This window comes from Notamacropus eugenii, chromosome 3, assembly GCF_028372415.1.
Source record: "Notamacropus eugenii isolate mMacEug1 chromosome 3, mMacEug1.pri_v2, whole genome shotgun sequence".
NCBI lineage: Eukaryota > Metazoa > Chordata > Mammalia > Diprotodontia > Macropodidae > Notamacropus > Notamacropus eugenii.
Genome location: NC_092874.1, coordinates 1,125,451 through 1,267,501, shown reverse-complemented (window position 1 = coordinate 1,267,501; position 142,051 = coordinate 1,125,451). Strand labels below are relative to the sequence as shown.

The 142,051-nt window shown below is 49.2% G+C and overlaps 2 protein-coding genes across 2 annotated transcripts; one reads left to right on the top strand and one right to left on the bottom strand.

Moving 5' to 3' along the window:
- Positions 1-56,943: 56,943 nt before the first annotated feature.
- LOC140532349 (uncharacterized) lies at positions 56,944-65,117 on the bottom strand. The gene is made up of 3 exons (XM_072650749.1): positions 64,467-65,117; positions 59,662-59,816; positions 56,944-58,970 (listed from the first exon to the last, which is right to left on the bottom strand). Exons 1-2 carry the CDS (start codon positions 65,020-65,022, stop codon positions 59,692-59,694), a joined length of 681 nt encoding a protein of 226 aa, XP_072506850.1. The 5' UTR covers positions 65,023-65,117; the 3' UTR covers positions 56,944-58,970; positions 59,662-59,691.
- SLC25A13 (solute carrier family 25 member 13) lies at positions 64,646-141,766 on the top strand. The gene is made up of 18 exons (XM_072650746.1): positions 64,646-64,725; positions 73,271-73,324; positions 86,848-86,990; positions 103,421-103,536; positions 106,585-106,724; positions 107,736-107,882; positions 108,869-109,007; positions 109,484-109,577; positions 109,661-109,745; positions 111,156-111,237; positions 111,497-111,655; positions 120,462-120,514; positions 120,607-120,687; positions 129,341-129,481; positions 137,694-137,832; positions 140,487-140,645; positions 140,740-140,830; positions 140,903-141,766. Exons 1-18 carry the CDS (start codon positions 64,711-64,713, stop codon positions 141,057-141,059), a joined length of 1,995 nt encoding a protein of 664 aa, XP_072506847.1. The 5' UTR covers positions 64,646-64,710; the 3' UTR covers positions 141,060-141,766.
- Positions 141,767-142,051: the final 285 nt, after the last annotated feature.

Below are 142,051 nucleotides of genomic sequence, written 5' to 3'. Positions count from 1 at the left end.
CGTTAACAGTCAGAAGCAAATCTTCATCCAAAACTTCAGCCCTTTTCCTTTTGGGCTTCCTGGGGGTTTGGGGGAAGGCCTTCCTGGTCCACTTGCCCACACCTTTGGTCCCTCTTGCTTCTGTTCCTGAGACCAGGAATTCTTGTTAATTTTTACCTGTTAAAGCAGGTCCTCTAAGACTCCCTGCCAGGCAACATTTGGGTACTGCACTCTGCCCAGGGCCAGCAGCTCTGGACACCAAAGAGGGGCTGTTGTCCGTAGTGAGCCAGGGCACTTCCTGGGATTCTCTAGAGGAAAACCCAACTGTCTTGGTACTTCTTTTGACAGTCCCTGCCGGTCCAGTGACCTGCCTCAGAAGGCCCAGTCAGGTCAGCTTCTGACCAAGGGGAGAGGCTCCCAGAGGCTGCTCCTGTCCAGATCCAGACTCACTTCTGGGCAATGTAGACCTTATGGAGAGGAGGCAGAGGAGAGGGGAAGAGGGAAAGCCTAAGGGATTCTGGGTGTATCCAGCTTAGAGATGAGACCCTGGGGGTGGGGAGAGAGGCCTCTACGGGTGGAGTAGTAAGGGCTGTTTGGGGAAGGGGAATTAGGCTTGCTCTATTTGGACCCAGAGGGACTAACTGTGGGGAGGGGGAGGCTGCGGCTAAACTCACTGACCATGACAGCCAAACAAAAGGTGTAGCAAGCCTCCCAAACCTTGAGTATCCAGAGTCACTGACCTATCATTTGTTCCTTCCCAACCATTCATTAATGGCCATAGCTCTCTCTGGCAGCAGTGGGGGCAGGGGAGGAGGGCACGAAGGCATCCCAGAATCTGTGCAAAGCCTGCTCTGCGTGGGCTGTGGAGGGCAAAGGGGCCCCTGGACAAGGGGCCCCTGAGCTGGGTCTGAAAAGAAGGGGCATGAGCCACTGTAGAGAGAACGGGATGGGGACTACAGAGCTAGGAGAAAGGGCCTTGAAACCAGGCTGAGAAGGCGGCTCGGAGGGAGCCTGTGGAGAACCTGGAATCGAGTCTCCTCTCTGGCAAGCCTTGAAAACGTGGGCCCAGGCGCAGGTTTCAGTGAACCGCTGTCCTCGCCCCCTCTCCACCTTACAGCCCATGAACCTTTAGACAACAAACAAGCCACTTGTCAGTGGAAGGCTGAGTGGGAGGTCAGCGTGGGGGGTCAGTCCGGGGAGGGGGGGAAGGGAGGAGGGAGCACTGCACTCCAGGGAGGCGTCCCAGTGAGAGAGGGAAGGGGGTGCAGATGAAGGGAAGGGCCAAGAGAAGCCATAGGGCCCCTCCAGCCCCCCTACACCTGGACAGAAGGAGACTATCGAGGACTTTGGAAGACTCCAGGAGCCCAGCTCGAGATCTGCCTGGGTATCTTCCGGAGCTCTCTCGGTCTGGGTCCTTATCCCCTCCCTCCTCTCCCCTCCCCCACCAAAGCGAGGCACTTCTGCGCTTAACTTAATGATCATTTCATTCTTCAAAAGGTAGAGGAGACAAGAGGCGCCTCCATTCTGGAGCAGATTCTCCCCAACCGAGAGACGCTGTTGGGCTGGATCCTGGAAACGTCGGTGAAGTGGGGGGGGGGGGGGCGGGGGGGTGCTCCTCCTCTCTAGACTTTGACACAGTCATGCTCTTTTACAAATGCTCATGTGAATTCATGTAAATAGTTTACAAATATGTCCTCCCTACAGCCCTGAGAGGTGGATGTTATTATGATCTTTGTTTTACAGATAAGGAAACTGAGGCTTCGGTTAAGGAACTTGCCCAGGCTTACACCAGCAGTCAGGGTTTGAACTCAGATCTCTCTGACTCCAAGCCCAGCGCTCTATCCAATGCACTAGCTAGCTGCCTCTGGTAAAGAAATGCAATACAGTTTGGGGAGCATATTTCAAAGACTTCAGAAGAAGGATGGATAGTGCTATTGACCAAATATACAAAAAGAGAAAGAAAGAGAATGGAGAGAGACAGAAGAGAAAGAGGACAGAGACAGTGTGACAGAGAGAGACAGACAGAGAGGGAAACAGAGAAAGTTTTAGACACAATGGAGGGAGGGAGGTACTTCCCTACAAAGGGGGTAAAGGAGATGCCTCCTGTAAGAGGTGGTGCTAAACAGAACCAGGAAGAAAGAGAGGCAGAGGACAGAGTGCATTCTAGAATTGGAGGATGGTCAATGCAAAGACACAGTCAATCTACTGATTTATAACATATCAGAGGCAGCCAGTGTAACTGCAGATAGAGTGCTGGGCCTGGAGACAGGAAGACCTGAGTTCAAATCCAGCCTCAGATACTTCCTAGCTGAGTGACCCTAGGCAAGTCGCTTAAATCTATTTGCCTCAGTTTCCTCATCTGTAAAATGGTGATAACAGCATTGACCTTGCAAGCATTTTTGTAACGATCAAATGAGATAATATTTGTAAACACACCTAGCCCGGTGCCTGGCATGCAGTAGGTGCTACATACATGCTTATTCCTTTCCCTTTCTCCTTTCCTCCAATGTCAAAGCCAGAAGGAGAAGCTCTGGTCCCATGGGGGGATGTCAGAGGAAGTCAGTGCAGAGGTGTGTGGACCCAGAAAACCAACCTCCTGACTTGACTCCTTCAATCCAGTCCAGAAGAGGATGGATGCTGGTGGGGCTGGTCCTGTGGGCATGTGCTCAGGGCACACCAAGACTGGCGAGGGAGGCAAAGGGTAGCAACAACTAGCCTGGTTTTGGGAAATGAGGAGGGCTGGGGAGGGGACGCCAGAGAGGAGGCTGAGAGACAATGGTCTTTAGGCTGGTTAAAAGCCACCAAGACCAAGTCAGAACAAGGAGATGCTGGGGCAGGATGCTGGAGAAGTGAAATTCAGCACACCGGAACTGCCCTTGATGAATGACAATGTCCTGATGGCTCTGCTGCCTGCCCCCACCCCCACCCCCAGGCTCTTGAAGAACAGAAAGGTAGCAAGTAAATAAGCATTTATGCAGCACCTGCTGTATGCCTCCTCCCTCTGTGGTGAGCAAATATTGTCTCATTTAAGACTCACAACAACCCTGCAAAGTAGGTGATATTATTGTCCCTATTTTACAGGTGAGGAAACTGAGTCAAGATGATTCAGGGATTTGCCCAGGATCATACAGCTAGGAAGTGCCCAAGTTCTTCCTGACTCCAGGTACCCCCACCTCCAGATGCCTCTTGACAGAGCAGACTTCTGGGCCTACTTGAACAAGAATGAGATTGAAAGTGATAAATGTAAAATCCTTTGTTGTTATTCAATCATTTCGAGTTGTGTCTAACTCTTCTTGTGACCCCATCTTGGGTTTTCTTCACAAGGATACTAGAGTGATTTGCCATTTCCTTCTCCAGCTCATTTTACAGATGAGGAAACTGAGGTACACAGGGTGAGGTGAGTTGTCCAGGGTCACACAGCTGCGAAGTGTGTATGATCAGATTTGCACTCAGGAAGATGAGTCTTCTTGATTCTGGGCCCACTTGGCACTCTATCCACTGTGCCACCTAACACTTTTACTTGGGTTCAAGAAATCATATTCACAAATGCAAGACAGGAAAGAAAGACTCAGAGAACAGTGTCTGAAAAAGTTCTGGGGGTCTTAGTGGACTGCAAGCTCAAGATGAGTCAGCAATGGAATGCAGCAGCCAAGAAATGGAATATGATCTCAGGCTCCATTCAGAGACATCATCACCAGGATGAAGGCTTGGTCAGTCCTCTGTACTGTGCCCTGGTGTAAAGGCAAGTAAAGTTAGGATCTTTTACTGTTTTTGTTTTAGTATAATTAAGTGCCTGATTTAATCTTGCCTTTATCAGTCAAGAGTCTTTGCTAGGAGTAAAGTACAAAAACAAGAGTTTGTTTAACTAGAAACAGTATATGTTTTTGTATTGTTAATGTGATTAAAGATCTTCCCCACCCATTAATGGGCCTGCCCATTAAGGGGAGTTTGATTAGGGAAGATTTGTAGGGACACCCCACAGCTTTTGTTAATGAGGCACTGGTTCTCAAGGGTTGGGATTCCCTCTGACTCTAAAAAAGGAATACTCTGAGGGTAAGGTTTTACTTTGGGGCTTAGTTTTTGGTAAGAAGGTTTGAATGCCAGATGAGGACTCTGGGAAGCCACTAAGGACCGCCCGCCCCCCCTCCCCTCCCCACCACAATCCCCTCCTAGCTTTGAGAACCCAGATGTTGCGCTTCTCTCTCTCTCTCTCTCTCTCTCTCTCTCTCTCTCTCTCTCTCTCTCTCTCTCTCTCTCTCTCTCTCAACTATGGTCAGACAGCTGTACCTGTCAAATTATGGTCAGGCAGAGGAAGCCATGTCTGTTGATTACTTTGGGGCTTACTGACTGGAAGTGTTTGTTTGGCCAGATGAGGACTCTGGGAAGCTGCTAAGGAGTCCCCTGGCTTTGAGAACCCAGAGGTCATGCTTCCCTCTCTGGTAATGATGGTCAGACAGTTGGGGTCCAATTGTCTGTTGAATTCAGGCAGAGGAAGCCATTTATGCTGATCTTTTGATTTCTCTGTATTTTCTTTGAAATTCAGGGTCTGACTCCCTGAACCAACTGAAAGGTATTTGTACTTGGTTAAAGGAATGATACATGTGCTTGAGTAAAGTGATTGTTAATCCTTCAAAAGTTGTCTTTCCTTTTATGAATGCAGATCTAAGAACCTGTGATAGCAGACCCCCCAGTGCATGTTGGGGTGGTCACTGATACAGCTGGTCAGTTCACATCTGGAATACTGGGTTCAGTTTTCCAATCAAGTGGAGTGAGTTCAGAGTAGGCAATCAGGATGGGGAAGGACCTTGAATCCAATCCACGTAAGCATCATCTGACAGAATAGGGCCCTTTAACTTGGAGAAGAAGAGGGAGGGATGGATGGTCGTCCTCAAGGAGGTGGGGCACTCTCTAGTGCAAGAGGGCTCAGGCTTGTCTAGTTTTTCCCCAGACCCAGGAGCAGCAGGGAATTACAAAAAAGCAAAGGGATGCTGGATTTGGGGAGCATGCAGGGAGGGAGGCCGTGTCAGTGCAGCTTGGGAAGGGTCCCGTGGTCTGGGCTGGCCAGTGAAACTCATGACAATTCAAGCCTTCATTTTAAGGCATTTTCACAAAGTCTGAAGCCCATTTAGCTTCATATTCATCATATGCAGTCTGTAAAAAACTGTTTAGCCTTTTTAAAAAACAGAAACCCTGTACCCCCATGACAACATCTCATGCCCAAACACAAGAGTAATTTTGCAATTTTTGTTTTTAGCATAAAATAGATGTTCTTGTTGAAATCTAGAAAATTACACTAATGTACCATTTCAGACTTCAAATGTCAGTACAGCATCCTGTTAGTTTCCTAGCTCTAACATCAATTAGGTTGTTTTTTTTTTTTCTAAGACTGATTATTTCACCTTGCTTCTCTCAAGGATACTATGTATCTTTGCATTATGTTGTATTTGGAGAACTTTTTGATTCTTGTTTTGTTTAGTGGGACCACAAAGCAAGCAGGTGCCTCCCTGCATGGAAGGCAGAACACTGGAGTCAGAAGGTCTGAGAGGCCCTCTGGTCTCCTCCCTGTTGCTTTTTGACAGATGGCCACTAACCACTTCCTTGGAAAATCTGGTATTTTCCTTTCTATTCTTCTATCAAAGATGAGCCAGTGTGTTTGTAACATGAGAGGACTGATCCATAGAGTAGCTCCTGGGCTCCCCCTGAGTTGCTCTCCCCAACTGCAAGGGTCTCATTGCCCTCCCCACGAAGGAAGCTCACATCTACCCTTGCATTTTGGAGCAGAGAAGCCTTATGACCATTAGCACTGAACTGACCAGTCAAGTAATCAGCTGTCTAGATTTTCTTTTCACATTGTTTAGTTGTGTGACTGAGTGAAATCAGTTTAGTTTTCTTTTTTAACATTCCACAGGCACCATCTTTAACCTTGCCCCCAAGCTGGCAGATCAAAGGAACACTACCTGGATTTAGCAAAGCATTTGATAGTCTCACGCCAATCTTGTGGACAAAGTGGACAGATGTGTGCTAGACAATAGGACAATTAAGTGCATTTAGTATCAGTCGAATGGCTGAACCCAAAAGAGTCCCTGTTAATGGTGCCATTACAATGTCTCCAAAGGACTGTCCCCTGGATCTTTGCTGAGTCCTAAGCTGTTTAACATTTTGATCAGTGACTTGGACTTGGATATTTAGCAGACTGGCCCTTTTATTTGTAGACCTGAAAGAGACAGAAAGGCAGCATTTGTGTAAGGAAAATTGATTTTAAAAATCAGCTTGAGAAAAATAGGCCTTGTCAGGTAACAGAGGGACTTCTGAAAACCTGAGGGAGTTCTGATAACTATACTGAAAGGACCTGTTGAAAGCCCTGTGTGAGGTCAAATGGCTTCAGGGCACGGGGGTCCATCAGTCCCCTTGCAATTAACGTTTTTAGAGTTTTTAAGTCTGTAATTGATAAATTAGACATCAAAAAACTATGTGGGGACTAGGGAAAAATTATATTAGGACGACTGATGTCAGAACTGGCAGAAAAGTGGATCTTATCAACCCTGCATCACAAGGTGGAGAGAGGTCTCTGCCCATGAAGAAACCCTGACATGAAACATTGGATGCTACAGAAGACAAGGAGATGACTAGATGAAGATGAAAGCTGGCAAAAAAGCTGAGCACAAGAGTCAGGGAGAGAAGACACAGAAATCAGTGGAAAACTGCTTACATAATGCAGAAAATAGGATCCAATTGGAGCTGATCAAAATTGTTAGGCAAGATTTGCAGCCATTTTGTAAGAGCAGCAACGATTAAAAAGACAGGTGTTCCCTTGCTGGGAGGGAGCTGGTTGGATAAAATGGAATCCTTGCCATTTGAAGAGCTGGGTGAGGAAAGGTTGCATGGCTCTATGTGTACACAGCTTGAGATCTGAGGAGGGCCATTTCTCTGGTTAAGAAAGAGAGTATAACTCTCTCCCAGAACCCTGCCAATGGTGCCCATGTGCTAAAAGAGTTATTCACTGTTTTAGTAGTCTGAGAGTAGCTTTCCCCAGCAAGAAAAGAGTGAGGACTAGAACAAAAAAATAGCAGAAAGGCAGTTTTGCCTCGCAGGTGATATGTGTGGTATAGAGTATTTTCTAAAGCAACCAAGGACATGAAAGCCTGCTGTGCAGAGTTGTGTTTTCCCTGACACACAGATTTTTTTTACTCATATGTCTACTCATTTGTTTTCTATAAGTTTTTGTCCACTCTCTTCCATGTATGCTATGTGCCTTGGTGGGAGTGTGATCCAGGTTAATGGGCAGACTGTTATATTTTGATTATTTTGCTCTTGCCTTCTATTGAGTAAATGTTGGGTAGAAGTTACGATTAGTCTTGCTTTGGCCTAATTGTTTAGTTAATGTTTCATGTATGACAGTCAATGGTATCATTGTTTCTGATTTTATGTAAATGGAAGCACCTTGGTAGGGGCTCAGGAACTATAATCAAGCAACAGTAGTGTATTCCTCTCAGGCCAGGGCTACTTTTAGGACCCTGAACAAGAATTGAAGTTGTAGTCTTGTGATTACAGCCACAGCTGGTTTCCATTTTAGAGAACAAAAACAGAAAACCTAGAACTTGCCAGTGTGAGGACAAGTTGTAGTAAGTGATCAGAAACAGAGAGAGAGAGAGAGAGAGAGAGAGAGAGAGAGAGAGAGAGAGAGAGAGAGAGAGAGAGAGAGAAGAAAGAGAGACAGAGACAGAGAGACAGAGAGAGACAGAAAGAGAGACAGAGAGAGAAACATGTCAGGAGCCACATGAGCTACTCAAAGATGCTCTGTTTATGAAATTTGCCAATGAACCAGTTCTGGGGTAGGTAGCTAATGCACAATATGAAAGATATTGAGGTCTAGTAAAAATGGTCCAGAAGAATTGACAGCATCTTAGGGCAGCCTAGAAACATCACAGGTGAGTGGAAGGAGGGGCATGGAGCTGTGCTCAGCACTGGACTCTGGAGAGCTTATTGTTAAATTCTCATGGTGAGCATCCATTTACATCTTGGAAATCAGCAAAGACTACACATTGGGGCTTGATTCACTGTTTTGTTGATTGTTAGACATAGGAAGCGATGGAGAAAATGTGAACAATCCAAGGTCACCTTCAACATGTGTGGAGCACACTTGTACGTTTTCCCCCAGAGGTAGCTGTTGAACTTGCATACGGACTGCTTCCTGTGGACAAGGGATGCTCAGAAGACTTGCAGTTGATATGCTGGATGCTAGGATCATAGCTTTAGAACTGGAAGCAAACTTAGAAGCCATCGAGTCCAACTCATCCTTTTTACAGGTAAAGAAAGGGAGGCTTCAGGAAGCAGGACATGAAGCAGCTGCCTCTGCTCACGTAGCTAGTAAGTATCAGAGGTAGGATCTGAACTCAGGCCCTAGAATTCCAAGTCCAGCACACTTTACACTAAAGAAGGGTGCTTCTTGGTTAAGAATTTGGAGGTGATGTCGGGAACTAATACAATGGAAAACATCCAAACTCAAAACAAATCTTAGCAGACTAGAAAAATGGCCATATCAAATAGGATAGAATTTAATGAGAAAAACTATAAAATCCTCCAGGCAACTAGGTGACACCATAGTGCACTGAGTGCCAGGTCTGGAGTCAGGAAGACTCAACTGCATGAGTTCAAATCTGTTCTCAGACACCTCCAGCTGTGTGACCCCAGGCAAGTCACTTCACTCTGTGTGTCTCAGTTTCCTCATCTGTAAAATGACCTGGAGAAGGACCTCTCGAGTATCTCTCCAGTAGCTTTGCCAAGAAAACCCCAAATGGAGACATGAAAAGTCAGACACGACTGAAAAATGACAGAACGTTGGCCACATCACCATAAAATCCTACTCATCCATTATAAAAAAGTACTTAACAAATACAGAATAGGTGATTCTGACAGACATGAGGATTTTCACGGACCATGCTTGACAGCAATAGGGGTAAGATCCAGTAGTTCCCAAAGCTAAAGTGCTCTCAGAGTGACCAAGAGAGGCACAGGGAGGGGAAGGTGTAAATTATAATCCTTCTCCTGCACTCTGCCCTGGTGTGACCATATCAGGTTTGATTCTACAAATGTTAGAAGTATTTTGATACAGATGAAGGTATCCAGGGAAAGGTGCTCAGGAAGGGGAGGGAAAAGGAGAATCAGCTGAAGGATTCAGGAATGTTTCAGAAGGGAAAAAGGAGCCTGGGAGTGGGGGTGGAGGAGATGGGACTGATGTAGGAAGGGATTCATCCTGTCTCCTTGACCCCAGAAGTCAGAACTTGGAGCAGCAGGGGAGGGGGAGTTTCAAAGAGGGTCATTTAGATTTGATGTCAGAAAAACCTTCCAAATACCAGAAGTTGTTCAAAGGTGAAGGGTTTGCATCATCAGGTGGTGAGCTCCCTCTAATTAAAGGGCTGCAAGCAGAGTTTGGATGATCAGGGAGGGGTTTCTTGTTCAAGCAAAGACAGGATCCCATGATTTCTAGTGTTTGCCAGTGTGGAGGCTCTGTAGTTCTGATGTTTTATGTCCCCCCCCACCCCTAACAATGGAAGCCAGGGGAAGGAAGGTATTGTCAATGAGATGGGCATGGGGGCTTTTTGAACAAACCATTCATGGCATCCATTCTCTCTGCATCAACCAAACCAAAGAGCTTTCCCAGAGAGATAACTGGGAGTCCTCTCTGTCCCTGCCCCCCCAAATCGCCATGGATAGAGCCCTTCAGAATTCCAAGTGTTCTCCATTAGGAGTCAGTCAACAAGCTTTTATTATAAGCACCTATGATATGCCAAGGTACTGAGCCAAGTTCTGGGGATACAAAGAAGGCAAAGCATAGTCTCTGCCCTCAAGGGTCTCACAGGTCAATGACTGTATGAAAAGATCAATATAGAGTAGATGGAAAGTAATTCCAGAAAAAAAATGCATTGGCAGAGGTTATTGAAGTACCTGAACACAGTAGGTCCTCAATGAATGTTTGTTGGACTAAAACTTCAAGGCCTCTGCCCCCAACCTGAGCTAATCGAGCCACCAGCTTTCTTGAGGTCAGAGGCAGCTGCCTTGGTCATTCTTTCTTTCCCACTTTCACTAGTTTGCCTCTTTGCTTCCTGGTTTTAGCCGGAAGCACAGATTGTAAAATTGTCTTGGAAACGATGTAAGTATAAACACACCCATTTTCCTCTCGTTCTGCCTCAAACCCAAATATCCTGGATGTCCCACAATCCCATTCTTCCAAGATATCCTGATCAAAGCTTCTTGTTGCTACTTGGGAGAAGCAGGAATTCTCCAGGTTTAGCCAAACCAATGCTTGAAGCTGCCTTCCTGACTCTTCTGGCTCTTTCCACCTTCTCTCCTTTATATATCTTTCTTTTGGCCCAGGAAATTTCAAGAGAAGGAGTTCAAGGTTTACTGGGAGAAGGGGGAGGAATGTTGTGTGATTATGGAACCATTTTTGGTGACTTTTCTTCAATGACTCAGCACACATTTATGAGGCACCTGCTAAATGCAAAGTACTGGGCTAGGTGCTGGAGATATAACAACAATGAAACCGTTCCTACCCGCAAGGCGCTTGCATTCTTTTGGAGGAGACAACATAGACATTAGAGACGTCATATATAGTAAGTATTCAAAATAAATGCCAGAACAGGAATTCAAGCTCATTTTCTTCCTATTTTGAGTCCAGTGCTGTGTTCCCCTGTGCTTCCAACACCAACATGTTACACACTCTTCTCACTCCCAATGTGGCTGCCAAATGTCAGCGATGCTTGAAAGATCATGAGATGTGAAAGATGTAACCTCAAGCTGGAGAAAGGCATGTGTGGTCCCAACTGGTTTTTTAAGGAAGATAAAGGAGTCCCCCAAGGCCAGTGAACTTTGATTCCTGGAATATCCTAGAATGGATCATTAAAGAGATGGTTGCTGAACACCTAGAAAAGGAGGCAGTGATTACAAAGAGCCTGCTTGGCTTCCTTGGGGACAAATCATGCCCAACTAACCTCATTTCTCATTTTGACTAGACTAGTAGAGGAGAAGGTTGGGGAGACAGTTTGCCTAGACTTTTGGGAAACTTTTGATAAAATGCCTTATGCTGGCCTTGTAGAGGGAGACCTGCGTAAGACAGTAATAAAATATGCTGGATTCAGAGCAGGTAAGACTCAGAAGGTGGTTGTTAATGGTTCGGGTGTCAAAGGGTGCAGTAGTCTCTAGTGGAGTGCCACAAGGATCGGTGCTCAGCCCTGGGCCGCATGGGACAAAGGCATAGACAACACAAAGCATTCTTCAGTTTCATGTCACTAGTCTTATCCACGTTTATGTTTGTAATTGCCTCCATCCCCTGCCCCTCTCCTCTTCAGTACTCAGTTCACCATCCATTCTGGTTTATTGGGCCATGGGATGAGAGACGTTTCACCAAGAACTTTCGTCTCCATTTGCTTCATCAGCTTTGTCATCTGTCCTGCGTGACTGACCCCGGCCGGACTCCTGAGTGGCTGCTGAGGTCCCTGTGAGGGCTGCACCTGTGACTGCCCAGTGCTGACATTCAGCTCTGAGAAGCACAACCCACTCACTCTCCATTAGTGCCTGGGCTACTCCATTTCTGATGCTTCCAAACATGGTGGCATGCCCTTTGAGCCCTAGGAGTGCCCACCTGCTTCTTCCTTTCCTCTCCACACCTTTTGTTCAGAGATTCTGTGCTGCCCTGGAGTGTTTCCAGTCTTTACCAAACCCCAAGCAGCCCCATCTCAGCTGATCGATGCCTAAGAATGTGGATACATGCCGGGCAGGTACTTGGCTGCTAACCCGTTTAGGCTCAGCAGGAAGAAGACAGGATTTAAAAGGCAGATTAAGTCTTTAACTTCGAAAACTCCTGCTTTGTTGAAAAGACAAAAGGCTCTGGGGCAGTAAAACTAAGCCCTTCCAAGATACAAACATTTTCATGATATCCCCAAGTCTGGTTCAGCCCAAACTTCATCCACCCAGCTGGCCCCCATGGTCCTGATGCATCACCCCCACTTGATCTTAGATTCCAAAGCACTAAGATGCTCTAAAAAGCACATCCTGGGAGGAGGGGCATGCTGAGGGAGGAGTTGAGCCATGTTCCTCTGCAAGGCAGGAGCAAAAGTGAGCACCAGTTGGACGCTAATCAGTTTGAGATGAGCAGGTGACCATGGAAGATGGGGTACATCTGATTCTCCCAAAGGCAGCATGTGACAATTCACTTAGGGAGATCACGCCATGCTCCCAGGTACCAGGGTCTGCCCCGTGGTGTTGGCAGGGGTGGGCATCCAAAAATATGAATCCTGAGGGCCAAGAGCTGGGGTGTCCTCTATCTTTCCTGGCTCTATCCTATCCCTTTAAGCTCAGACCTATTCACAGAGTCAGCTCCAAAGCCACTTAATCCTACTTCAAGAAGAAGAAAAAGGCTGGTTTGGTGGTTGATTTATCAGCTGTGCCCCAGCTGGGAAAGCTCCCAGGAGTCTTAGAATACAAGGAAGGGCTCTGGAAATGGAAAAGGAAGGGACTGGGAAGGGGAGGGAAGGAAAGGCAACCACCTCTGGAGGATTTGTGTGTGGCAGCCTCAGTTCTATGAAGTGGTCCTCCTCCAGGGAGTCCACCAGAGGAATCAGGGCCAACCTGACCTTCCAGCTGCTGACACTTGGCTGCTTAGCAACAAACTCGCCTCTGGGCCCCTAGCCACATGTCAGTCTTTGCTCCTGACAGGCCCCCAAGGATGGCCTTGCTGGCTGGTCTCTCCTCCCACAGCTCCAGGCTAGGTCTCCTTCCAGTCTGTTGACACACCATTTCCTTCTGGGTGGAACTCTGTTTTCCTTTCTTTCTTTGGGGATTGTTGGTTTTTCTTAAAATAGGAGGTCACTTCAGGCCGGAGGGTGCTTCCCCCAATCATCTCCTCTGGGCTAGGCCTGCAGCCCCTTGGAAAAGGAGGGAAATTTCCACTGATGCCAGGAGGCCTGGGTGTGCAAGCAGGGCTGGGAACTGCAGTTCCCAGGATTAGCTCAGGAGGTCAGAGGAGTCATGCACAAGAAGCTCCGATCTCTCATGCTCTGTCCTAGACTCTCTCTCTTGCTCTAGCTTCTCCAGCAAAGGCCAGCTCAAGGATTCAGGGGCTGCGGTGCAGCCTCTGCTACCCACAGGTCTGCATCTCCTTTCCCCAGGAGGTCTTCACCCCAGCTTCACTGCCATCACTATGCAGTCCCTGGCTTATGTCCTGTGCTCCATCCACACTGAGTCCGATTTTCACACTTTTCCTTGAAACAGCAATGCTTCCCTCTGCCTTAAAATGCGGCTGTATCTGGGAAGAGGCTGGCTCGGAAGGCTCTCCTCCCTGACATCTCACAAACGAACTGAGGATGGAGGGGAGGTCCAGGTGAACATCCAAGTACTTGGAGCCATCCTGGCCTTTGGGAAGAATATTCCAAGGAGACAACCCAGGCAAAATGAACACGGCTATAAAGACTCTCTCCCCATCATTTAAAAACAAACAAACAAAATGTTCCCAACTGAATCTCAGGGGACCCCAGATCCTCGGTGATCTGAATATAAAAGCACTCACATGTCATGAATCAGTGACCTGCTCCAGAAAGACTTTAATTTAAAGTGAACTCCTTGTATCAGAAGTACACAGCAGGCACTTAGTAAAAGCTTGTTGAATCGAGTTGTTGCTGACCACACGAAGACCAGGGACACCTCAGAGGATTTTCTTCCTCCTTACCTTGTAGCCCCCACAAGGAACCAGGAGTAACATATGGAGAGTAACATGGGTTCACCACTTACAGGCATGTGCTTGACAATATGAGAAAAGGTGATTTGAAAGGATAGAAATAGGACTGATGTCCCCATCATGCACCTGGTTGTGCCCAAGATGCTAGCAATATTTAGTCCCTCCTGGATTTTGGTAGTCAGTTTATTATCAGTCACATTTATTAAGTGCCTACTACGTGCCAGACACTACACTAGGCACTAGGTTACAAAAAGAGGCAAAAGACAGTGCCTGCCCTCAAGGAGTTTACAGTCTAATGGGTGAGACAACAAACACACACATACAAAGAAGCCATGGACAGGATAAACAGGAAATAACTGAGGAGTTGGGAAAGGCTTCTGATAGAAGATGGGAATTTAGTTGAGCCTTTAAGGAAGCCAAAGAAGGAAGTATGTGGAAATGAGAAACCAGAGCATTCCAAGCATGGGAGATAGTTAGAGAAAATAGCAGGAAGGAGAGATGGAATGTCTTGTCTGAGGAACATCCAGGAGGCCAGCATCACTGAACATATGTTGGGGCGTAAGGTGTGAGAAGACTGGGGTGGTAGGAGCTAGGTAGATTGTGAAGAACTTTGAAAGTCAAACAGAGGATTTTTTATTCGGTCCTAGAGACAATAAGGAACCACTGAAGTTTATTGAGTAGGGGAGAGTCACATAAAAAGACCCATGTTTCGGGAAAATCACTTTCGTGGCTGGAAGATAGATTGGAGTGGGGAGAGGGTTGAAGTAGGCACACCTACCATCAAGCTATTGCAATAATTCAGGCATGAAATGGTGAGGACTTGCACAAGACTGGGGACCGTGTCAGGGGCAAGAAGGGGGCATATTCAAGAGAGGCTGCAGAGGTGGAAATCTGCCAGAGATGCTGCAGAGGTGGTATCAGCAGAGATGCAGCAGAGGTGGAATCAGCCAGAGATGCTGCAGAGGTGGAATCAGCAGAGATGCAGCAGAGGTGGAATCAGCAGAGATGCTGCAGAGGTGGAATCAGCAGAGATGCAGCAGAGGTGGAATCAGCCAGAGATGCTGCAGAGGTGGAATCAGCAGAGATGCAGCAGAGGTGGAATCAGCAGAGATGCTGCAGAGGTGGAATCAGCAGAGATGCTGCAGAGGAGAAATCTGCCAGAGATGCTGCAGAGGTGGAATCAGCAGAGATGCTGCAGAGGAGAAATCTGCCAGAGATGCTGCAGAGGTGGAATCAGCAGAGATGCTGCAGAGGAGAAATCTGCCAGAGATGCTGCAGAGGTGGAATCAGCAGAGATGCAGCAGAGGTGGAATCAGCCAGAGATGCTGCAGAGGTGGAATCAGCAGAGATGCAGCAGAGGTGGAATCAGCAGAGATGCTGCAGAGGTGGAATCAGCAGAGATGCAGCAGAGGTGGAATCAGCAGAGATGCTGCAGAGGTGGAATCAGCAGAGATGCTGCAGAGGAGAAATCTGCCAGAGATGCTGCAGAGGTGGAATCAGCAGAGATGCTGCAGAGGAGAAACTGATCAGAGATACTGAAGATGAGAAACCAATACATGTTGGCACCATATTGGATCTGGGGTGTAAGAGTGATGAGTCCAGGAAGTCTGAAGCCTAAGTCTGAAGCCTGGGAGACTGGAAGGATGGTATATTAGGGAATTTACAAAGAGGGAAAGGGCTTTTTTGGGGAAAATGAGTTCATTTTTTAACATGTTGAATTCAAGATGTCTATGGAACGTCTAGTTCAAGTTGTCCAACAGGCAGTTGGAGATATGAGACTGGAGGTCAGCAGTTGGATTGGGCTGGAGAAGCAGATGAAGAAGCATCTGCATAGAGATGGTGATTAAATTCATAGGAGCTGATAAGAGGCACCAGGGTGAAGCCCTGAAGAATACAAAGGACCTAAATCTCAGGTGCAAGTCTTATGGGAGAGGGGGGCTCCTGAAATCTGAACTGATGACCTCTGAAGTTCCTGTGAGCTGCCCGCTTTGAGAATTATTGGTCCTGTTTGGTAGATGAGCAAAACAAGGTTTAGACACGGGACATGACTTTCCCGTGTCATGCAGCTAGTACTTTCCGTACTCTAGCCACTAAACCATGATGAACTTGCAAACATGATTCTCATCCCTTCTTTTAAACTTTGGAAAAGATTTGTCTTTTTCCAATCTTCAGTTAGTTCAGATATAGGGTCTGAACCCATTAAAACTAAAGACTCCCATGAGCAGTCCCACAGGCTGGGTATTTGGAGCATCCTTTCTGAGGCAGAACTAACAAGTACCCATTAGCACCTTCATTCACAATGTTGTCTTATTGAGGACAGGGACAGTCTCCTGTTTTTATCCCTCTCTCCAGCACTGGCATCATGCCTGAACATAGAATGGGATGCCAGGGGATGCCACTGTGGACAGAGCACTGGACTTGAGATCAGGAGGACGTGAGCTCCAATTTGGTCTCAGATGCTTGCTAGCTTCGTGATGCTGGGCAAATTCCTGATCTCTGCCTCTGTATCCTTATCTGTGAAATGGGGATGGTAATAGCACTTACTTCTCCAAGTTGTTATGAGACTCAAATGAGATGACACTTGTAAAGTTCTGAGCCCAGTGCCTGGCACTTAGGTACACTTTTAATAAATGCTTGTTGATTGTTGTTAATTTATTGAGAACAATTCAAAGATAAGACATTTAAATAGGGATATGATTACAAAACATCCCTCCTCTTCAGTTTCTTTTCCTATAAATATAATCAATGGCATAGGAATCATGTGTAGTACACACATGTATGTAGGGAACATGAGTGGCCTGTGCTTTCCCTAAAGGAAAGTTCTAAAGAAAAAAGACATTTCTTCTCGCTGCATTATAAATTGGACAGAGACTGGGGGAAATGGCTTTCTATGGTTTTTCTCTTCTACTTTACACAGATCTTTGGGGATGGAATGGTGGCAAGGGGTGTTCTGCCATGGTGGCCAAAGCCATCAGGCTGGAACTCCATCGCATCAAGAGAGAACTTTCTGACAAGCTAAGAAAACAAGTCCAAAGCACATGTCCCCCTCCCTGCCTCCCTCATGTGGAGGATGACCTCTGAAAACCTCAGGCCTCTGAAGACTGGCAAAAGCACCAAACTCTCTCAGTTGAGTTGGCCAGAGCTGAGACAAAGCAGGAACACACTCTGTGACTTTAGCCACAGTCCAGGGAAAGGGAGAGGGGAGAGTGACCAGAACAAGCAACCAAGAAGCCCTGAGATGCTTGCCTCAGGCAGACTTTCCTCTCCTTTCTGGGGCCATTGATGGAAGAGGAATGGAGGAGAGCCCTTCGAGTTCTATGGCAGCTGAAGCTACAGAGGAACCTTATAGGGAAACTCACCTTGACATGATGGGGTGAACCTAGCCTGCCTGCCCAGCACAACCAGTGCCCTAGATCTCAGACACAGTTGAGAAGCCCAGTGCAGGGTTCAATCAGACATTCGGTCAACCAACAAGCCCTTCCTAGCTGCCAGGCTCTGTGCTAAGTGCTGGTGATACCAGAGCTCACAGTCTAAGGGGGAAGGGTAGGTGGTGAATGACGGTATCTATACAAAGTGCATGCAGCTGGATTGGAGGTCAGTCCCTTCAGAGGGAGAACATTGGCAGGGGGAGAAATTAGGAAAGGCTTCTTAAGGAGTGAAGGAGGCTGAGCAAGGCAGGAAGTATTCCAGACTTGGAGCACAGTTAGGAGCCAGAGGGCAGAGATCACTGGTTTGTTGAGTGGCTTATAGATGTGGAATAGAGTGTAGAAAAAAGGAAAGGTAGAGGAAGCTCCTGGAACCACGGAAGTCCACTGAGCAGGGATGTGAACTGTGGAGGATGGGCTGGATAGAGGACAGATGAGTCCAGTGCAATCCTGGATAGGGAGGAGGAGGGAGGCTGTACCAGAGCCATGGCAGAGGCACAAGGAGAGGAGGGGGACTGACTTAGAGATGTTAGGAGGTTGAAAGGACAGACCTTGGCAACAGGTTGGCCATGGGGTAAGGAAGAATGGGGTTTTCCTGTCAAGGATTTTGCAGGGAGAAGAGCTTGGCCAACCACTAAACTGCCCTCTTGAATTCTGTGAGAAAAAGAACAGGAGGTCAATTGGAGCCAATCAGTAAAGGAGTATTTATTAAGCACCTATTGTGGGCCTGGCACCCTGGCAGATGTTGAGGATAGTCCCTGAACTCAAAGTGCTTAGACTCTGGCAGGGCTCTTAACCTGGAGTCTATGAAGAGTTTCTAAAAACTATTTTTATGACTGTTTCACTATAATTCATTTCCCTGGTAAGCCTATGTAGCCTATTTTGTGCATTTAAAAATATGAGCCTCTGAGGCTCACCTTCACCTCACTAGCAGAGGGGTCCATGATACGAAGAAGGACAAGAAGTCTAGCTCCATGGTCCAGAAACTCAGTCTTCCTGGGCTCCTCCCTTCCCCTCAATCCCCACAGTCACATGGGTGCCAAAGCCTTTCATTTCTGCCTCCACAAAGTCTCTCACATCCATCCCCTCTTCTCCACTCACAAGGCCAGCCCCCGGTTAAGGTCCTCCTCAGCTCTCACCTGGATTGGTTTGGGCTAAACTAGAATCATGACTCTCCCTGCATCAGATGTTTCCACTTTGCAATCCAGCAGCCACTCTATTTCCCAAGTGGTCTTTCTAAAACAAGTGCCATGCTATTACCTCTGTTTGGAGCTCAAAACCCTTTAAAGCCTGGCCTCATCCTTGTTTTCCAGCTTTATTACACCTTACAGTTTGTATTTTATCCTAAAGGTAGTAGGGAGCCATTGTAGCTTATGGAGACGGGGAGTAATTTGATTAGCTCTGTGCTTTAGGAAAATCATTTTGGCAGCTCTGTGGAAAAGTTGCAGAGGGAGGAGATGTGAGGCACTGGCACCGATCAGCAAATAGATAGTGACTGAGTGAAAGGAGAGAAGGGGGCAGATAAACAGCCTGTTGTAGAGCTGGAAAAGCTGTGGGGTGAGAGAGAGGATGCTGAGATTACATTGGGGAATGACCCCAAAAGTGGTGATGCCTTGACAGAAACAAGAAAGTGGGGGAGGGTGACAGGAAAGATGCTCACAAAGCAAATAAAAGTGGCTCAAAGGACTCTGGCTATGCAGAACTGGACTAGCCACATAGACGTGAGTGTCTTAGCTTCATGGAAATCACAGTTAAATCCACTGGGCTGATGAGGGCCCAGGAGGGAGCACAGAGAAGATGAGGAAAAGCCCAAATATGGACAAAATACCATGGGTAACAAGAAAATTCAAGTGTGCTTTAGTCATTTTTGCTCTGGGACAGGTTTTCATCCCCATAACTGGAGGCATTTAGGCAGAAGCTGGACCCTTTGGTGAGGGCGATAACCTTGAACAGCATTCCAGTTTGGATAGGGAGGAGGGGGCCCAATCTGAAGGTGTTTCATCATTCTCTGTCACTTTGTGACTTATTCTTCTAAAATAAGCTTCCATTCTGACTCTGCTCGGACACTCACAAGCTGTGAGAGCTGAGTAAGTCCATCTTCCTCTCTGTGCCTCAGTTTCCAGTAAAAAGTGAGTTTTTGAGATCTTTGTCTCCCTGGTGCCCCACATGGCGCCTACATACCCAAACATTGAGCCATCTGGGAGGACAGTGGTTTCTAGATTCCTTTTTTCACAAGAGTCGCAAGCTTCAAAGCCCAGTTTGGAGAGCAGAGGTTGACTTTCCCGACTCCTGTGAATGGTCTGGTGGAAGCCATGATGTGGTGGTGGGAATTCCTTCTCTGCTTCTCTGGGCTTCCAGCCCAGGGTCAATGGCCAGACAACTAGTTTCAGCCACATCTCTGCTTCTCATGGGCTTGCCCTCCTCTGTTTCAGGGGAGGGAACATGAAGTTTATCTTCCCCATGGACCCCTGCCATTCACTTTAACCGTCTGCAGATCAAAGCCAGCCCTCCCCAGAGCTGCCACTGTGAATGACAGGCCAGCAACGTGCATTTTGGCCCCCAGCCCACCCCTCCCTCCCCTAGTGCACTGGGGAAATCAAAGGGACAGCCTCAAACAGCGTAATTTCATCCTTCAGGGGCAAGTCATTCCTGGACTTCTGAGGGATGCTGGGGACATAATTGCTTCCCGATTAACTGTTTTACTGCTGAGGGTCAATTTTGCCTGACTGCGACTCTAGGAGATAATCAGTTTGAAACTTTGAGTTGTAGGAATCTTGGGCAAAGGTGGTGAGGGAGAAGGGGGTCATTCCATCAAGCAGGGCTGTATCTAGCTCCAGTGTCTGTGTTCTCCTCCATTGCTGATGGTCACGTGCCTGCCAGGGGTCACCATGTCTTCTTCTCAGACTTCACAGTTTGAGCCTCCCCAAGGCAAAAGGCTCTCAGGAGAGGCAAGAGCACCCCCAAGAGAGGCGTCACTGGTCTGCCCGGTGGGCTGGGGGGCAAACTAAGAGAAAGGCTAGGATCAGCTGGGCAGCCAGCGGCAATTTGGCTAGAAACCAAGAGAGTCCTGGATTTAGGTCCTGATCAAACACTTCCTGGTGGTGAGTCTAGGCACTGGCCACTTCCACGGCCAAGTAAAATGTGCTAACACCTGCAGCAGATTCACCTCACAGGACTGCTCCAAGGAAGGCACACTGCACACTGGGAAGGAGACCCATGAAAAGGTGAGTCATCAGGGTCTCATCTCAGAGAGGAAAGTCACCACAAGTAGTCTCTCCAAAGCTCATTTTGTATAAGAAGCACTTTGAGGTTCTCTGGACCTTAATCCCTGTCCAGGAAGAGGTCAGGGTTCACAGAGTCCTGTCTAAGAGAGAGGTCAGACACATCACCGGAATGCCCTTAACTGGCTCCAGGAAAATACAATGTTTTCAGGGAACGCATTCATTTAAGTGTCCCCAGCACCTTACATGATGCCTGGCACACAGTAGGTGATTCATGTATTCTTGGTGAACTGAATTAAAGCAAAACAGAAACAGTTTCCCTTGGGAATGAGAGCTGTCCATGAACCATGTATAAATGTGACAAGGAAGCCATAAGACTTCTCAGCTCTGCATCCACCCTCTCCACCCCCATTCCCTTCTCAGAACCAACAAGTTTGCAGAATGGGAGAGCTGGAAGGGACCTTAGCAGCCCCTCTTGAACAGAATCCCCTCTACAATGTACCCAAAAAGAGGTCATTCCTCCTAAGCTTAAAGACCTCAGGCAAAAGAGAACCACCAGTGTCTCTGGGCTCCCAGAGAGGGAGTCCTCTCATATTCACGGTGGGTACTGAAGCCTTGCACCATAGATCTCACAAACCCTTACTGGTGGACTTCCCAGTCTTCCAGTAGACATAAATAGCTTAGAGTGAAGGCATTGACCAAGATGGCATTATAAGAACATTAACTTTAAAACATCCTCATCCCAGGTCGGAGGTAAACTCATCCACAAATGCCCAGGGCATCTGTGGGGAGAATGAGCACAAACCCAAATAATGAGACATAGCACAGGGTCCACGACAAGCTGGCTATGAGGAGCCAGCAGAGCAGAAACCTGTTGGACGTTAAGAGCTGCAAGGCCTTGCTGACTCTTCTTTCCTTTTGGAGTCTGTAGACTGGGCAAGCGTCTCTGTTGGAAGCCCACTCCTCTCCACAGTCTAACTCTCTCTAGCCCATGGTCAGCTCTCATCTTTGCTCTCTGAAACTCCCCAGCCCTCCTAGCGAAGGCAGTAGCTGAAACGACCTCTGAGTTCAGCCTCTTTGGGACAATGTTCAAATGGCAGTGCCTTTTCAATTAGGTCAGATAAGGAGCCCACACTTTGTAAGGGGATTAGACTATGCTACCCCTTTAGCACCTCATCCTCTTGGTGGGGATGGGGCCTGCCTGGCACTAGCTTCTTCTCCTACATTCTTGTCATCTGTTCATGATGAGACTGTGCAAGGACATAGCTCAGGATAGTTTCATGGGTGCTGTGTCAAGCTATCCCATAAGGCTATGAGCCAGGGACATAGGGAAAGTCATCCATCTTGGCCACGCCCCTCTGCATCTACAGACAAGTTTGTTTTCATGTGTGCCACTTGGGAAGTTGTTGCTAGGCTCAAATATGTTCATGAGTTCTGCAAACCTTAAAACACTATGGAAAGCAATTAATTTGACAAAATTCAGTTCAGTAAGCATTTATTTAAAATTTAGTATAAGCTAAGTGTTGGGGCAGCTAGGTGGTGCCATAGTGCATAGAGTGCTGGACCTGGAGTCAGGAAGACTCCTCTTCCTGAGTTCAAATCTGACCTCAGAAACATCCTAGCTGTGTGGCCCTGAGCAAATCACTTCACGCTGTTTGCCTCAGTTTCTTCATCTGTAAGATGAGCTGGAAAAGGAAATGGCAAACCGCTCCAGCATCTTTGCCAAGAAAACCTCAAATGGGGTCAGGAAGAGCTAGATTCAACTGAAAAGGGACTGAATCCAATATATGCTAAGTGTTGGGAATAAAATAGAAGCAGAAAGGATGGTGCCTGACCTCAAGAAGCTCCTATTCTAATGGAGGAAGATGGCACCAAGAGGGAACTGAAAAAGGAGGGCAGGAGGAGGTGACTGGTGTGTGTGTGTGTGTGCATGTGCGTGGAGGTGAGAAATCCAAGTCCTGTGGAGATTAGTCAGGGTTAGAGTTAGGGTTAGCTTGGAGCAGGGAGTCAGTCCCTTCAGGGAGCACACATTATAATGGGGAAGGACCCCCTCCATGGGGAGCAGAGAGGTGGCCTAGGGCAGTCCCTCGGCTCTAAACAGCAACACTTCATCATCCTTCAGATGAGCGGGGAGTAAGGCAGAATACAGAGCACTGAGCCCTCCAGCCTGCAGAGGGGGCCTTGCCGGCATTGAGGCACTGAGCCGTACCCCGTAAAGAGTACTTGCCAGTCGGAGACTTTCCCTGTCTTCAGTAAAATCAGAGGGGTATGAGCCTAAATATTCCCCACAGATGCCGTTGGAGCCACCATTGGGGCTCTCAGTGCTGTGGCCTGAGCCTTAGGGTACCTGCAGAAGTCATGACTCTATGATGTCTCCTTCTCCTCTCCTCTCTAAATCTTTTCAAGTCAAGGACCTGACTTTCAGGGCAGGACATTTCTCCTGGAGACTCGTGTGACATTTGCCACTGCCCCCCTCTCCCTCCAACATGCTGGCCTTCAATCTTCATCTTCTAAATTCTGAAACCAAGGTAGAGCCACAAGCCAAGGTTACTCAGTGCTGGGAACAAGCCCCAGACTTTGTGACGCCCGCCTCAGGCTCTGACCATTAAACCACATGCTTCTGACCAGGCAGAAACGAGCTCGCCTGCCTCTGAGGGTGCATTAAGTGAGCCCGAGACCCAGCCTCTCGGCAGGCTCTCACATCTTTTATCTCACTGAGATCGCGATGATGATTTGTCATCATGAAATGGATTTTGTGCGATTCCCCAGAAATGAGCAGAGGAGGAGAAATGCTCCATTTTCTCCCATTGTGCCCCCGTGAGCCACACTGGCAGCATGTCCATTTCTCAAACCCACAAGAGACTGCTTTCTGTCCTCGGCTGACAGCAGTCAGCTTTGCCAGTGTCTTCCCAGGCCTTTCTTACACTTGGGTCAGTCTGTGGTTCCTGGCACAGTGTGAGCCACCAACAAGCCAGGCTTTGACGTGGCCGTTCTCCCCCTACTGCCCTCCACACTCCCTGACCACAAGAGGTCCCAAATGCTCTGCCAGCTACCCCTATCTAACCACCTGGCTGTTCAGAATCTAGTGGGGGAGGGTTTCATGCCAGAGATAACAGGGGAGGGGGGGGAAGGTTTCTCATGTATAACAGCATCAAAGGACAAGCTCACCAAGTAAAGATTTGACCATGCTCATGTTCTCTTCGAGCGGGAGCCTAGAGCTTGCTCCTGATACCACCCCCCCACACACACACCTTCTTCCATGTTTGGCTGGAACATGGGTCTGTTGCTCTGAGGTTTGGGAGAATTAGAACCTTATCGAGGCTCACCAGTGAGACAAAGTGGTCATGTGGCCACCGGGTCAGAGAAGGTGAAGGTGAACCTCAGGAGATTCCCCCCTCTGCCTTGGGGAATTCCTGCTCCTTCCCAGGGAAACGTGGTGACAGACTTGGTGGGGAGAGGAACCCAGAACCCCCAAGGAGTCCATGATGCTCAATTTCTTGAGGAAACTGATGATGGAAATGTAGGATGGATGCCATTCTCTTCTTCTTTTAAGATTTACTTCCATGATCCGTGAACATTCTGCTATGGGAAAATCCCTCCAACAGTGCAGATGGCAGTCACCCAACCCCTTCTCATTCTGAGAGACTTGTCTTATGCACAGAAGGCCTATCAGACTCTCTGGGGGACTGCTCTGCCATCTGAGCTGTCCCAGGGATTGGCCCCCTCTCCCCACACCTTGTCGGCTACATGTCTTCTGTCTTCCATCACCCCTCACTGTGGCCCTTTTAGGCATCTTTCCCCACAGGTGTGTCACTGGGGCTATTTACAACCACTGGGCCTCCCTCCATCATCCCTTGAGCCCCCAACCATCTTGCTTCTTCAGAGGGCATGCTATGGGATGATGTGACCATGCAGAATCACCAAAATACTAGCATTCAAGTAGCAGCCTTTGTTTCAGGAAGAAGTCTGTCACTATTTCCCAGGTGAAATCAAATCAGCCTGGTCTTTTCCTCCTATTTTGAGGTAGCCAGGTAGCACAGAGGATAGGGTGCCAGGCCTGCAGTCAGGAACACCTGAGCCTCAGCTACTTTCTAGCTGTGTGACCCTGAACTAGTCACTTCACCTCCATTTGACTCAGTTTCCTCGTCTGTAAAACATCCTTTTGAGGATCAAATAGGCAATAATTGTCAAGCCCTTAGCATGGTACCTGACACAGAGAAAGCACGATATTAATGGCATTTTTGTGGGACCCCAGATCCTGAGTCAGAAGCCCTCTGAGGAGCCACCTCACCCAACCCTTTCATTCTACTGATGTGGAGCTGAGGCCTAAGAGGTTAAGGTACCTGCTCCCACACAAGTGATATTCTGTTCCAGGTTCAGCTCATTGTCCATGGACAGAGCTGGTCAACCAATAGACTCCTACTATGCACTGGGCAGACAGATACATGTAACAACCAAGCAGTCCCACTCCTCAAGGAGTGGCCGCTGGACCATCCAAGATTTGGCACCTAGCTTTTCTTTGATAGTGAGTTAAGTCAGAGTTTTTAAAGTGCATTCTTTAAGCATTTTATGTGCTACAAGAGCTTTGAATACAGGTACAAAGGGCAGTCCCTGCCCTCAATGAGTTTATATCCTAATGAGAAAAGGCTGGGGGAGGAGAAGGTGCTGGGTGCTCACATGCTCAGAGACAAGCTGGAGGAGCCCAGAGGGCAGCCTAGTGAGAAATGGGGTGGGTGGTCTAGGCGATGCCTCTGCTGGCAGGACTTGGGAGAGGAGACATCATCTTCTAGGCCAAGAGTACCCTGGGGTGCAGCCTACTTAGAAACAGGACTTGAAAAGTTTGGCAGTCTTCTGGGCTTGGGCATCCCAAGCGTGTGGAGGACCTCCCTCTCCATAGGAAGCCCTGCTTCAGCTCAGAAGCCCAGACCTCCAGAGTGTGTCCTGAGCCACCACATGCTTGATAACTGGTTATCCAAGCTTCACATGAAGCCCTTCACCTGGGGTGGCCCGTCTGTCTTCGAAGAAGCTTTGATCCTTAATACTTTGAGAGCTCCTTCAGCCCCTATTAGCTTTTCTTTAGGGCAGGTAGGCGGTCCCATAGTGCACAGAGCACTGGGCTTGGAGGGGAAGACTCATCTTCCTGGGTTCAAATCCAGCCTCAGACACTTCCCAGCTGTGTGACTGAGCAATTCACTTCACCCTGTTTGCCTCAGTTTCTTCATTTGTAAAGTGAGCTAGAGAAGGAAATGGCTAAAACCACTCCAGTATCTTTTTCAAGAAACCCACCCCCCAAAATTAAAACAAAAACAAAAACAAAAACCATACGGGCTCACAAAGAACCGAGCCTCTCTTTGGCTTCTGACCCGTTCTCACCAACTTCCTTTCTTCCCTTTTTCCACCTGACCTCCTCCTCTTCCTTTGGTTGGCATCTCCTTTCAGAGTGAGCCATTTCTTCCTTCTGAATCACTGTCCTCTAATGTTTCCTTTGGTTCTTCAGTTGTTTTTTGGTCACGTCTGACTCTTCACGATTCCATCCTAGTTTCTTCTGGCTAGTGGGCATCTCCCTTGGTGGGGCTCTCTCCCTTGGGGCTGTCTCTTTGAAGGAGCTGCTGTCTCCCTTTAGGAGTGGCTATCTGCCTTGAGGACCTGACCTTCCCTCCCCTTAAGGGGCAGAGGAGCCTGTTTAGCCTCTTGCATTATTCAAAATAAATGCCTTTCCTTGATCTGGAAGCAGCTGAAAGGAATTCTTTTGAGACAACCTTCACACACACACACACACACACACACACACACACACACACACACACACACACACACACACACCTTGCACCCCAACATTTTTGAGATGTTGGAAGAGTTTTCAGAGGTCCATCAAGTGGAAGAGGTCACAGACTCAGCTGGAGTCCAGTGAGGAGACCTTGGTGCTGTTGAATAATCTTCTTGGCCCAGCTGAGGAGGGAGAAAGAAGCTTATCCATTGGCCACAGGGCACTCAGCAATGGATCTGGGGACATTCCAGAGAGGGGAAGAAAGAACTCTCAGGAAGGAGCCCCATGGCATGGGAGAGAATGTTCTGCTACCAACACTTTAGATTTGAACCTACCCCTCCCATAGACCCAGTGAATGTAGAAGGCAGGGGAGACCTCCTGGTGTGGGGAAATCTTTAGAGAGGAGGGCAATTCCCTTCCCTATCTATACCTTCTCAATGAATTTCCTTTTGTAAAAACAAATTGATCTGGGGGTGGGGAGTGCACAGCAGCTTATGAGCTAACCCTAACCCAGCCATTCAGGATACTCCACTAGAACGCTAAGGAGAGTGGTCAGTCACTCTCTGGGCCTCCAGATCTTTCATGTGTAAGTAGAGGATGGGAGAATGAGTCTAGAGGGGCTGCTGCTCTTCCACCACAGGGTCCATGCCCCCCTTCCATTACAGTAGCTACTGATTTAATGTAGAGCATTTTCTTGATGGACACGCAGATTGCAACTATCTTCATAGTGGTCATCTTTGAAAGGCTTTTGATCAGTGCAAGGCAAGATATCCAAGTGTGCCATGAAATCAGGTTTCTCATTGCCTTTGGACTCGTGATAAAGCCAACTCTGCTGGCTCTTTCCAAGAGGATCCAGGAGCTCTCCTCTCCTTGAGCTTCAAATCTCTTTTTAAATTTTCCAGTTTTATTTATAGTGGAAATGTCCACATGGCATGATCCAGCCCCTCAGCTTGCTTCCATGCTTAGGACAATTCTTTACATGAGGAGGACCAGAAGCAGGAGATCTCAAACCCCAATGACTCTGAGTGTTTTGCCCCTGCAGTGAACCAAGGGTATTTTGTGTTTTTCTTTATTTCACGAGCCTTTCTGAGCTGCCTTAAACTAGCCCAGAGAAGGTAGACCACATGTGCTACCAGGTCTAGGCTAGATGCGTAGAAGCCCTCTGAGTGTTTGGGAAGACAGGGTCACCTTCTAGTTCCCATGAGGAACCTGAGCATGACTTGGGGACAACAATTTTAATGTGTGACCTTGGTGTCTTCTACTATAGCCCAAGCCCTGGAAGTTTAATTATGCTCTGTAGTTCTCCCTGAAAACTCTGAGAGATTGAGAAGTGTGGCAGCCCTGGATGGAGGCCAAAGAGGACAATCTAATTTTATTATTCATTGAAGGTTCCAAAGAAGTAAACTTTATTAACTTTACTAAGGAAGCACAAAGGCTCTATTATCTCCTTTACCCTAAAATTACACAAACAGATCTTTGATGTTTCCTCAGGCAAGCGTTTTGAAGTTTTGCTCTAAAAGAGGATGGAGACACCGATCCTCCTCCCCCCTGCCTTTGCCCCCTTAGTCTGGGACCTCTCCCAACGATCCCCAAACGCAAGCCAGTGAAGTGCTTCAGCCACTGATAAGAATTTGCTAGTCACCTCAACTGGCAAAAGGAACAAGAGGGTTTTCCATAGCGCAGAATGATGACTCAGTAGACCCACAAGTGTTCACTGAGCTGTCCAGCGAGAGAGAACCCACACCTCCTAAGGCAGCCCACTTCACTGGTTATTAGGTCTTTCCCTGACATCGAGACTAAATTTGGCTCTGTCTCTTGCCCCCTCCTCCCAGTGTTACTGGTTCTTCTGCGGTCAATAAGAAAGCAAATCCCCTCTCCCCATGGAAAATACAAAGAGACTGACCCCTTGTCACCCCTGCCTCTTCTCTTGTCATTGCTTGTGGCTTCACTGGTCCTCCCATGGCATGAATTCAAGGCCCATCCCCATTCATAGAAATGTCACCCAGGTACAGGACCAAGATGCACTCCCTAGGAGTTTCCATTGAGCCTTCTCTGAGGGACACCAAACTGCTTGGACCATGCCAGTATCTTATTGTGTCTCTCTAGGTTTTCTACAGAACAGCACCAGATCCTTCCTTAATCTTTCCTGAAATCTCAGGTGTCCAACTCAAGTAGAAAGGGGGGCAATTCAACTGTACACAAAGACCCTCCCACACTACACACTGACTCTGAAAACCACCAAACTAACCAAACACTAATACTTTCTCCCACTAAGATGAACTGGGAGTTCTCTGAGGGGTCTTAGGCCATGTGTAGACACCTCTCACCTGCAATGTTCCTGCACACTAACAACAATGTAATTAAAGGGGCCTGGCGTCATCTACCCTGAATCTCCACTAAGAGCATCCCTGATGGTGTGGGCCACTGTGGGTCTCCATCCAAATATTCACTGACACGATGTCCTCTCTTGCACCTGGTGCTTTCTTTTGGAAAAGACTGCCATCAAAGGGATGAACATGGAAACGTTTTACATGATTGCAGACCTATGAACTACATCACGTTGCTCATCATCTCAGGGAGAGGCGAGAGGAGAGGGAGGGATAGAATTGGGAACTCAAAACTTAAAATAACAACAAATATTAGAAATTGTTTTTACATGTAATTGGGGGGTGATAAAATATTATTAAAATAAAAGAACGCTAGTTCCCAAAGTGAACAAAGGATAGAAACAGTTTTAACAATTTGAAAACTGTAACTTACTGTGCTTCAAATCTCTTTACTAAGAGATATGCAAATTAAACTTATTTAATTAAAATTAAAAGAAAAGACTGCTAGATGGGACAGTGGATAGAGTGCCAGGCCTAGAAACAGGAGGTCCAAGTTCAAAACCACCCTTTGACTCTTACTAGCTATAGCTATAGGACCTTGGCTAGTCACTTAACATTTGTCTGCCTCAGTTTCCTTATCTGTATAATGGGGATAATAACAGCCCCTTCCTCTCAGGACTGGTGTGAAGGTAAAATAAGGGCTAATGTTTGTAAAGTGCCTTGCAAATCTTAAGGCTTTTGATAAGGACTGGCTATTACTGTTATTATAACTCGCTTCCATGGGCTAGGTCATTCCTGAGTCTTATCTCACCAAGTCTTTGTCTCCCTGAGTCTGTAAATCTGGTTTATGTGGACTGTTTTTCAGACTGTGCATTTGCAGATAGACAGGACTCTTGTTCTTGAGTCCCCAGGCTCAGCCTAGTGCTTGGCACATTGTGGGCACTTAATAAGTGTGTGTTGACTGACTGATTTTGATCCGGACTTCAATCATTGCTACAAATAAAGTCGGACTCTGGTGTACGCCCCTCACCCCAGCTATGCTCATTGGGCTAGCTCTGCCTGGGCCACCCTGACCCCACATCTGCCCAAGCCCAGAGTTGATGCCGAGTCCAAGTCTGTTTTTCCTGCTGTTCGAAAGATCTAAACTCAACTGTAAGGAAACAGTCTTCAAAGATCATCATTTTTCTTTTTTACAAAGCTGCATACCATTTAAAGAAAAGAAGCAGCTTCAAGGAGATGTGCAAACAGATGACCTCATTTGAGAATTATTCCTACCCGCACCTAGAGTGCCCAGGCTCACACACATTCGCACCTTCTCTCTGTCTCAATGTCCCTCTGTCTCTCTGTTTCTCTCTCTCTCTCTCTCTCTCTCTCTCTCTCTCTCTCTCTCTCTCTCTCTCTCTCTCTCTCTCTCTCTCTCTCTCTCTCTCTTTCTCGTTGCCAAGGGCTCCTTCAAGGACCTGGAGCATTTGTGAAATGTCCAGGTCTGTCAAACAATAGTCTTTTTCTGCTTCATTTTAAAAGCTACATTTAAAGACCTGAGAGCAGACAAGTGATAGGAAAATCTCTCCAGCAGGACTGGCTTGTTCTTTTGCTTTTTTCCCTAGTAAAACTGTGCTTATGGCTTCCTACGCAGGGTTGGAAAGAAAGGATGTGAGTAGGAAGGAATAAACATATAAAATCTACAGGCCTCAGAAATCAAACTGAATTTGGAAGTTGCAGTAAAAAAAAAAAAGGAGAGGGGATGTTTGAATTTTGGTCCATCTCCTTCTGTCTGGTGGCAGCCTTTGTGCTACGTCCAGCCTCCATGACCCCACTTAGGGATTCTGTCACACAAAGACTTCCGTGGAGCCCTGAGCTCTACTGATCCTCAGCTCCCTGGATTTGTTAAAGGCCTCAGCTGACTTGGAAGCAATTCAACTTGAACGAGTGTTTTTGGATGTGGGGCATCCATGGACTGACACCCTCCTGTCTTAAAAATAAATGAGTCTATAATCCTACACTAAGCCTCCTGTGGCTAATCACCAAGAATTGGGTCTCCGCTGACTCACTCTTGACTGTTCTCAAGGCCAACAGTTTCCTCAAGTTTTCCAGGCCAGGGACGCTCCTGAACCTTCTCAGAGCCTGCTTGCATCCTCAGCATCTAGCATCCCTCAGGCAATGAATTCCAGAAGCGTGGCAGTGAGGCAGCCTTTATTGTTGTAATTTAGAACTCCAGCAGGTACAATGGGTGGCATCTAAGAGGCAGAACTGGAGGCTGACCTGGGTTAAGTGACTTGCCAATCATTCAGCTGGTAAATGTCTGAAATAAGATTGGAACTCAACTCTTCTGATCCCAGTCCAATACTCTGTGCCCGATCTAACACTCCATGGGCAACAACCTAATGGAAACAGCCTGATAGTGCCAAGGTCTCGCAGGATCCAGACGAAGGCTATCGCCTTCTGACAGTCTCCTCTTTGCAGAAGGAATTTTGCTGATGCTCTTGAGGCCCAGACAATCATAAAGACTTTGACACCGACTTGCTTATTCAAAAGAATCAGCACATTTGTAGAGCTGGAAGTGTCCTCTATGTAGCCAACCCACAGTCCAAAGCAGCTCCCTATGCCCTGTCACACCAGGGAGACCTTGCCCCAACATGAAACCCAACTGATCTTTGCCACTTCTGTCCTGTTAGAAGGCCACCAGGGTAAGTCAAACAAGAACCACCAAGAGCATGAGGGGTCTATATTCCTCAGATTGTGGCAGGGGGGAGGAGCAGGGCAGCCTGCTGGATTCACCCTAAGGAATGACATCAGCTCTGTCCATCCTGGACAGGGGACGAGAGTCCCCTGGGTGTCACTTGGAATGTTGGACAGCAGTTCCAAGGATGCCAAGCTGCTTGCTGTCTATGCCAGGGCCACCTTGTTAGCCTCGATACTCTGTCCACACATTAGGCTCCATGACTATGAGACATGGAGCGCCTCAATCTCAGGAGGACGGCTTCCCATCTCTGACAATGTAAAGGGTATGGAAGGATCTACTGGAAGTGTCAAGAGGCTCCACAGGCCTGAGGGCCATTTCCTATTGGGTTTTGATCTGCACCACTAATGGCAGCCTTCACCCTGAGGAGATCCCCACGGAAGGGAATCCTAAAAGCAAGAGACTTCAGCATGTTACCAAGGATAACTGCCAAGGGAACATCCATGTGAAGGGCATGGTCAAAGTCACACAGGACCAAAAAAGGAGATGAGGCAGCCATGTAGCAAGAGGAAAAGAAGACAGGTGAGCACTCAAGGCTCCCACTGGAAAAGCTACAAAGGAAGGCCTCCGATACACAATGTGGCCTACCAGAGAAGAAGGGGAGCATGGACTGCAGCCAGCCCAGGAGGAGCTCACAGCTTCATAGAAGAATATGTGGATGTTCAGCTGAAAACCTGGAGGAGGGGGCAGAATTGAGAGGCTCCAATGAAACACCAGACTCAAAGCACTTTGCAAACCTTGAACCGGTCCAGAAATACCAGTGATGGCTGTTATTAATTAGCCTCCAGCCTGGTGCTGACTTCATTCCCCAGCCTTCTACTACCCTACCCCTGCTAGCCTAACGGGGGAATGTTTACAGAGCAGGTGGGGGAGGATGGTTGCTGATAATGTTTAACAACCAGGTTTTTGTACGAACACACACTTTTAAGTGTTATTGATGTGTTCTTAAGTCTAGACAATCAGCAGAACCATGAATGGAGCTCTGATTTTTAGCCATTTAACAAGGGGCTCACCCCTGAGTAGAACCTCTGCCAGTGAAGGCAGAGTCGAGGATCCCTGTAAGAGGGGCCCAGTGGGCTTCACTCAGCTCCCAGCATACAAACAGCTTCTAAAAGCAGACATGTCTGCTGTTAGACACGAGTGTGTGGGCAGGTTGGAGTTCCACACCAACACAAGGTACATTTTCATTAGTTCTGGGAGAAGAGAGGGTGGGGAGAGGTCAGACATGACTTACCTTTCCATGCCTGAAAGGTGGTGTCCTGTGGGACCCACAAGGGACGTGGAATTGAGAGGGAATAAGAAATCCTTACTTATCCATTGATGCTAGCATAACTGTAAGTTAGAGATTCCTTTAAAATGTGAAGTCCTCTGCTTGCCTCCAGAGAACTGCTGAGAACCTGTATCTCCCTTTCTTCTTCTTAGAGGTGGGGGACCATGGGTATGGAATATTACATTTACCATCAAACTGGGTAGATATGTTGCTTTGACTGCAATTTTTCTCCAGTCTTTGTTATAAGGGATGGTTTTCTGGCTATAGGACAGGGAAGTAAAATATTCAGAAATGACTGTGATATAAAAACCAAAAGGAATCCTTGAGGTATTTTTTTTACATGTACCATCCCCTACATATAATACAGATAAGGAGCATCTGCTGCTTTGCATTTCCCTGACTGGCACTACTCACAGTTGTGCTCTCCTAAATACCCCACATCCATCTCATATGGATGAACACACATGGATTTGTCTCTTCACATACAGTTCTACATCTTGGGAATCTAAATGCTCCCTCGTCTTTGAAGCATGGGCAGGAGGCAGTTTGTGCTGGCCTCCAGCGAGGCTAGTGACTGTATGGTCAGCCCATGGATATGTGGTCACTCAGCACAACTCAGTTCTTCTCCGCCCTCTATTCTAGCTCAGGTCAGGGTCTTTGATCACTTACTGGCTGAGATCAGTCATCCTAAGACAGCAGGAGAGGAGAAGCATTGTTCAAACAAGACAAACCCTTCTCTATTCTGACAATTATCTGTGCTCCATAGGTTCCCTGGGATAAGCATGTGATAAGCATTCCTAGATCTTTTCAATAATCACGAAGACTAGTTTTCTTAAGTTTTCTTCACTCCTCCCTCAACTTTGACCTTGATCTTGGTGAAAGTTGCCAGTGCTTTGGGTTAATATAGTGGTTGGAGACTTAAAGTCCAGCATTTATTTCTTCCAAATAGAAATATTCCATTGAACACCAAAAAGTACATCCTATTTTGTGCCCAATTCATGAGATTTCCAAATGAAAACAAACATTAGGAAAAACATATGTAGTTCCCCTGTTGGAGTCATTCTCTCAACTTTTTCTCACACTTGGTTTCAGGTCTACAAAGAGTAGCTGCTACATCTCAGGGTTTTAGAAATAGCCTGTGAAGCTATATTTCTAACACTGTAGCTTCTAAGCCCACACTGGTACACTTCCCATTAACTATCAGACAGTAGCCTCAGTTAGCTTTTAGCAAGGAGATTTACTAAGACAATAGTAAAAGCAGTTGGTACCCAATATTCCTTCTGTAAACCTGGGGCTTATTCTCCCACAAATACACACAACATCCATAGAAAGAGTCAGCTCATATATACATTAGGAAATACATGTGGCAAAAGAGTAACACAACTCTTGGTACAGCTGAAAGTTCTTTCTCCCTTCATCTAGTCCTTCTGCAGCTCCCCTTGTGGGGCAGTATCTCTGGAACTCTTCTGTTGTGAGGAATCAGGAGTTTTGAAGATTCCACCTTCCTTTGGTGATGCTCTTTCTACATTTGTCTGTCCCCTTTGGGTCTCTCAACTTCCTAACCGGTGAGGTGATAGGTTCTCCCTCTGTGGAGGTGTTCAGCCAGAGAGCAGACAACCACAGCAGTAGAGTAGGAATTCCTTTCAAGTATGGTTAGAACTAGATGCAGATTTTTAGACAACATCTTCCAGTTAAGGCCTACATACCTCATGCTGTCAGGGTCATCGATTGTTGACCATCAAGTATTTGTTGTATGTTTGTAATGTGAAACTTTGAGTTCAGGAGCTGAGAGGCATGTGAAGGAGCACAAAACACTCTCACTGTCCTCAAAGGATGTGAGACAAATAGATGACTAAGAGTGGAATGGGACCACTAAATACAAGTGTGATAGGAATGGAGAAAACATCCCAGATTTAGAACTCAGATGGACCACAGGCTCTAGGAGCTCAAAAGTCATTGCTTTTGTAAGTTTCTCCAGATTCTCTGGTCTACAACTTGCAGACTATCATCTTCCTTTAAACAAAAATGGAGGCAGTTTCTCTTGTTCCATCTTATGGTATCATTCCCAGTGTCCATGACCTCTCAGACCTTCCCAACATGCGCTTTGCTAGTTCTCAGTTCATCTGGGTCGAGGGTTTGAATGCTCTGAGGGCAGGGAAGTCCCCTCCTCCTCTCTTCTCCCTTACCTTGGGTAACAATGGCCTGTTGGCCATTTGCAATCTGTCCTTTCTGTCCTGGAGGTGGTTCTGCTTGTAGAGAAAGAGACAAGGATGGGACCAGTGATTTCCTTGGTAAAGGCATCTTCTAGATGGGAAAAGTTCACCCACCAGTGGCAGGTTAGTACTTCCTCTGTGCCTTTTGGTCCTAGAAAGATGCCTCTAAAGCCCAGAAGTTGTGTGACTTGCCCAGGATCATACAACTAGTGTGTGCCAGGGGAAGAACTTGAACCCTGGGTTCTCCAGGCTCCAAGACCAGTGAGCTGTAACCCAGCTTTCCTACAACATGAATTCATGAACACTGGCTAAGAAAACGTGCTGGGGATGGAAGCTCAATTCCATGTGGACAGTCTCGGGCGGGTAAAGGTGGGAACTTCTAAATCTTAGAGTTCTCATGAGGCCCCCCATAAACACCAGGGAATCGAGGAGTGAGACCGAGCAATCTCGTGTATTTCCACCTCTTCCCATGAGAAACGTGATGGGAGAGAGCTCTCCCCGCCCTCGAGATTGTCCCAGGTCTGGGCTCACCTATTGTTATGTAATAGGCATGGTATTCAGGTGTAAACTATGTGGCTGGAGAGCTTAATTAGGATCAGGAAAGCCTGAAAGCGCTCTTAGCTCAGGAGGGGTCGTTACAGGACAGAAGGCCTCTCCTCCCTTTCCCTCTCTTCACTCTTCCCTCCCCCTCTCTCCCCACTTCCACTTCTGCTTTCATTCTCTTACTGTAAGATCTTTGCCTCCTTGGGAGATTTCTCTCTCTCTCCTAAGGAAGAGTTCCCCCTGCACATGTAACCAGGACCCTGAATAAAGCCTAACCCTTGTTCGACTCCGGAAAGTCTCTTCTCTCATACGTTTATCCGGTTTGGCCAGCCGAAGACCTACGATAGGTAAGGTAAGACTTGGGTAGCCCTCAGGCCTCTAGGCCTGGCAAAAATGAAAGACAAATTAGACATGAGTAGCTTTGGGAGATGACAGAGTTGGTGTTAAAGAGATGGAATTTGGCAGCAGCAAGCAGCTTGGGATCATTTTAAGCACTGCACATCCAGCCTGGTCTCCTCTCCCTACTCTCCCAAGCTCAGTTCATCATCTCTCTGAAGCTTTGGTTCAACATAACGCATATTGACGGCTGACTTGGATAAAGGCCCATCCAGCAGCAACTCATGTCATGGGCAACTGTCATCCACTTCATCTTTCCGGTATGGATGGCTAGCCAAAGCCCTCAAACTGTCAATGGATTTGAATGATAAGCTTTATGCTGATCTGGAGTTTGATGCAATTAATACAATGTCACCTGTAAACAGCATCATATGGAGAATCTTACTATTAAGAGAGAGTTCTTTTTGTTTGACTTTACATCAGATTCACACTGGTGGATAGATACCTGAAGTGAAAGTATACCATTCTGCTGGACACCTATGTACAAATTTTATAATACTATGTCATACTTGTAGGACAATTTAGGTTTGGGGTTTTTTTTGGGGGGGGGGAGTGTTGGTTGTTTTTTTTTTTAAGGAGATGGAGAGAGAAACTAACCTCATGCAAAGTTCAGCACATTCCACAAAGTTACAGTCATCTGAGTCCTGCTGCTGGAGGATTTAGTTCTTACCAGATTCCAGCCCTGGTACCACATGTGGCCATCCCACTGTTCTTCCATTTAGGGTTGAGCTTCTCAACTGGATAGCCTTTGATTATTGGGAAAACTACATATTTAAATTATGCACATTCTTTTTCCTACTGTCCTTTGATCTTAAAAAAAAATAGAGCTTCTCAAATCAGTCCTTCTCTTTCCATGATCATCTGCTACTCTCCTTGACCACCACCATCATCATCCCATTCTTTTAATGCATTAATTTGCATAGGGGGAATTTTATATATTTTCTAATATTTCTAGACTTTACTCACTGTTATCCTTCTGGAATGATAATTTGCCTAGGCTAAGGGTGGATAAGGAGGGAAGGGCCTCTAATTAGTGCATGTGCATGTGAAAAGAAGTCTCCAGACCTTAGTCTCCAGTTAAATCCTCCCTAGCATTGGGTGCTTGGAGCTTGTCACATCTTCAACATCTTAAAGTCAAGCTGTAGCCTTAGCTACCTTGCACTAAAAACAAGCAAACCTGTGTTTGTGGTGAGTTGGTCAATCACTTTCCTAAAATCATGAAGAATAGCTCCTTAAGTTCATTTTGCTTCTGGGGACCTTGGCAGTTTAGGGTTTGGAGTCAAACATTCCTAGTGTCAGGGAACACAGCTCTAGAACAGACAAGAGAGGGGAAACAAAGTACAGTCAAGGAGGCCTGTCACCAAACACCTCCCTATTGAGGTCCTGGAACCTCGGTGGGGTCAGTGGGAAGGAGAGGAAGGAATAGAAGCAAGAAACATCTGGAAGAAAGAACTGACCTCTTTGGTGACTGAATGACTAAAAGGGCTGAGGGCAAGTCAAAGATGACAGGTTCCAGATGCTCTCAGAAAAATCTGGGAACACTTCCATGAACTAATGCAAAGTGAAATGAGCAGAACCAGGAGAACACTGTACACAGTAACAGCAACATTGTAACGATGATCAGGGGTGAATGACTTAGCTCTTCTCAGCAATGTAACGATCCAAGACAATCCCGAAGGACTCATGATGAAGTATGCTATCCGTCTCCAGAGAAAGGACTGAGGACGTCTGAATGCAGATCAAAGCACGTTGTTTTTTACTTTGTTTTCATTCTTTGTCTGTGTTTTCTTTCACAACATGACTAAAATATGGAAATATGTTTTATATGACTGCACATATATAACTTATATCAAATTGCTTGCCTTCTCAATGAGGGAGGAAGGGAGGGAGGGTGGAAGAGAATTTGAAACTCAAAATATTTTTAAAATGAATATTAAAAATTGTTTTTACATGTAATTGGATAAATATATAAAGCTGGGGAGGAGGGTAGGTGACAAAGTCCAAAATTCCTTCTCCTATTTCGATTCCCTTGACAGAGTTTTCCTATATCAACACAGCCTCAGTAACTCCCAGGGAATGAGGGAGGCATGAAAGTTATATTAGGAGTTCAGACTTTGAGGCATTCGAGTCAGTGCTCCCTCCTCAACATCCGACTCGAGATGATGGAAAGAGAGCTCAGAATAGTGAACTGAGTGATGATGAAAGTGCCCAGGGTCAGCCGATGGAGGATGCAAGCTGGAGCAGCTGAAGTAATCTTATGCATGAGTAGCAAGTTCCAAAGCTGCCCCCCTCCCCCACTCGCCTGGACTCCTTTTTAGCTGAGGAGTCTCTGGCAGCTGCTAAGCTACATTGGTGCAGAGAATGGTCTTGGCGAGCTCCACAGACCGGCTTGGTGGTTTCATTTTCTGGGCTCAGCTGGGAGGTTTGTGGAGCTCCAGGAGACTGGGGTTGGCTGCTCACATTCCAAGGTCTTGTGTGTGTCTGAAGGGATTCGGCTTGGCTTGGCCCACAATCCTAAGGCATGATGTTAACTCCTGAAGGGTACCGTGTGTTTAGTAATAAAATTCAAATAGAAATAGGTGAAGGTCCCAGTAGCAGATCCATAACTCCCCTCCAGCTCTGTCCTGGAACCGACTGAAGTGAATTCACCAATGTTGTTCCCATCTCCTTCCCTTCAGGATTAACTCTCCAACATTAAAGGCATTTAGATACCCTTAGCGCTTACATGGCCCCCTGAAGGCCAGTAGCCAGCTTCCCTCTGCGCTTCCTTATTCTTGGATATTTCAGCATGGATTATGGGAGAATTTTAAACTTGGAGGAATCTCAGAGATTACCTTGTTCAATCCTGCCCCTCCCTGGCCTCACATTTGACCTAGAGAGCCTCAAAATCACCCAGGTGGCAAATAAACAACAGAACATGGAATTGGGCCCAGTTCTCACTTCTTTATGCAGAGCCCTCCCCCACCCCCAGGTGATTTCACACCATTTCTCAGGATCTAGAAAAGCTGAGTTCCAAGAGTATGAGTAAAAGGTGCTTTGCAGAATGTCTACATTTCCGCTAGGTGGCGCTGCAGTGGATAAAGTGCTGGGCCTGGAGTCAGGAAGATCAGAGCTCAAATCTAGCCTCACACACTTATTATCTGTGTGACCCTGGACAAGTTACTTATAGTCTTGTTTGCCGCAGTTTCCTCACTATAAAATGAGCAGGAGAAGAAATCGCAAAGCACTGTAGTATTTTTGCCAAGAAAACCCCCAATGGGGTCCCAAGGTCCCAAGGTCCCTAGTCTCCTGATGAATTGGTCTTATGCAGTGCTTGCTGCTTGCACTGCTAGATTGGGTGGGGAGAGGGGTGGGGGGCAGTCAGGTTCAAGATATTCAGAGCCTGGAGCCCTAAAACTATAGAACATGAGCCCCAACCAGTGTGCTTACTTTTAGTAGTCAACCAGTAGACACAAGTAGAGCTCAAGACAAAGGCATCAGCTGGGAAGAGATCTTCCTTTTGTAGCTACAACAGTAGCTACAAAACATTTCCCTCCTAACTCTGGGGTCCACTCTCCCATAAATCCATACAGCATCAGTGGGAAGAACATTCACACACATGGAATACCCTGGTAGAAAGACAAACATGTAGAAACCACTTGTGGTTCATACAACACATGCCTTTTCTGCTGCTCTGAATTTCACCCCTTCACTAGCCTACTTCTGGACCTGGAGAGGCCCCCACCTTGAGGTACACTTTTCTGAATGGTCAGTACTTAGCCCAGACTTCCATGATGGCCAGGTTTACTTCATTCCCGCTAGAACTGCCAGTCTGGAGCTGACTTAGTAAACTGGGGGTCATTACCATTCCCAGGGCCCTTCAGCTTCCCTACCCCTTCTCCCCAGGGATTGTTCTCTATGATGCTGGCTGTAGGTGGGGTGGGTGGAGGCTAGGTGCAAGTAGTCTGGGGGCACTGAAATTGGTGTTCAGAATCTTGGATTACTTCTAGTGGGGTTTGGTTGGACTCCTGGACCATGTCAGAGGAATCTCTCCCTCAAGGCACCTTGCTGTTTCAGAAAAAGCTCATATTAATTGGCAAACAGTCAAATGGTGGCTAGGCTCTGCTATTTGTCCACTAATGGACTTGGTATGCTAATAACGTTCAAGGTTTGTCCTATACTTTTGGAGTACTCTGCCTCTCTCTCTCTCTGAGTGGTGTCACCTGCAACACAGCCCTTACCTGCACACTTTGAGCCCATCATAGGGATTTTAGTTTCCTTCCTGCAGAATTCCTCCCTTTTCTCCCTTCATCCTTTCCCTCCTTCCTCCATCTTACAGACAGCAGAGGGGCCCAGGAGGCAGAGCAGGAAGCCCTGAGACATTGACTAGCTGGGTGACCCTGGGCAAATTATTTCACCTATGTCTGTCTCCCTTTTTTCATCTCTAAAATGGCAGTAATAATAATCTTCCCAGGGTTGTTGTAAGACTCAAATGGCATAATAATTGGGAAGCCCTTTACAAACCTTACAACACTATAAAATACTACTGCTACCTCTCCCACTGCTACTACTACCATCACCACCAAGACTAACCCTCTTCCCCTTCCCCCTCTTGCCTCCCTCCTTCAACACATCTGAACCATATTTTCCAATATATTTCCCCACTGCCCTTGCCTATGACCATTTTTACTCTGGAGCTAGTAAGTATCAAAGTATGTGCTGACTTCATTTGTTGAAACTTACTGAGCTCTCTTTTTCTCTACTTCCTTATCCTCTAAAAACAATACCTCTTACTCAATAAGCTACAGTGGTTCTCTATGGCCTCCAGGAGCAAAATCCAAATGTTCTGCTTGGCTTTTGAGGCCCTTCCAATCCACCCCTCCATTTTTTCTGTCTTCTCACACCTTACTCCACAGCAGGTCTAGTGCCTCCCCCGGGCTGTCCTATGAACAAGACCCTCCATCTCTCAACTCCAGGCATTCTCTAATGTCACCTCCCTCAGGAAGCCTCCTCCAGCACCTCTCTCTCCCCCCAGCACCTTCCCTCTGTTCTTTAATCTCCTCTTCATCCTTTCTGACTTGTTGGTGCTTATTTATCTGCGCATTGTCTCCTCCATTGAACATGGGCTAAGGGAGTATCATTTGCTTCTCTTTGTGTCCCCAGCACTGAACACACAGTAGGTGTTTAATCAGTGCTGACTGACTGGCAGTACTTCTGTAGGAACTTGCTGTGTGCACATAATTACAAGGGGACTCAGAATCCTATGAAACGATGCTGCTCATGGCCTCTAGATTCTCAATAAAAACAAATCCCACTGACTCCCTGCTGTTCTCTCCCATGAAAATGTGGGCCCCCTCACACCCAGAGTTCCTTCAGTTGCCTGGTGTGAATGTGGAGGCAGCTCAGGCTGGACTGTAGCTGGCCATTTGCTGATGTCAGCCAGAGGCTCTCTACCCTCTCTCTCAACACTAACTGCTAAATTCATGTTTCCACATGGATACACCACATACCACAGAGGAGCTGCCATTTTGCCTCTGTCTTTCTTCACCTCTCAGTGACCAGTGTGCTGGGCTGATTGTCCAAGGTTCTCCAGGGTAGGGTGGGGGGCCCCTGGAAGAGCCTTCTGGAGCAAACATGACCTCCACGCATCATATGAGGACCATGGAGGCTCTCCTTCCCATCCTCTCAGCATCACCACATCAGCTAAGAGCAATGTTAGCCCTTACCTAGAAGCCAAGGACCCACCATGAGGACAATTCTTGCTCCACAGGGATTCCAGCAAAGAAACTCCACCATGCCTAGGGGTCACTTCTTGAGTACCCCATGAGCAGGAGACTTCCAGCAACCATAAACTGGGTTACCCTTGGCCACATGAGCTTCTAAGCTGAAGAGCACTCCCCCACTACCCCCAGCCTCTGTTGGTACTAGTGAGAGAAAATGAGCATCACCACCAGTCCCTACTGGACCAGAAAGGATACCTTTTCCTTAAAAATACTTAAGACTAGCTGACCAAAATGATTCCCAAGCTGATCAATATTTGTTAAGAACCTACTCTGTACCAACCACTGGGCTAAGCACTGGGGATACAAAGAAAAGCAAAGGACAGGGCCTGCCCTCATGGAGCTCAGTCTAATGGGGGAAACCATGTGCCAACCCCTCTGTACAAATGAAATATGGATGAGATACATTGAACCTAGAGATCTAAGGTTTGCAAAGTGCTTTTATAACAGCTCATTTGATCTTCAGAACAACTCTGGGAAGTAGGTGCTATTACATCCCCACTTTATAGATGGGGAAACTGAGGCAGACAGTGGTGAAATGACTTTCCCAAGGTTACACAGCTAGTAACCATTTGAAGCCAGAATTGACCTCTGGGCTTGTTGATTCTAGGTTCAATATTCTATCCACTAAGCCACCTAGCTGCCTCTAATGGGTAGTGGGGGAGGGAAGGGGGTACACCAGTGGGTTCTAAATGTTGATGGCATTAGAGGATCCTCCCTTATTCCTCAGGGTTAATCCTAGAACTCTGAGTGGCAGGTATAACCTTGCTCTTGCACAGAGATTCATCTGTGAGAGTGGGAGTTAGGATCAGTGTACTTAGGGCTTACACATGGGTACACGAGTGTATGGTTTTCTAGGCTCTATTTACCTCTGTTTGCATCAGTTCCTCTAAATCTTTGCATGATTCTCTGGATCCATCACATTCAGTGTCATCAAAGTAATACTCTATCACATCCACCCACCACAACTTGTCTGACTGTTTCCCAATCAATGGGCATCTACTTTGTCTCTGATTCTTTGTGAAAAGCAAAGTCCTCCAAGTCCACTCATGGAAATCATGGGATGTTCATCTTAAGTGCCCTGTTTGCAGGATGTTCTGGGCAGGTAAAAGAGAATAAAAAGAAGGATGGGCCCCTTTCTCACTTTGAAAGAAAGGCCAGGAAAGCAGGTCAGATTGGATATGGAGAAGAGAGTTGCCAGGACCAAGAATTTCTTCTGCCCATTGCCTGACTTGGGCAAATGGAAGAGCCAGAGAATGTAACACGAAGGACCTGCACTGGGTAAAGAGGCAGCTCTGAGGATGGCCTGGGCTTCGAGAGCCTGAAGATTCTTCCCCATCCCCCTTCATGCCATGAAGTCCCTGTGGCAAGGGCAGTACAAGCACTGAGTGGTGAGCTTCACATATGTGCCTGGTAAGTGCTTATAAATGCTTGCTGATCCTGAGTGGATGAGTAGTGAAGGGCACTGGTCTCAACTGCCTTCCTGGTCATCTCTCGGAGCCCTGGTCCCCTGGAGCCTGGCATCAGACCTGCCATCTCCCTGGTTGGAGGGTCCCAGCTCCTAGCATCAAGCTCTCTCTAGCTCTGTCTTCCTGTAGGGAGCTAGGTGGCTCTGTGGATAGAGCACGGGGCTTGGAGTCAGGAATTCTGGGAAACTTGAGTTCAAGTCTGGTCGTTGGGTAAGTCATTGAACCTCAGGTTTCTCAACTGTAAAATGGGGAAAATGATCATAGCAGCTCCCTCCCAGGGTGGTTGTGAGGATCAAATGAGTGCTGTATAAGGCACTTAGCACAGGGCCCAGCACATACTAGGTACTTTCACAACTTCTTCTCCTCCACCTTGAGGATTTCTCTTTCTCCTGCATCAATGAACCCCATTAGATCAGAGACTTTGCACCTGACCCTTTGACACTGAAATCAGGAGTCCTTTATTGATTTGACTAATTGTATTCTTCTGGGGCCTGCTCCTCCTCACAGGTTTACTTTGGCTAAAGTACACTGTGTTATCAGCTGTGACGCAGGCCATCATGATAAAGAACCTCTGTTCTCCCCACACTAGAAATGGACACAGCAGCTCATGACTTTAATCTGGGTCCAGAGATGGATGATGCAACAGAACAGAGTGTTTTCACAGAATTGGGGAGCCAGAGATGGCCACCAAAGTCAGCTCTGAAGTTCAGAAGAGGAGGGAGGCCTGAGGAGGGTCTCCAAGTGTGGGAGGGAGCATCAAAGGTGGGCTTCGAGCTCAGGCCTAGAACGATGTCCAGCCTCAGAATTCTTTCCACCACAGGAATGATTCTTGACTTCAAAGATGGATGTTCTCAGAAAGTCAGCTAGGCTCCCTGCTTTAGGAACATTCTTGACTCCACAAGCTGCAGGGTCCCACTCAGTTCTACCTTCAGAAAGCCTCCACATTCAAGTGGCCAGCACTCTCCTTTGGGACTTCACCTTCTCTCCCACAGACTATTAAGGACCCTTCCTCAATTTACCTTCTAATCTTTCCCTCTACTCTCTGTCTCTGCCTTCACAGAGTGGCTCTGCCCTCCCATCCCAGGCCTGCCTCACTCACTTCCCGCCCTCCAAGTCACTTAGCATTCACTGGGCACTTATACTGTGCTCAGCACTGAGAATACAAAAAGGGCAAAAACATTGCCTGAATCAAGACGTTCACATTCTAATGGAGGAGATGACCTGAGAGTGACTTGCTAACACATAAGACAGACATGGGACAGATGGAGATAATCCTGTAGGGAAAACAGTTAGCTTGAGGAGAGCAAGAAGGCCCTCCTGCAGAAAGTGGGATTTGAACTAAGTCTTGAAGGAAGCCAGAAAATCCAGGAGGAGGAGGAGGGGAGGGAAGCATCCCAAGGATGGCGGACAGTCAGGGAAAAGCCCTTCCCCCAACAGAAAAACAGAAGCAAAGGTGCCCCATCTGTAAAGACCAAATGAGACTCAAATAAAAAGAGATGACCTTTCCTGGAGGTGGGGGACCACAGGGCTTATATTGTCAGACTTTCTCAATGTATGGATCATTGTGCTGATAATTTTCCTTTTCTTTAAAAAAATATTGTTACATGAGGTGGCTCTCTGGAAAAGGGAGTGAAAGGGATACTGGAGGAAACTTTGATGATGTAAAAGATTTATAAAAGAAAAACTTGTTTTTAAAAAGGATAAGGAAAAATTTATTATAGAAGGAGGGATTTTATCTGAGGTTGAAGGAATTCAAGGAAGTCAGAATATGGGATTGAGAAGGTCACAAGAGGCAGCCAGGAAAGTGGCCAGAGTTCCAAATTGGTTTACACGAGGCTCCCCCAATCATCCATTAGAGGACCACTTTCCCTACAGGCCCTTTAACATTTGTCATTTTCCTCTTTTGTCTGCTTTGCCAAACTGATGGGTGCGAAGCCAAATCTCTGAGTAATGTTAGTATGCATTTCTCCAATTATTAGTGCTTTTGCAGCATTTTTCCCACACAGTTGTTGAGAGCTTGGGTTTCTCCTCTGAAAATTACCTTCTAACAACCTTGACCATTTATTTACTGAGAATCAGCTCTTATTTTTAGAAATGTGATCCATTTCTTATAAATCCTAAATGTAAGACCTTTGTTGGATGAAGTTTGCTTCAAAGATTTTATCCCCACTTATTGGTTTCCCTAATAATTTTAGCTATGTTGATTTTGTTTGTGTGAAAACTTTCTAATTTTCCTTATCAATAGTGTCTGATCTTCTCTGATCCTCCTGAGCCTTTGTCTGATCATGAATTCTTGCCTTATCTCTTCATTTGAAAGTCAATTTCTTCCTTGCTTCTCTGATTTACTCACAATGTTGTCTTTTCATTCCAAACATTCACCCATTTGGAGTTCATCCTGGTACATGGGGTGAGGTATTCGTCTCCTTCATTCTTTCCCGGGTTCAAGTTTTCCTAGATTTTGCCAAACAGTGATCCCAGTAACTGGGATTTCTGTCTTTATAAAACAGATTTGCTCCTGTATGCTATGCACCTAATCTGACCCACAGATTGAACTCTTTATTTCTGAAACATTATTAAATAGTTCTTAATAATAGCTGCTTTATAGAAGGACTTTGGATCTCTTAGCCTCGGCCCCTTCCTTGCTACTATTTGCACCATGTCCCTGGAGATTCTTTGTTTTGCCACATGAATTTCATTATTTTTTTCCAGTTTTATAAAATAATACTTTGTTAGTTTGATATAATAATTGAATTTAGACAGTATTGTTATTTGTTTATTATATTGATTTTGCCTACCCATGAACAATGAATATTTCTCCAGTTATTTAAATTTGCCCTTATTTCTGCAAAGTGTGTTTTGTAATTGGATTCAAATAGTTCCTTGGATGTGTTGTGGTAGATGGATTCACAAATCTTTTATATATTCTATAACTATTTTGGATGGAATTGCTTTATCCCTTCTAGATTTTGTTAGTAATATAAAGGAATGTGGATGACTTATGTGGCTTTATATTATATTATTTTATACAGTATAGGATTTTGCTGAATTTATTGTTTTAATTAATTTTGTTCACCCTTTAGTGTTTTCTAAGTAAATCATCTTATCATTTTCAAAAAGAGATAATTTTTCTTTCCATTCCTAGGGATTCTGAGTAGTCTTAGAGCAGTAGATTACATGCCCTTTCCAGTAGCAAAAGTAATATTGGTTTAAGTAGCAGTCACTGAAAGGGGGCAGACAATGGTGGTGGGGTGAAGATGGAGGGGAGGGAGAGATGTACAGTCACCACAAGGTGGCCAAGGCTTGGGTAGTCAGAACTCAGGGGACAGCCTGGTTGGAGAGGCTCCTCTTTGGGGAGGTATTCACCACCAGCCACGTCAGCTCTGCCCCAGGACACACTCCCGTGCTGAGTAGATTAACTTCCTCTTTCATCTTGCCAAAATTAGCCTCTCTGCACCTTTCACCCACTGATTCCAAATTCTGTTTTCTGGGGCCAAACCAGACATGTTAACTTCCCCTTCCACATGATAGCTCTTGCAGTACTTGAGGACAGTTACTCTTTTCCCCTGAAGTTTTCTCTTGTGCAGACCACATATCCCCATTTCCTTTAACCACCCTTCATTTGGCATGGTCTTCGACTCCTCCACCATCCCAGTCACTCTCCTCTGGACATTCTGGCTTATCAACATTCTGAAAATGTGGTTCCTGGGACTGACCAGGGCAGCACCCAAGGGGCTTGACATTTCCCTCTTTCTGGATATGATGGCTCTCTCCAAGGTGCTGGATGAGGACTATTCCCATGATTCCAACTAGACTCAGTGGAGAGATGGGTTCCCATGAACTAAAAGTCTTTAGGACAGGTTAATTCAGGAGGAGGGAGGCCTTTAAGAATGAAAATCTGAAGACAGAAATAGAAACAATTCCAATAAAGAGAGAAAATGGGATTTGTCTGAAGAGATGAATGTGGATGTCAGTGTGGTAACTCATTGACCAATTTAAATATCAAATCTGGTGCCAAGTCCTATTATTTCTCCCTTCATGTGATTTCTCATAAGTATCCCTTCACTCTGTTCACACAGCTGCCACCCTGGGGTTAGTCGGGGGTGGGGGTGTGTGAAACAGACTTCTCATTGGACCTCCTGCCTCAAAGTCTCTCCCCATTTAGTCCGTTACCCACTAAACCACCAAAGTGATTTTTTCTAAAAAAGCCATCTCCTCTCTCTTTCTCTTTCTCTCTCTCACTCACAGACACACTCTCACATACTCTCACATACTCCAGTGGCTCCCTGTTACCTCCAGGAAAAAATAGATAATCCTCTGCTTGACCTTTAGATTTCTTCCCAGTTCTATCCCTTCCTACCTTTCCAATCTTCTTAAATCTTTCATCTCCTCCATCTACAATGGAGTGATACTGACCTTCTTGCCCTCCTCAGACTTTTTGCCCTGGCAGGCCCCCATGCCTGGAATGCTCTCCATCCTCATCTCCACACTATGGCTTACATCAAGACTCACCTCAAACCCCACCTTCTGCAAGAAGGCTAGTGACTTCTCTCTGTCTGTTACCTCTCACTTATCTTGTCTATATCTGGTTAGCAAACAGTTGTTTGGACAGTCTTCTACCACCTTGAGGGCAGGGGCTGCTTCTTTCATTCTTTGTAAGCCCTAGGAACAGCTGGCACTTCATTGATTAGTGACTTCCCAGGCTCCAGAGTGCACATGACTCTCCACGTCACTGGTTGTCCTTCTAGCTTGCCAAGCCCTCGATGCTTGTCTCTGGGTCCTGGCTTCTTTCTGCAGGAGGCTTTCCTTGGTGCTCCTCCCACTGAGGGTCTTCCCTCTGAGTTTCCTTCAAATTGAGCCTGTGCGCTTTTTGCAGGTGCACAGTTGTCTGCATGTCATCTCTCTCGCCATTAGAATGTGCACCAGTCGGGCCCTCAACTGGGGTTTCACCTCTGTGTTCCCAGCACTTAGCACATAGAGGAGGAGGCCCTGTCCACCTCCCATGATCGCAGGCCTTGTGCTTCCTACAAACATGCTCACAATTTGGGCCACAGGCTCAGCCCTGGGAAAGTCCTCCAAGGCCGCCCAGGAGTGCTGCTGGTGTTCTGACATGCCTGCTAAAGCTCAGGCTTTCTTAGAAAATTGTCCTGAGCGGCCATGATTAGCAAGCAGGTCAGCCTCTAGTAGAGTCACCCTGGCCTCTCAATGGAGTGGGGGGCTGGCAGAGTGGAAGAACGGAGAAACCTGGCTTTTAACCATGCCTCTGCCACTTAGGCACCCATGTATAGAGCACCTTAAGGTTTGCCCATTCCCTTCTCTGTAAAATCTCGGGGCCACCTATGCCCCAGAAGACCCTGAGTCTGGAGCCCTTCAGGACAACCCTCCCCCCTACCGCAGCCCCCCAGAAAGGAGAAGGGGTGAATCAGTAACTGGCAACTCTTTGCTTTTCTAGTTGGAAGCTGGAGGGATGATGTTTGGAGTCAGATAAATCATTGACTGTCTGTTGCTGGCTCCTTAGAGCTGAAGAATTCTCTTCAGTGTCTTCAGCCCATTCATTTACAGCCCCCAGTATGGCTGAAGAACAAATCTGATGAATTCTAAAGAACTACAGTGGAATCTTTGTGACCTGCAAGGTTTCAACTTGGATGTTTGAGATCATTGTAGCCTTTGATTAATAGAAATGAGGGGAAAAGGAGAGTCTCCATCTGTCAACCTTAGCTTCTTTAGGGTTTGTTTGTTGGTTAACCCAACAGTACTAAAGATACCCAAATGAATGTCTATTTAAAAACAGCAACAGCCTTTTGCCTGTTTATTTTGAAAGGCTAAGAAAAGTCTAGGACCCTGGGAAGCTGCCAAACTACTTTGAGACTTATTATTTTTAATTACTTTTTTGTATTTTACACTCATTTTTCCATTTGGAGTTCCCAATTCTCTTCCTCCCTTCAGCCCCTCCCCACTCATCAAGAAGACAGCCAAAATGATAGCCAGTATACACGTGAAGTCATGCAAAACACTTCTATATTAACCATGTTGCAAAAAAAGAAAATACAGTGAAAAAAATGAAAAAAAACCCATCACACACCAGGTTGCTGAGGCCCAGCCCCAGGTCTCCACAAGGGTACCTGCTTCCTCCCACTCTTCCCGTGGACCACTAATGGCTAAGAATGGTCAAAGGCAGCCAAGTCAGCTCAACATTTTCTCTTCACTTGTCCACACCCTAAATGTCATGGTTAATCAGGAAGTTATATTCTTTGAGAAAAGCTTTAAAACTGTGCCTTTGTCTTACCTCCATGAAACAACCAGTGTCTGTTCTCTACCTGCTCTGTACAGGACCGAGCCGGGGACCGGATAGGCAGTGACATCATTGCTCTGAAGGAGCTGCCAGCCACAAAATCACAGTCAGAATCTGAGGCCGGAGAGCCTTCATTGGCCTCTATTCCAACCCATGTCCTATGGGAATCTCTACTAGAACATCTCAGCCTCTTTCTGGAGACCTCAAAGAAGGAAACTCCATGACCTCCCAAAGTGGGAGCGAGAGGGGAAAGGGACAAGCTTGTTCCTCCTTAAGCACCAACTAGGTATAAACATTACTTCATTTGATCCTCACGACAATACTGTAAAGGAGGGGATAGTATTACCCCCATCTTACAGATGAGGAAACTGAGGTAAACAAAGGTGAAGGGACGTGCCCAGAGTCAGACAGTGAGGAAGTATCTGAGGCCAGATTGGAGCTGAGCTCTTCCTGACTGCCGGCCCAGCGCTCGTTCCACTAACGTGCCACTGAGTGCCTCCCTCCCACTTTTCTGCTGCTCATCTACCTTTTTGACAGTTAACCTGCCCCCATTGCCCCGGTCTCACCCTCTGAGGCCAAATCAGGAGTCTCATCCCTTCTGTACATGCAGCTCTTTAAACACTGCCCCCGCTGAAGCTTCTGCTCTCCAGGACAAACATCCTGCCCTGCCCTGCTCACCATCCTCCCCTTTCCAAGGCAGGAGGAGGCACCCCACCTGATTCTCCTCACCTCTCCTGGTGTGGCCCCAGAGCTGCTGCTGCCAATACCCGCTGTTGACTCTTGGGGGGCTTTTCCAAGCTCCTGCCACCCCTTACACTCCCTCCTTTATTAGTTCGTTCAGAAGAGCTGAGCTTAGGGCTGTGGGGAGGGGGCAGCAGCCTGCCTGGGGCTTGGCCACTGGTCAGCATTTGATATTCTGTTGATTCCACTAACCTCCCTGCTCTCCCGTCCCCTCCCACCTGCTCCTCCACACCTCCACATGCCTGGATCTTGCCAGGGCTCACAAGTCATCTTCTGGTGCTCCCTTTTCCCAATCATTAATATCCCATGGAAGCTCCCTCTTCTCCCTGGCTGTACTCCACCTGAGCCACTCTTCTCACTGACTTCCTGCCCCTGCACTCTCTGGCTCCCCCTCCTGCTCTTCTCCCAAAGATGCCCAGGGTTTGAACCCTATTCCTCTGACCACTGGCTTTTCTGGATCAGTCTCCCAAATAATTTCTGCTCAGTGCTAAAATCATATGTCAAATCAAATTTCTTTGTAGGGTTGCCATTGCCTATGATCCTTCTCTAGATGGAACCAAAACCCCTTGTAGCTGAGAGACCCTGACATCAAGAACAGGACATGATACCAGAAGAAAGAAGAAAAACATTTGTTAAGTACCTACTGTATGCCAGGCAGTGCTTTACAAATACCATCTCACTTGGTGCTCACAACCACCCTAGGAGGCTGGGGTTCTTATTATCCCCACTTTACAGATGAGGGAACTAAGTCAGACAGAGGTGAAGTGACTTCCCCAGGATCCTACAGGAAGAGTCTAAACTCCCATGTTCCTGAGGACTCCAGGCCTGGAGCTCAATCCACCACTGACTTAGATACCATATTAGCACTGTCCCTCTTTTTTAAAAAAAAAATTATCTTATTTTTATTGATAGTTTCAATTTTTCATATCATACTCATTTTTCAATATATCCCTCCCTTCTTCTCTACCCAGCAAGCAATCTAGCACTATCATTCTTGTTACCAACATTATCTGGTATGTGACGTGTGTTAGCATGTTGTAATCCTGCCCCCTTATGTGACATGTGTCACTTATGAACATGTTATAGCTCCATTACCTACCCCCCCCCCCAAAGGATGTGAGCTCGTTACACAATAACAGGGAATGTTTGGTTTGTGGTTTTGCCTTCTTAGGACTTTGTGCCTAGTAGACCCTTCCAAAGCGTTTGTTGATTCAGATTGAATATTAGCAATCACAAGGTTGTTGAATGACATCAACTCTTGTTATTTTTCTAGAAATTCTGTGTAACCCTCTCTCCCATGGACACGAGCTGCCCTGAATGCCAGCTGCATGCATTCACAAACTGTTCCCTTCTCTGTCACTAGAGGGTCTTTCTTGGCTCCCATCCATTCCTCCAAACCAGTCTAAAGAAAGCTGGGCAAGCCATGACTTAAGCCAAGCCCTCCCAAGCAAGGTGAGTCAAGGACAAAAAGAGAACAAGGATTAGGAACTAGGAAAAACGGGGGGAAATATTTACAACAAATTACTGTCTCCATCAAGGATGATGGAACTTGGACTCTAACTTCACAGAACCTGAGGGACTTAGAGAAGAATTAGAAATGGCACTAAAGAGAGCAAAGATGGGGAAAGCTGCCACGGGCAGAGAAAAAAGCAAAAATAAAAACCTTGACCCCGATGTATTTCAAAAAAGCTGAGCCAGAAAGCATCAACTATTGCTCATACAGAACTGTAGTATACAAAGTCCATACAGTAGTTCTCCAGCTGGCCAGGAATAAGGGCATTGGTAGGCATTTTGAAGCGATACTCCACACTGGCCAATCCTTTACCATCCCACAATTAACTGAAAGATGGGGGGCTCTCCAAGCTCCACCCATTCTGCTTGCTGTTAGTTGAATATGAAGAAGCATATCTTGTTAGGACCAAAGGCTGCCCACCCGACAGAGCCTCTGGCAGGGTAAACCAATCAATGAGAGCACATACTCATTTTTGCCTTTTGAGTGTGAACCATGGTAGGGTCCAAGGTTTTTCCCCAAGTTCCCTCCTGCAGATACCCTGAGAATTGATGTCTCAGTGTCCTCAGAATGATGCTGAAGCTTCCCGCAGTGGCCTCCCTCCCCCACATACTTTATCAAGTCTGATCCTAGCAAATGTGGCCAAGTTCCCTTCAGCGTGTCCCCTGCTGGCCTCACCTTGGGAGCACCCTGAGCATTCTCTTACAACACACAGCTGGCATTGCTGATACGAAGCTTTGTGGAAAGGACTGCACAACTTCCCTGATGCAGTCTGGCCCACTTCTGACTGTTATTCCATTTTCCCAAATGACCAAAATTTCACGCTAGGGCCAGCAAAGAATAGGAATGAACACCCTTGCACATAAAAAGTAACCATCCAGAACGTTGGTACCAGAGGAGAAAGCTGTCCTGGCTCCTGAAGTATCTGGATGCAGTCTCCTCTTTCTCCAGACTTCTGAGAGAGAAAATCACAAGGAACTTGTCAAGGAGGCTGCTAGTCACACACATGCAGATGCAAAGTGGGTTTGAGCATTTACAACGAGGGAGATAGTGCTGTGCTCCTAGTATTCTGGGGCAGGGAAAACTGTCTAATGGACCCTGATCACTGTGCGATGCTGGGGAGGTGCCGATACTAGGCTGATTGCCTACTGCTGCTTGTCATCTTTTCAAAGCCTTTTTCTGTCACTGGAAAGAAATACAGGAAAAGTCCTCAGAGGGAGAAAGTGGAAAGGAAAGTGATCCATACACAATAGGGCTTCCAACAGCCCGGGCTGATGTAGACACCCAGCTTCCCAAAGCCTCGGCAGCCCTGACAAGCCTGAATAGTCTGATGCTTAATAATCCAGGCTTAACAGCAACAGAAAATGCAGCCGTTCTGTCAACAGCTATGATGGAGCCCCATGCTCGTAAGTGACCTCCCCACAGCCGTGAGCACCAGGATGCCACACCTCAGATCTGAAGGCGACTATTGGCACTGGCAGTGTCTTGCCCAAATCCTTGGATAATAAATGTGTTACTCAGCTCCAAGAGCAATTGCCTTGGAGGGAAACTCCTGTTCTGAATGTTCAAAAGCTCTCTGCTATGGTTTGTCACATTGAACATGCTTTTAAATGTTTGAGGGGTTCCACAGAGGTGGAAAAGGCCAACTCCCTTTAAGACAAATGTTCAGTAGGAATCCAGAAGGGAGTTTGTAAGGTTAGCTGTGGAATGTGGGTTAGTCATGTCAACAACCACTTTTAAAGCACCTACTGTGCCAGGCGCTGTGGTAAGCTCCAGCAAAACAAAGAAAGGCAAAACAGCCACCCAGGGACTGCCCTCTAGGTAGTCACAGTTTGATGGGGAGACGACGCACCAACAACAACTTCCAAACGAAACACATACGGATAAAATGGAGATCATCTCAAGGGAAGGCAGTGAGATTAAGGGGAAGGGGCTTCTGCTTCTGGCAGAAGGTGGAACTTTATAGCGCAGAAAGGAAGCCCAGGGAGCCAGAAGGCAGAAAAGAGGGTCTAACGCTGTTCCATGACAATCCCCCAGCATTAAGGAGTGGGGACTGTGTGTCCAGAACTCTCCAGAGAAGCGACTCCAAAGCTCAGCCAATTCCCCTGGTGGCGGGCTGAGGAACCTGCTTCTGGGATGTGAATCAGAGAAGTAGATGCCTTGGAGAGACTTCAGCTTGTGTATGCATTCTGTAACTGGTTCTGCTTTACTAACCATATGATGAGAACTGGTCCTATCGCTGAAACCGGAGGCATTTTCAGAATGCCTACATCAGCCCTCGCTTCGTCTCCTTTACCTCCTTTTCTTTGACTCTTCCTCTTACAGCTTCTGGTGAGAGCCAATGAGATCAATGGAGAAGCCTTTTTTGTACCTTTCTCCCCTATCCACCAATCAACCTTTATTAGGTACCTATTGTGTGCCCGGTGTGCTAATTTCTAGGGATGCACAAAGAGGCAAAAGACAGTCCCTGCTCCCAAGGAGCTCACAATCTAATGAGGACGATGACATGCAAACAAATGTGTGCTGATAAGCTATATATAAGACAAACAGGAGATCATTAACAGAGGGAAAGCACTGGAATTCAGAGGGGCTGGAGAAGGCTTCTTGTGAAAGGTGGGACCCACAGGGAGGTCAGGGTGGTCAGTAGTCTGAGTAGAGGAGACAGAGCATTCCAGGCCTGGGGTATGGCCAGAGAGAATGCTCAGAGCTGAGACATGGAAGGGTTTGTTCACAGGACAGACCAGAGGCCAGGGTCACTGGATCCAAGAGGACCTGTGGGGTTCTGAAGTGTAAGACTAGAGAGGAAGGAGTCTAGGCTATGAAGGGCTTTGTACGCTAACCGGAGCATTCTGTATGCCTTCCTAAAGGCCATAGAGACCCCTAGGAATTTGTAGAAGGGCAGCTGAGTGTGGATGGAAGGTGGGGGAGGGGAGGAGACTGGAGGCAGGCAGACACCTCAGCAGCTGCTGCAGTGATCCAGGCACGAGGTAATGAGGGCCCGCTCTAGGGGAGCAGCCGTGTATTTCATTTGCTACTCACAACCCTGAGAGGTAGGGGCTATGATCATCCTCGTTTTACAGCTGAGGAAACTGAAACAGACAGTTTTAACTGATCAATATCTGAGGCTGGATGTGAACCCAAGTCTCCTTGACTCCAGGTCCAGGGCACTGTGCACAGTGGTGCCCCCTGGCTGTGGACTTTTCTTCACACTGGTCCCCTAGGGCCATCTGCTTTCAGTTTAGGGGAGATGGCCCACAGTATAACTGGACCTCATTTGTTCCTCTGTTGCCAAAATGCCTTGCTTTGTTAGGGGGCCCCTGCTGCTATGTGATGTCCCTCTCCCAGTGCAGGGTGGTCACTTCTAGGCCTAGTGGCTAAGTGTGTGCCCAGGGCTTAAATGTGGGTCATGAACCCAAGCAGTCCTGACTGTCAAGTCAACAACCAACCAATACATCTTCATCCACACAGCACTGGACCAAAGGGCAAAGATCTGGCTGCTTCAATTCCCACTTTTCCCCTCTCCCAATAGGATCAGAGGTGACGTGGCTAGCCCAGGCAAGAGCTGACACTTACCCTATTTCTCCTCTTCAGAGGAGCATCTAGAGTCTGACAGAGGTATGAATGTCTTCCAAGAGCCTGCTTATATCCACTGGAGGTTTCCTACTCTTACTGCTAAAGAGGAAAAATCCTCTAGAGTCAAGCCCAGAAGAAAAAGCAGTACTTCTGAGTTCCTCTGAAGGGCCCATGGGGCGAGGAGGAGATTGGAATGTTAAGAAGACACATGTGATGGGTGATGAATATTCTAGGCATGTAGCTCCATAATTCCCTCATCAAAGCTGCCTTGTTACCCCCACCATCAGCAGATACTAATAATTAATCAACTGAAATGAATCTTTACAGAATAAACAAATCTGTTATACATGAAGGATGATTATGTTTCTTTCAGTTGTGAAGGCTTTTCATCAGTGATTCATGCCCAATGGTGAGGTGAATGTTAGGGAGTACTTTTTTTTTTTTTTTTTTTTTTTTTAGGAAACAAGATACCCTTTTGTTGGTGAAATTTCTTTCTGCACTCACTTTGATAATCATTTTCTTCTCCCCACAACACTGCAAGGGGTTTCATGGGGATCCTGTGAGTGACCCAGCACACCTCATTGGCATGGAAAGCTGGGCAAGAAAGATGAACAGAGCATTAGGGGAGTGTAGGCTCAAGCTGCTTTAGGAGGTCTGCCCCATCTGCCCCGGCCGAGTGTACAGCAGAAAAGGGCCTGCAGCTCAAGCTGATCTCAGCAAGCTTACAGAGAAGGCAGCGCGCTGCACTGGCAGAGATCATGAGAAAGGAAACAGCTCCCACCACCCATTAATCTACAGGAGCATGCCAGGAGACTTCCTTGTGTTTTAAGTACTTCATGTAGCTGTTGCTAAGTGTGCGTTCAAAGCAGATCACTAATGGATTTGGGCAGGATAAAAGAGGCTAGCTTGCTGAAACGGTTGGTTACCCTGAGGCAAGAGTTCTGCTGTCTCTAATGAACTCAAGAAGCTCAGACATAAAGAGTCCAGACCAATTAAAACCGGGAACTTGAAGTTAAAAAGCCGAGCTGGGTCTGTACTCTTTCCACTCATATTAGTGCTTATTTCTCTCAGTAATACTGGAAATTCCAGAGCCAATTTTCCAGTTCTATGCATGGATACACATTCCTATCCTGGGCTTTCTCACCGTGCTGGTCTCTTATGGTATATAATATTGCTGTGTTCATCCTTCGTTGCTGAAGAAGACCATGACATCAGAGAAATGATAACGACTTGCACTTGACTTCGTTTAGAGTGAGGGAGGGCTGTGTGGGTCACCAGCCTCACTTTCTCTTCCTGAGCCATCTGGATCCAGTGACCAGATATTCTTCAGGATGACTGGAGACCGCCTAAGATGCAATGGGAGACCTTGGCCCCTTCAGGCCAAGGCCTATTCAGGTGATCTGCTTAGGGTGAGGCCATTCAGTGAAAAGGCCTGTTTCCCAAGTAGTCAGGGGATGGCCCCTTTAATGAGGCAAAGAAAAATAACTAAATCTAAACTAAAAATAACTAAAACCAAAATATCTTACAGCATATAATGTATAATTGTTTCAGAGGAGCTGGAGACAGCATATCTTAACTGTGATTTGCAAAGGCATAAATGATACCCCTTAATTATAAAAACATGGAAGAAATACAGATTAATAGAATTTCAGAGCTAGATGGACTTTGGCGTTTGAACAAATGTCCAACTCTCCATTATACAGGTGAGAAAATGGATCAGGACCATACTGGCAACCTCATCAAGCATGACTCACATGCCATTGGCAATGGTGTGAGAGAAAGTGAAGGAAGTCTGGTATGGGTCACTGGGAGAGAAGCCTGATTCTTGTGAGGCTGCTGACAGCTCAGAGCACTCCAGTGGTTCTACAGTTTTGGAACCTGACTGAAAGACATCAGGAGATGAAGGGTTAATGGGAGTGGCAACATCTTTAGGGACCGGCAGTGGAGCAGCTGAGGTGGGGCTCAACAAACTCTTTTCTAAGCCACCAACATTTTTTTTTCTTATTTCTCTTTTTTAATCAAACTAGCATAATAAATGGAGGTCTAGAGTAGAATTTATTATGTTTTCGCTGATGCAAAAAAAAAACACAGGGATACCAATTATGATCTCAGACAAAATTCTGACTAAAACAGATTTAATTTGAGGAGACAAATAGGATGACTACATTTTGATAAGAAGCACCACAGACAATGAAGCAACATCAATGCTGAATTTATATGCACCAAACACTATAGCGTTTAAATTTTTAAAAGAAAAGATAATTACAAATGGAGACATATAGTAGTACTACAATAGTGGGGGACATTAATCTATACCCCGTCAGAATTAGATAAATCTAACAAAAAAAATAAAAAAGAAGTCAAAGATGTGAATAGATTTTAGATAAACTCGATATGAGAGATATCTGGAAAGAACTGAATGGAAAGAGAAAGGAATATACCTTTTTCTCAGAGGTTCATGGTACCTTTACAAAACTTGAGCATATATTAGGACATAACAATTTTATAGTTAAAAGCAGAAAAACAAAAATATTAAAAATATTCTTTCCAGATTACAATATAATAAAAATTACATTCAATAAAAGACCATGGAACCATAGATTTAAAACCAATTAGAGATTAAACAGCCTAATCTTAAAGAACAAATCATACAAACGAGGAATGATTTCATTGAAGAGAATGCCAGCAATGAAACAACGTATCAAACCTATGGGATACATACAACAAAAACAATGATCACAGGAAAATTTATATCTCTAAAAGCTTACATCAATAAAACAGAAAGAGCAGACCAAAGAATTAGGTAGTCAATTAAAAAAAACTAGAAAAAGAATCCCTGATTAAATACTGAACTGGAAATCCTAAAAATTAAAGGTGAGATAAATAAAATTGAGTGTAAAAAAACTATTGAGTTAATAAATAAAACTAGGAGTTGGTTTTATGGGGAAAATAACAATAAAACAGATAAATCATTGGTTAATTTGAATTTTAAAAGAGAGAGAAGAAAACTAAACCGCTAGCATTAAAAATGAAAAGGATGATTATACCACTAATGAAGATGAAGTTAAAGCAATTATAAGGAATTATTTTGCCCAATTATATGCCAATAAATTTTAACTTTTAAGTGAAATAATGAAAAAATATTTACAAAAATATAAATTGGTTAAGTTAGTGGAAGAGGAAATAGAATATCTAAATAGAATATTTTAGAAAACTAAATGGAAGAGGTCATAAATAAGGTGCCTAAAAAAAAATCACGAGGATTAGATGGACTTACCAGTGAATTCTACCAAACATTTAAAGACCAACTAATTCCAATATTAAATAAATTATCTAGGACAACAGACAAAGAACAGATCGTACCACACTCCTTTTAAGAAACAAATAAAACACGACCTAAACCAGGAAGAGTGAAAACAGACAAGGAAAATCATAGACCAAATTCATTAATGAATATGGTTGTAAAAATCCTAAATAAAACATTAACCTAAAGATTACAGCAACATATTACAGAGGATACGTTATGACCAAGCGGGATTCATATCAGGAATGCAAGGGTGCTTTAACATATGGAAGACTACTAACATAACTGATTATGTCAATAATAAAAGTTTAATAATAAGTAATAAAAATAGTATTTTATAATAAAACAAATAATTTAATAATGTGATAAATATAAATAACATAACAAATATATCGATAGTATATAGGTAATATAATGAATAAAGTAGAACTTAAATTTATAATAAAATAAGATTATAAAATACAATAATAAAAATCGTATGTTTATGTCAATAGATGCAGAAAATGCTCTTGATGAAGCACCACACTCATTTCTATTAAAAACAACTTGAAAGTATAGGAACAATTGGACTTTTCCGTAAACTGACAAAAAGATTATCTAACCACAACAAGAACGATCTGTAACGGGACAAGCTCGACGCTTTCCCAGAAGGATCAGGGATGAATAAGGATGCCCACGGGCACCAATATTATCCAGTGTTGTATTGGAAGTCCTAGAAATAGCAATAAGAGAAGAAAAAGACATAGAAGGAATCAGAATATGGAATGAGGTAATGAAAACATCTTTTTAAAAACCATCTCTTCTTGCAGATGATATTATGATATGCTTTGAAAATCCCAAAGACTCTACTCAAAAGTTAGTTGAAACAATAATTTTAGCAAAATGGGACATCTCAAATTCTACCCGTCCAAACCCGAACGCGTTATCTCCTGCTCTCCCCCACTTCCCTATTGTCCGGAGAGCTACACCATCTTTCTGGTCAGCCATGTTCACAAACCTTCACATCTTCCTCCCACCGTCAATCAGCTGCCTCCGTGACCTCTCTCTTGTCCATCCCTTTGGTTTTCTTCTTCATTACCTCTGGTCTCTTAATTGTTCTTCTGGTCTCAAGTCTCTCCCTTTCCCAATCCATCTTCCATACAAGTACTAGTGCTTTCCCTAAAGCACAGACCTGGACCCTAGCTCTCTGGTCAGATCAAATACAAACTTGTCCACCCTACATCTTAAGCCCTTCACAGCCTGAAGCCAACCTTTCCAATTCATGGCATGTACTGGGCAGTCCAGCCAGGCTGATCCTTTGGCTCTTTCTCCTGCCTTTCTCCTGGCTGTTCCCCATGCATGGACTATGTTTTCTCTCACTCCTTTGCCTCAGAGAATCCCTAGCTTCTGTCAAAGCTGCTCACCTTGAAGGGCCCATTCTTCAGGAAGGCTTCTTAGATGTCCCCCCCTGCTCTTCTCTGTGTCCATTCTGTCTCCCAATAGAATAGAAGTTCCTTGGGGGCAGGAACTGTATCACTTTTTTCTTTGTATCTCCAGAGCCTTGGGCAATGCATGGGACCTAGGAAGCATTTCAGAGTTTGTTGATGAACTTTGGGTTTTTCCTTCCTGGTTTTGATACTGACCTTGATCTCAGGGCCTCTGATCCATTTGGGATAGTTTTCAGTGGTCACAAACATATTCTGGAAGGGCCTTGATCTACGCTGAAGTTCATACTCATGTCTCAAGTGATACAGGAATACTTTATTTGGCTGACAAAGAACTAGTAAAAACAGTGAATCTTTGTGAATAAAATTTCAAGTTAAATGAATGAAGAAATCAGACTTTAATGGGAACCTTAAGGAATCCATTTGTGAAACGAATAGACAATTGTAATGAGAGCTGAAGATCTTTCCCCCATTAATGGATCTCAGGTGGGAAGCTTGATTAGAAGAGGCTTGTTTTGTAGGAGGGCTCATACTCTTTGTTAATTTCTAATGAAGCACTGGCTCGTGAGGGCCTTGCCCTCCAGTTCTGAAAAGTGTATATATACTCTGAGGTGAGGTTTTGCTTTGGGGGCTTTTTGGAAGAAGGTTTGTGTGCCAGGTGAGACTCTAGGTAGCTGTTGAGGAGCCCCCCTCCCTTTGAAAACCCAGAGGTGGGTGCATCTCTCTGTGGTAATTATGTACGTGTATATGTAATGTGTAATGGTTAGACAGCTGGACCTGTCTGTTGATCTGTGATATATGTATCGCTTATGGTCAGACAGTTAGAAGCCCTGTCTGTTGGTCTTTATTTCTCTGTTGGTCTATGTGACTAAAGAAGATGGGTGAACCCTCAAAAGTTGCTTTGCTTCTAGAAAAGCAGATCAAAGAACCTGTGCAGCAGGCCATCCGGGATGTGTTGGGGGTTTGCTGCCGCAACAACTTCCCTTCTGTGTATGCAGCAAGGACTTCTCATAGCAGTTATTGCTAAGGAGGCAGGACCACTTTGAAAAAACAGCCCAAGCTCCTTCACAAATAGCCCCTTCTTAAGAACTGGGCCAATACCAGTGTTGTTTATTTTCCTCTGCTTCCCTTTTAATGATTCCATGCCTAAATGTGTCCTTTCCTCTGCCTGACTCCTTTCCTTCTCACATACAAAAGTTGATGAAAACATTTTCCTTTTGAAAACTGTTAGGAAGGCAGGCTCTTTGGAGTTCTTCCTCATTCCCTTGCATCTTCTCTTGGAGGCTTTCTGCTGTGTTTAGGCGCGTTTTCAGTATGACTGGAACCTTTGAGAAGGTTCATCTCACCAGTGCAGGATCCCTTTCTTTCATGGCTTTTATTAGTTTTTCATTTTCAAAAAGAAATGGGAATCAAACTGATTGATTATCAAACTAACAGCAAAGTAAGTATGTAGCATATGCAAATGGTTGCTCTGGGCTTTTTGAGAGACACAAGGGGACCCTGCTTTGACAGAGTTTACAGAAGCCAACATTTGCCCACTATGAAACCTCACAACAGCCCTAGAAGGCACATACCACACAGAGCCGCATCCTTATTTTTCTGATGAGGAAACTGAGGTCCAGAGAGGTGATGCAATTGCCTTCCACAGTCAATGTCCAATGTGTCAGGCTGGCACTGGGCTCAAGGCTGGACCTCATCTGTCTGGCCTGGGTGTGAACATTCTCTGCACTCTGGGGGCCCTAGAGCTGAGTGAGGCAGAGGGAGGATATTGCCTTTGGGCTAAGGGGGAAGGGAGTCCAGAGGGGACAGCACAGGTGCTCGTACAGAATATAGACAAACTGTAGGGGGATCATTCCCTTGTGTCCCATTCCTTATGACCCCTTTTGGGATATTCTTGGCGGAGATACTGGAGGGGTTTGTCATTTCCTTTTCCTGCTCATTTGACAGATGAGGAAACTGAGGTAAACAGGGTGAAGTGACTTGCCCAGGGTCCCAGAGCTAGTGCGTGCCTGAAGCCAGATTTGAACTCAGGAAAATAAGTCCTCCTGATTCCAGGTCCAGCACTCTCTCCACTATGCCACCCAGCTGCCCCAAAATGCAGGGTTAGTGTGACTGAAACAGTGGGGGAGGTAGAAGGCTATAGTGTATATAGGAAATCTAAGATTCTACATGGGAAATAGCAGAACTCCACAAGATGATGAGGGCCGAGGAGTGGTTAAAATGAAGCAAGGGTCAATGGAATTAGGGAGTGGAGGAATGATGTGGCCACACTGCACTTAGGGCTGTGTGTGGGAAACCCAGAGTCTCCAAAGAGAAGTATCAAGGAAAGAATGGAGAGGGGTGGGGCTCTTAGGGAGAGTCCTGGGGGGACAGGAGGGGTTGTGGTGGGACTCCTGGGAGAGGTTGGTCAGGTTGGACAGGACTCAGGATTCCTGGAAAAGGAGGAAGTAGTCAGAGCAAGTAGCACCTGGTCACGAGCTGGGTGGACAACCTATCTCTCTAGAGTCTACTTGTCCAGGTCGAGGGGTCAAATATGAGATGCTCCTTGCAAGGACTCCTTCTCCACAGCAAATATTTGCATGGCCTTGAGTGTGATATGACCCATATGAGTCTGGGCAAGTCACCGAGCTGCCAGAATGGCGTGAGGATCCAATAAAGCGCCTTGAAACGTTTAGAGTGCTTTACAAACTTGTGCCTTCATTCTTGTTGTGGCCAGCTCCTCTTTCTAGCTCACCTCTGAAGAGGGTCAGTAGAGACCTTTAATCCATCCATCTGCCCCAGATCACCCACAGCCAAGAAGGTTGAGTGGCGGCCCCTTGGATCAGTGGCTCCAAGTCCATAGTAGCCGCCTAGTGTTCATATTGGTTTTCCAGATTTCCAAACTTTCGTGCTTCCCACCTAATCTTCTCCGTGGCTTTGTGGCCTGAATCAGGGTGGGAATCTCAAAGTCCCAAGGGACCTCAGCAGCCCCAACCCATCACTGAACCAAACCAACATCTTGAGGTGACTGATCTGATAAGTATTCTCCCAGCCCTTGCCTGCCATCCTTCTGCACTGTGGCTCAGCTCTTAGGTTAGGGAACAATTCCTGGCCTTTCTGCCATTTTCACCCACTGTGCCTCACTCTTCCTTCCGGTGAAATGGAACCAGTTTGATTAGGCAGCATGCTATCCCTCCTGTGGCCCTAGAGCTAAGTCAAGTCCTTCAGTGTCCTGGTTACCCTCTTCTGGAAGAAGTCTGGTCTAGCTGGTCACTGTCCATCCTAGAAAAACTAGCAGATGACATTCTCCATGGGGGCTAATAAAGGCCAGAGGCAAGGGGAAGAGGAGTCAAGGAGGGGGCCAGTCGACCCCCTCCCCATCGGAATTGCAGCCAGTCTCTTCTAAGCAGTCCTCCTGTTGACCTCAGGGCAGACACACCTCCCAAGAGTCACACAAAACCTGACTCTCACCTCCTGCCTCTCCACCCCACCTGTCCCCTTGGGAGGGCAGGGTGAGTTTAGAATGTGTCCTTCAGATGAGGATGACCTCCAGCTGACCGACTGTTTCCATTAAATCTAAGTGGAAGGGCTGCTGAGGGGCAGGGAGGCAAGTGCTCTGGGTGTGTGTGTGCGGCACCGAGGACCCTGCTTTCAAGGGGCTCCCCCATGAACAGGGAGGACAGGCCAGCATAGCCCACAAGGGAGAGACAGCGAATTAGAAGCAATGGGGGGGCAGGACAGGCCTCCTGCAGGGAGGGCCCCAGTCTAGCCCCTGAAGCTGGGGGGGCAGGACAGGTCTCCTGCAGGGGGGGCCCCAGTCTAGCCCCTGAAGCTGGGGGGGCAGGACAGGCCTCCTGCAGGGGGGGCCCCAGTCTAGCCCCTGAAGCTGGGGGGGCAGGACAGGTCTCCTGCAGGGGGGGGCCCAGTCTAGCCCCTGAAGCTGGGGGGGCAGGACAGGCCTCCTGCAGGGAGGGCCCCAGTCTAGCCCCTGAAGCTGGGGGGGCAGGACAGGCCTCCTGCAGGGGGGGCCCCAGTCTAGCCCCTGAAGCTGGGGGGGCAGGACAGGCCTCCTGCAGGGGGGGCCCCAGTCTAGCCCCTGAAGCTGGGGGGGCAGGACAGGCCTCCTGCAGGGGGGGCCCCAGTCTAGCCCCTGAAGCTGGGGGGGCAGGACAGGCCTCCTGCAGGGGGGGCCCCAGTCTAGCCCCTGAAGCTGGGGGGGCAGGACAGGTCTCCTGCAGGGGGGGCCCCAGTCCAGCCCCCGACCCTTAGAAATGAGGTCGGGGGCGGCAGGACCAGAGGTGTCTCTGGGGTCTCTGGGGTCAGAGGACAGGGCCTGCGAGGCCCAAGGGGAGACTGGCGCTCAGGAGAGAGCCTGGGGCTGGATGTGGGGTGCAGGGCACGTGCGTGGGAGAGACTAGTAACGCCCTCCTCCCCTCTGCCCCCGTCACGGCCCCCCCTCCGTCCTGCCCCCTCCCCCCTGTCCCCCCCGCACGGCCCCCCTCCCCCGTCGCCTCTGTGCGCAGGCCCCGAAAGGCGGGGGCTCAGCATCAAGAGCCCCCCAAGTTACCGCAGCCTCCGGAGCATCAAGAGCCCCCCAAGTTACCGCAGCCTCCGGCTCCCGCGCCCACGTGGGTGCCGGGCTCTTGAGAGGACGCAGACCCTCCCCAGGTCCGGGGGAGGACACGGACACGCGTGGCCCCTGTGAGAGGGAGATGGGCAGACGGGGGCGACCTCAGGCCCCACGGCAGAGGGGAAACTAAGGAAAGGGGGCGGAGCCCTCGCTTTCCGCCCCGCCCCCGACTCACCTGCACGCGCTCTTCTCTCAGGGCCCTTTCGCCCCCGCCCCCTTTGCGTCACGTGCTCAGCACCTCCCCGAACTGGAGAGCGGCGGGTCACGTGCCTGCTGGAGCAGCCAATTAGCGCTAGCCCCGGCCCGCCGGCCCCGCCCCAGCCGGGCACGTGACTCCAGGCACCGGGCAGGCAGTGCGCGCGCAGTCTCCCATTGCCGAGAACGCGCCCGGCTCCTGTCCGCACCGCATCCAGCTGAGCATGGCGGCCGCCAAGGTGAGCGTGGGGGCGCTGGGGACCCAGGTGGGGTGCGACCGCACGGGTTTGGGGCGCCCGGGGGCACTTGGACACCGGGGGAGACGGAGACCCCCCTGTGACTGGGAGGCGCAGGACGTGTCGATTATCTCGGCTAGTTAGGGCTTCTCGCCGGCACTGCCGCCCCACGAGAGACGGACTGAAGGAAGGAGGAAAGAAGGGGACCCCCCTCGGGGTCCAGGGTGGGGGCAAGGTGGGCGCGGCGAGGGGTGCAGAGGGGAGGTGGCTGCGTGCGAGGTGCGGTTTGGTGCCTACCATGATCGTCTGTCTGCACGCACGGATTAGGCGCCTTCTGTGTGCCAGGCACTGGCCTAGGGACGAGAAAAGAGGCCGAAGCTGGTCCCTGCCCTCGGGGAGATCGCAGTCTAATGGGGGAGGAGCGCACCTGCCACTCCGACCAGACTCCTCCTGGGCTGGATAATTAGGGAATAATTAACAGAGGGGTGGGGGAGGGGCGAGGCCTGGGGAGCCGGATGGGGGAGGAGGCTGCCCCAGCTGTTAATTCATTTGGCCGGGCCAGCGGTGACTGAGGGGAGGGGGGGAGGGGGGAGAGAGTGAAATTGACAGGCCTGGGTCACTTACACTTTGGGGGAGGAGACTGCCCTGACTCCCTGCTGGGGGTGGGGGGAGGCCAGGTTGAATGTGAAATTGACAGGCCTGGGTCACTTACACTTTGGGGGAGGAGGCTGCCCTGACTCCCTGCTGGGGGTGGGGGGAGGCCAGGTGAAAGTGAAATTGACAGGCCTGGGTCACTTACACTTTGGGGGAGGAGGCTGCCCTGACTCCCTGCTGGGGGTGGGGGGAGGCCAGGTGAAAGTGAAATTGACAGGCCTGGGTCACTTACACTTTGGGGGAGGAGGCTGCCCTGACTCCCTGCTGGGGGTGGGGGGAGGCCAGGTGAAAGTGAAATTGACAGGCCTGGGTCACTTACACTTTGGGGGAGGAGGCTGCCCTGACTCCCTGCTGGGGGTGGGGGGAGGCCAGGTGAAAGTGAAATTGACAGGCCTGGGTCACTTACACTTTGGGGGAGGAGGCTGCCCTGACTCCCTGCTGGGGGTGGGGGGAGGCCAGGTGAAAGTGAAATTGACAGGCCTGGGTCACTTACACTTTGGGGGAGGAGGCTGCCCTGACTCCCTGCTGGGGGTGGGGGGAGTCCAGGAGAGAGTGACATTGACAGGCCTGGGTCACTTACACTTTGGGGGAGGAGGCTGCCCTGACTCGCTGCTGGGGGTGGGGGGAGGCCAGGAGAGAGTGACATTGACAGGCCTGGGTCACTTACACTTTGGGGGAGGAGGCTGCCCTGACTCCCTGCTGGGGGTGGGGGGAGGCCAGGAAAGAGGGAAGGTGTGATTGGAGAGCAGGTGGGAGGAGGTCCCTGAGGGGGGCAGCCCCTGCCTGGCAGTGCCCCTAACTCTACCCACTTAGACGGATTCCGTGGGATTCAGGGCCACCTCTCAGTTTAAGGCCTCCAGCTATCCCACTGTCATTCATCAGTCTGAGTTAGGAGTCACTCAGAATTTATTTACTGAGTGTTTCCTTCTGCCCTTGCCTGAGTTATATGGGCACAGCCTGGACATAGGTCCCATGCAGGTGAAACCACTGAACTCCCTGGCCTCTTGGGCAGCTTTCACCTTTCACCTGGAGATCCAGATCAGTACCAGCGACCAGGCTAGGAAGCGAGCCAGGGAAGTACCTGAAGAATATGGGAGGACAGAAGGAAAGGGCTCTAATCAGCTGGCTCTGGAGAGGGATCTAGAAGGGCCCTACTCGAGGACTGCCGCTGGAGCCCGCTGGGGAGTCAGCTCACACCAAATGCCCTTTTGGGGTGCTTCAGAGGAAAAGGGCCTGCCAAAATGGGGATGGCTGGGGAAAACTAGCTGTGGTGATCCTGGAGCGGGCTCTGACTTAACTGCTTCGTGGAAAAGGGGCTTGGGCAGACCCAGGGCAACCAGTGCGACCCATCCCCAAGTGGTGTGGGTGGATGAGATAGGACCTGGCCGCTGGCCAGATGGGTTGTAGAAGGCAATGGGCTTTTCCTGCTTCTGGTGGCCCTGTTGGCCATCCCTGTGTTCTGTTTTTACTAAACAGATCTGAGAGAATTGCCCAGGGGCCGTGGGAGGAGCTGGAGGGGAAGACTTGGAATCAGTTACAAACAAAGGCATTTTCTTGTCATCCTGAGAGATAAAGTCGAGTTGTGTGAATTTGAGGCCTAAGGATTCAAACTGGAGCTCCCTTGCTTGGAAACAGCAGCGGCAGAGGATGGTGGGACTGAAGGGAGAGCACCCGAGACTGGGGAACGCAGAGGTAGAGATGGGCCTCCAGTCTTGTGGGATGAAAGAGCGGATTTAGGAAAAGGTAGCATCCAGGTTTAGGAGGCCGGTAGAAGGGCCAGCAGATGACCCCCTCCTCCAGAGGTGGCCAAGGGCCAGCTGAAATAGGATTCGTGTGATTTGGGGGTGTTGGACCTGGTTGGGACTGTAGGTATGGAAGCAGATGCTTAGGGATGATGAAGATCAGCCGCTCACTCTGTGCTCAGACTTTTGTCCTATTTACACATGCAGTCTGCTTGGCGAGATGCAAAACCTGACAATCACCTTTTTTTGGCCCTTGGCAGTGATTTTCATCTTGTTGACAATTTTTGAAAAACAAAAAGTCCAGGTTGTGATCCCACTTCTGATCCCGTAGGTCACATCCCTGGCCTGCCTTCCTTCACATGGTTTTTTCCACTGAGGACGAGTCTGAAGGAATGCTCTGGTGGGGTTGTGAGCACCCTCTGAGAGGCTCTGCTGAATTCCAGCATAGTGTCCGGCCATCCCCCAGTGACACCTTTGGCTAGCCTATGTCCCCTGGACAGTATTCAGCAAGCATGTGTTAAGTGCTTACTGTGTGCCAGCCAGCGCTTGGCTTGTTGGAGCAGAGCCAGTCCGGTGTGTCCATATTTGTAAAATTGGATGATGAATTCTCCTGTTTTGTTGTTTGTCGGTCATACTGTGACATTGTTGGGTAGCCACGTGTGCATCCCTGAGGCATTTCCTTTGATAGATTCCCTATAAAAGGGACCTGGGGAAGCCCTCCCTTTGAAACTATCCCTTCCTTCTCCTTTGCCCCAGGCCCCAAAGGCTTCTGGGAAGACTGTCCTCCATCACTAGCCACCCCCTCCATCCTCTCTGGCTGTCTGCCCAATGACCCACGAGCATCCCAAAGAGTAAAAAAAAATGAAGCTTCTTAGAGATGTTTTGGTTAGCTGTGGCCTCACTGGAACCCTGGCCCTGTCTCTCCTGCGCCAGATCAGATCCTGGTCTGCTAGTGCCCACCTCTGTCCATTCTCCCTAGGCTTTCCCAGGTATCTACATGCTGTTCCCTCTCCCAGCAGACTGTGCTCCTTGAGGGCAAAGAGAATGTTTTTGCCTCCCCTTTTTGGCCCTCGGTTGGTGTTGTGCCTGGGGGCATTTCTGGAGGGAAGGAAGGCAGGGGAGGCCTCTGCCCCAGCTTCCTGCCTTCCCTAATTGCCCAGGGCTGCCTGCACATGTGTCCTGGTGTGACTTCTTCAATAGAATGGCAGTGCCTGCCTGAAGCTCAGGGCCCTTGACTTCCTTCTTGTCTTTGACTGCCTTGTCCATGCCCCTCTTCTGGTGTCCAAGCTTCCTGCCCCCTCTGGCCAGTGCTGGACCTCTGCTTCTCACAGCTTCCTGTTGCTGTGGGAGAGGGACTTTGATCTGCCCAACATCCCCAGAGTATCTGACAGCAGACAAGGCCTTTCAGCCCAAAAACCTTTCTCTCCTTGGCTCCTACTGGGTATTGTGGTCACAACTGATCTTGGGGCTGGCAGATGAGACTGAGGCAGAGAGGGGCAGGTGAGGGTCCAGGAGGACTCCCATTGGACAGAAAACTGCTTCTTTGAGGGGCAGCCATGGGCCATGAGCAGGGTAGGAATGAAGGAATCACTCTGCGGAATGATGCCTGCTACCAGGGTGGTTGCAGGGGCCCAGGTAGAGATCTTTGGGACCTGGGGCTCAGGGAACAAGCTGGACTTGTTTGGAGCAGGTGATGAGAAAGCCTGAAACTGAGCCCCCCACCCTCCCACCCCCTCCATCATTCTGTCTGTCCCTGTGTTTCCCGCTGCCCTGGAGCACGCTTTTATTGCATTTGGGCCCTAGAGAAGACATCTTTGGCATTTTGGTGACAGATGGGTAAGTGACTGTAGAATGGCCCTGGCACCCAGGATCCTGGGACTTGGCAACTCCAGGAAATGGAAATTCAGGGGTATTCACGCCTTTTTGATGTAGCCATCCTTGTAATGTGCTCTCTGGCCTAGAGCGCCTTCCCTCCTCACCCCTGCTTCTGAGAGCAACTTGTTAGCATACCTGACAAGCTCAGAGGCCTTCCCTAACCTCCCCACCAAGCCACTAGTGCTCTCCTGGGACTAGCACCTTAGTTTATCATCATGTTGGCTCCCTCTGTAAAGCAAAAGCTCCCTGAGGACAGGACTAGTACCAGTCCTTTGTCTTTGCTCCCCCAATGCCTAAGAGCTTAATAAAGGCTTTTTTTCAGGCCCCCGTCAGTTTGGGGAATCAGATGTGCCCCAGTAACAGTCACGATAATGGAATCACCGTGGTGCATGTTGGACACCTCTCCAGTGGCTTCCCTTCGGCTGCAGCCTGTGACCTCTGTCCCAATCCTCCCTTCTCCCTCAGTGCTCCCTGTCCCCCACATCCCCCTGGTAGACATGGCTCTGTGCCTGGAAGGCAGCTGCCCCCAGCCCACCTCCTGGGCCTGACCATCCCAGTACCCAGCCCCACTCTGCTTTGTGTAGTAGGTGCTTCACTCCCTTGTTCCCATTTTACAGACTTGGGCCTGTGGTCACACACATTTTGTGTTAGGGACAGAATTTGAACCCAGGCCTTCCTGCCATGGATGTAGTCCAGTAAGGGCTTCTTACCGTAACACCACTGGGTGGCTGCTCACCCCTCTTGGAGACCTCATGGAAAATGGATTTTTCCCTGGGAGCCTCAGCTAGCAGTTGTTACGGCTGCTTGGGGGGAATCTCAAGTATGCGATAATTTTTTATACTAGTTTTGGGGGGTGTGGAGCGAGGAGGCAGTCAGAATGAAGTGACTTGACAGGGTCACACAGCTAAGTAAGTGTCTTCATGGAATTTGAACTCAGGTCCCGATTCCAGGGCCACCCAGCTGCCCCCCACTGCTCAGTGTTTTTTCAAAAACTTTACTCATCCTGGAAGCTTTAGTTGCTGAACTGTGGCCCTGCCCTAAGGCCTGGCCTTCCCCTTTCCTCCCTGAGACTTCTGGGTGCTCTGCTGTCCTGCTTCGCGGGCTCCATCCCTTCCTCAGGCCTCTAGCCCCTCTTCATGCCTGTTACAGTAGCCTCTGGTCTCCCCTCATTCCAGTCCACTCTCCATTATGACCCTTGTGGGACTTGGAGCACATTTAGGAAGGTTTTATCCTGTTCTCTGTTTCAGGAGCTTATGTGCATACATGTGTCTGTTGGCTTGTTGTCTCCTCCTCTAGACACAGCACCTTGAGGGCAGAGGCTGTCTTTTGCCTCTTTGTATCCCCAGCATTTAGCACACAGTGGGTACCTAATCAATGAGCTGAGCTTAGTCCTGAGCAGTCCCTGCCATCCAGAAGCTCCTGTTTCAGGAGGGATCACCAAGGAAGGCCAAGATGTTTTTACATTTTATTTAAGAGTAAACAAGCCAGCAGCTACACTTTCCCTGTTCTTGTTTGCTGAGTCCTGGTCCTGGAAGTCCCTGGGAGATGAAGGGACGGTCCAGGCCAGGGCAGCAGTGACCAAGGTCAGAGGTGGGTGGCTTCTCAGGGCACGGTGAGGGGACAGCTGGAAACCAGTTGAGGGTTGGTAGACCAGGCCCTGGGGACCTCTCAGCTTGAGCCAGGAATGGCCTGGATGTTTTGGGCTAGTTCTTCATTGCTTTCTCTTCATCCCTCTTTTCTGTGACCCCCTGGTGATGGATTTTCAGAGCTGGTGACCTTCAGGGAGCAGGACACTGCTGGGGGGTGGGGAGGGAGCTTTCTCTCTACCTTTGTGGCCACTTGTTACTTTCTCCCAGTTCAGAGATCCTTCTCTCTGACTGACCAAATGGAAACAAAAACGGGCGAGTTAGTTGTGATGTCTGCCCTCTGAACGTGTGCCCATCCCCTCTGTTAGCCTTTCTTTGCCCCTAGTACTGGGAGTAGTGCCTCATGAACACTTGTAGTTGGCTTGACTGTGCAGCCTGGACCACAGAAGGGCGCCAACTTTCCTCTGCAGCATTCTTAATAATTTGTCCCTCTAGGGTTCTTTGATCATCCCTGCTGGGGTAGTTGTCAAGTCAGCCAGCTTTACCATGCTAAGCACTGGGCTACAGATGGAGTGATAGCCCTGCTTCCCAGGACCTTATGGGATCTAACCCTGTTCCTCGACCCAGGGAAAGAGGGTAAAGAGGGGAAGGACCTGGAGTCAGAAATGCAACAGGGGAGGAAAGTTTGGACAGAAGTTCTGGGCAGATCCAGCCACCCAGAGGGAAAGGCTGCAGGGGGCTGAGGGCACTCCCCTGTGTGAAGCCAGCAGGTGCAGGAGCTTCATTCAGAGTGAAGACATCCACCATCTTCTTGCCTTCCACCTCCCTGTCATTTCAGATGCATCTTGGCTGCTTCTGTGTATGAATGATTCATTAAAGTAGTTAAGAGGGGCCCCCAGTCTAGATCCTTGGCAGGAGGTCAGAGGCCCAAAGACAAGCCAGTGGCCCAAGCAGAACCCTAGTCAGACTAGTTGGAGGCTGGGTCTGTGGGGATTCTGGGAAGAGGTGCCAGTGGTGTATCTCTAGACAGACCCTGGGGTCCATTTTGGAACTAGCCTGTAAATCAATATTCTATTACTATAAAGGCCACTTTTCCTGATTCTCTGCTGCTGTCTCTTATGGACTGTGCATGTGCTTGGTGCAGATGCCTTGCTGGGTATGGGTGGGGCTCTGTTCAGCTGTATGACCTTCCCAGCTGCACCCCCTTCTGGGCCACTTGGAAAAGAATTACTGAATTGAATTGAAAATGCTCCATCCAGATACAGTCTAACCCCAGTACCCACCTCTTGTTCTGAACTCTGTGGGGCAGGTTTTAGAGAGCCAGCCTCCGAGTTAGGAAGACCTGGGCCAAGCCCTGCCTCTGGCTGTCCAGGCTGTGGTTGGACAATGACCCCTACAGCCCTGTCTGTAGTCCTAAGACTATAAGGTAGTGGTTTGGTGGGTAGCGGGCTGGTAGGGAATCAAGGAAATCCTAGTTAGAGGCCTGCTGCCTCAGTTTCCTCACCTGTAAAATGGGGCTTTCCTCTCTACCCCCCAGGCTTGTTGTGAGGACCTGCTGTGACAAGATTGGGAAGGTACTTTGTGAAATGAAAGGTGCTTTCCAGAGCCTGCTCTTCTCTCCTTGGCTCATTAGGAACTACACAGGAGGAAGGGTAGCAGGCAGTCTTCCCCAGGGGCTCTGGAATCAGCCCTCTTCTCAGCGAGACTTTGTCTTTCTGTGTGCTGTGTCCTACCCTCAGTACCTGGGGTAGGTGTTCACTGCTGAAATGTCCCTTTCAGGATGTGGGGCTGGCAGGCGTGGACATGCGTCACTGTGACTGTCAGGGTGTTGGTTTCATGTCAGAGCCTCCAGGTCCCTCCCCTGACACATGGCTGGCTCACCTCATTGGTTCTGTTGCGGATCCGGTGCCGACCAGCCATTGCTTTTCATAGACTTTGGCTCTGGTTTGTCAGGAGTGTTTTCTGATCCACATAACCTGAGTAGCTTGAGCCCCCATGTGAGCATAAAGCTGGGGACTCAGTCTCTGGGCCATGGCTCTCTCAGTCTTCCATTGAGGGGACTCTAAAGCCCAGCTTAAGGCCTGGTGTCCAAGCCAGTTTGGCCAAGAGTTGTTGTATCAGGGTGGCCACAGACTGGGAAGGTTTTGGTAGCAGCCTCTTTCTGTAAGACCTTTTCCTGAGTCCTGCAGGACTCTGTGGTCTGTCCTTCACCGAAAGTTAACGGCTTCACCAAGGAGATAGATCCTTTTAGGTCCAGACTGTGCAGAAACTGTAAGACCTGCTCCCAGAGTGAGGCTGGGGCCCTCGGGGTTCCCCCCAAATTCCTCCAGGGTGGACCAGGTCAGAACTTTCCATAATATTAATGTTTTAGTTTTGAATGTGGGGTAGACCTAATCCACACTAACAAAAGCTCTTGGAAGTCCTCAGAAATTTTTAAGAGTTCAAGGAAGGTCCTGAGACCAAAAAGTGTGAGAAGGCCTGGTTTCGTGAATCATTTTCCCCTTTTCACACACTGTGACCATTCTGAAGCCTCGTTATCTTCTTAGCCCTGAAATATTTGTAGTATGTAGAGGGATTAGCTTCTACCCTCTGAGGAGGAGAGCCCTTAATTTCTGACCTCTGTTTTTCTTCTGTTTGCCTGTCTGGTTCTTCAGATTTATTTTAACATTATGAATCTCTTTATGTTTATAGGTGACTTTAACTAAGAGGGCAGATCCGTCCGAGCTGAGAACAATCTTTTTAAAGGTCAGTATGAAGAAAATTTGTTGTTTCCTTTTTTGTGTGTGCTGGAATTTCCAGTTTTTCTCAGCCAGTACTTTCCTCACTGGTACATTTAGACATCTGACCATGGAAGATGAGAAAGGACTTTGCTATATCGTTTTATCTGTTAGGAGGAAGGAAGGACACCATTTTCTCATGGCAGGCTGGTTTTGGAGGAGGAGTCATGGCCAAAGAGTTCCTCTTGTCCTGTTAGGTCAGGATTTCCTTTTCTCTCCTCTTAGGAGGTTTAAAGACCTCTGTAAAGATTTCATTGTCCCTTCTGTCCATGACAGAAGTCCCTTCATCCTTGGCAGGATCATGGCTCTAGAGGTGATGGTGGTGGGGGTGGGGGACTCTTTTAATCCAGGCATTTCCCTTTGTGTTCTGCTTTCTATTCTCATCATCGTATACCTGGAGAAGTCTGCTTTGGGCTTTGCTGTAAATTGCCTGAGGCCTTGGGTCCAGATTACACCCAAGAGTTTTGTAAGGAGAACTGTCCAGCACTCCCCTTGGCATGTTGGAGTGAGGGGCCACAGAATCCTTGCTGAGAGCATCCACAAGATCTCCGTGGTCTGAGATCCCCAAGACTGTGCTGCTGGGGAAACCTGAAGAAGTTGGGCCAGAGAAACAGTGACCTGGTTACTTGGTCATTCTTTGGAGGCAGATTTGCCTACCAAAGAAAAAGCCCTTCACATTTTGGAAAAGAGGCAGGACTCATGAACAGGGAATCCCACCCCACGGTACATCAGCAAGGCTATGGTTAGGAAGCCCCTGAGCAGGCCCTGACAACCTCTGATCCAGGTACTTGGCAGACATGGTGGTTGCTGAGGCAGTCCCTGTCCAGGGAACTTACCAGAAAGAGACAATGATGGGGACAGGAAAGAGGAGGTTAGGGACCACAACTTTTGGACCCTTTTTATACTGTGGGTGTTACCGACCTGAATGTGTCAGTGGACAAAGACTAGAAAAGAGGACTGTGAACTGGGGGCACAGAATTAACAGTAACCCTCTGGAACCTGCTTTTGCTCTTGAGTGTGTTTTTAAGGATTTCCTTGATGACCTTTTCTTCTTAGCATTCCTTCCTCCTTGATTCCCCTCCCCCACCACAAATGCCCTCTTTTAGTGACTCTGTATGTCAAGCAGAACAGAGTGACCCATCTGTCATGTCTGGGAAAAGGTCTGTTTCATTCAGTCCCTGTAGCTCACCACGTCTGCCAAGGACCAAACAGGTTCCATCCTTAGTCTTCTGAAATCGTCACTGGTCATCGCGTGGATCAAAGTTCTGAAGTCTCGCAGAGTTGTTTTTCTTTCCCTTGTGGTAGTTGCTGTGTAAATGATTCTCGTGGTTTGCCCACGCTTCTCTGAATCTATCATTTTCATTATTTCTTATTACACAATCATATTGCATTGCATTCATAAACCATCATTTTGTAAGCCATTTTCCAATTAATGGGCACCCATTTGGTTCCCAGGTCGATGTAATAATAAAAGTTCTGCTATAAATATTTTTGTATATAAGGTTTCTCTCCCTCATGCAGACCGTGTTCTTCAGCAGACAATTGTCTGAAAGTTGTACTGCTATAGAGGGAGCGTTTGACTCCTATAGTTGAAGGTGGCCTTGAAGTCTCTCTTTAAATAGAGCATCGTCTCCTTCTTAGATGTTAAAAGTACACACAGTCCCTGGGTAGCTCTGGTCACTGCAATGACTTGGTCCATTGGTCCACTGATGATTAGTACCAAGTTATGAGAGAGGAGATGAATGCTTTCCCAATGTGCTCCCACTGCTACGTAAAGATTCCAAATGCAGCAAGGTCTCCTCTTCAATGGACGGATCCTTAGGAGACCCTCCATTCCCAGAACATCTTCTCAGAGACATCCTTGGTTACTCCAAAGAAATCACTGGAGCTGTCTCTACAGTCATAGTGACTGAGTGGAAAAGGAATGCCTGGTTCCTGCTTGGGATGTAGTTATAGTGTGTACACATGTACTTCTCTCAGACTTCCCCTGACTGGTGTTTGGCAAATTGTCCAGAGCCCCTGTGATACCATGCAACTACCTGGAAACGGAACAAAAAAAAAGCACTAATGGTCTGCTAATCATGTGTGCAAGTAAAAATGGTAGGTGACCCAAAGGCAGTAGGAAAATGTCAGCTTACTTACACTTAGTTTGTCATGTTAAATCCCTTCTTAAGGCCATTTCCAGAGTTGACCACGTAAGGAAATTTAATGATAACAGCCAGCCCAAATTCTGCCCTGGTAACTTGATGGTATTTAAAAGGAAAAAAAGTCTTTGAGTACGTTCAGGAGATCCCATAAGCAGAGTTTCTGGGAGAACACAGACAAGAACATCATGAGCTAATAATTTGATCAGAAATTCAGTAGTGGAAGAGGTCTGATAAAATATACCAGCCTTATATAATCCAAACCATGCTTGAGAAAGAATTGTTAGTTAGAGATTTCCTAACATAATTAATCATACTTAATTTCGCTGCATCGTATCAAAAGGAGAAGCATCCTAAACCGCAAGAGTATATCAGTCCGGGAGGAAGGAAAGGCCTTGGATGGGGTATGGCCTTCATTGTACACCAAAGACCTCACACAGCCTAACCCAGAAGGATGGCCTCTCTTTCAGTGTCCAAGAGTGTCTACAAACCCAAGGGCTGCTCCAGAAGATGCCACGGACCATAGAAGCTTTCCCAGTCAGTCCAGGAGAAGAGCGATAGGAACTCTTCTCTTGCCATGACATCTCATGGTTCTAAGAATGTTCACTCTAACATTGAGATAGAAAGTTTAAGGGCTTCAAGTTAGTCTAAGAAAAAACAACGAGACTGTTGGGTCTTATTAATGACATTATGATTGGTTTAGAAAATCCTAGAGGATAACAGAAAAGCTGTTTGCGAAGTTTGCTTCTGTAAAGTAACAGCATACAGATCAACCCTGAAAATCAACAACATTTCTATGTAACACCAATAGAATGAAAGAGAAAATAGTATTAAGGGCAATCCCATTCACAGTAACTAGAAAATGCATAAGATTTTGCTTTAAGCAATAACAACTAACTTAAATAGAGATAATTAACATCCTGCTTGACCGAAAACAAAATAGGAAAAATGATAGTGCTGCCTACATTGATCTATGGGTGCGGTGCTATAGCGATTAAAGACCAACATGATACTCTAGAGAGCTACAGTGTTGCCTCCCAGAGGGATTCACTGGCCTCCAAGTCCCAGCTAACGCTGTACCTTCTACAGCAGGCCTTTCTGGACCCCTCTGCAGGTCAGTGCCTTCCTCTGGCTCTGGTGGTCGTCCCCAGTTACCCGTGTGTATCTTGTAACAACAAGATAGAGACTTCTGTATCTCAGATTATATTGTCAAGCAGTCAAGACTATTTGGTACTGGTTTTTAAAAAAAGAGAAGAGTAGATGTTACAGACTAAACTAAGAAGAATCAGGATCAGTTGAACTCATTAACCCTGAGACAAATAAACATGAAAACCTCGTTATTTGGGGGATGTAGGCAATGCAAAAATAAAGGTTAACAATAAAACTTATATACGGTCTTGGACGGAATGCCTTCAAGTCATCTGTTCAGTTAAAAACCAATTGTAGCTTATACAGCAGCATTTATGGCAGCAAACAAGGTGGTCAAGACATTTCATTTAAATTCAGCCTCCATGCAAACACAGCCTTGGAAAAGGTTAGTGAAAGATGTACCATGAAGCGGGAGGAAGAAGCAGAAATGCGAAGATGAGACACTATTTCTGCCTCACACCTGTAGTTCGTTAATACTTGGAGGAGAGAGGCAAGAGGCAACAGTTTTGGCAAGCACCTGATAACGTAAAAATCAAACTGATGATTTTTTGATAACCCAAATAGTCTGATTTCCTGTGGGAAAGTCACTTCTGAATCACCTGTCTGTCTATATAGTTAGACCTCTTACTTCTTAGAGCAAAGGTCAAAATCAGTATCAAATGAGAGTAGTTAAAGTAAGAAGGTAGGTCCTAAAAATGAAGAAATTTCAACCTGACCTATTTAAATAAACTGTTGACACCAAGAAATCCGAAATGGATAATTGAACACATATTAACATAGACTTATTTTTCCTAAGGATGTTTGATGAATGAAAGTCCATCACAACAAGGTGAACCAGATGAGCTTAGGAAACACCTGAAGCCTACATCTGCCCTTGGTCTTCTTGATCTCCTTGCCAACTGGAGATGTACAATAGTCAGGAGTAACACCAGAGTATAAACTGGTATTAAGATCTCCAGAGAAAGAGAGTGAAAGGTCATTGACAACATTGCTGCAGAAAACACGGAGCAACAGTAGGCAGGAAAACCTTGTTTACTGAAAGCTTGAGAGACAAAACAGCCATCCTAAGTACTTTTCGGGACTAAACTGGAAGAACAAGGAACAGATAGAAAATGGAAAAGACCTGTTGAGATTACAGTAGCAGACTGTCTTTTCCTAGTAGAGTTATGTTTGTATTCAACATCACAGAACTCTGTGCTGGGGAAAAAAAATTGAAATGTCACTAAAGCAAATTTGAAAAGTGTGGAATCTCAAAAATGAAGGAAAAAATGGGAAAGGAAGAGGGTCTAGCAATTCTGGATCTCAATCCATGATACAAGGCAGTATTCTTCATACCATCTGACACTGGTTAAATAATAGATAAGTTGTTCAGGGGAACAGATTAGGTACATAAGGTACATAAGACCCAGAAACAATTACATAATACCATGATGTTTAAAAGCAAAACAACTGCAAAGGGCATGATCTATTGGGGTGAGGGTTCACTGTTTGACAAAAACTCCTTTGAAAAATGGAATGCTCGCTAAAGAGAAATCAGATTTGGAGTAGCATCAGACCATGGCCTGTTTAAAAGATGTTAAGACTTATATTTCAAAGGCCATTATTGTAAGCAGACTAAAGGAGCAGGTAAGAAGGAACCTTTGAAAACCTAAGTGATAGCGGGAATCATCAGTGACAAATTCTGATGTAACAAAAAGTTTTTGTGTGAAAAGTCATTATAATAAGAATTAGAGATGCTTAACCAGGGAACAGTCTTTGTGTCAAATGGGAATTGCTACAAAGAATGAGATTCGTTCTTGGTAACTGATCAGTGAACATGAGCAGACAGTTTTTAAATAAGAAAATCCAACTGTCAGCAATTCCGTGGACATGCTGCACAGAAACCCAGGTAAAGAGAGCGCTGATGCACCAGTGATGACAAGGAAGAAGGAGGACAAGCGCTGTGGGTGGAGCTTTGGGCTGGTCTAGCCCTTCTGGAAAGCAGTTTGGGGGTCATGCTCTCCAGATCCTCAAACTGTACGCTCTCTGATCCAATGATCCCATGAACCCAGGGCCGTCAAAGAAGGACAAAACTATTCCTGGCAGCCTGGCTTGTGTCCTAGCAAAGTGGGTGCCAGCCAGTTGGAGAATGTCTGAACAGGCTGTGATAAATGAGGGATGAAATATTATAATGCCTTAAGAAATGAAATGGAGAAGATTTCTATGAACTGATGAAAAGTAAAGGGAGAAGATCCAGGGGAACAGTTCTACCATGACAGCAGTCACTTTGAAAGCCTTCACCGTTCTGGCTTCCCTCCTCCTGGCCCACAAGCCTTGCACCATCCTCACAGGGCTGCCCTGCTGAGCTAGGAGTGGAGGTGAAAAAAATGGCTCTGAAACACCCTCTAGACTTAATGAGGAAATGAAGAGAGTGTCCTGTATTTCAATAGATGACAGTCATCAGGACCTTGTTTGGGTGAACTACAAAGAAGGAGAAGTTCCTGGGTGACAGAGGGAGAGGGAGTGCCATTGGGGAGCCAGGAATATTCTTCTCCACTATGACCAAAGTCTAGGGGTATAAGTGAGAGTGCAGCCAGTACAGAGTGACCGTGGACTGGGGTAGAGTGCACTGGAAGAAAGGGAGTGGGCAGTGGGGGAATGGGGTTTGTATTGGTTTACCTGATTCTCAAGTCCCACTGCATCATGCTGCCTGGTAAAACTGGCTGGAAGTTTTTGGAAGGACTGAGGAGCTTGGCAGACCTGGAATTGGTATCACCACCTCATCAGTTTCCATAGGATAAAAGCTGAAATATCTTTGGTTTTGAGACAGGGTTGTGGCAAGGAAGGTCACTTGATGCCCAGGCCCCCCAGTCCATGCTAGCTTTGAGAGGTACCAATCCCAGGAAGGTGACGAGGGTCCCTCTATCCCTTTCCCAGGGCTGCCCACATCTTGAATGTTGAGTTCCATTGTGGGAATTTCATCTCAGGAGAGGCCTTGACAAATGAAAGAGGATATCCCAAGGACAGCCAGGACAGTGAAGACCTTCTAGTTTCTGCCACCTGAGGAGAGGTGGAAAGCACTGGGGACATGCAGTTGGAGAAGGGGTGTCCTCGTTGTGTGACGGTGTTGGGAGGGCTGTCATCGGGAAGTACAGTTAGCTTTCTTCTCATTGTTCTGGACAGCAGAACTAAGAGTAAGTGGGAAATTAGCTGACAGGGACATTCCAGAATAGAATGGGCTGCTTCCCTCATGGAGCCCTCCAAACTCACCCTGGGTGTGGAAGCATCTCTCACCAAACTTTCAGTAAGCTAGGTTCTTTTGTCCATTGCTAAGCCCTGTTTCTGCAGCAGGGTTGTTCATAATCTTGTAGTGCATTCCCACTTGGCAAAGAGACCAAGGGCAAGGACAGGTGAAGGCATTTCTCAAGCTTTGTGGTGGTGATATTTGGGAGATGGGGTGGACTGAGTGACCTCTAAAGTGCTTTCTAATGCCATGAGTCTGGAGGCTTTGTTGAAAAAGGAAGACTGGAAGTGAGTCGGAGAAGTCTTAATGAGATCTGTTTTGGCAAAGAGAAGAGCAGCCCATTCAGAGAGTTTTTATTAAGCTCCTACTGAGCATTAGGCCCTTGGCTAGGTGTTTGGTATACAAAAGTAAAAATAAAACAGCCTCTGCCCTTGAGGGTATCCTGTTCTACTGGGGTGTTTACAGAGGATAAGCACGGATTTGTGTTCTGGCTGCTTGGGGTGTTTGCTGCAGTGACAACCACTAGATCTGCCCAGCATCACGAGGGCCCAACGGCCCTCTCTCTCTCTTCTCTCACTCTTACCCTCATGGAGGGCCTGTCTCCTCCTTCTGTCACACAGTTCTTTTGAGCATGCTTGGGCCCTGTTCCTCTTTGATCTCATTGGTCAATTGTTTAGCCTGCTCAGACCCTCCGTGATTCTCTCCTGTACTTTCTGTGGGAGCTTCTAGACTGACCACTGCAAGGTGGTTGCACTGTATGTGAGCAAGACCAGGAGGCTTTGGGGCCGATAAAGGAACTCTGTGACTTCCCAAAAGCCATCCAGCCCACTCTTCTCCTTTTCAGCATTGGGCCGTCTGTTCTGATGGACAGGCTCTAATGCTCCTCCACGTAGATGCGTGTGAAATCTCGGCAGTAGACATATCTCCTCCTCTTGCCCAATACATTGTCTCAGGACTTGGTTCAGTCAGCAGTATTGCCCCCACACAGGAGCACGTGGAGGACCTCTCCATCCACAGGGCTCCCCTGCCACACTTCCGTGCTTCTGAGGTGGCTTATCCTCTGAGGCTCACTCTATGTGCCTCCTTCTCTTCCATCTTACATGAGTGCCTGTGTGGACAATGCTCTCAGACAGATGACCCTCATAGGGCTTTGTCTAGGGGAGTAATTGCTGATGTTTTATCAGGCGCTGTTTTTGGAAGTTGATGTAGGTGAGGGAAGGGTGCTGATATTCTTTCCCTGTGTTTTTAGTGGCTGTGGAGGGGACCCTGGGTTTTCTTGGAGGCTGTGCCAGCAGAGTGTCAACTCTTGCAGGTTCTGGCCCTGGGATACACTGAATAGGCTTTCCAAGGGCCAGGCCACCTGCTCAGGGGCATGTCACCTGAGCCGTTGTGCTGACCTCACTATTGTAGGCCTGTGAAACCTGAAATGTATACCAGTGCTGTGCCAGGAAATGGAATCACTTCCATTTGAGTTCTGAAGATCACCTGGCAGGATAAGGTGCCAGACACTGAGGTCCTTACTTGGACTAAACCGCCAAGCATTCAAACTGTTTCAGAAAGCGCAACTCCGATGGGTTGGCCATGGAATGCCAAATGTATGCTTGCCAAAAAGACTGTTTTATGGAGAACTCACACAGGCAAGGATTCACATTGTGGTCAGAAGAAATGATCCAAGGGCATTCTCAAGGTCTCTCTGAGGAACTTTGGAATTGATTGTGTGACATGGGAGACACTGGCAAGGACCGCTCAGCATAGTGTGCCCACTTCAAAGAAGTTGCTGAGCTCTGTGAGCAAAGCAGAATTGAAACAGCTCAAAGGCAACACAGGATGCACAGATTTTGAGAATCCACCCCAAATGTTCACACGAACTATTTGTGCCTGGCCTGTGGTAGGGCCTTCTGAGCTCTTATCGATCTGATTGTCCAGTCAGACACATCATACCTTGACCCGAATGTAGTCATGTCATTTTGGTCCTCTTCAGGAAGGAAGGACAACAGCCAGACTGAGAAGGAAGTAGTAAAGGGCCTCCAGATACAGTCACCATCTTCTAATGTTTGGTGCCTGAGATAGGTTGGGAAAGAACAAGATTTGGGGAAGATTGAGAAAGAAGTCGTGGAGTGGATTAAGAGCGGCAGACTGTAGAGAAGCCCCTCCGCGCCTCTCGAGCAGCAGGGGCTCATTGCCTGAGCACCAAGTGTATCGGACAGTGAAGTCGGTTTCTCCAGGTACGGGAGTGTCCCCCGATGCTGTTAGCGTGTGAGCTGTCAGATGAGCTATGATGAAAGCTTGGAACAAACAGGAGAGTCATGGAAAGAAAAGAAAACAGTTAAGAAATTAAACCCTGTTATTTAAGCAAACCACTGAGAATTGGAATTGGGAAACGGGCCACGGAGAGCTGTTAAACCAGGGCAAATTAAGAGCCCAGACAGATAGTGCTTGGTCGGTAAACATTTGATCGGCTGCCAAAGGCAACACTGGCTTAGAAAACAAACCCGTTTGTCAAACCTTACCAGGAAGCACAACGGACAATTAGGAGTCTCATCCCTTAGAGACAGAAGCAGTAGAGGGGACAACCTGGCTAAAGAAAACTTGGGAAAATATCCTGCTAAGCAAAGTTCCGAGGGCATTCAGGGTTACAAATAGGAGGAGAATGGGGCAGAATGCCAGCCCTCCCCTGGGCCCTCCTCAGCCTCCTCTTATTTGGCCTAGAAGAAGGAGAAATGATGCAGAAGGGAGCTGGGGGATGGGGAGGCCTGTGTCTTGTCCATCCACACCAGGTGCTTTTCCGGGGTGGGGGGGGCGGGCTCAGTGCTAGTAGCTGCCAGAGGCAAGAAAGAGACTTGTGGGGGATTCTGGGAGGTGGGAGTCACTCCAGGTGTGAGGCACAGCCTGTGCCAAGAGATGGAGATGGGGGACAGCTGGATCCAGGACTTGGCGAGCCTTTGAATACCTAGAACAGGGACTGAGCACTTCAGCCTCAAGGTAACAGGCGGTCACTGAAGTTTCCTGAGCAACAGTGATAGAATTAGCCCTTCACTATAGGCAGGGACACCAAAGGAAAGGCTGCTGCCAGCATGAGCTGGGGGGTGGGAGTGGGGGCAGCCGCGCGAGGGGAAAGCCAGAGACAAATGGGTAGGGAGGAGAAAAGTGACAAGATGGTAGCGATCCTTCATGGAAATGAGAGGTTGTAAAGAGACTGGGGTTGGGGACCAAAGCCAAGAGTTCTAGTTTCAAACTGAAGGAATTCTAGTCGGTCAACAATCGTTTATTAAGTACTTAACCCTCCAGAGACTCATAGATTGAACACGGGAGACAGAGTATTTATCACTAGGGACGTTCTTGACAGAGCAGACAGAAGACGATCTTAGAGGGAAAGACCAGTGTTCCTGAGGCTTAAGGGAAAGCTTAGGAAGGTCAGGGGTGGAAATAGCAGCTTTCTCACAGCAGAGAATACGGGTGGATTCCAGCTTTGTCCTCTGACGGTCTGAGTGGCTTTAGCCCGAGTGATAGGATCAGTAGTCTAAGGAAATGTAGATGTTCCATCAGACCGCTTAAGGAGAAGTGACACAAATCTTAAGTGCAGAGATCCAGTCTGGACCTGAGGGTTAGAGTGAGGTTTTTAAGCCAAGAAGTTACATACTTTGTCTCATACACACATGCACATTGTCACATATACTGTCTCACACTGTCACACCCAGTCTCACACACACACACACGCACACATACTCACACTGTCACTTTGTCACACACGGTCTCTCACTCACACACATCCCTCTCACACACACACATACACACACACACTCACACTGTCACTTTGTCACACACGGTCTCACACACACGCATATGTTGTCCCTCTCTCACACACATGTCCCTCACACACACACACGCACATACACACACTCACACTGTCACTTTGTCACACACAGTCTCACACATGCACACGTTGTCCCTCTCTCACACACATGCACACACACATGCACATACTCACTGTCATTCACACACACATTGTCCCTCACACACACACATCTCTCACACACACACACACATACACACACACTAACACTATCACTTTGTCACACAGTCTCACACACGCACACGTTGTCCCTCTCTCACACACACTCACACACACATGCACACACACACGCACACACACTCACACACATATTGTCCCTCTCTCACACACACACACTGTCAATTTGTCACACACAGTCTCTCATTCATACACACAGACACTCACACTGTCACTGTCACACATGGTCTCTCACACACACACACATGCACACACACACGCACACACACACACATTGTGCCTCTCTCACACACACACTCATGCACACACACACACACACACACACTCACACTGTCACTTTGTCACACACGGTCTCTCACTCACACACACATTGTCCCTCTCTCACACACAGTCTGGTCAGAAGCCTCAGGGCTCTCAGTTCCTTTAGGTGGCCTTCATATCTACTTCTTTGTTTCTTTTTCTCCCTTTTTTACTCAGAATGAAGAGGACCCCCTCACTGAGATCTTTACAGTCTGCTTAGGGGAAATGGCGGCCACTCTGGAGTGTCCTCATAAAATGGATAAAAAGGAGTTTTGGTTGTGGTAGGGACCTGGCAGGGCTTCTTGGAGACGCCGCACTGCTTTGTACAAAGATCAGGGTTGTCTATAGAGGTGTGACTGATGGCTTGGCATGGGGGGGCCCAGGACAGAGGGGTGTGCTGGTCCTCCAAAGCTGCCTGGGGAGATCCCGGAGGACAAGGAGTAGAGAGCCAGGTTGGAAGAAAGGCCAGGGAAGGTCACCGCTCAGGGTGGGTTGGCCATCACCTACAGGTGGGTCTTGAGCAGGGCTGGGGTCCTCAAGTGCGGCCCTTGGATGGAGTCCAAGCTTCACATAACAAATCCTTTTACAAAGGACTTTGTTCTGGGATGTTGGGACTCCATCCAAGAGTTGCACTTGAGGACCTAGAGGGCCACTCGCAGATTCCCCGGCCCTGGATTAGACTGTTGGGTTTCCCAGTCACAGAATGCAACTGCTAGGTCCATTGAATAGTCAGAAGATTCGCAGTGATGTCCCTTGGGCAGCTCCAAGCACTGAGGAGTGCATCCAGACCAGGAGTGGTGTGTAGACAGCCTGGCCTGGCCCATGCCCCACCTCCAGCTTCCTCCAGGAGCCTCTGTTCAAGCCTGCAGCCGCCTTCCCTATCTTCCCTCTTCTATGCTGTCCTAGCCCAGTGCCTGGCACACAGTAAACACTGAATACATGCTCAGTCTCTCTAGGAGTTTGGCAGTCAGTGTGAGGAGAGAGAGATCAGCAGGTACACGGGATGGGTACTTACACTGGGGGGTGGTTAGGCGTGCTTGTCAGAAACAAAGCAGGAGGTGCTGAACAAGAGGAGGGATGGAAGCCTACAATAGGAAGGTATTTGGTGGATGAGGATGAGAGAAGACTGGGCAGCGCCAGAGCAACTGCTTCAGTGTGCACAGATGAGCCAGAGGGTCCATGGCACTGCCATAGCCTCTCCTGTCCCCAGAGATCAGAGGACTCTGGTTTGTGTGGACCTGGGTATCGTGGCATGGAAGGGATGCAGGTGGTGTGTCCCTGGTTGGGGGAGATGTTTCGTGAGGGCAGTTGTTAATATCCTCCTCTTCTTGTCTGTTCCTTCGGCCAGAAAACTCTGAAAAACCTTAGTTTGTGAGGGTGTTATGTTTTTAATCGTAAACCCCCTCCCATGCAAACAGGGTCATGGAGGAGGGAAGGTGGGTGCTGAGTGCGGCCTGGGTCTCCCTGGGAGGTCTTCCACTAGAAAGCCTGCCCTGGAGAGGAGGTGAGCATTCAGGCCCAGAATGCTCCAGTGCTCAGGATGCCTTGGCTCCTGGCTAATCTGCTGGGCAGGGGCAGGGCCATCTTACCAAGAAGGCACTTGGAGCCTCAGAGGGAAAATGGAGCAGCCTCTTCACTGTCCCAAACTGGCTGGAGTCTAGCGGCTTGGTGTGGCCTCAGTGGGTTTAGGACTCGATTCTGTCCATGCTGCTGAAGGCTGCCTGGTGCGCCTTGGGATGCAACTTGAGTCCAGATGATTACAAAAAAATGGAGAGGCAGGGCATGATGTGACTGCACCAGCCTCTGCTGGGTTTTCCCCAGGAAGCCTTGTCTCCCCAAACCAAGCGTGATGTGTTTTCTTGTCTTCTGAGAATTGTGTGCTGGCCCTTCAGTCTGGGGGTCACCATGTGACCAACCTGATTGGATTTCAGGTGTTGCTGAGGGTGTCCTGGTGGTGGTTGATGCGGGTGGCGGCATGGAGTTCTTACATGAACCTGCACAGGAGAGCAGAAAAAGGGACCTGAGCCACTCTGGAATGTGAACAGCACACATGAGATCTGAGTGGGTAGAGACTCCAGTCCAAAGCAGAGGGTACAGGGGACCAGGGATCCTCTGTGTTTCCCCTGGAGGGGTGAAGGGGGTCTGTGACTTGTTTGGGGAGCTGGGGCCAGTGAGAGGATCCTCCAGGGACTGGAGGCTTTTGGCAGCTGCCCTCCCCATGGTGGATTTTCTGATTCCTTGGGTACCAGTAGAGCTGCTGAGCAAGAGGGAGCTGTAGCAGCACTTCCCAACAAGGTTGTCTGCAGTGGTTAGTGAGGGACCTGGCAAGCAGTAGGTGTTCACAGCCTTCCCACCTCATGCATTGCCAACCCTGGTGAGTCTGTCCTGAGAGGCTGCTGACTCACGGCTTCCGTGCCCATCCTTGGCAGTCATGGGGGCATGACTCGACTTTGTTGTCTGTATCTCAGAGCCTCTACTTTTCTCTGTTGGCTTGGACCAATCTCTAGGCATTTCTCAGATGTGTGTGCATGAGTGGTGTGGAGATCATAGGCCCCTGGATGCCTCTTGTGGGCCCCATTTTTCCTTTCACAGATGCACTTGTTCTCTTGAGATCAAATGGTAAAGTAACTTTTTCTTTTTAACAGTATGCAAGTGTTGAGAAAAATGGCGAATTTTTCATGTCTCCGAATGACTTTATCAACCGGTACCTGAATCTTTTTGGAGATTGTCAGCCCAACCCTGACACTGTGGAGCTACTGGGAAGTGTGGTGGACCAGACGAAGGATGGGTAGGTAGAATATCAGTTTCTTTGGGAAATGCACTCCAAGAAGCTTTTCCTGTTGAAGGCACTGGGAAAGGTTATTTTTTCACCTTGAAAGTTTTCTCTATTAATAATTGAGTTATTTTAAAGGAGATCCATTATACTTTCCCCAGTTGTCATGTCAGAGTCAGGAACAGCTCTGGCAAATGAAGTGACTTTTCTGATGACAGCCATCGGTTCTCTCTGAGCTCCCGTGTTGTGGGTGCAGCATCCGGCCTCTTCATTGAGGGAGTGTGACAGGCCTTCTGCATAGTGTCTAGACCTGGGAGGGCCAAGCCAGCATGGCTCCTCCTGGCTTCTTTCTTCTTCAGAAACGGTGATCATGACTGCCATATCGCCAAGAGTCCACAGCCCTTTTGGTGGGCTCTCGAGGGGGACCTCTAGGCAGCCAGGAGTGGTTGTGGGACTGCAGAGCCTTGGGTCACACCTGGATTATCCTGCCTATAGTACCCTTCCTGGGTTTGGCTGGGGGGAACTGCTGTGGGGCAGGAGAGGCCAACTCTGCGATAGGAGACCTCTTCTTCCATCTATAAACAGTGTGCTGGACAGGACCCTTTGTCTTCTGTACATCTTGGTCAGGCATGATCAGGAAAGCTGAACTGCATGTCCGAAGGCTTTGGAGATGAGCCAGCTCTGTGGGCTCTTCTCCTCCCCTCCACCACTCCTCTTACCACCTCAGGTCCCTTCCCCTGGGCTGGGAGCTGCAGCTGCCTCCCCCTGAGGGGGTTTCTGTGAGATGTTGAGCAAACCTCAGTCTTGTTGGCCTCGGTCAGTTGAGAGTGCCACCCCCCCAGTGGCTTGTGGCATTTCTTTCTCACCTTTATGCCCTGATTCAGGGCTGACTTTGACCTTGGCAGTGACCTGTGGACAGAAGATTCTCAAACCCATTCTTTCCTGTGTGTCAGAGGAGAGTCAGTTTTACTTCTGGGGAGAGTGATACCATGAAATGTCATAGAGTATCCCCCCAAGGTCAGGGGTGCAGGTCACTGCAGTCTGTCTGTTCATCTAGGACCATGCAAGTAGACAGATGCCCGCAGGCTCTCAGAAGATCCTACTGAGGGGGCCCTCAGGGCCTCTGCATGGGCATGCGCCAGGGTCCCAGGCGCTTGGCGCCATAGCGTTCATTAACTGAAGGGAGCATCACATTGCATTAGAGGCTGGTAACACAAGTTTGTCATCCTCTGAAGCCTCCATATGGCCAAGGGGAAGCATCTCGGCCCTAACAGACATGCAGCTTCTCCTTCTGTCTTCCAAAGGGAGGATCCTCAGTCTAAGAGGTAAGGGACAGAAGGCCCGAGCGGCAGAGGGCTGGGAGAAGGACCAGGAAAGGCAAGGTTCGAGCTGAGTCTACAGAAAGTCTGGAGGCTGAGGGAGAGCATTCTGGGAATAGATAATGGCCAGCTAAAAGGCCATCCAGATGGAATCAGACCAGGGTGGCCCCCATAGAGGGTCAGGCTGTGTTGGGCTGTGAAGGGCTCTGAATTTTCCACTGGTTTCTGGAGGCAGTAGGGAGGGAGAGTAGGTGACATGGTGGTAAATGGAGGATGGACTTCAGTGAGGACACCCAGTAGAGGCTGGGCTATTGCCAGAGTCCAGGCATGATGCAATGAGGGCCATCCTGTCTACACTGCTCTTTACAAGCCAGCCTGGACTTAGCTCTGGCCTTTCTTGCCTGCTGGCACCCTTGGCAAGCAATAAGTGGGAAGAAAGAGAACGAACCCCTCACAGGTACTGTCTCAGACATGACAGAGTATGGGAGGTGCTTTGCATGTGCTGGAGAACTCCCCAACCTAGGGCCCTAGAATCCTTTCCCAGGTCCTGTCGACAGGGGGTCCAGAAGTCCTGAGAATGACCAGAAGAGAGGAGGACTTTTTGAAGAAACTCATGTTCCAGTGCCCAAGTGCAGGCTTATTCTCTGGAGGATGTGCTCCTGGTGGGCAGGGAGGTTTGGGGAGAGAGGGGATCTTTCTCTACCTCGATCACTTCTAAACGTTCCATCAAGGCTGCCTCTTCTCAAGTCCTTGTTGCCAAAATAATTGCCAGAATAAGGCCTGAAATTTGGGCTGAGAATGGGATTTATGTACCTACTCACACTGACAACCTTGATTTTTCTTGATCTGTCCTTCCACCATCTGGCTGTCCTGCATCCCTGGCCTCCCCGCAGGCTAGGTAGAGTGGGCAGGCCCCTTGCTCCCCTCCTTGTAGGCTCAGCCCCTGGAGAAAACTCAGACCCTTCTGTGTCTACAGTCTTCTGGTCTATCCCAGCGCTGCCCTTGTCTACTGCACTGGCATGTTGGCCTTTCCCAAATACCCTGGCTTCTTTCTCTTGCCACCTGAACTTTCCTCCTCACCTCAGCTCTACCCAGGAAGGAATTCGCCCTTGATTTTGTCATGGACACCCCAAACCTTCTACCTCCACAGCCCAGAGCTCTGATATTCCTGCATGCTCCACAGGGAGTCACCTCTCCTCTACCCCTGGCACTTAGCCCCCTTCCATCATCCTACTCCCTAGCCAACTCACCAGGCTGTTCCCCACTCATGGGGCCTTTCCCTTTCCCTCTGATACCCCTTTCCACTAGTGCCTCTTCACCCCAAGCACTGAAGTGCCTTCTTTGTGTGGGGCACAGTTAAGAATACAAACTGGAAGAGAAAGGTCATCGCTACCCTCTGGGACCTTCCAAACACTGGAGGAGAAACTGAAAAGAAAGAGGCTGAGGAGGAAGGAAGGAGAGATGTCCTGGGCAGAAGGAGACCTGAGAGTGCTGACTAGGGGCCCCCTCTGCAGACAGCCTCACCACCTCCCTCCTCCTCCTCCCCAGAGGCCTCTTTTGGCCTTTTCTGACCCCTCTGCCAGGGCTTTGACCCCATCCTGCCTGTCCTCTCCAGGACCTCGGCCCCTTGGCATCTTCGCCTTGCTCAGCGACTGCTTCCAGTGTGGCAGGACCCCCATCTTCTCTACCTCATCCTTTAGTTTAGCTTATAGAATCATTAATCCAGAACTAGATGCATAGAGATAGAAAATCAGCCCCAAAAGGCACTTTCTTTTTAGATATAATAATACAGCATTGTAACTTAGCCTCCTGGAAAGAAGAGGGGACAGAAATGCTGCTTCATACCTAGAAATGCTTTCTAGCAACTACAGCCCAGTGGGTGCGTGTGGAGTTGCCCCAGCCGGAGCTGCCAGCCTGGCAGCTGTCCCCATCCCTGCCTGCAGACTGTTTTTTCCCTTTTTCCAGAAGTGGCCGTGTAATTGCTAAACCCCAATGCGTTTCTTCCTTCCGTCGTGAGCTCTGCAGCATCAGGCAGTGTTAACCTCACCCTCTTTCTGGGGAGCCTGTCTTGTGTATGCTGGTTTGTTTTCAATTCTATTTCATTTTCAGTTCCAAATTCCCTTTTTCCTCTACCCCTCCCTTCCCCAAACTCATTGAGAAAGCAAGAAAATCAGCCCCATGACACACATGTAGAGGTTTTGCCAAACAGATTCCCACGTTAGCCATGTTGGGAAGCAAAGCGGGAGGGAGAAGACAGGAAAACTCAGGCTTCACCCTGCCCTCTGCCTCCCTCACATCTCTCTGGAGGTGGGCAAGCATCCTGAGTCCTTTGGAATGGTGATGGGGCATTGTGTGGGTCAGGTACTATGTCCTTCCTTCACAGCTGGTCATCTTCTGATGTTGCTGGCCCTACGCATGATGTTCTTCAGATTCTGCTTGCTTGACTTTGCGTCAGTTCGTATAAGTCCTCCCTGGTTTTTCTGAAGCCATCCTACTTGTCATTTTGTATAGCACAATGGGATTCCATCACAAGTGTGGTGGAGAGCACTGAGCTTGGAGTCAGGAAGTCCCGAGTTCCAATTTGACCTCAGACACTTAGCTAGAGAAGGAAACGGCAAACCTCTCCAGTATCTGCCAAGAAAACCCTCAGTGGGGTCCCAGTGGTCGGACACAACTGAACAGCAATCTCGTCTCCACGGTAGACCGCAGCTTGGTCAGCCATTCCCTGCTCAAGGGGTGTCCCTTCCACTTCTTTGCCACCACAGGAAGAGCCACTCAGTCCTCTTCCTCCCCCTTGGAGCTCTGTCCGCAGGGTCTCCTCTAGACAGTCCTCTGTGCGGTTTCCCATCCCACCCACCCTGGGTGACATCTGGACTCAGCATTTCTCAGTGGAACAACATGGGTCCCACAGGTGGGAGTTGTTTGCTAATTCATGAAGGTTTTAACCTGTCCTGGACATGGATCTGAGAAAAGTACTTAACATTCTGTAATTGTAGGATTGATTTGGGGGTTTGTGGGGGAGAAGCCTACCTTTTCAATCAAGCTACCAACCTCACTGGCTGCTCTCAGTGAATCAGTGATCTGTTTTTTGCTTCTTTTCTCCCAGGATGCCTGATTCACCTCCTTTCTTTGGGCGGTTACTTACTTTGTACAAATATTGGCTGTCTGAAATCTGGAGGGGAGAATGTCCCGTGGCAGGCAGCAGCTTCCTCCATGAAGGCAACAGGAACATCATTACTGGGGTTCTTATCTCCTTTGGCATCCAAAGGCTGATGGTTGCATGGGGAACCTCTCAGCTTCCCAGTCCTTGTGTGCCCCAGTAGCTTGGGCTGTCTGTCACAGGGTTGAGTGGGTTCCCTTGCAATTCCCCCGCCCCCAAATGGGGACCACTTTCCTTCTGGAGAAGAGTGTTGTGGGCCAGGGCAAGGCTGGCTTTTCTACCTCACCCACCATGTGTGCCAGTGATATGCCACACTTGCTGTGTGTCCAGGGAAGGGTGAAAGCCGTCCTTGCCCACAGTCTAATCACAGACAGCTCTCTCCAGGGTAGAGAGGAGAACCTGGAGCTCATTGATCTAGGAGGCCTGTAGTAGGTGGGGCTTGCTGGAAGCCTGAGGGAGAGAGTTCCAGGAATGGGGGTTATCACTAGATGTGTGTGGGGAATGGCAGATCACGGGGGCCCCCAAATGCCAGATGGGGGCTTTACAGAGCTAGAGAGAGGTGAACAAATGTCTGTTTTACATCCGTATCATTCTCACCAAGCTTTCGTTGAGGTGTGCGAGAGGGGACCTCGACATTGGGCCCCATGCCTCCTGCTTGAGCCTCTGGGCTCCCAGCTCTCCACCTCTTTCCCTAGCCTGGGGTTTCTGGACATGCTCTTTGAGAGACATCCCTCTTTTCTGGGTTGTACTCGGTCATCCTCACAGAGCCAATGCTGGCCTTGGGGACCCTCCACCCAAGAAAAGCTAGGTCATGGTTTCTGAAAGTATCTCTTGAATTACTTACTCATTTCCCACAATCTGCTTAGAGAGGCCAGAGGACGCCGAGTCTAAGGTTCTCTGCACAGTGTTCGTGCTACTTTCTCCTTGCTGCCCTTGGAAATAGCTGCTGGCAGAAGCTTTTCTAAAATGAGGGCCTGTATCTTTGTCAGGAAACCTGTGAACTCAAGGAATGGTCAGGGGTGCTCTGCTTGGGAGGGTGGCACTGCCCCAAGCCCTCTTCTTCTTTTCTCATTTCTTGGTGCCTCCTTTAGACAGGGAGGATGAGTGACCAGTGGGCCCCCCAGGGCATCTCTCACCCCAGTTGGCTGCCAGACACATTGATATCAGAAATGGAAAAGGCCAAGAGGGGGTCCACAGTGTAATTGTTGCCCAGAAATTGTCTTTTCCAGCCTGGCTGTCCTGTCAGCGTGTGATGGGACTTTTTGCTTTGAGCCAGAATGTTCATTTCAGCAGCTGAAATCCTAGAGATTTTTGTGTTCCTGTTGAGTCACTGTAGGTGAGATAGTCCTTGGTAAGTCAGGTCCTATTTAGCGCAGAGGGTCCATGGAGACCAGACTGAAGCTTTCACATGTGGACCAGGGCTCAGCCACAGAAACAGGACTGCAGAGGCCTTTCATGTGGCATGAATCAGGGTCCGGCCATGGAAACGAGACTGTGCAGTCTCTGGTGCATGGCGTGGAGAGCTTATCTTTACTCTGTATCAGTTCATGTGGCACTGCTGTGGTTTTCCTCTTCATTTCCTCTTATGCCTTTTTCCCCATAATTTCTTCTGCCAGCCCCCATTTGATGGGCACCCCTTGCCCAGACAGAGCTACTCTTTTGCCTTCTGTACGTTGGGTCCTTTTCTTTCTTGGATCTCCTTGACCCATCGGGCCTGGAGTGCCTAGCAGGGTTCAGAGGCTCTGTGCACGCAGGAACTTTTGTGGGCCAAGTAAGTTCCCCATTGGTTTCTAGAATGGCCACGCTTGAAGGCCATGGCCACATCAACAGTGTGCGTTAATGGGCCTTCCACTGTTTGTCATCTTCCACTCTGTCTGCGATCTTGGCCGATCCCAGAGACATCTTCATCTGTATTTCTCTTATCCTGAGTGATTTGGAGGGTTTGGGATAAGTGGGCGACAGATTTTATTTCTTTATTTGGTACCTGCCCGAACCTGACCATTTACCGTAACACTGGACGGTGGCTGCATCAGTTCTCTCTTATGTCTTGAAAATTAGACCATGTTCACAGAGATCTGCCATGGGAATTTCCCCCCAAGTCTGTCATTTACCAGAGTGTCCCTTACCTCGGGCCCAGGAGCTAGAGGCCAGATGTTGCGGGGTGCCTCTCCCCAACCCCTGAGAGCTGTCTGCTGTTTCCCGTCTGTCAGGTGTGGAGACTGGAGTACCCTGTCATGTGATTTGCAGAATAGTCTTTTTTTTTCTCATGTCTGTTATGTCAAAAGTATCCTTGAACTGGAAAATTCAGTGTATAGACTTGTACATTTAGTGGGAGGCCTCCCTGAGGTACTCAGTCAGGAGGCCTCTTTCTCTAAGACAGCCTGGGAGGGTGACCCCATCAGAGAGGAGCAGCCGTGGCCATGGGACCCGGGAGGTCAGGGACAGACTCTATGCTCCCTACCTTCCTTAGCCAAATATCTCAGGGGGGAAAAGAACTTCAGGTGAGAGTAAATCAGGGTAAATTCCTCCTCTGCTTTTGTTGTCCTGAAAATTTGTCTGCGATAATGACCTGTGGATCAGCTTGCTCAACGTGGCTGAAAGGCTTTGAATAACCAAATGTATGGGAAATGATGCCATCTCATAGGCTTGGAAAGATGAAGGAAGGGCGTGACAGCCAATCGGGATGAACCGGTTTGTCTAAGAAGGGACAGCTGGGCTCATTTCTGTTTCTGGAAGGTTTTGACCAGGTGGGACCCAGAAACCACCTTTAGTTTCAACTCGTCTTAAAGATGATTTTGTTTTCTTGCTTATCTAAAGCGGTAACGGTGGGCTATGGATTGTGTCTTCCAAGCAGGTTAAAGGGGGCTGTTTTTCATTCTGTCTTTGTAACCCCAACATACACTTGTATAAAAATGAGCAGCAAACACAGCTCTGCCCAGATGCGTTCTGGGCCCTGTTGTCTGCCAAGCCTGGGCTTGGTGCTGGGTCCTGTGGGGAGTCTTCAGTCTGAAGGTCCCAGGCCAGGGATGTGGCTCAGGATGGAGGAGCTATATAGTACTATCTCAAAATGCCTCCCTCTGCACATAGTGCCCCTGTCTCTCTCTGTCTGTTTCTGTCTCTCTGTCTTTATCTCTGTCTCTGTCTCTCTCTGCCTCCACTTCCCTTCACTCACTTGGCTTTCTGGCTTTGGACCTCCTCCTTGGTCACCAGCTGCTCTCCCCAAGACCCCTGACCCTCTCTTCATGGCCACACATCATGACACCCGCACTCTCCTCTGCACAGTGGTTTTTCTCGGGCCTCTTTCCTGGTGTCTTATGGCCCCTTCTCCATCCCCTTTGCTCGGCTGCCATCTGGGGCACCCCTTACCCGGGGACTGCTCCTGCAGATGTGTCTTCTCCCTCATCCACCCTATGTCTCTTCCTTCCTCTGGTCCTACGCCACCAGATACCTTTTGGACGTTTTCAAAAGAAACGAATGGAAGAGAAAATTCTCAAGTGGAATAAGAGTCTCCGGACAGCATTCCTCTCTATCTATCCCCCTACCCCCAGACTTTGCTCGTTTGGTCAGAAGCCCCCAGACTGCCCTGGCCCCTCCAGCCATGAGCAGCAGCCGCATCTTGAGCCTTCTCCCTCCACAGGGTCTCCTGAATCTCTGCCCCGACCCAGCTGCTTACTGAGTTCTGACCCTTCATCCTCTTCGTGGGTCTGTCCCCCAGGGTTTCTGGGCCATCCTCCACATGGCTGCTAAATGTTTCCCTTCAAAGCCCATCCGACTGTGAATCTTCTACTCGGGCCAACTTTAGTGACTTTCTGCTGCCTCTGGAGCCTGGGGTTCACTCCTGTTTACTTTTTTGAGGTGTCTAGCCTCATTGGCCACACACTTTGGTCCTCCTTTCTGTTCCTCACCTGAAGCACTCCATCTCTGTTCTCCATGCCTTTGCTTTGGCTGTGCCCTGTGCCTCCTCCCTCCTGCTTCAGAAGCCCCCTCCCTTCCTTTAACTGACAGGTCATGCACCTTGTTTTTCCCCGATGCCTTAGTTACAGGGGCCAACACCTTGTGTTTGTTTATTCTCTTATTTGGTGCTTGGTTCTGTGTGTCCTCAGCTCCCCCCTTGTACCACCAGAGCTTAGCATCGGGCCTGGAGCCTTGCAGGTGCATGACCATTACTTGTTGACTGATTGACAGGCATTGTGAACTGTGGCTCTAAGTGGGGCTCAGCCTTTAGGACAGCGGGGTGAAAGTGGGAAAGAGCCCCCCTAGGTTGATTGAGGCTTGGCCTGGCAGTTTCCTGGAAAGGTTTCTTACTCATTTTCCCTCTGTCCTCCCCAACCTCCTGCTCTGGGGGTCTAGAAGGAATGTGTGAGTTCGGCCCCCACGAAGGGTCTTCACATGGATTCTCACTCGCTGCATTTAGGTGAAAATGATCAGACGATCGGTGGTGGGAATGTTCGCTTGCTTGGGTTGGATGTTGGGACTATGGGCAAGTCCTTGCTGTGTTTGCTGTGAAGGAACCCTAAGAAAATTCTGTGAGGGTGTCAGCTAAGCCAGGAGAAAGTGCGTTGCCTGGGCAACTCTTCCCCACCCCTCCCCCTACCCCCAGCCTGGATGCAGGGATGCCGGGATGCCGGCTCCGGCCTCAGGCTCACATTATTGCAGCATCTTGGAGCATAAAGAGCTGCTGCCCGCCCGTCTAATTGACTGTGAAAAATTACTGCTCAGTTACTGTATTGTGTGGTCATAATAGGAGTAAATGAAGACATGGTTGTTGTTAGAGCAGATCTGTTGGGAATCCTTTGTAGACTCTGCTATTTAAGGAGCAAAACTACACAGGGAAGAAAATAGCTGGTTTAATTAACATGTAAAAATGGGGTTAATTTGAATTCAGCTGGCCCAGCCTGCCTGCAGATTCCTGGTGGTTTTTGGGTGATGTGGTGGCTCAGTCTTTGGCACTCATGGAGCTGATCTCAAGGACGCTGAAATAATTGACTTAATTTTTTTAGGATGCACGTGCACAGGGGCATCTTAAGCCTCAGTCCTTCGGTTTGCCAAGGGTTTCTTGGATGTGAATATCAAGGGAGTTTTGGAGTGTAAGCAAATATCAGAACTGAATGTGCCTATGCCTTAACTGAAAGAAAATAGAAACTTTCCTTTCTACTTAGTTCTAATATTTGTTTTTATTTCTAATAAAGAATCCAATCTTATTTCAATTTCACTCTTAATTAAGTTTTTATTTAAAATAAGAAAGGGGATAAATTGGATTCAATTATTGTTCTTAATAAAGCTTCACATCTTGACCTCTCTCAACCATGTTTCAGTTTGAGAGATTTAAGAAAAGTCTTCGACTTTTAATTGTTTTTGACTTTTTAATTTTGCCTAAAACTCTTCCTCCTCCCCTCCTCCCTTCCCTTAACCCTAAGAACAAAGTAGATAATATGGCCATCTGCTAAAAGTGCCCAGGAGAAAGCCCGGGCTATTGGCTGTTCACGAGATCTCTCCAGTCGAGGGCACTCAGGGCTCAGAGGAACAATCCACCCGAGAGTGGAGGCAGCAGGCAAGGCCAGGATGGCACTGGGTTTTCTTTCTTTCTGTCTGTCTTTTGGACAATTAACGTTTTAATTGGGTTAGGCATTTGCTGAGGTCACTTAATTGGTAATCAGCGAATTGTGCCTCCAGGCTCCTGCAGCCTGCTTTTCTGGGGTCTCTTATCTTCCCTTTATCCTTATAATTGGGAGTAATTTCGTGGTAGAGCCCGCCTGGTGGTTTGGGGGAGGGGGGGCTTCCTTTCCCTCTCACAGTTCGCATTGGGATTAGGGTGCCTTTCTCCCTCAGCAGCCCCCCTCCTTCCCACCACTTTGTTCTCGCCCTGCTTCCTTGCTGGCAGCTCTCAGATTACAGGGCATTGTGTGCTAAACATTCAGAAGTTGGTGTCTTTGAAATCTGGAATACATTTTCCTTTTTGTGTTTTTTTAATTCACTTGTTTTCAGTTTTGATAAATGAAACACACTCAGAATTTGAGTTTTCAAAACTAGGACTGAGTAGAGAAAAGCCTTGAAGGTGATGGGGGAGGGCGCTCAGCTCTGTGGGCATGGTGGGTGCCTTGGGTAGGCTGGGGAAGCCTGTGGACATTGTGGGTGCCTCACGGTCAGAGGCTCTGGTTAAACACATTCTCCCTCACAGTCAGTTCCCCTTTATACTTTGGTGTGTGGCATGTTCTTTCTTTGAGCACCTTTTCAGTCCCTGATGGGCTAAGCAATCTTGTCCCATTGATGGCTGTGAGAGAGTCTCCCCGTATTTCTTTCACACTGTGTCCTTTTCCACACATTAGTTGTCCCTTTGGAATTGATTGTTGCTCTAAAGTTGATGAAGTCTTCTTCGGGGCACCAGTTTATTGAGGCAGCCCCCTCCCCAATAAGGGAGGGGTCAAGGGGCCCCAAGAGCCTGTACTTCTGGCTTTGGCAGAGGCGGAAGGAAAAAGGAACCTTTGTGATATGCAGAGAGACACGGTCTGGGGGTCAGCTGAGTATGTCAGAGCTTTGAGGGACAGCTCACCCTGGCCACAATAGGCGGGCTCTGAAAAGGTCTCAGGAAACCAAATGTAATTAGATAAAGTTCAGCAGAGATCAGTGTAAAGCTGTATCCTTGGGTTCAGAAAAAGCCTTTAAGGACTGAGCAGAGTGGCTTCTTTTTAGCCTAGGCAGTCACCAGTGTTCTTCCTAGTGATCTTTCAGGGCCTCTCAGCTTGGCCATCCAAATCAAGTTTTGTCCACTCAGAAGGCTGAACCCAACCCTCTGACCTTTAGGATGCACTGATGCTTGAGATTTTCAAATGAACACTGGTTGTCACAAGGGCACTTAGGAATTGAAGGTAAAAGAAGGAACTGAATCAGTGAGTGCCAGTTGTGTGCCTTCTCATGACAGGCACGGTGCTAGGCGCTGGGGCTACACCAAGTGGCCCAAGCAGCCTCTGCCCTTAAGGGCCCCAGTCTTTGGGCAGACTTTGGTTTGTTGGGATCTAGGAATGTAGATGATATTCTGAAAGTAAGTGGAAGGAATCTCAGAGGGGCCAAGCTAGTGGCTGGGGGGCCCAAGGTGGAGTTTGGACCAAGTAGGGATGGAAACCAAGCCGATGGATGAGCAGGGGAGCGAGGCGCTGAGAACTGGGAAGGTAGGAAGGGGCCAGACTGGGAAGAGCTTCTGTTTACTCTTGGACTGTGTTCATCCTTCATTGCTGAACAAGACCACGCTATCACAGAAATGATGACATGACTTGCACTTGACTTTGCTTTGAGGGAGGGAGGGCTGTGCAGGTCACCAGCCTCACTTTTTTTCCAGAGCCATCTGAATCCAGTGACCAGATACTCATCAGGATGACTGGAGATGACCCAGGATGAGGCAGTTGGGGTTAAGTGACTTACCCAAGGTCGCATAGCTAGTGAGTGTCAAGTGTCTGAGGTGAGATTTGAACTCAGGTCCTCCTGACTCCTGCACTGGCGCTCTACCTACCGCACCACCCAGCTGCCCCTACTCCTAGAGTAATGGGGAATGGAATAAACATTCGCTAAGGGCCTACTGTGTGCCAGAGACTGTGCTGAAGGCTTTACCAGTTTCCTGTCATTGGATCTGCACACATCCCTGTTGGATAAGTGCTCTTATCATCTCCATTTTACTGTTGAGGAAACTGAGGCAGGCAGAGGTTCAGTGACTCGCCCAGGATCACACAGGTAGTAGCTGAGGCTGGATTTGAACTCAGGTGTTCTGACTCTAGGCCAGTCATTCTGTCTGCTGTTGTGCCTCAGTATCTGTCTAGCTGCCTCATGAGGCCATTGAGCAGGCTATGGTACAGGCCGGTGTATGCTCTGGAAAAAATCACTTTGAGTGGAGGATAGTGAGCAGAAGCAGCAGCGTGGCACAGGAGACCACTTATTGAAAACGTCCACATAAGAGGTGCTGACAGCCTGGGAGTGGAGAGGAGGGGAGGGCTTGCCGTCAGATTGACTGTGTGAGCGAGGAGTCAAGGGTGACTGGTGCCCTTGACGGTTCTACAGAAATGAGGAAGATGTGGGGGTTGGGTGGGAAGAAAATGAGTTGTGTTGGAAGTGTGCAGTTCTGGTGATGTCAGAATGGAGCTCAGGAAAAGGACAAGAGGCCAGTATGTACACTGATCTGCAGAAAAATGAAAATGGGACCATGGGACAAAAGATCACCAAGTAAGATGGGATGGAGCCAAGATAGACTGAGTCTTGGGGCACCCGCAGCTATAGAGCATGACGTGGATGCAAAATCAGTGGAGGAGACTGAGGAGCATTTGGAGAGTAGCATCAGGAAAAGTTAGAGAAATGGGAGTCTCTGGTGGAGAAGCCAGGGATAAGGATGAGAAACAGCCACGAAATTTGGCCTTAAGGGTTGTAGGGAACTTGGATGAGGAGAGCAGGGGGAGGAGCTAATTGGAGACGAAGGAGGACCGAGCCAGCGCTTCCTGCAGATTCGAGTTACTGCATCATCATGTTATAGCAGACTGGACGCAGACACATTTCACCGTGTGTCCTCAGCGAATGCTATGAGATGATTCCATGGTCAGACCCTACCTGACACCCAGGTTGTCTGGGTGAACAGTGATTCCTCTACACACCTCTGGTTCACATGTGGAACAGGGTAAAAAAGACCAGCTGTGACAGTGATCCCAGCACGTTCACAGCTTTTCCTTGGTGCCTTACTCTCTTGGCCTCATGATAGATGTCATGGAGAGTGGGGTGTTTTCTTTGTTCATAGACAAAGCCCTTCCTCAGCATCAACAATTAGAATGCAAGGCTTTATGCCTTTAGTAATTCAGGTTTGCTTTCTGCTAGTACTGACTGAGGGTGAGGAGATGATGGAGGAAGAGCCCATACTCGCAAGCAAGGCAGCTTGGAGACGGTGTCTTCTCATCACAGACACCCTGATGGGATACCATCTGAGCTTTCCTCCTTGTTCTCTCCATGAATGCTGGCAGGATCCCTCCCCACCCCTCAAGAGGCCTTCTCTGTCCAGAGGCTCCAGGGCTTCCTGACTTGTCTGCGGAGCACCTTGCACCTCTCCTCAAAACGATGGTTTTAAATGACAGATAAAATGGATGGAAATAGAATGACTGCTGCCGTTCGTCAGGGACTGCACTTTACAGGCAGGGTTTCAGTTTCGTTCTCATGATGGCTCTGGGAGCTGGATGCTTTTATCATCCCCATTTGATAGTTGAAGAAACTGAGGCAAACAGGTTAAATGGCTTGCCCAGGGTCAGAGAGCTAACAGTCCTCTGAATTCGGTCCTGTGTCAGCTGCACCGTCGATCTGCAAATGATGCAAGTCTTATTGCAATGCAGTTAAAACATTTTTTTCTTTTTAATTGAAATGAGATCCTAGCAGCCCTGAAGGGAGGTGTGTCAGGGTCTATGTGTCTGACCCCTCTGAACCCCAGTCTGATGAGGTTGTAAGAGGCCTGGCTGCCATTCCTCTCGCACAGTCTGCTGAGCAGAGCTCCAGAAGACTTGGGGGGACTCCTCTGCGACCCACCTGCGTTCACCCGAAGGCCTTTGTCATGACTCTCAGGGTGAGGCAGATGCGGCATTGCTGCTGAAGCTGGGAGCAGTGTTTCCGGTGACTGTTAGTCCTCTGCTGTGTTTCTGTCCTTTGACCCCTTCAGTCTTCAGGGAAGGGCTCCTGTTTTTGTCCTTATCCAAGAGAGGATGCGCAGCTCTTCCTAATGGCTAGCTTCTCGTTTCATCAGTTCTGTTTATGGAGGAGTTATTCAGCTCCATGTGACTGACATGATCTGTTTTCTCCTTTTGACTAGGAGTTATTCCCTAGCTGTAGCTCTGGAAGATGTGTGTCCTATTTTCTAATTTTTGTCTGTGATCTTTTACATTGCAGTCATGTTCTGCATGCTTCTCTGCTGTGCGGTGTTTGACTCGGACCTAAACAGAATTTCTGCCCCAGCAGGTCTTGTCCCCTAGAGAGTAGTTTCCTGTGTCATGCATATTATCAGTGTCCAAGACATGACAGACGGTATGTGGAGCTTAAGAGAATGTTTTTTAAATTCACTTTTATTTTCCATCCACAGAGATGCCCTTTCTTTCCCTCCCACTGCCTTTTGCTCCTGTCACGAGGCAGAACAAACTTTTCTTCGGCCCGTGTTGGATATGTCTGTGTCTGTCTTTGTTCAGAGCCCCCACCTGGCCTCTCGTGATGGCTAGACGTGGAGCTGCGTGTCTTTTCAGGATTGTGGTCGTTGTATCAGTTGTGCTGTTCTGCTCAATTCATGCAAGTCTTCCCAATTATCGTTTCTTCTGTCCCCTGGGTGGGACGTGGGTGGTTTGGGCAATCCCCTGCTGAGGAGGGGGCCTGCCCGCTTATTCCCCTTCTCTCTTTCTTCTCCCTTTCCCTCTTGTTTCCCTCTGCAATGAAGTGTATTTCTGTACATACTTGTGTGTGCCTGTGCGTGTGCGTGTGCATGCCTTCTCCCTGTTTTCCCTGTCTTTGACCAGTTCATACAGAACAGTCAGTAGCTCCCTTCACTCCTTCCTCCTTGTTGGTGTGGACTTTCACTTGCTCCTCTCCCCTCCCCTCTCCCCTTCTGTTCTTTTAAAATCATCACACATAACAATGCTTGGGGCCATGGAGGCGCCACCTCTCAGCGTGAAGCCTTCTCCTTCTTTAGACCCCTGGGATCATTCGCTCACATTTGCCACCGTATGTTTGCACACTCCGATCTTTTCATCCAGAGCTGGGGAGTTTTCTTGTATCATTTCTTGAAATGGGATCTCAAGGCTCTTTTTAGGCCTCGGTGCCATGATTCTAAATTAAACTGATGGCTTGTTTTCCCTGTGGGCTGCTTCACACTTCCTTCTGTTTGTTTAATCGTGGAGTCCTTCACTTCTTTGGGTCCGTCCCAGTTTTGGTCACTTGGCCCAGCCTTTGGTGCCGGACCCTTGGTTCACTTTCCCAGTCTTTCCTCTATTGCTCATTTCTATTTCCATTTTGTCCTTGATGCTCTTTTTTTAACTCTTGCTTCATGTCTTGAAGGGATTCTTGCTTTCAAGTTGGGTTTGCACGGAGCCTTTTCTTGTCAACGTTCTGGAGTCCTCCTCTGCCACTGCCTTTTTCTGCCTTCTTCCTGATTTCAGATTTTGTAGGAGAGCCTGGGTGTCTGGGCTGCTCCTGATGCCCCTTGTCAGTCAGGCTGGGGACTCACATGATTTTCATGCCCCCCTCCCTGGGTCTTAGCTCTGAATGTTCCTGTCTCCAGAGTCTGCAGATCAGGCCAGGAACAGTGTCTTGCCAGGTGTTTTCCTTGGCTTTCCCAGGCTTTTCCCAGAGGGGCTGGAGGGGAACTCTCTCCTCCTTCAGCTCCCCATGATGATGTTTCTCTCTCCTTTCCCACCTCCCCTTCTGAAGACTTGACTTCTCTGGTACTTAGGGTGGGCCTAGGTTCCAAACATGTAAGATGGGGGCAGAATCTTTGCCTGAGAGAAGCCTCAATGCCTTTATTTCTCCATCCATTTGTTTATTCACTTCATTGCTGAACAAAGAATCAGTGGCTTGTTTGTGAAATCTTAATTTATATGATAATAAGGAGAACAGAATGTAATATTATGAATAATGTGTCTGGTTTCTGGCAGTAAATCCCATTTTGATTTCTAAGGTTTCCTAACGTTGGGTTAGCTCTAGAACTTGGTAGACAGTTTTGATAAGAACCACAGCATTCAAGGCTGAGAGAGGCAGAATTTCGTCTCCATGAGCCCTTCCAGTCTTTCACATCCCAGCCCCCAGATTCAGGCCCTCAGTGTTCAGAAAGCTGATGGTGTGCTGGGGAGGTGAGGAGAAGGTTTCTCTGGCCTTGGAAGTCTGGGTAGGTTGTGTGGGTGTGTGTGCATGCATGCATGTAAGCATCCGTGCCTGTGACTACTGACCATCTCTTGTGTCCTCTTCCCCCACAGGCTAATATCCTTTCAAGAATTCATAGCGTTTGAATCTGTCCTGTGTGCACCAGATGCCACCTTTGTGGTGGCTTTCCAGCTCTTTGACAAAACTGGTGACGGAGAGGTGAACTTCGGTAAGGCTGGGCTGAGCCAGGGACTCCCCTTGGCCACCAGGGGGTGGGAAGGCCCAAAGGCTGCCAGCTCTGCCCTCCCTCCCTCTCTCCCTTCTCTCGGGGTCTCCAGCTGAGAAACGTCAGAAAGGTTCCTTGGTGCCAAAGGTAGAGGGCTCCGTCACAGGCTGTCTTCCCCCTCACGAGGGACCTCAGCAAACAGTCAATTCCAAAGGGACAAAAGAAAGGACACAGCATGAAAGAGAGATGGAGACAGTGCCAGGTCGATGATCCAGTGCCAGGTGGGATGGGCTTGGTGGGACCCTCTTGGTTCCAAGGCTTCCCATCCTCTACCTCATCTCCCTACCCTATTGGTTCCATCCTGGCCATACCTGCTCCATCCTTCACAAACAGCCCTGCAAGCATCCTCTTCCTCTGACCAGACCCTGTTCCTTGGCAGTCTGGTTGCCCTGTCCACTGTTACCAGCCTTCTTGGAATGGCCAGAGGGCGCGCTCCTGCCTCCAGCGCATGTCTCTTGGCTAGCCTTGGAACCCTGGACCTGGCACTCCCCCACTGTGGTGAAAGAGGCAACTACTCAGAGCTGATTCGCAGCCTAGCTCTTCTATTTTACCTGCATTTACCGCTCTTAGCGTTTTCTTTCTCAGAGCTCCTAGCTGAAGTTTGTCCTGGACACCAAGCCCTTTGGAAGGCTCCCTGTGTTCTCTGTAGGCTCAGATCCATGGCCCAGTCAGCAAGGGCCTCCTCGAGATGGAAGGACACTCCTGTACTGTAGGTGCTGAGTGCCAGGACCAGGGCTGCCGCCTCACCCCAGGGTGGCTTCCCAACGTGGTCCAGCTCCTGTCCTCCATGGTACAGGAACCGAAGGCACCTGTTGGAGGATGCCCAACCCCTTGTAGGTGCTTTCTGATGCATGATGATCTGAGTGCTCGCACCTTACTCTCCCCCTCCCAGCTTTGCCATTTCTCCCATCACATCTTGGATGCGTGTGCATATCCGACCTCCCACTTCTCTCTTCTCTTGGTCTCAAGTCTCCCCACTCCAGCCCATCCTTCCACCCAGGTCCAAGTGACTCCAGCAGCTTTCTCTGGATTCTGGGATGAAGCAGGGCTTCTCTCCCTTGCCTGCCTCCCCCATGTTCAGCCAGACTCTCCTCCCTCCTCGCATCTTCACGCTGGGTGTGCCACTTCCTCAGTGCCATGGCACAGCTTCTTTTCTTCCAAGGTGTCAGCATGAGGCCTTTCCTGGTTCTCACAGTGCCTGTGCCTCGTGCGTCCTTGGGGTTCTCCCTTTGTGGACAGAAACTTCTGTGACTTGGAGTTGCTTCCTTCAGCATCTTTGCCAAGCAGGAGCCTAGCACGTAGGAGGTACTGTAGCGCTTTGTCCCTTCCCTTTTCCCTCCAGCTAGCCCACGTACTGCTTTCATCAGGCCCTGTTTCCTCTGTCCACAGGAGTGTCTGGGAGGCACCCTACCTTTCTGCCTCCCTTTTGTGAGCATTAACTTGCCTTATCGGGTCAGCATGCACACTTGAGCCTTGCATGGACAGGTGTCCATGAGGAGGAGGACCCAGGGGAGGAGAGAAGGGGCAGAATGGGGAAAGTTTCACAGTGAGTCAGACTGGAGGTGGGAGCTCTTCTGACCATCCCTCATTTCTAAAGTGTAGCCCACCACTCTTTTCACTATGAGACACACAAAAATGGCTTTTCTGAGTCCTGCAGGGTGGATAAGAAGAGAAGCCCCACTTCTGAGCATGTCCAGAGTTTTCCAAGAAAAGGGCTCTTTAGGGGTGTTCATCTAATTGAAAGAAAAAGGCTGTGACTGTTTTCTGTCTGCTCTTGTGGCTCCAAAGGAGCTTGGTGCCCATGGTCATGGTTCTAAAAGGAAACGATTTTGAGGAACAAACGTGAAGAAATCCTTTATGAAACTAAGCCCTTATTACACTGCCTTGAAGCACCTGAGGCCAGGCACCTGGTCCTGCGTGTCCTCCCCGTTCACCTTGACCTTCCTGCGTCCACATCTTTGCCTCTCCTCGTTCTTCTCCGGTGTCGTTCCCCCCATACGCCCGATATGTAGGTGTTTCCCAGACTTGTGTTCCAGGGCTTCCTCATTTAATACACCTTTTGATTTTGGGAACATCTTCTCTCTAGGGTCACTGATTCTCTGCAGATGACTCCCAGTTCTCTGTCTGCCTGCTGGAGTCTGCCTGAAATCAGGGTCTTCCCTATGGGCCCATTTTTGTTGTGTAACTGCCCAGGTTTAAGACTCTGGATGCTTTTATCCCCTGATCCATGCATCCCCCAGGTCCCATCAGTCTCCTTCACAGCAGCGCGCTTGTCCGTGGCCCCCTGTCCACTGACTGGGCCCTGTGTAGGCCTGCAGGTTCAGCATTCTGGAATACCCCAACGGGCTTCTCCTGAGATCTCTGTTTAGGTAGGAAAATAACGTAGTGCAATAAGAATCTTGCCCATAAGTGTCTTAGCGTTTACCTTCTCTGTCCAGCTCGCTTTGCCTTTTCTGAGAGCTTTCGGGGGAGTTTGGGTAAGAAATAGCTAAGAGGAAGACAGGAATGAGGGAAGGCTTTTTGCTTTTTTTTAAGGGTGAGGAGGCTTGGTAAGCTTAATGGCTAACGTTATTGTGAGGAAGTAGTTTAGGGTTATGTCTGCTCTTGTTCCCTTCTGAGTTGGAAAGGCCGTCTCCACTGAAGAGGGGGCTTGTGTTCAAGTTTATTCATACGGAAGATATTTAATAAGTGATAGCTGACTGACTCTTATTTTCAAGTTTACTTGGTGACTAGATGTCATTTCACAATAAATGTTGCTCTGTATAAGTGTGGGGGTTTTCTTTTTTTTCTACAATTTTTTTTGGTTTGTTTTTGAGTGTTTTCCTTTTTTTCCACGGAGGGTTTCATTTATTCTAATACCAAGTGGGAATTTATAAGCTTGTCTGCACAGGGAAGAAATTCTTATTCATATAAAGTAGCATAGATCTGAGAACTTTACGAACTGGTCTTGTTTAATTTAACTCTTCCCATCTCTTTGCCTTTCTTTTCCAGAGGATGTAAAGCAGGTTTTTGAACGGACCACCATTCACCAACACATTCCATTTAACTGGAATTCAGAATTTGTGCAGCTACATTTTGGGAAAGACCGAAAAAGACGGCTGCCCTATGCAGAGTTCACTCAGTTCTTACTGGTTAGTGACTCCTTGGTCCTGCCAGAGCTCACCTCGCCTCTGCTGCTAGATTAGAGAGGGCCTCCTGCTCTGCCCTTGAGGAGGCAGATTTAGCAGGAGTTCCTCCAAGCCCTCTGTGCTCTCATCTGCCCAAGGGGCCCCAGAGCAGAACTGAGGCCTTGAATGCTTTTTTTGCCTTGGACTTGCCTGAAGTGCATACCTGAGGCTGACAGTGTTAACACTTCACCCTGCCTTTGGGGCAGCTGGGCAGGGAGGGCTTGGAGTGGCAAGCATAACACTTTTCACCTGGATGCTCTAGGGAGCCACAGGAGGTTCTGGAGTGGGGGTGACACTGTCAGGCCCAGGGTGAGTAATGGGGCTAGACCATGGCAGTGAGCCTCCCTCCTGAGGCTTCTCCCCCTTCACCTGCTCATGGCCAGGTGCCTCCTGGGAAGGGAGGGGACCCTTTGATTTCCTCCCCCTTTAAGTTCCTTGATGGTAGGAGCAACCTTGGCCTCTTTTTGTGTCCTCAGCGCTTGGCAGGTGCCAGATCAACGTCTATTGACTGACTTTCTGACTTCTTCTTTCCTTTCCCATTACTGTGGTCCTGGCTCTGTTCATTTCTGCCTACATCTGTCCATGGGAGTCTTCCGGCGCTTTTCTGAATTCCTCCTCTGTGTTGTTTCTGGCAGCGTTGCCTTCACTCCTCAGTGTCAGAAGTATAGACAGATAAACAGACTCCTAGACCTTCATAAATGCCTCCTGTGTGCCTCAGTTACCAAAGCGCTGTATCTTTGGCATCCAGCCATTCTCCCTTTGATCTGGGAAGTTGTTGAGTCAGGTGCTGAGCTGGGCATACGAAAGCATGCCTCCCCCTTCCTGCTCCCTGAGAGTTTCTGCCTAGGCTTTGGGCCTGTCCGTTACATCATGAGTCCCCTGACAAGTTCAGCCTGGAGGCAGAAATGAAGGGAGGCATGGGACTGTCACCTAAGACCCTCTGTTCCCACCCACCAACCCCTCCCTCTTTTTCAGGAAATACAGTTGGAACATGCCAAGCAGGCCTTTGTACAGCGAGATACTGCACACACTGGGCGAGTCACTGCCATGGACTTCCGGGACATCATGGTCACCATCCGCCCACATGTCTTGACGCCTTTTGTAGAGGAGTGCCTGGTTGCGGTGAGCTGTGGTCTCTGGGCCTGTGTTTGTTGTCTCACTCTGGTCACCAGCACACCTGTGGTCTCACCCTCTCTCTGCCACCCTACAGACCAGCTCCTTCTACTGGAGGTTCTTTTCACTGACAGAATTGTCAGCATCCTTAGTCAGGCATGGTGGTTTGGTTTGGCAGGTTGGGCACCAGCTCCCTCCATTCCCATTGGAAGCAGGCTGAAAAGTGACCCCCACCCCTTACCCTCTAGTGCTTTTTGGTCCAGAGGAGGGGAAGCTGGTCAGACACTCCCAACCTTGAATCCCCTGCATCTCTGCTGCTGTCTTCTTGGGGGCAGACCCTGGCCTCCTTCCTCTCCTCAGGATAGAGCAGGGTGGCTCCCTGAGCCCCCGACAGCTACTGGCTAATGCAGTCCTCTCCTCACTTAGCTTTTTGTGATGCCAGTTGTCTGTCAAATCAAGATTGACAGAACTCTCCCATTAAGACAGGTTTCCCTAAGGAAAGAAAGACTGAATGTGCAGTGTTCCAGAATGGAAATCCCCTTCCTAAGGGGACGTTTTGTGTGTCTCCTTGTCTTCCTTCAAAAACCCTAGTTCCCCATAAAATCTTAACCCTGACTCCAACCCCACCCCCACATCCATTATATTCCTATCTCCCACAGAGCATGCACAGTGACCAGAAATCTACATGGTGGAGAGTCTGTGCATGCATGGTGGTGTAGAGCCAGCCATAAGGGTCATGACGGCCTTCAGGAGAGGCTGGTCCTGTATGTGTGCGGGCATGTGCCTGTGCACAGGGTGGCTTTGCTTTGTAGAAGGCTCTTACATCTGCTTATTAGGTCAAACAAGCCAACTTATAAAACATTCCCCATTGAAACTGGTGCTGTGCACATGGCTGCTGGGCTGGCTGAGCAGGGAGAGCAACATGGTTATCATCTCCAGGTAGACATTTGGGTGCTTCGAACTTGCCTCCAATTCTTTTTCTTTCCTCCCTCAAGGCTGCAGGAGGTACCACGGCCCACCAAGTTAGCTTCTCCTACTTCAATGGATTTAATTCTCTCCTGAACAATATGGAGATCATTAGGAAAATCTACACCACGCTGGCCGGCAGCAGGAAGGACATCGAGGTCACCAAGGGTGAGCAGTGGTATGACTGGGAGTCCTTGGCAGGGAAGGCCTGGGCTAATGGCCTCTCCAGCTGGTGTGCTCCTGGAGACATCACCTAGAATCAGGACAGGAAAGGTCCCAGTGGAATTAGCAGGAGAAAAGCCAGGGTACCCTCAAAGATCAGAGGCTTAGTGCTCCCAACATCACCCAGGTAGTCCTGGAGGGAGAGCTGCCATCCTGCCGTCCGAGCTCCTGCCAGCCTCATGGATGGACCCAACCGCTTCCTGGGCTTCTCCTGCCCCTCCCTGCCCTATCTGTTTGCATGGCCGCCTTTTCTTTCTCTGGTGCTGTCTCTCTCAGAAACCATTACTTAGGATAAATAGAATTTTTAAGGGAATTTAAGGAGGAAAAATAGAAGAAGTGGGGTGCAGAAACAAGAGCAGTCAGCACTCCAGCCAGCCCCCCTCCCCCCTTAACTCTCCCCTCCCCAACTTGCTTCCCTTTAGAGGAGTTTGCTCTAGCAGCGCAGAAGTTTGGGCAGATCACCCCCATGGAAGTGGACATCCTGTTTCAGCTGGCCGACCTCTATGAGCCACGAGGGTATGCTGCCGTTTGGGGCTGGTGATGGAAGGCTCTCTTTGGCCGGGGGAAGGCTTGTGCAAAGCCCCTGCTTATCTCTGCAGACGAATGACGTTGGCTGACATCGAGAGGATCACCCCCCTGATTGGAGAGCGACTGCACTGCAAGCTGAGTGAATCCCAGAAGCAGGTTTGTTTGCTGCTGGCTCCTGATCCGCTCTTTGGCGTTGGGGCATCTCACTTACAACAGCTATTGACTGGTGCAGTACCTTCCTCCAAAGTGCCTCCACCCTCCCACCTCCTGGGTCTGTCTGCCTGGCCTGGATCTGCTTCTCAAGCTTAGTGCGCAGGCCTGGCCTTAAGCCTGAGGCCCTGGTTTTGGGGATGCTGGGCCCCCCTGGACCTTCCATTTAGTAGCACTGAGGAAGGAGAGGCTTCCCTCAGCGGAAGTGTCATGTTCAAATGGTATCTTAAAAATAAATGAGTGTAACCCGCTGTAAAGTGAACCAGGCCTTGGCTGTGGGGGGACTTGGATCTGTCCAGTGACATCAGTGTGACCACACAGGGCTGGGCTCAGGCCTCCTGCTTTTTCCTTCTCTGGGACAGTGACTAATTATGTAAGCAGTACAGAAGGTGAGAAGAGATCCAGCTGAACTCAGCACCCTGGGGGCCAGCTGGGTCACAGAGGAGCTATCACCGAGCTCTGTCTGCCCGTCCTGCCAGCTGCTCCCAGAAAAGGTCAGGCAGAGGAGGGCAGGAGCTACCCCTTTCCCACTGCACACCCCAAGCCCCTTTGGTTCTTTCTGACCCACAGGCCTTGGTCCTGGCCATATGACTGCTGGAAGCAGGCCACGGTCCACCCACAGGCAGAGGAGGCCCAAGCGGGCATCAGGACTCTGATAGATGTCGGGGCACTGAGACCCTGGTTGGAGCAGCAGGGCAGCACTGCTGCTCAGGGCCCAGGTGCCCTGGTGACTGGGATGAAATGAGCCTTCATTAAGGCCTTCCTGGGGTCCCAGAACTGGTCAGAAGCACATTCTGGAGAGGATCTGATTTTATCCTCACCTTAGGACCCTGAGGCAGACAGGGTACAGATGCTAGGAGCTGAGGCTTCCTGGCTCCAGGCCCAGGATTCTAAACAGTATTGGATTCCTTCATCCTGGAGCTTCGTTTTCCTATGACCCGTTGGCCTCAGTTTTTCCCAGAGTGTCTCAAAGTTTTGGAGTTGCAAATGTCATTAGGCCTAACGTCCTTTTTTTTCTGAAAACCACATATGTCCTGAATGGATCCTGAGCAGTTCAGCGGGTATCCACGGAGAGCAGACAGCCATGGAGGCCAAAGCCACACAGCCTCGGGTCAGCCCTGCCTGCTCCAATGCCCTGGTCAAACCTCCCAAACTGTTGGTTAAGGGTAGTTTTAAAAATGAAGGCATTAGGCCTTGTTTCCCTGTGCCAGGGCAAGGAGGATCTCTGAGTGTGACATGGCACCAGGAGTGGGCTAATTCCTGATGTATTCATTGGTTCTCTCCTCTTTTCTCACTCCCGGTGTGTCCATGCTCCTGAATTCTGGCCTGTGGATCTCTGCATCTCCGTCTCTCCAGAGGGTTTCCAGAGACTCTCGCCCTTTCATCATCCACGTAGCAGAGTCTGCTTACAGGTTTGCCCTGGGCTCCATTGCTGGAGGTCAGTCCTCAGTAAACATTTACGTCCTCTTCCTTCTTCCTGTTCCTCTCCTCCCTTTCCTTTGTCCCTCAATTACCAGGAGGCAGAGCTGGATGAGGAATGAAGCGCCTTCCCCCCCGCTCCCAATGCCCACTCCCCATGAACCCAGTGGTTTATCTGGGACAGAGGCCAGGGACCATGTAGAATTCTCCTCTTCATCTCCCTCCCCACCTTGCCCCATTCCTTCTTGGGCCCCCCCTTTATCTCTGTTCTTTTGCAGCTGTGGGGGCCACTGCTGTCTACCCAATCGATCTGGTGAAGACTCGGATGCAGAACCAGCGGTCCACGGGGTCTTTGGTGGGAGAACTGATGTACAAAAACAGCTTTGATTGTTTTAAGAAAGTGCTGCGCTACGAGGGTTTCTTTGGACTCTACAGAGGTCAGTGTCTGTGTCTGGGGTCTTGGGCGTGAGGGCGAGTGCGCAGGCTTCCCTTCTAGCTCTCGTGCTGGGCCTCCTGCTCTGCTCTGCTTGGGGGGCCTTGTGGCTATGTCTCTGAGCTCCACACTTGGCTCCATCCTCCTCTTCTCTGGGCTGACCCTCATGACCCAGCTCCAAGACTGTGAGCAGCCGCTCCCTCCCTCCCATCTATGCCAGAGGGAGCCTCAGCTCCTGCCCAAGCCTCCATCTTTGTGGCGCATGGAGCACTTGATGCTTTCCCCTTGGGAGGAACTACGTGTGATAGAGGGCACTGAAGTAGCCTGGCCACAGGCCATCCTCAGAGGCCCCGTAGGACCTTGGATAGTTCACTTGCCTGCCTTGGGCAGAGAGTGTTACACACCATCTCTGGTGTGATCCTGAACCCAGTCCCAGAAGGGAGGGAAGGGGCTATTAAGATCCCTGTTATGGATGTGTGTCAGCGTCTGAGGCAGATTTGCACTTGGAGCTTCCTGATGTGGCTAGACTTCACAACTTCTGAGAGGGTCCAGCTTTAGATCTGGTGGTCCTGGGATGGGCCCCAGGAAAACCTTCCCCTCTTTGACTCCCTATGGTGGACAGGGTATGGTTGGCAGTCTCAGCTCAGTTACTACAGAGTCAGGCTGGAATGGGGGGCAGGGGTTGCACCAAGTTTGTCCCCGGGACCAGAACATAGAGGATCCCCCCTTCCTTGGGGGCTTTGGCCTGGGCTCCTGGTTGTGTGGGCTGACCTGCTTGGACTTATTCCTTACCTGGGTTTGTCATCAAGCATTCATTAAATACTTACTGTGTGCCAGCTACTGGGCTAAGGCCTAGGGGCAAAAAGAAAAAGGAAGACGGATGCCCTCCAGGAGCTCACAGGCCAGACACATGCAGGCAGATTGGCAACAGCCAAGGAGAGGGGGATTTAGTGGGGACTTAAAGATGGGAGCATTCGTAGCATAGAAGACACTGGGGAAAATGCCTCAAACCGGGAGAGGGCGCAACTAGGAGGCCAGGATGGACGGTGAGGTGGAGGCAGGGCCACACTAGGGGTGGATGGGCATGGTGGGCACTAGAGTTTATCTGGCAAGGTGAGCAGTCAGACCTGGGCTTTAGGAAGGGAAGAGGATGACGCTGGGGAAAGACGAAGCAGGCAGACCCCCCAGCTGCTGTTGTAGTGGCCAAGTGTGAGGGGATGAGGGTCTGCACTGGGGTGGGGGACAGGGTCAGAGGAGAGAGAGAGATGTGTGGAAGCAGAAACCTGAGAGAAAGGAGAAACGAGATGTGTCAAAGGGGAGAGAGCCTTGGCGACAGATTGGATTTGGCCGATGGGCGAGTGAGGAGTCCAGGGGGACGGGATTAGGTTGTTCTCAGCAGTAATAGTTAGGAAGGGAAAGGTTTAGGGGCAAAGATGAGTGAGAATGACTTCAGTTTTGACGTGTTGAGCTGATACTGTCCCCATCTGTAATGACCAAGGTTGGTGTCATCGTGGTGACCCATTCTCCTGTGCCTGGCTCTGAGCGGCAGGCCTGTCTGGGCTCAGACACGGACATGGTCTCAGAATGACCCTCTTCCATCTCCTGTCCTGAGCCAGCCTCTCCTCAGTCTCCAAGCTTGAGTAGACCCTCTAGGGGACCCTGACAAGTCACTGTGCCCACACTTTCCTGGCTCACAAGCCCCCAGTGACCTCACAGGTATGGCCATCCACGCCCTTGGGTTCAGCTTCTCAAACCTGCCACTGAATGGTATCACCAGGAGCCTTGGTGGTTTTTATTTTTGAAGCTGAACCCTGACTGTGGCAGTTTGGTATTCCTGTGGCCCCCGAGGGTCACTGCATGGGCCGGCCTCTCCTGCCCCCTGCTGTCCCCTGTCTCTCACCTGGAAAGACCCAGTTTTCTCTTTGTAGAATCGTTTCTCCTCAAACAAGGCGACCGTTCATCAGGGAGCCACTTCCCCTCCTCCAAGGTCTTTTGATGTTTTCTCCTTGGTGCCTCCTTCTTATCTTGTGGAAGGTCGTTGACCCCGGGTGATTGATGGTGGGGCCACTCCAGGCAGGGTCAGAGATCTCAACTGGGAACCATTCAGATAAACTGCCTGCCTATGCCAGCCTCCTCCCTGAACAGGAGGGCTTCCTTGGCACCAAGTTCTCGACTTGTGCCAGCTTAGGGTCCAGCTCACAGCATTGGCACCTCCCAACCTGCCCTCCTTCCCTACTTACACTGCCATGGGCTGCTTCTTGTCCTCACTGCATCAGTCGATCAGTCAAGCATCAACTAAGTGCCTTCTCTGTGCCGTGGGATACAAAGAAAGGCAAACACCCAGGACCGAGGTGCTTGGCCACCCTCCTCCTGCACCTCTCTTCCCTGCTCTTTGACCCACTGATCCCTGTCTCTCCTAAGGGCCTGGGGCTCTGTGCCTCACCAGTAGGGGCCTCAAGCTGGGGAAGATTCTGAAGGGGATGGAGAAGGAGAAGCTGGGACTGGCCTCCTCCTCCTTAGAGGCTTGACATCACAATTTCCAAAATGACATTTTGTTTATGTGAGCCTAGGGCTGCTCTGAGAATCCTGAGTCATGCCCTGGAGGGTCCAGTCCTTAAGTGCTAGCCATGCTCTAGGCACTGTGCTGACTACTGGCGGGTGGCCGCTACCCCTCTCCCAGTACCCCAGACAAACTGGCAGATACCCACCTGTCCTGCAGAGGAAGGGCAGAGCTCTCAAAGACACTTCTTGTCAGTGAGTTGGGACTTGTTGCTAGGGAGCAGGCCTGGCAGCTTCCTGCATCCCCAAAACAAAATCCTGGGATGCGTTTAATGTTACTGCTTTGCTCCCTAATTCCTTTCATCCTGTGCCTCCCTCCAGCCTTTCCTCCTTCCCTCCCTCCTGGCCCCATCCTTGTGGACAGTCCCTAGATAATCAGGGACACTTCAATGCAACCTTTTATCTTCAGAAAGCTTTGAAGAAAATTGACCAAGATACAGAGAGCTGTGGAGAGGGTCTCCCTTCTCTTGGGGGCCTGGGTCTGGCTTTGCCAACCCTGTTCCTCTAACAGGCTGATACCTGGCTCCTTTGGGGAACTGTTTTAGGAAATGGAGCCTGGAGGCCACCTCTGAGGGCTGCTGGGGGGCACCCCACTGGAGAAGGGGGCTGCTGAACCTCACTGGCTGAGGGGGCAGCAAACAACAGATGTGCTGGCCAGCAGTCCCTCCTTTGTCGTGGCTACTTACCTGACCCTCCTGGGGTTCCAGGCGGCAAAGGGGCATGGGGCACAGCCCCCTGAAAAGCCAGCTTGTAAGAAAGAAGAGATGCAGTGCTTGTGCAAATGTGGACAGTCTCTGTCATGCTCTTGGGGCTTGTGATGGGAATCCACCTTTACACTGGTTGGCAGGGGCGACACAGTGATCATCTCCATGGGTGGCTGACCTATCATTTCCTGATGCAGAGCCAGGAACCTGGATTCTGGTCTGGGTTTGTTCACAGTCAGCACTACTGGGGGCTCCCGTGTTCCTGGTAGCCATTCCTGGTGGTCTCAGGAAAGTCTTTGAACCCCAGGGGCCCCAGGTTAGCATGCCCGCCATTCCAGGGCACTCCTTCTGATCAAGGTCAGAAGCCATGACGGTGCTGCGGAAAGATGGGGGGCATCCATAACTTTTCCTCCTGGCATGGCTCTGGCAGAGGGAAGGAATTAGGCTGATAGAACCTGCAGCAGGGGGAATAAGACTAATGGGCATTTCAGGGCCAGGCTTCTGCATATAGCTGCCAGGCAGTAAGTTCTGGGACCACAGATAAGAACAAGGACAGTCCTTAACCTCAGGGAAATGATGATCTCATGAAGTGGTAAAAGGATGTTGCTCTGGCAGCAGAACCAGACGCACGAGCAGCCTGGGGTTAACCCGACAGGTCCCCCAGAGCCCATCTGCAGGATCCATCCAGCACAAGGGCTGGTGACTGGAGGTGTGAAGGTGGAGGCCCCCCTCCAGACACTCCCTGGCTGGCTGACCCCAGACAGGTCATTCCTCAGCCTCTGTTTCTGCAACTGTAAAATGGGGATTCTGACCCTAAGTCTCTCACAAGGCTGTTGGGAGGCTCCAGACGGATGATAAGTGTCATGCTGTATCTGACTCGCAGTAGGTGCTTCTTTCCCTTCCTCCTTCCCTTTCCCTGTTAATAGATAGATGTTATCCAGCCCCTGCCATCTCACCTGGAGCAGTGGGATGTGCATGTTCTGCATGAACACAAGTTCATTGGGAGGGGTCGGAGAGGGGAGGACCTGAAAGACAGGTGAGGGGCAGTGCATCCATCCCAAGGCATGGTGGTGAGAGATGGCTTCAGGGGGTGGTGTGCCAATCAGGAAGAAGTGGGCTGGGGCTGGATGGGGGGTGGGTTAGTGTCTGATCAGAGTCAGGCCAAGATAAGACGGGGAACAGGCTTCCTGTCCACATGTTGTCCAAGTCCTTGTACTCCTACCCATAGTGCTGGGCTGTCACACACCCTCGCACTCCTGGAGGTGCTCCAGCTGGGCAGGATGACCCTCACTTCCTCGCCTCCCTGGGCTTTTCTACATGCCAAAGTTCCTAGTTCTCTGCAGGCCTCCAGATCCCTCGTCCGTCTTCTGCATTCTGCTCTTCCTCTCTCATTTCTCCTCGGTGGATTAGTCTGAACGTGTCCAAAGTGGAGCCCAGCCTCTGCCTCCTCACCTGTCCGTCTCCCTCTAGCCTAGTGGCAGCATGGCTCTTCCATCTCTCCCATCCATCCATCCACACCCTCTTGGACGCCCAGGTTGTGACTGAACTGTGCCCCATTCCTACAATGCTCAGGTCCTCCCTGCTGTGGGAAATCTGTCTTTTCCAAACATCCTTGTTCCCTCCTTTGTCGCATGACATCTATTCACCTCCAGCCCTCCTGCCCCAAAAGTGAGCTCCGAGAGAGTGGGGAATGTGTTACGTGTGGGGCCTGAGGATAAAAGATGAACCTGCCCCAAGACCAGACTCACCCAGCCTGCTCACGACTCTTCCTGTATCCCTTAACCACATTCGCTGGAGTGGTTGCACCTTCCATGAAAGCAGGGCTGGTCCTCAGCAGCCAAGCCCTGGGGTTATGGGCACCTTTTCTCTTTTCCCAGTGCCCAGCTCCTATCAAGCAGAGGAAGGCAGCACAGTGGCGTATCCTTGGTCTGAAGTCCAGTTTTGTGTTGTTAGGAGTTCCTAACGGTCATCTGATCCATTGTTCTGGTTCTGCCTCAGCTTGCACGGCTCTGGCCAGGTTTGGCTAGATCTTTGGTCTCCGTGTTCTCTCCTCAGCTGTGCCGTCATTCCCCATTTGATGGCCACTCACGTTTTTCCTTGTTTCATTGCTGTTAACAATGGAGGCATATGCCTTGTAATGGTATTGTAGGGCCAAAGGGGATGAACCATTTAGTGACATTTTAAAATAGAATTCCAAATGGCTGTCAGACCAGTTCATAGCTGTACCAACAATGCATTAATCGGCTCCTCTGCCCCCAACCCATCTGACAATTATTCTTTTTGTCCTTTGTCATTTGCCAGTCTGATGGATTTCAGGTGAAAAGCCTGACTTTTCTTAGCTGGCATTTCTGTCATTATTAGAGAGTTGGAGTGTTCCTTCATACCATTCCTGGTGGCTTCCGTTCATCTTTGGAAAATTGCCTCAGGTGGGGAAGGGGCTCTCATTTTCTTCTTTGGCATCAGTTCCTTAGACATCATGGATCTCAGATCCTGGTCCAAGAACGCTGCTGTAAGTATTTCTCCCAGTTAGAGGCATCTTCTTTAGCTCTCCTTGTATTGGCTTTGTGAAAACACTGTTCAGCTATGAGCGTTTAAAACTGGCCATTTCATTCTAGGCTCTGGGAGTGGGAAGGCCCCTCACTCACGGTCACCCAAGTAAAGAGCCAAAATGGGATTCGAACTCAAGTTCTCTGTTTTATGTGATTACACCTTTCTCTTGTTTGGTGTAGAATTTCCCCTCGACAGATAAAACTACCCCATTTGCTGATGACATGATGGGGTTAAGGAATCAGCAAAGAGACTCACTGAGACAGTTAAGAAGCGTTGGCAAACTTTCAGGCTACAAAGTTAACCCTTAAAATCAACATTTACGTAATAATAACAAAACACAAGATGCGAAAATAGAAAGGGAATTGTCCTTCCAGGTAAGTACAAAATGCGTAGTGTCTTAGAATCGTCTTCTAAAGTACACAAAACACATGGAGAGGTTCAGTCTCAAAGCGCTCCATGAAGAACTGTTTGGTGCTCATGGCTGGGCTGTGCCAACGTCATAGAAGCGTCACACCAACCAAATGATCAAAGGGAAGCTTTGTAGAACTTGGTAGAAGAGTAGAATTCATTTGGAGAAGCTGAAGGTCTGGAATACTAAGGGAATTATGCAAAAAGGACAAAGGGGGCAGCATTCCCATATTGCTAACTTTACAGCAGCAGTTGTCAAAATCATCAGGTATTTAAAAAAAAAAAGCAAAGTAGCGATCCCCAAAGCAGTCTGGTACTGGCAAGAAGTAGGTTGGTCAGTGGAGCAGATTAGATCCACAGTGTACAGAGGCAAATTAGTGCAGTAACCTAGCATTGAATAAACCCAAAGATCCAAGCTCTCAGGGCAAGAATTTGACCAGAAGTGCTGGGAAGGCTGGAAAGCAGTCCGGCAGAAACTGGGCTCTGACCAGCACTTTATACCACACTCCACAATACATTCCAAGTAGATACGCAGTAGTCAGTATTAATGATTAGACTACTCCAAGTTTTCTTGTAGCTGTGGGTAGGAGATGTATCCTTAACCAAAGAAGGGGCAGAGAGAGCTACAAAAGAAAAACAAATAACATTCCATGAGACTGAAAAGCTTCTTCACAGACAGCACTAATGCATTCAGGATAAGTTGGAAAGCAGTGCGATGGGGAAATCTTTGTGTCAGAGTTCTCTGATAAGGGTTTAGTGGCGAGACGTGTAAACAGTGAAATACGTGTGGCTTGTCAAAGCACATGGACAAACTGTTCCAGAGGCGCCTTGCACAACGTTTGTTCACACTCCAGTGAAAACAGGGAGCACAAGCTGTACGTACGGATCACTGCCACATTGACCTAAGAACCACGTCTTCATGTCCATTTTACTGTTCTCACTTATTTCTGTCAAATATTTTCCACATACGTTTGGTTTGCATAGAGCTGTCTCCAGGAGTGTTGTGGGCTCCATATTGACACCTCTCCTCCAAATCATTGTAAAGAGAACTGCAAATTCCCACAACTCTGAGGTTTTACCTTATATCCTGCAGAAGGACAGTGAGGACAGGAGGGGGCAGTGGTCAGCGTCGGAGGGATACTCACAAGTCAGTATCTTGTGAGATAGGTGTAGTGGTACATGGTTGGTGGAGCAGTGAATTGATACAACCATTTTGGAAAACCGTTTTGAATGGTGGAGTAAAGTAACTAAAACATCCATACTCTGACCCAGAGATTCCATTACTGGGCCTGAAATATAAAGAAAGGCCCCATGTACACCCGCATTACAGCCTCTAACCCAGTGATGGTACAGAAAAGTCATGGAAAGTTCCTGTCCCCTGAGAACCAAGGTGGGTGATGAAGGCTCTGTAGGAACTGGTGCCAAGCCAAGAAAACAACATGGCTGTGGAAATGGAACAAATGGGAGCCCAGCACACATCTAGAAGGTTGCTGGAGAAAAATGGTGTGAAAATGCTTTGACAGAGAAGATCCTCTTGACAACCTGACTCTGCCAAGGGAGGGGGGAGGTCCGTGGCTGTTGCCCATTACACATTCCTGACTTTTTCCTAGTGGCTGTGCTGATTTTTTAAAAGTTTTTTAAAAATTTTTATTAAGTACTATTTGTTATCTAGAATACAGCACTGCTCTCCTGAGAATTGGAGGGGAGTGGCAGTGAGGTCAGAAATAAGACAGCAGTATTTTTAAGAAGTAGGATTTTCCCTCTCCCTCTGGTTGTGCCAGATACTCTTTTCCCTTCGTATCTATGTACATGTATTTATGTATAACCCTGTGTGTGTGCATGTGTGCACCCTCCCATGTCCAGAGCATGTACTCATTTGGAGCCAAACCGCTCCCTAGTTTTCCCCAAAGCTTCCATTCAGTCGAGAGTCCCCTCACTTTCATGGACACTAGATTACTCTGGTGATTCCAGAGTCTAGATGACCCAACTCTCCGCTAACCTACTTTTGGGGCTTTTTGTTTGTTTAACCAGTCCCTGACAACTTTGACGGTAACATTACTTCCCAAGAACTGATGCCTGCAGCACACGCAGGCTGGGTTAGCCACCTTCTTTTCAGTTAGAGATGACAGAAGGGTGAGAAGTTCTCGATTCATAGCATCTTCTAGGACAGTAGAACTGAAAGGTTCCCTCTCATCCCTTCAGTGTGGAAACTGAGGTCCAGATTGCCTCAGGGACTGGCCCACAGACACAGAGTTGGCAGGTAGCAGAACCAGAATTTGAACTCAGGCCCTTTGTCCCCGAAGGCTGTGGTCTTGTGCATTCCTTTACCTCTCAGTGGGCACTCTCTGGCCAGAGACAACAGACCACTCAGCAGTGGAGTGGTCTGTGGGAAGAGGGGATGTGGCTGAGTGCCCACAGTGCTGGAATTGGCTCATTTTCTATGACTTTGTCCACTTGTGGGTGCTCACCCCAAGTGCGAGGTAGCTTCCAGGCGGGAGGGCAGTGAACGGCTGGAGCCACGCCTGTCCTCTGGCCCTGGACCTGGAGCATGCTTCTTTTCTGACCGTGCCTATGCTTTCTGGCCCGCAGGTCTGGTGCCACAGTTGTTGGGAGTCGCCCCAGAGAAGGCCATCAAGCTTACAGTGAGTGTGCGGGGCACTGGTAGGGCCCCCTCTGCACCTCTGCATGTTCAGCCAGGAGCGCTGCTCAGGGTCTCTGCTGTCTTGCCTTTCAGGTCAACGATTTTGTCCGAGACAAATTTGAGCGCAAAGACGGTTCCATCCCCCTGGCAGCGGAAATCCTTGCCGGTGGCTGTGTGAGTACTCCTGCTGGCCCTGGCGGACCCTCCTTCCCCTTGTACTTACGCGACTAAGGCGTCGTATTTAACTGCAGGACAGCGCCAGCCGCTCCTGCTGGAGACCGGTAAACACCCTGGCCTTCTCGCCTGCTGCGTCTGTCCCATGTCTGCGCTGTCTCTGCTTGGCCTCCTCAGACCTGAGGTCATGCTGCATGTGCCCTCGTTCTGGTCCACCTTTGTCTGTCCTTTGAGCACTGGGCAGGACAGCTGGCATGTCCTGGCTCACTGCATGGTGTGTCCCGGGCAGCCCTGAGGTCCCCAGCCCTGTCCCTCTTGCCATGGCTGGCCAGCTCTACTGAGAGAGGAGGGTGTCCTGCTTTAGAGACAGGCCGGGGCTGGGGGTATATATAGTAGGCGCGGCTTCCCGATGCATGATCAGCACAGGTGTGGGGTGCTGCCCCTTTTCCATCTCCCTTCAGTCATCAGTCATTTCAGTGAGGCAGGAACGTGGCAGATTGAGCTTTCTGTAGCTCTCCTGAGAGGGGCAAGCCTGGCCCTTGCGTGACTGCTCGCAGCCTTTGACAGTCTGAGGAAAAGAGGGCGCCTCTACCATGCTGAAAGGAGGGGCAGCTGGAGGGGAGGCCATCCATCCCCAGCCCCAGGAGAGCTGGGGGGCCCAAGGCAGGGCCACGTTCGTGGAGGGAGCTTTTGGGGTCTTGGTGGCATGAATACAGGAGAAGATCCTCAGGGTCTTTAAAGCAAAAAACCAATTAGGAGAATCTGCCAAGTGTGTCCCCTAAGAGCGATTTTCCCTTCATGGAAAGTTGGAAGCTGCCATCCTCAGACTGCCACACAGGGCCGTCATTTCTTGGGTCGATTCACCCATTTCCAGTGAATATTTCGCAGCTCAGGGCCTTGGCCTGGGGGAGAAAAGTGGCATCGAGAGGTCCCTTCCTGTGTCTCAGTATCCTAGCCTCAGAAGTGGCTGCCCTTTGCCACAGGGGAGAGGCCAGGCCTGATTCTATCACAATGCCATGCTGTTAAGGGAGGTCGGCTGCCACTTCTGCCTGGCCGCTGTGCCAAGCCTCTTCGGACAAACTGTCATAGTCCACAGGCAAGTGCTGTGGACTGTTATGGGGGAAAGTGGAGGAAACCAAGCAGAAGGGTGTGGGTCACACAACGGCACCTACTGTGTGCCAGTTACTTCACAGGCCCCCTGGGAGTGAGGCGCTGTATAGCCACTTGGCAGTGAGGCACAAGATCCCAGAGTGAGTAAGTGTCTGGGGCAAGATTCATAGGCGGGTTTTCCTGCATCCACATCCAATGTACGCCTTCCTCATGGCCCAGGAGTTGAATCTTTCTCATGGTCCAGCTGCCAGAATGGCCAATCCAGAAGCCTGAGGGAACAGACCTTTGTGATCTGGGTGTGAGGCCATCCCACAGCCATACAAGGCGCTTCATAGAAATCAGAAGTGAGCCCTGCATCCTGGCACTTCAGATGGTCTGCCTTCTGCAAAAGGCCTCGAGGCTTCTGTGTGGCTCCTCATCTCCTGACAGAGGTTCCAGTACTGCAAGCACAGACTGGGGCGGCATGGGGCCACTCGGTGACCTTTTGGGTTTAGCCCAGACTTTTCTCAATAACTGCTTTTGGCCCCCACCCTCATGGTGGAAAACCAGACACCTTTTTGTTTCTTCTTGAATGGATTCCAATCTGCTTGTCCTTTGACTTTAAAACATCTTGAAATTTGGGATTGAAGCAGAACAAACTGGGGAGAAAATCCGTACATTGGCCCACAGGCCTTTGGGGGGGTGGGGAACGACATGTAGGCCTCTGTGCCCGAGGGTGTGCTTGGGAGCCCACCCACCCCACCCCAAGCTGGGTCACATAAATGGAGGCCACACTCATGGTGAATTTCTATGAGGTCTCTTCTCCTGTGACATGGAAAATTACTGAGATTTATACTGGGTGATAACGAGGCTTTAGGAAATTAAATTCCTTGTTGGTTGAATTTTAGGGCCGATGAGGGCTTGTTAATTTTCTTAAATCTTTACAAGCAGCTAGTAGCTTCATGAGAACCTGACATTTGGCTTTACTGCCGCCATCTTGAGCACTTTTGCACTGGGGACCTTCTCAGTCCAACATGGACTCGTGCCTTTCTTCCCCTCTTGCCCCATGTGTGCCAGTCCCATTCAGGCCTGACCTGGAGAGTGCCAGGGGCCCAGCGAGGAAACCTGATGGCCCACAAGGGACTCCTTCTGGACGTCCAGGGAGAGGGAGCCCTTCCTGTGCCCTGTGCCGTGCGACCTGGGCTTCTCTAGAGTTTGGTTGGAGCTCACTCCCTGCCGCTGGTGAGAGCTAGCTGCCCTTTGGTCCCCTTTCTCCACCTGGGCAGTGCTGGAGCCTTCAGGGACACCACTCCCCAGGTTTCCCCAACCCCTTCAGTACTCCCATGGTCTCCACACTCTCCTCTGACTTCCCCTCTCCAACCAATCTTCATAAAGTACCTGCTGGGTACCAAGCACTGTACCTAGTTCCAAACATGCCAAGAAGGGGAAGCCAGCCCCTGCCTTCAAAGAGCTTGCGGTCCCGTGGGGGAGACAACAGGCAGACAGCTAGGTCCAGATGAGAGAACCATACCCTTAAAATGGGTTGGAGAAAAATCCGTGGGTTGTGATTTGCATATGTAAACTATGCTGTAATGCTTCTGTAGGACCCAGTGCTGCCTCCTGAAGCAGTTTCTCCAAGGCCATGTTACTTCAAACCATCTTTAAATTGTTCACATACTCCCTATTGCTTACAAAGAGATCAGAGATCTCTCATCTACACCACGGATCACTCCCTGCCCAAGATGGGCCCAACTCCTTCTGAAAGCTGGGTTTTTTCATACACAGATTAGCAGCGGCTGTCCAGGCAAAGTTCTCTAGGGACCAAGGTGTCCTCTATGAGTCCTATTCTCCAGCGTACTGTGACCCTGTCAGGCTCCTCCTTTGCTTCTCTCTCATTGCCAAAAGTCTCTCTCTAGCTTGAAGGAGAGCCCCTTTCCTAACTAGGAGGTCAGCCAGCATTCTGAAGGAGGCATTTTGTGTTACCTAGAATAGGAGAGGTGACCTCTCTGGCTCAGGCCAGCTGGGGGCTAAGATCGCATGATGTCTGGAGATACACCAAGAGCCTCAGAGTTTGGGGTGCCATGTTTAGTCTTGGACGCCTTCCAGGCTCCCAAGTGTGATCTCTGGGGAATGGGCTCCTCCCCATGGGTTATCAGCTCCAGGAAGGCCCATGTTTTACTTGTGTGTCCACAGTACCTTCTGGGTGCTTCCTCAAGGCCTGGAGGCTGTAACTTGTGGACTGTACGGGTATCCAAGTCAGAGGCAGCCTCTGAGAAGCTCAGTTGGGGATCAGGGATAGAACTGAGGATGAATAAGAAATGTCCTGCAGCCATCTCGAGAAATCGTGTCTGGTGGACGGTGTAGGCCTACCACAGGATGCACTTGGCCTATTCCGTACTTTTGCCTTTTGTTTTTGTAAAAGCAGTAGCAGAATCTCGATGCAGACTCGTGGAATTTTAGCATTGGAAAGGACCCATTTTGTAAATATGGAAACTGAGGCCCACACTAATGGCAGTGACTCAGCTAAGGGCATATCCCACATGTGCCTGGGCCCAGGCCCGAGATCTCTGGATTCCCCCACCCAAGACCCCTTCTTTGTCCCAACATTTGCTTTGTGCTTTTTTCCTCTCTCTCCTTGGGAAGGGACTGGGCTATTCAAACCTGAGTCACCCTTCTGGTTGTCGAGTTACCTCACAAGGGATTAATTAGGACATGGAAAGGGGAAGAATGATGAAGTCCCACTTTTCTCATAGCTCAAGTACCTGAGATGTGGAAGGGCCTGTAAGTCATTAAGTGATACCAAGAGGAGCGGCGCCCAGAGCCAGAGCGTTAACATATTTGACAGGTCTCTCACTTAATTGCTTTACTAACGTCAATCAAGCCGGCTGCACTTGGGTTTTTTGGCCAGACTCATGAAGAGAGGGAGCGGCAAGAGTGTGGAGACTGTCAGTGAGATGTGACTGGCGCTGGCCCCGAACTGGTGGAGGGTTCTGGTCTCCCAGCATGGCCAGCCATGTGGTTTCCTCCCTGAGAAGATGGACAGGCAGCCTTACCCCAGGGTACAAGGCCCTTGGGGCTTCCTCAGGTCTGACCTCCTAGGTTAGCCCATCACTATGGGTCCTTCTCCTCACTCTGGATGCTGGGCTTCTGGTCAGCCTCAGCCACTGAATGTGGCCGCAGCATCTCTTGTCTTCTCAGGAGAGGACCAGCCAGACTTTGGATGTTCCACATCAGCCATCTCCTACCCAGGCGCCTGCCCTCTGGCCATCATCACCCTCGTGCCCCCTGCGCCCCAAGAGAAAGGGTCTTAGCTTAGCCCATTCGTTGTCATCCGTTGCTGGGTGCTGGCCATATTTGAGCATTTGCCTCAAGGATAAAATTTCACTTTTTATCTGGAGTTGCCTTGTAATTTGTACAGTAATCATGTATTGGGGTTTGGGTTTTTAAAAATTAGTCATATTCCATAACTTTATATTCATCAATTTCTGACATGTGCAAGGACACATTTCAGAATGTCAGCGTGCAGTTAGATATTCTTAGCACATGTCACTTAGGAAAGCACTTTAAATCTGAGTACATTCAATTGAGCATAATTAAAATATCAAGATCCATATTCTTCATATACATTTGCCACTTAATTTTTTAAGTAATTTGAAGTCTCTGCCGTGTGAATTCGGAATGAAATGGCGTGATCGCGTTACTGTCACGTTGAGCACACTGACTTTAAAATGGAATGAGACAACCCCCCCACCCACCCTTCACCATGAGCATCCTGGTGTGTTGAGAGTGGACCCAGAGTAATGGCAGGCCTGGCTTCTAAGACAGGCTCTTGGACAATCATCCCCCAAGGCACAGCAAAGAGGCATTTTGCCTCTGGCCAGATGTTTGAAGTAGTCTCTTGTTTCCCTGGCAGAAGAAGAGCCCATTTGTGGGGATGCAGGGAGCCCTCAGCTCCTGAGGCTGACCGCCTAGAGAGCTTCATCTTGGTCCTCCCCAAGAACCACTGCACCGGCATCTTAGGGTGGAAAGGGATCTCAGCAGCCCCCGAGGGAGCAAGACTTATTACATGGAGGTCCCCCTTGATTTAGCCGCTACTGCTACTCTAGACTTAAGCTTAGTACCCTGAGCACTGGACAATCGAGAGGCAAAGCTGGACGTTTTGGTATTAATCGTCACTTGCCTCCGATTCCCACTCGAATTTATTAAATAGTATTTACTAAATGAACTGGAGAAAGTTCTTCCCAATAGTATCTACTCATAACTCTCTATTAAATCCTTTATTGATTACGTGCTAGCATTCATAATTTGTTAGCTAAGAAAACAAAGGTAGATTCTCGTTTATAATATTTTTGGCTATGAGAAAGTCCCTCGTTATAACACTGGGTGACTTTTCTTCCATTTCCAGCTCTTTCTGGGACTGTCTTCATCTGCGTCTGTCTTTAAAGCAAGAGGGAGATTGATTCTCCCAGAAAATAACTTGCTTCGGTGCTTCCTTCAGCCACCCCAAGGAAGCGTCTCTGCAGAGTGCAGAACCTTCCTGGAGTTCTGTCATTCCATCACAAAATGTCCCCTAAGACAGGTCGAACAAGTGTGGGGTTTCTCCTAACCCGCTTTGTTTTTCACTTCTCCGGATTCTGCTCATGGAGCAAAGCTCACCCACATTACATTTACCCACATTACATTACACCCACATTAAAGGTACAACTGGGTCCCAGGCTCCTTTCCAGACAGACCGTCTCCCCACCTCCTGAGGCAAACCATTCCCCTTGGGGAAAGTGGATGGTTCAGAAATGATTCTCGGCATCAGGCCTCAGAGATCTGTGTAGCTTCTTCCTGTTGTTCTGTCACTTCACCCCTCTGTGCCTCAGTTTCCTGTAAAGTGGGGATGCGAATAGTGGCTGCCTCCCATAGTTGTTGAAGTGTCCAATATTTGTAAAGCACTTGGCACAGACTAGCCTCAGCGTCAGCTATTACCTGTTTGTGGCACCCACCGAGGGGCCTCCCCGCCATGCTGTCCTGTCTCAGGCCTGGCACCAGAGAGGGAGGACTCATGTCCGAGGGAGAATCAGCAAACAACATCTCCCCACAAGGTACCATGGGTGTCTGGCAGCTCTCTGCCATCTTGACATGGCAGAGATCAAAGATCTGGACCCAGGGAGAGCATTGCTCATAAGGGACCAGTCACCCCTGGGTCACTCATCTGGTGAGAAGCATCTGGATTCAGGCGGGGCCTCCCAGTCTTCCATCTCCTCCCCTGTGGACTCACTACGCCTTCCCAATGGGAAGCTGCTGTGGCCTTGAGGACACACCCTGTGCCCTCCTCCTTCCCGCCTCTCTCCTACAGCTCATGGACACCTGTGGTGCCTTTTCACCCGGGAAATGGTGGAAACTCCTTCCTCTCTTCTCTTGAGCCCCTGGGAGTTTTTGGCGGCTTGGTTTGTGCAGCTATGCCTTGATGGTGATTTTACATGAAAGGATGGGGGTGGGCTTCTCATGGGGCACATGCCTGGCACAAACTACTGGTGTTGATTCGGAATGACAGGAAGGCTGAGTTTCTTCAAAATTCTCTCCAAAATAGAAGTTAAGATGAAAACTGAGATGAGCAGAATTTTTGAAATGGATTTTTCTGCTAGCCTCAGAGTTCCACTCGCTCCAAGCTTATCCTACGCCACCTGAAGCATCTCTGCCCTCCAGGTCTGTCTCCTCGGGGCCTCCTATCAGGGATCAGAGATCCAGGTGGCACTGGTACTGCTCTACCCCATTTGTCCCTGTGCCCTGCAGAACCTGCTCACAAGTGGACTCTGCAGCTCCCAGAGCTGGCACGGAATACCCTCTTCTCAGGGTCATTTTCATTTCATTATTGATTTGTTTTTAGTTTCATTTTCATTTCATTCATTTCCACAAGATTTTGAGTTCCAAATTTTCTCCCCATCTCTTCCCTCTCCGCCACCCCAAGACAGTGTCCATTCTGATTTCCCTTTCCCCCAGTCTACCCTCCCTTCTATCACACCCTTCCCTTCCCTTATGCCTATCTCCTCTATTTTCTTGTAGGGCAAGATGCATTTCTCTGCCCCATTATCTGTCTTTCGTATTTCCCAATTGCATGCAAAAACAATTTTTAACATTCGTTTTTAAAACTTTGAGTTCCAACTTCTCTTCCTTCCTCCCTCCCCACCCATCCCCACTGAGAAGGCAAGCAGTTTGATATATGTTATACATGTGTAGTCATGCATAAGACTTCCACAAAAGTCATGTTGTGAAAGACTGACTGTAATGCCCCCCATCCTCTCCTGCCCCCCATTTACTCCACCTTCTCTTTTGACCTTGTCCTTCCTCAGAAGCGTTTACTTCTAACTACCCCCTCCTCCCTTTTGCCCTCCCTTCTCAGGGTCATTTTTAAATGCAAAACTCAGAAACGTAAGATTAGAGTAGAACAAATCACGTTGAACTGCACTATCGACAAACAGAAACCCAGTCTTCTGGTGGCATCTACAGCGTCAGGTCCCACTCCAAGGTAGTGCGCTCCTCCCAGCACATCTGCTCCTCCCAGCACAGCTGCTCCATCCCAGCGCCTCTGCCTCCCCTTCTTGAATTCCTCCTCCTAAGGAAGCTCTATCTGGTCTCCAGGTCACCCCCTGGGTGTGATCCTCAGCATCCCCTACTGCCAAGGTCCTGGGCCCAGGTAGACCTGAAAGAACCCCACTGATGTGGTCTCCAGCGAGAGGCGGGTGGGGCCTAGCGCCCCAAGCTCAGCGTCAGAGGAGAGGGGAGGGTCTTTCCCATTCTCAGGTGTTTGGGAGACTTGTTTGAGCTCATTTCTGCCCCTTTGCCTCTCACTGGCAGCCACAGCCTGAGGCCTGGGGAAAGAAAGGTGGCACTAAGTTGGACCCCTTCCTCCATTTGGATACCTTCCCCAGGTGCACCCCAGTGCCACGTCAGAAGATACCAGGCTTTTACTGAGCCTGGACACTCACTCCCAGGACTGTTCCTGGGGCTACCTTCTGCCTCTTTGTAAGAGTAGCTCCCTGGAGTGAATGCCGTACCCTTCTGAAGCACATCCTGTGGGATGGAACAGAGGGGGAGCGTAGGCAGGAATGTGTGGTCTTGTTTAGACATGAGAGGAGATAGAGGACAGCACAGTGCCTGGGATGAAGGAAGCCTGGCAGAAGGTGGGAGCACTGAGGGTCACCTGCCTCCACGTGGCCATGTCAAAAACATGGAATGTGAAGAAGATGCACTGCCCTGCTAGTGTTGTGAAGCTGGCCGGGCTGGGAAGTGGGGCCTCCTCAGACCCGCTGCTTATGTTGGTGACAGTCCTGCATTCGTGGCAGCGTATGACTGTGAGAGCATGGGAATGGAACCCTTGCCCAGGCTGTACCTGAAGGACTATGACACGTGCACATGCTCACGTTGCCTGCTGGTTTATGTGTGTCCTCCCCCTCAGGAGGATGCCAGCATCTTGGGGGCAGCCTGAGCCTTTGCTGAGGTCGGTGACTCTGGGTATGGCCAGGGGCAGGAGGCTTTGGGTGTCCTTTTTCTCAAGGTTTCCCTTTTTGACTTTCAGGCCGGAGGCTCGCAGGTCATTTTCACAAACCCGCTAGAAATCGTCAAGATCCGCTTACAAGTGGCTGGAGAAATCACCACCGGTCCTCGCGTCAGCGCCCTCACCGTGCTCCGCGACCTGGGCTTCTTCGGAATCTACAAGGTAATGTCTCTCACAGCCACCTGGTTTCTAGCAGCCAGCAGGTGCCAGAGTACCCAGAGCGGTCTGGGCCACGAGTCGGGGGAGGGGGTTGCCACGGTGGGAGCCAGCAGAGCTGGCATCAGTAAGACCTGAGACTGTTCACTCCCGTGCAGAAGGGTAAGGTGTGTCCTCTATAGTCAGGGCCCCAGTGAGCCCTGTATGGAGGCTCAGCCTCTTTCTTCCCTGCCCCCTTCTTTGGCAGTGAGAACTTGTTGAGCACCTACTGTATGCCAGCCATGTCTAATTCAAAGAAAGTCATGAGCCAGCCCCTGCCCCCAAGGAGCTTCCAGTGTGATGGGGAAGACCGTAGGCAAACAGCCAGGTCCAGACCAGAGTGGGGTTCAGCTGGAGGTAGTCTCAGGAGAGGCAGACAAAGAGGCAGAAATGAAGGAGAGAGCCCCCAACCTGGGACAGTCAGAGCAGAGGTGCGGCACGTCAGAGGGTGCTGGACTGTGAGGGAGAGGTGGGGCCCAGACTCTCCAGCGAGGTGGCCCTATTAGAAGAAATTATCAAAGAGCTGACTGTGACACCTAGCTTGTGAACCTGGGTGCCATTGTGGAAGGGTATGAGGTGGGTGGAAGGCAGTTGGAGAGACCAGGTTGGAAATCATCAGAAAGGCAGATGGGAGGATCATCACCCTAGAGATGGCTGTCAGGTCTGTGGCAGCAGAGCGCCCAGCACAGAGCCCGGTTGGACAGAGTATCACTAGAGATGTTCATGTATGAGAACAGGAGTTGGGGAGGAGACAGAGACTGAGGAAGGGCAAAAGGCTTCTGGAGGTCAGTGGACACCAGTGACCAGAGTCTTCACGCACCATATTGGAGGGGGAGAGGCAACTACATGATGGAGGGCCTGGAAGTGGCCGAGGCGGGAAAGTGTATTGTCTGATGCCAGAGAGTGAGTAAGGCACAGCCAGTGCTGGGAGGGTCAGCCTGGGAAGCCAGATGTCAGAAGATGGAAGGATGGGCCATGAAAGCAGGTTTGTCCCTGCTGGAGCAGAGATGGCAGAGAGCACTGTGGAAAGGGCTTGGGAGACTGGGCTGAGAGGGGGAAGTAGTTGATGGGAGATGGGAAAAGGTGTGCGTGTGTTTGTTTGTGATGTCAGCCCAGGGATGAGGAGAGGTAACCGGGCCAGAGCGTGTTCATCTTGGAGGAATAAATTCAGATACCCGTCCTTCAGGGTTTGGTCTCAGGGATGAGTCCTCCCAGGTCAAGCTGGCTATGTTGTAACTGAGGGCTGGGGAGGGGAGCACGCCTGGGCAAGCTTAGGTGAGGCAGCTGGTGAAGGTGGAGGAGGATCCACGGAGGAAGCCAGGTGAGACACTTGAGTCAAACCTGACGATTCTGGTGTCAGCTGCGTTAAGTGTGTATGTGTGAGTACTCCAGAAGAGGACTTGGTCACTGTGCGAACTCAGCCCCGGGCCCGTCCCCTTCTTCCCCACTCCCTTTTTCCTTTTCTTGTGTGTGTGTGCACGTGTGTGTATGCGTGGGTGTGTGCGTGGGCATGGGCATGTGCACATGCATGTGCGTGCGTGTGCGTGCGTGTGTGCACACTGGGGTTCTTACCTCCTTTGGCCACTTCAGTCCTCTTTTTTGAAAGTCTTCTACTTGTGCACCCGTCTTTTGTGACAGTTTCTCCCACCCTTGCTATCCCTTCCCCTCCCCCAGTGTTTCCTTGTCCCCTCTTCTTTTTTCCTTTCTTTCTTTGAAATCATTTACAAAACAAACCCACGCCCTCCCAGGACCATGACTCCTGCTGATGCTCGGGTTCTAAGAGGACGTGTGCATCCTCAGCCGCTCATTCTTCTCCTTGTTGTTCAGTCATGTCCAGCTCTTCATGACCTCATTTGGGGTTTTCTCGCAGAGATACCAGCATTATTTGCCGTTTCCTTCTGCAGATCATTTTACAGATGAGGAAATGGAGACAAACGAGGTGAAGTAACTTACTCAGGGTCACGAGCTCGTAGGAGTCTGAGGATGGATTTGAACTCAGGGCGCCTCATTACCCTCCATTAATCTTTGTTTTTACTCTAAGGATTTCTCCCTTTCTAGGTTTCTCATCACTCCTGTGTTTGAATTGAATTGGAGTTTCTTCACGGCTCTGATGTTTTCATCAGGAGTGCTTGAAAGCCCTTTATTTTATTAAAGGGTTTTGTTCCCCTCTGGAAAGGGTTATACTAAGTTTTGCTGGGGGAGGTATTCACGTCCCTCCTTTCGCATTATGGAATATCCCATTCCAAGCTCCCCACGCCTGTTGAGGGGTGGCTGCTGAGTCCTGACTCTGGCTTTTTTCTCTCTGGCTCCTTGGAGCGTTTTTCTTTTACTTAGAAGTGGATTTGGATTGTAACGTTCCTGGGAGTATTTATTTCCTTGAGGTTGGAGAATGTTGATTCCTTCTGTCTCCACTTTGCCTTCTGGTTCTAAGAGCCCTGGACTGTTTTATAATTTCTTTGAAATAGTGTGTAGGCTCTTTTGTAGGTTATGGCTCTCCCGTAGGCCAGCGATTCTAGAATTCTCTCTCCTTGATCTGTTTTCTAGATCACTTGTTTTTAATACGGCATACTTTAAACGTCTGCCTTGTTCTACTCTTTCTTAGTGTCTTGTACGGTCATTAACTTCTTTTTGGTACATTTTAATTTTTAAGGATTGTGCCTCTTGTGCCAAGCTGCTCATCCCTTTTTGTCCAGAGCTCTCATTCCTTTTCCATTTATTTCCTTCAATGCTCTTATTTAATTTATAAAGTTGTGGGGTTTTTTTATTCTTCATCTCATCTAGGAATTCCAGTTGATCTTGGGCCCAAGCCGCACTCTTCTCTAAGGCCTTGCTTACAGCTGTTTTGGAGTCATCCCCTTTTTCTGAGTTTATATTTTGTGCATCCCCATTACCATAGTAACTCTTTATGGTGAGATCGGTTTTTTTTGCTTGCTTACCATTCCAGGCTTTGACCTTCACATGAGGACTAGGCTCTGGAAACTTGTGGAGGGAATATCAGGGCTATCTCTGCTGCTGCTTTCTCAGGGTCTTGAGTATTGTTCTTGTGATTTTAGGGTCACCTCAGCTGGGGAATCTGCAAGCTTTCTGTGTTGCCCAAAACAATCCTGGTGAACTCTGAGCTCCGTAAGTTCCTGAGCTGGGTTTGGATCTGAGCAGCACATTTGTGAACCTGCCCCTGTTTACATTTCAGCTGACTGCTGCAGGACTCAGCTTCTACCAGCCAGCCAGAGAACTCTAGGTTCAGAAGGACCTAGGATCAGGAAATCAGCAAGCATTGAGTAGGCACTGGCAGTGTGCTAGGAGCTATTGCTAGGTGCTGGGGATAAAGATGTGATAAGTAAGCGTATCCAAAATGAATATACCATAATGGGGGCTAGGACCAACATCTAGGGGTGTCCAAACAGCTTCATGTTCTTGTCCTTTGAGCATAGATCAGAAAAGTTGCAAGGGGGAGCCTGTGCAAAGGACTGGACATGGAGATGGGATGTGCACGGGGTGAAAAGCTGGGGTCAGGTTGTGAAGGGTCCTCTTTGATTCTGGAGACAACGAGGGAAGACGCTGGAGCTGATTAAGTCAGGGGCTGACACTGCCCTGCTAGCCATGTGAAGGGTGGTTTAGAAGGCAGTGGAGGCGCCTCATTTGGGCTGGTGATCCTGGGTGGAAGGGAAAAGTGACAGGACCTCTCAGGCGATTGGTTCTTGGTGGTGAGAGAAGAAGGCCCAGGTATGATGGAACAGGGAGTCTAGGCATGGCCCTTTGATCTCCAGTGAATGGCACTCCTTTCCCACAATCCCTTCCCTTTCCCATGCCTTTCCTCCTCGTTACCCCATCGTCCGTTGCAGTTAGCATCGCTTCATTCCTTCCTCCAAGGGAGGTCTGCCATGCTCCTGCCCTAAGTCTGTGCCTCTGTTTACTACATAGCACTGTCCCCCCTCCTTTGACAGATGCTGCCTGAGCTCCCACTTCCCAAAGCCAGGGTCTGTCTTAGGTCTCAGAGATCCCCAAGTTTGTTCTGATTACCCCCGTTCTCAGCTCCACCCCCTCAAAGTAGCCACACATTTCACTCCTGTCTTGGAATTCTCCTTCCTATACTCTGGGTGTTCAGGCAGTTTTCTCCCCCTGCTTTTCTGCTCCTCATCCCCTGGGAAGACGTCCCTCCCTTGACTTCCTGTTACTTCTAGCGCCCTACTCCCTCAGTCCTCCCCCTTCCTCATTCATACCTTTAGCCTCTCCCATAAACAGAGTCTCATCCCTGCCTACCAAAGTGCCCTGGTGCTGTCTGTTTTGAAGAAGAATTCCCATGGTCCTGTCATCCTCCTGCCATCTTGTTCTGGGGCTCTGTCCTTTAACACCATGATCATGAAACATCCCTGGCCATATCTTTGGGCTGCCCTTTGGCATCTCTCATTTCTCAGGTCTGCCTTGTCTCCCATTGCTCTCTTGAAAATCCTCTCAAAGGTAGCTAGTCATTTTCTGGTTGACTCCTAAGTGGACCACCTGGATCCTGTCTTCTAGAGCCCCATAGGGCTCTAGGAAAGCACCAATGGCTCTTGGCAGCCCTCTCCTGTTCTTCTTGGCTCTGTGGCTCAGGGTTTGTGTGGCAGACAGCCTGGGCTAGGCCTCTAGTCCACCAGTCATCATGTGGCATGGACTTGGGGTGTCACTGACCTTTTTTCTCTCTGGACACTCTTTAGCTTCTCAGGGAAGTTCTTGCCCACATCTGGGCAGTCTGGTTAGAAGCAGGCTGACCCAGAACAGAGCATGTCAGGTGGCATCACCTCTCCTCCCCATGTCAGTGGGGGTGGGGGGGTGAGTTTTTGAGATTCCTACCTGTACCCTGAACCCCCATCATGCCCCTGTGTCCGACCCTTCACTGGGGAATTTGTCGGTCAGTGTGGTGCTCCTGGGTGTGTGGCTCTCTGTCTGAGATAAAGATCAAGGCTTTGCCTGGGACTTGGTCCTGGCCACTGGTTTACACCAAGTCTGGTGGTTGTGCTGTTTTTTTCTAAATTCTAAGAAATGTTGATCATCTTCGTCTCCTCTGTCTAATTTTCACGTTTTGTAGCTTTTTAAGCCAACGTAGTGCAGTCTCTGGTGTTTGCTCTCTGTCCACAGAGCCAGGAAAGCCCAGTTTCCGATCCTGCCTGTATCTCTAGCTCTAGGGCCCCTTTGTACAGCTCCCTCAGCCAGATGCCCAAGCCGTGGGTGGCTAGTGTTCTTTGTGAAGTGTCTGCTGTGTCTGTAACTCGGGGAGGGGAGGTCAAGATGAGCCGAATGCCAGGCACAATGGGAGAGGGCCTTGCCAATGCCACCCCATGGCTGAGGCCCCTTCCAGGCCTGAATCTCTGGCCCAGGTAACCCAGTGGCCCCACCCTCAGCCAGGTTCTCAGGGTACTTTCACTGCTCCTTGAATTCACTTGGGGGAAGCCCATGGTTGGCCCTGAACTCATGCCAAGGGCCGCATGGTCCCTAAGGCCCCTAAGGTAGGAATAGTACCAGCCTGGTTGGTCATAGCTCCCCAGCCACAAGCATGGACGTTTAAACCTTGGGGACAAAAGAAAACCCACTTGGAAGCCACAGGCCAGGAACGGAAAGTGGGTCTGGATAAGCCAGTGAGGGGCCTGCAGCCGCATCAGGGGACAGGAGAGGGCTTCAGAGTGGGTGTGTCTGTGGCTTCAGGAACCAGAGGCCCACACGTGAAAGAAGGCTTTGAATGGGGCAGAGGTGGGCAGACTGAGCTGGCTGGGCCCAACTGGGCGGGCTGTAGGGTTTTGTGTGCCTCCTCCTGTCACCCCGCAGGCACTGCCAGGAAGGGCTGGGAGGGGAGAGGGGGGACCAGGGGGAGCTGAGGCTTAATCACGTGGAAAAAGCCCCAAGAATGTTCAGGCATCGAGCGGGGACTCGCCGTCTATTGTCTGTTGCTCTGGGATCAAAATAACAATTGCCCGCACCCAATAAATCCTCCACCTGGAAGGTGGGTAACCAGAGGCCGGCCCTCGGAAGCCTTTCAATCACCTGGCCAGACAAGGTGCGCCACTGGGGCCTTGAATGGTCCCGGCCTGGCGCTGGCAGCTTTCCCCAGCTAGACAATGTGCATTCACTGCAGGAGGCCGGCCTAAGCCCCGTCTCCCAGACCGGCTGGCTCCTCCGGCCCAGCCCGACACAGAGGTGCCTTTGTGAACCTAATTACCTGGCCCCTGCTGGGAAGGCGTTGGCTTGTCTGCAGCTCTGTTCTCAGGTGCAGCCTGAGCAGGACAGACGGACAGACAGACAGAAGCTAGGCCCTGGGGAGAGATGGGGTGGGAAAGACAGGCCTCAGCCCCCTCTGGGTGGGGATTTTTTGCCAGCACTGTCCACCTCCAAAAGCTGAGACATGGGTCTCTGGTAGGTCTCTCTGCGCCTTCCTGATTGGTCAGAGTTGGTTGCAGACAATTAACCTGAAGTTAAATGAGACCAGCCTTGAACGTGCCTTTCCAGAGGAGGAAGGAGAGATTCAAGGAGCCAGGGTTGCTGGAGGGAAGCCAGAGCCCACTCTTGTTTACAGGGCAGGTCAGCCCCTGGACAGGGCAGGTCAGCCCCCAGGCAGGTTTCCCTTGCACAGGTTAGCCCAGCACCTGGGCAGGTCAGTTCCTGGGTAGGTCCCCACTCCCTCACACACAGGTCAGCCCCCAGGCAAGTTTTCCCTTCTAACTTGTGTCTATATGAGTGAAAGCGCACTGAAAACATGCTTGTTCTGGGATTGCAGAGGGACATGAACAAGGAGAGGTAATGAGTTGTCCATCCATTTTTCTGTGGATTGGGTTTATGGCTTCTGGCTACAGTGTGAACCCCAGCTTCCACCACAGTCCTATCAGTGGGATTCCTCAGGGATGCTGGGAGGACAGAGCAACCCCCTTAGTGGCGTTGGGTTGGTTGGGAAGTCTGGGGCCCTCTCACCTTCTGGCCAGGGGCTGATCCCTGTGGGCTGGGTGGTTCCTGCCCTTGGAGGCCCAGGCTGATGGAAATGGGGGTGAGTCTAAGGCTTTCTAAAAGTGCTGGGTCTCCTAAGGCCTGGTTTACTCCCAGGTGGTCCAGGGAGGGAGGATTCTCCTCAGACACACTGCTCTCTGGGTGAATCTCAGAAGTAAAGACTGGAGCTTGTGTAAGAAAATAAGGGATCCCCCCAGACCATCTTCTGACCTCCATTCATCATGGTGGATGCCCTGGGCTGGAGGCTATTAGCTGGCTTTTGGGTTTTCTCTGGGTACTCCCATTCCACAGAATCCTGTCTGCCCCCCAAAGTCACTGCAACCTCCATCCCACGGTACAACCCGGCAAACCCTAGCTGTCTCTCACTGAGCCCCTCAGCAGTCTTATTCTGTGGGACAGGGATGGGTGAGGTGAAGGACACTGGGCACAGTTTACGCCCTTGTCAGTGTTTTCCCCCAACAGGGTCAGAAACAACGCTTACCTCCCAGATGATGACCTTGTGGGGGAGCATAAGAAGATGCTTTTTTGCCAGTTTAGAAAATGCAATCCTTTCACAGATACCTATTTTGGGGTGACTTCCACAGATTCCCCAAATGTAGCTCTTGAGTGTAGGGTCCTCAGGCACTCCCTTGGCTTGGGGCGGGAAGGGTGGCTATTAGAGAGCCATACAGAAGGAAAGGTGTCCCTCTGGATCTGGGCCTCACCCTTAGCCCCATGCCCCAGCCAGACTTGCTCACATGGATCCAGTGTTGGAGCAGTCCCGAGGCTTTGGGAAGAGTGAGCCATAGCTCTGAGAAGTCTATCTCACTGAGGGCTGCTGGCCCTGTCCAGCCAGGACTCTCCTCCCCCATGTCCTCTGTCCTGGGCCTTCCTCCTTGCTCAGGTGGAGGATGGCAGTCAGGGCCATGGTGAGAGAAGGCCTGTGGTGCTGTCCAGCCTTCCCTCTGGGAGGGGGTGGGGGGTGGGGGGCACCTCCTGCTGTTCTCTGTCCCACGCTAGAATCCCACTCCCATCTTCCTAACTCACCTCCCTGCCTCCTGTGCACAGCATCCGTCTCATGCCCCCCATTGCAGCATTTAGGCCCATGGCCACCAGACCTGGCTTCATCCTCCTGTGTTTTCCCCCTCGAATGCAGGGCCCAAGCGCTTTCAGCACATTAGAATGGGTGTCGCGCTCACAGCAGCTCTTACACTTCTCTTCTGCCTTGTAGGGGGCCAAAGCATGCTTTCTGCGGGACATCCCCTTCTCCGCCATTTACTTCCCCTGCTATGCGCATGTAAAGGCATCCTTCACCCAGGAGGATGGGCACATCAGTCCTGGCAGCCTCCTCCTTGCAGGGGCCATCGCTGGTAAGTCCCTTCACCCCTTCTTGTGTCCAGCCTCTGGCCGACCTGATGCGGAGAGGTGGCTGGACCAGCGGTCCTTGGGCCCCCTCCCACTGGGACCCTCTACTGAGTTTCTGGCCTTAAGTCCAGGAACCTTCTTAAGGTACCACCAACACCTCCCCACTCTGAGAGAAAGAATCCTCCAAACAGAGCCAGACCATGGACAGCCCCAGGGAAACACTTTCCCTGCACTCAATGTCTCTGAGTGTGTGTGTGTGTGTGTGTACTTATGTTTGTGAACACATGAGCTTGTGTGGGAATGCATGCAGATGTATGTGAATGTGTGGGTACATGTGTTATATGTGTGTGTGTGTGTGTGTGTGTGTGTGTGAGTGCATGCGTGGGTGTGAATAGGTATGAGCACAGGCATAGGTGTGTGAGGGGAATGAATGTGTGTGAACACGTCCCAATCAGAAGGCAGGCCACAGTGTCTAGCCAGGCCCCTGGGCCATGGTTTGCCCTTGCTGGCCTTAGGCCTCCAGCGCCCTGGGGGAGTGACCTCATGGTGCATTGTCCTCGCTGGACTCCTCATCCTCCCAGAAGACCACTGGCTTCTCTTTCCCAGTGCAAGACTCCAGAACCTCAGGATGGGAACAGTGTCATTTCCCACCTCCATGCCTTTGCATAGCATGTCTCCCTGGCCTGGAATGCTGTTGTCACTCACTCCCATCTCTGGACCTTCTCCACAAGGCCTTTCCCAGTCCTCGTGGGTGCTGGCACCTCTGTTCCCACTGGGGTCTTTAATTTGTCTCACGTGACTTGCGGAGTGTTTTCTCCATCCCTGGTGAACCAACCGGGTGGTTTGAAAAGAGGGAGGTACTTTAACCGGGTCCAGATGTCAAGGATTCCAGGGATCCAGGGTGAGGAAGATGTGGTCAGCCCCAGAGGCCAGCTGGAGGATGACCTGAGGAGAGGGGGCATTCAGCTCTTGTCTGAGACATCAGCCACAGTGAGCTATGGCTCATTCCCGGGGCAAGTGTAGAAGAGACCACATAAACGAGGTGGGCATTAGAGGCTGTTCCTGTTCTTTCCAGTTGGCCGGCGAGAGGTGGGGGAGCACCCTAGGAAGCTGCATCTGTCTGACTGCTTACTCATGCAGGAGGAGGGGTTAAGGCCTGTCTGTCAGCCAGGCATGTAGTAAGTACTGGCTCTGTGCCTGGTGCTGGGTACACCCTGCCCATGAGAGCTTCTCTTCTCTTGGTGGGGACTGCTTGCTCACTTTGGGGTCTGCCTGTCACTCACTCCTCACCTGGGGCTCCAAGGCAAACCTCAGCAGGCGGTCGAAGCCCAGTGGCAGGTGAGTGACAGGCCTCAAGCTGTCCGTGATTCGAGGGTGTCTTCCCCCAAGGGGTTGAAGACTTCTCCCATGGAATGAGCAGAGGGCAGTCTGTTCCATGTCCGTGGAGGCAGCTGAAGCAGACACCGTGGAGCGCTCAGAATTCGGCCAGGCACAGACCTGAGGTCACCTGCTGGTTGCCCTGACTTTCATCAACGGACTTCAGTGGCTCTGGAGGAGTGAGGCTGAGGATCCCATTCACATCCAAGTCCAGATGTCACCTGTGACATCATTGGTTCTCTCCAGAAAATGAAGGCTGGACAGTGACAACGGTGCCCATCCTTCCCCGGCTTTCCCATCCAGCATCTCTGGGCCTGTTCCAGGCTCCCTCGCCCTCTCTGGCCCAACAGCCCTTCCTGCTCTTTGATAAGAATCCCGCTGGGCCATTCCCCTTGTTGGCGCTTCCACACCATCAGGCCTTGCTTGAAAAATTAAAGCAATTCCTCCAAATGCTTCAAAACACAGTCCATTTAACATGCTGAAACGTGGACTGAAACAGAGACCCCCATAACAGAGGGGCTTCCTAAGACTGCTCTTTGGACAGAGGCGGAGATGTCAGCAGGAGTGTGTGTGAGAGTGTGGCAGGCTAATTTGCACCAGTACAGAATAACCTTAAAAATCATCTGTTGGAAAGATGAGCCATTACTACAAGCCAGACCATGCTGGTTTGGACAGAAAGTGTCAGAGAATTATTTAGCCCGAAGATGAGCCAGGGCGCTTTAGGTTGCGGCCTCCAAGCAGCCTGATTTGGAAGCAGCTTGAGACGGTGTCTTCTGCCTGCAGCCGCCTCCCTTTGGAGAAGGTGCCTAAGACTTGGCCCCCAGCGGTGACATAGGCCGGGCTCTGCTGCTTGCTCCTCTCTGTTGAATACCAGCCATCGTCCCTGAAAATCTTCCCCCAAGGATCCCTATGGCTCCTTCTTGTAGAATGCAGCGTGCCCGGAAGGCTCAGCTGTGCTTGTCTAACTAGGTACAGAGACATTTGAGGAAAAGGTACTATGTACTTCACCTTTAACAGACATAACCCTCATCACTCAACAAGTTGCCAGCTGGAGCAGGAACCTTCTCCTGTTGGCTTCTCAACTTGAAGCTAAAACCATGGATAATATGGGAGAAGTGTGGAGGCCGCCTTCTCCTAGGCAGGGGGTGATGGGGTGGGAACAAACGTGCGCACACTGGGGCTACACTTCCCACTGGGAGGGTAGAGCAGCACGTCTGTTCAGTTCTTAACTAGGAGAGCTGTTTTTATGCAGTGGTAAAATGCTTTGCTTGTGTTCCCACAGGTATGCCAGCTGCATCTTTAGTGACCCCTGCTGATGTGATCAAGACCAGATTGCAGGTGGCAGCTCGGACGGGCCAGACCACCTATAGCGGAGTAGTAGACTGTGTTCGGAAGATCCTCCGAGAAGAGGGCCACCGCGCCCTGTGGAAGGGCACAGGGGGTATGGCCAGAGTGGCAACGCCAGGGGGCGGGGAGGGCTGAGAAGCCCCTGGGTTGGGGGCCAGCCTCAGCTCGCATTCCCCTCTCTTCGCCAGCCCGTGTGTTCCGGTCGTCGCCACAGTTTGGCGTGACACTGCTGACTTATGAGCTGCTGCAGCGTTGGCTCTATGTGGACTTTGGGGGCACGTGAGTATAGGGGAGGAGTGGGTAGGACCCCTCTTTGACCCCCAGAATCTCACTGTGGCTCTTCCCTTTCAGTAAACCGACCCCATCTGAGCCTGCTGTGAAATCCCTGCACCCGCCCAACGCCGACCACGTCGGGGGCTACAAGTTAGCCGTGGCCACGTTTGCTGGCATCGAAAACAAGTTTGGGCTCTACTTGCCTCGGTTCAAGCCATCTGCGCCCACCCCCTAGGTCTTGGCCTAGCAGCTTGCCCTGCCTATCGGGCGGGACCGGAGCCATCTCCTTCCTCTCCCTCATCTCCTGTTCACATTTAGGTTGGGGCTTTTTATCATGGTCGTTCTGTGGAATCATTTGGGGTTAGTGCTCCCTTAACCAGATCACGGTGAAACTCCTGCTCGTGATTCGTTCTTGGGCCTTGCCTAGTGTTTAGGTGACCTGAGAGGATGGGGGAAGGAGCCGAGTTACGAACGGACACGAGGAACCCTTTCCTTGGACTGGGAGTGTGGCCGGGGAGAGCAGAGGGCTACAAGCCCTGACATTTTTTACAATACCAGGATCAGCCGCCCTGGCATCAGGTTTTAAACATTTACACGCACAAGCTCTGGCTCTGGATCGTATTATGAAGCATTGATGTGAAACATGTTTTTGTGTAATGCAAACCACATTGACTGTTCAGACCTTGGACTGAGGAGGGGGCTGTGTCCATCCAGTCTCGGGGCACCCTGGGCATTTTCTCTCTTGTTCCATCGATCATGTGCACGTCCAGGCTTCCCACGCTGGGGCCAAAAGCCCCCCCCCCCTCCTCACAGCCCCTGCCCTAGTCTTCTCTTTACCCCAAATCATGACAAAGACGAAGCCAGCCTCTGATTTCTGGTGCCTTAAGTCACGTTTTAGGGCTGGGTATTTCTGAAGAGAGGAATAAACCCTTTAAACAGCCATTTGCGTCTGACTCTGCTTTGGACTGGGTGCCTTCCTCCCAACCAGATCACGCCCAACGACTAAGATTGGCATCTTGGGCCTAGGTGCACCACAGCACTCAATAAATCCAGCCCCAAGACTGGGTATAAAGTCCTAGTGAAACTCCTGCCCCTGCCTCACACAGGCTTCCCTGCTGGGGTGGGATGGAGGGCAGCAGGAAGTCAGTGTTGGCGGCGTTCAGCCCTCTGCAGGCACAAGTTTGGGGGATCATGAAGAAAGTGACAGAGGTGTTAGGTAAGGGACTG

Coding starts and splice junctions, on each gene's coding strand:
- SLC25A13 (XM_072650746.1), top strand. Junction 111,656..120,461: donor TTTCTTTGGACTCTACAGAG/GTCAGTGTCTGT, acceptor TCTGGCCCGCAG/GTCTGGTGCCACAGTTGTTG. Junction 140,646..140,739: donor CCTGTGGAAGGGCACAGGGG/GTATGGCCAGAG, acceptor TCTCTTCGCCAG/CCCGTGTGTTCCGGTCGTCG.
- LOC140532349 (XM_072650749.1), bottom strand. CDS start 65,022: ATGGTAGGCACCAAACCGCACCTCGCACGCAGCCACCTCCCCTCTGCA. Junction 59,817..64,466: donor TGAGAGAAGAGCGCGTGCAG/GTGAGTCGGGGG, acceptor AATGCTTCCTAG/GTCCCATGCATTGCCCAAGG.